Below are 121,896 nucleotides of genomic sequence, written 5' to 3'. Positions count from 1 at the left end.
CAGTCTCCTTGGGGTGGCCGGCGGCCAAGTTTCCCTAGTCCCAGCCTGGCCGGACCTGGGTCTGTTGGAGATCCTCGAAGGCCCGGACAGTGGCCGCGAGTGGGTGGGGCCCTATTAGCCCCGCCCCCGGGCCTGCGGGTCGCTTGGCTCCCGCCAGCCCCAGAGGATCGCGGAGACTAAGCTCTGTTAAATTCCCAGCGAACGCTCGGACCCCGACAGGCTGCGCGCACGCGCACTCGGGGCTCCACGTCCAGGCGCTCGTCCCCCTGCGGCGGCCGCTAGGTGGCGCATGCGCCCTGGAGGGCGCGGGCGGTCTCTGGGAAGAAGGCGGCGGCGGCGGCGAGAGGCGGGGGCGCCGTGGGGGCCGGTCCGTGTTTACACAGCGGCGGGCGGGTGCGGACGCGGAACCCGGCGCGGCGGCGGCACGATGGTCATGGCGCATTTCGTGGAGAATTTCTGGGTGAGCGGAGGGTGTTGGGGACGCCATGGGCTTCGGCTTCTCCCCGCGGCCTGCGTGCGCGGCGGGCGGCGGCTCTTCAGGCGGCCGAGCTAGAGTCCACGGCCTGGGGTTGCCCGGCCGAACTCCTGCGGGCCACGGCTCTGCGGCTACCGCGTCCTCCGGGTCGGCAACTGCGCGGGGCGCCCCGGCTGGCAGCGCGGCCCGGGAGCCGTGGCGGGGGGACTCCGAGGGCCGGCGGCGCCGGGCGGGGACAAAGCGCCGACGGGGCGTGCGCGGCGTCGGGCGCGGGGAGCCGGGCACCCGGCCGGTCTGCTTCCCGCGGCGCAGGCCCCGAGCCCCGCTCAGAGTCCGTGCACGGCCGCACGGGCTCGGCACTTCCTCTCGGCCGCGCGGCTGGGCTGGTGGGGCTTCGCCCAGGACTTTGCCTCCAGGCCTGCTCACAAAGCCTGTGGAAGTTGGATTTCGTGGACCTTCCTCGTTTTCCCCACAGCCCTCTGCTCAACGAGTGCTTTCGTGCAGTTACTGTTAGCCGATAATGGCAAGTACGCTTCAGCCGTGAACAAGGAAAGTTACGTGTTTGCTCAGGTATCTTGGCCGAACTTGGTTTTTGTGGCCCGACAGTTGCAAATACGGCACTTTTATTTGGGTAAGGTGTAGAAGTGTTGAAAGGAGTCAGCTTTCAGTCACGCCAGCCACTGCTGTCTGAGATTCTTAATTCAGTCTCAAGCATGGGCTTGCTCAATAATACAATCAGTTCATGGTTATTTGTTTTCAATGTTAACTCGTTTTCCACAAACATCGTACGCCGTGGTGTTTTTAAAGAGCGAATTTATTGAGGTTCTCTTTCCATGTATGCAGTGCATGCATTTAAAGTATGTATTGTGAAGAGTTCTTCATTGTTTTGGGCAAACATCACCACAGTCAATTTTAGAGCAATTTGATAAGCTCAGAAAGAATCCTTACCGGTTAGCAGTCATTTCCAGTTTGCCCCTTGCCTCAGCCCCTAGGCAACTGATCTCTCTGCTTCTACAGTTCTGTCTTTTCTGGACTCAGCATTTAAATGGAACTCTGATGACTGGCCTGTTTCACTTAACATAATATTTTCAAAGGTAATCCACGAGATAATATATATAAGTATTTCATTCCTTTTTATGATCAAATAATATTCCATTCCATTTTTTTACGTATCTATTCATTGGTGATGGATATTTGGTACCCATCCTAACTACTCTTTTATTATGAGTAATACTGCAGTGAACACTTATACATGTTTGTCAGAGCATGTGTTTTTATTTCTTTGGGGAATGGAATTTACTGGATCATGTGGTTAACTCTATATTTGCACATGGTTAGCCAAAGGGCCAAGAAGCAGATGTATTACTAGTTCAGTCAGCTGCTAGACTGTTTCTCAGAGTGGTACAGCGTTGCAACTTGCTCTGTTGTGTCTCAGAGTATATACTCACTAACACTTGCTGTCTTTTATTATTATGAAGGTGGACATGAAGTAGCATCTTGTGGTTTTGATTTGCATTTTTCTGTGGTTAATGGTATTGAACTTTTTTTTTGCCCATTTTAAGTATTTTTCTTTGTAGATCCATTGTCAGTTTTAAAATTTGATTATTTTTATTGCCTTTTTGTCACTGAATTCTTTTTATAGTTGGATAATCCCCCCCAAATCTTGTGCCTGCCCACTATTTAAAGGCAGTTTCCTGGCCTTCTGATCCTCTTGTTTCTGCCTACAGAATGCTGGGAATACAGGTGTGTGCCGTTTCTGTTAGCCCTGGGTGCACTTTTTTTAAAAAAATTAATTAATTAATTAATTTTTTTGAGATAGGTCTATTTACTTAGCCCTGACTGTCCTGGAACTGACTGTGTAGACCAGGTTTTGAACTCAGATTGCATGCTTCTACCTCCCAGGCATACCATTTCAGACTTTTAGATACACGCATCTCTACCTATCTACCTGCCCTCCCTCTCTCCCTCCCTCCCTTCCTTCCTTCCTTCATGTAACATATAAACTTTATTTAATAAAAGTGACAAATAAAGTAAAACAGGCACTTGTATTAAGAAAAAAAACTACAAGAAAATTTATTTTCAACAACTTATATTTAGCTGAATACTTGCTGATAAGAATACAGGTCATGCACAGGTATGGATGGAAGATTTGTACATTTTTCAAATATTCACTGAATACTACCTTATATATACATATTAAATTTGAAAAAAGATTAGATGATCCCAGCTATACTTAATTGCGTGTGTGTGTGTGTGTGTGTGTGTGTGTGTGTGTTTTGGAAGAGGTGTCTAAAGAGAATATGCATTTTGGGCTCCTGAATCGTGTACTGAACCCATCCTAGACTCTGTTGGACACAAAGGCTCCTCCACTCCTGTTCAGACATCAGATGAGGTTGTGGCAGTTGTTTAGAGAGTGACATGTACTGTGTAACATGACAGTAGATCTGCTTGTAGGCCATCCTGCCTGCAAGGAGGAGAAAACAGGAGCAGGAAACCAGAGAAACTCATGACCACCTGATGGGCATCGTAGCGACTTAACAGTAGCTGCACAGACACATGGTGTGGAGGCGACTTCTCCACCTGGAGGGCTGCCTCTTTATTTTATAATAGTACCTTCTGAGGTCCAGCTCCCACTCTGCTGTCACCTGTGCTTCTATCATCCTAAGAGGCTTGTGCTAGCCTAATGGATGTCTGTCTCCTTAGTTTTACTTTATCTGTCTCCTTCTGTGATCTATTTGAACATAATCCTGTGTGTCAAAGAAAAGGCTCCACGTCCGTCTTTGAAGTGCATGTCTTTCTGCTAGTTTTTTTTTAAAAAGGTCTTCTTTCCTCATTGGGTTTTGGTGATCTTCAAATATCACTTGACCATGAGTGTATGAGTTTATTTTTGGATTTTCAATTTTATTCCGGTCTAATTTTATGTCAACAGCTACTATACTATTTAATACAGGTTTGTATACTGAGTCAGGAGGCAGGAAATACACAAATCCTACATGTTTTTTCTTTCTTTTTTTAAAAAAGATTTTGGTTATTCTGGGGGGGGGTCCCTTTTATTTCCATATGAGTTTTAGGATTGCTCCACACACGTTAGACTTAAGTGGAAACTTAGAACCCTGTTACAAAGATTGCCTAGGGATTGATGTTCTTAGGACAGGCGCAGATAGCAAAGCTGGTTAAGACTTCTGTCTGAAGCCTGACAGGAGGACTTGTGTAGTAGGGCAAGACTCCTGCAGTTGCCCTCTGTTAGCCTTGGCTGATAGACATTCCCCACAATCTCTCTCTCTCTTTTTTTAATTAAGTAATTTATTCTATGTGTATGAGTACACTGTAGCTGTCTTCAGACACACCAGAAGAGGGCATTGGATCCTATTACAGATGGTTGTGAGCCACCATGTGGTTTCTGGGACTTGAACTCAGGACCTCTGAAAGAGCAGTCAGTGCTCTTGAGCACTGAGCCATCTCTCCAGCCCCCCACAATCTCATAATAAACATATGAAATTAGAAAAGAAAAGTTTTTTTTTAAATATTTGTTTATTTATGTATGTGAGCACAGTGTCTCTTGTATTCAGACACACCAGAAGAGGGCATCAGATCCCATTATAGATGGTTGTGAGCCACCATGTGGTTGCTGGGATTTGAACTCAGGACCTCTGGAAGAGCAGTCAGTGCTCTTAACCACTGAGCCATCTCTCCAGCCCGAAAAGCTTTTTTTTAAAACATATTTTGGACATGCTAATATTTTTAAGTTTACTAACAATTTTAAATTGTTTTTTCCTGTTTCAGAGATGTTTTGTCAGTTGAACATTAAGTGTAGCCTTGTTTTTGCCTATTTCAGAATATGAGCTTCTGGATGTTTTTGTGTATATTTTTCATGCCTCTTGTTCAGATTAATAGAGGAACAAGAATAATTTGAATATCTGAAATCTAATTTATGTTTCAATCTTTGCCTTCATTTCCACTACTAGGAACAAATAGGGAAATAGATTAAAAATAAGTTGAATTTTATTTCCAGTCTGGAATTGGGGCTCTAAATTAGAGCATGAGAGGTTCTCAGAGGAGGCAAAACGGATCGAGGAGAGCCTAGGAGCTATAACTAAGCAGCTAGCTTATAAGGGTCTCATAGTTTCTACCTTAAACATCTTACAGTTTTACAAAGTGCATGGTCATTTATGAAATAATTCTGTAGAGAATTAAATATTTATTCCCTCTAGTATTTGCAGTGGTAAGAAAATAAAACTTGTCAAAGTTTAAAACATATTGTACATGCGTACACACATTTTTTAGTTAAAAACAAAAACAAAAACAAAAAACAAACCAGTGGTCAAGGTGAGGTAATGGAAAAGGTTGAAGTTAAGTCTCTAGCCAAACAACCAGTGAGTGGTGTTCTCCCGAATGCTTATGAAGACAGACCTTTTTATTGTGGCATTTTGATAGGGAAAGCTTGAATCATTGAAACACATTTCAAGCTGTTTTGAAAGCAGCACATCCTCCCTTTTTCTTTATAGTTTTTCCTAAGTGAAACTGCTAAATTAAAAATTCCTTAATCCTTTACTTTAAAGAAAAAAACATGTTCAAGACTTCCTACATAACAGATGTTTTGTTGCTGATAAGTCTGTTGCCCTAAAGCTTAGTGTACTATTGATAATCAAGCTGAAATATTTTTTCCTGTTAATCCACACCATTACTCTTAATATGTAAAAACAAACGTTAGCTCCTCAACATATTACATAACTTTAAAAGGCTATTGTCCCGGATTTTGTTGTCTCTTTTGCTGAATCTTGCTTACAGAAAGAGTTAAGTAATAGTTTACAATACTGAGATTATCTGTAAGAACACTGCACTGTAATAATTAAAATGACTTTGTATATATACACCTAGATTGTTCATCAGTAAAAACATAAAAGGAAATAATTTCACAGATAATAATTAAAAGGAAAATAAGTATGATAGACTTGTGTTTAATGCTTTATGAATATTACTTTACATAGTGAACCAAACCCATATAACATACCACGTATTCCTTAGTGCATGTCACATTATGATAAACTGAAGTTTTGAGTTAGGTAACTTTCTCCAGAGGGCGTCTCAGTCAACACATCAAAAGTTAACAAACACATGACTAGGTGTTTTGATCCTGAAGCCTTTCCTTTTAATCTTACTGTTTAGCCTGTAAATAGTCTCATTTCATTCACTGCTTCATTGGCGTCATCATAGTTTAGTCTTAAATTAAGTTGAAGCTCTCAGTTATCCAGTTTGATCTGTAGTTATATGGGTAAATCTGGGAGGATTAAAATGCTTTTAGAAACTCTATTATTCTGTCAGTAGGACTTTGGAATGTAAAACAATTTTTGTCAATTTTAAATCTGGTATTTTAGATGAGAGATTAATAGTACATTTTGGTGGAATTTTTTTAATCAGGTGGAAAATTTAAAATTGTGTCTTTAGAAAAGTATTTGATATGACTGGAAGCACAAAATAGAAGCTTATCTTTTATTAGTTTAAAGTTCTAAATAGGGCTGGAGAGATGGATCAGAGGTCTAATCTTCCAGATGTCCTGAGTTCAATTCCCAGCAACCACATGGTGGCTCACAACCATCTGTAATGGGATCTGATGCCCTCTTCTGGTGTGTCTGAAGACAGCAACAGTGTACTCATATCCATTAAAGAAATAATAATAAAAAAGTTATATTGTAACTTGGTATTCTTGCTTAGAATATGATCCCATCAGATGGTGCACTAAATTTAAATATGTATACATATGTGGACATATATGTAGAAATATTTGCTATGTACTAACAGACTTGTAAATTGTTTTATATCTATTGATAGATACTCCAAAGGTACAAAAAAAAAGACTGAAATATAAAGTCTCCCCTTTTCTTTGTCTAGATTTCCCCGAAGGCAGTTACTGGTACAAAAAAAGACTGAAATATAAAGTCTCCCCTTTTCTTTGTCTAGGTTTCCCTGAAGGCAGTTACTTATTTCTTTTTAGCATCTGAGAAAGCCTGTATATATACAAGCATAAACATTTGCAAAGTGAAATGTATTAGGGTATAGCCGTGAAAGCAGTTACGTACCCAAGCTGTTTTTGTTGCAAAAGACGGTATCCTGCTACAAATTCAATTAAGTCAGCCAATGGTTCTACTAAAATCACATGATAGTAGACATTCTGAAAATATAGGGTTTTTGGTTTTTTGAGACAGGATTTCTTTGCGTAGGCCTGGCTGTCCTGGAACTTGCTCTGTAGACCAGCTTGGCTTCAAACTTAGAGATCCACTTGCCTCTGCCTCTCAAGGGCTGGGAGACTTGGGTTTTTGAGGTTTTGCATTTCAGTACCATCTATTTAGAGCTTTACAACTTCATTATAAGCTGGTGGGTGGTTTTATCAAACATGTGCAGTTTCTGTGTTCTAGTCCAGTGATAGCATCCCTTGGAAGATCCTTTGCTTTTTGTCTATTCTATTTCTATTTATTTATTTTATTATTCATATTTATTTTATTTTAGTTTCTCTGTATAGCCTTTGCTGTCCTAGAACTTGCTTTGTAGTCCAGGCTGGCATTGAACAGAGATCTGTCTGCCTCTGCCTCCCTAGTACTGGCATTAAAGTTGTGTGCCACAACTGCCTACCTCGTTTGTTGATTCTAAATCTACATGATGATATTTCGTTTGATAATGGTTAGCTAAGAGAATATTCTTATTTTGATTGAAAAAAATGGCTTGACAAACAGTATAAGTTAAAAAACTCACAAAAATCTAACGTTAAATAATACATTCTTTTTTTTTTTTTTTTTTTTTTTCCTTTTCTTTTTTTCGGAGCTAGGGACCGAACCCAGGGCCTTGCACTTGCTAGGCAAGCGCTCTACCACTGAGCTAAATCCCCAACCCTTAAATAATACATTCTTAAATATGGAAACCTGTTGAAGCTTAGGGAGATGTTGGACTCAAAATAATTTTATATTTTTTCTTCATGGATAAAAATGGAAGTTCAAAATACAAAATTTTTTTTAAAGATTTATTTATTTATTATATATAAGTACACGGTAGCTGTTTAGACACACCAGAAGAGGGCATCAGATCTCATTACAGATGGTTGTAAGCCATCATGTGGTTGCTGGGATTTGAACTCAGGACCTTTGGAAGAGCAGTCAGTGCTCTTAACCACTGAGCCATCTCTCCAGCCCCCAAATATTTTCTATTACTACAAATATAATATTTTTATTTGTTGTATGTGTGGCAAGTACTTGATGTTTACAAGCTAAGAGTTTATTAGAAATGATGTCAGCTTGGTTTGAAGTTCCTGTTTGCTGCTGTTTTGGTAAGCTGTTGAGAACTTAGATTTCCGGTCCTGTGTACTTGCTTATAGGATTGCTTCATACCCAGCACATATTTCATTCCTCATTTTACTTTCATTCAAGAAAATTAAAAACTTAAGCCATAAATATGGGCATTGTTAAACTTAATTTATTGTTCTTTATTTTACAGATTAAATGGACATTTTTGGTATTTCCTTTGTAATAATTTGATAATATAGAACTTACACGGTTAAATACTACAAAGACTTTAAAATTTGTATGATTCTTTTAATCCCATCAGTTGGAGATAAAACAATATCTTGTTTCTTTTCTTTTCTTTTTTTTTTTCTTCTTTTTTCTTTTTTTTGGAGCTGGGGACCGAACCCAGGGCCTTGCGCTTGCTAGGCAAACGCTCTACCACTGAGCTAAGTCCCCAACCCCTTGTTTCTTTTCTTAAATCTTTATTTTAAGGAAATAAAAATTGTGGGGTTGGAGAGCTGGCTCAGCAGTTAAGAGCACTGGCTTTTCTTTTTGAGAACTGAGGTTCATTCCCAGCACCCGCATGGCAGCTCTTAACGTTGTAACTTTAGTTCCAGGGTGTCTGACACCCTCACCAGACACATACGGACAAAACACCAGTGCACCCAAAATAAAATAGAGCACTTAAAAAACTTTAAGCTCTTTTTTCAAGTTTATTGAAATCTGAATAGAAATTACAAAATATTTTATGATGGTCAAAGCTTATGTTGTTAATAATAGTATGCTGATTTGACTCAGAAGTCAGGATTTAATTTTCTTTCCATCCATCCATCCATCCATCCATCCATCCATCCATCCATCCATCCATCCATCCATGGCAAGGTCTCAGTATAGTCCTGGCTATTCTAGTATGTAGACTAGGCTACCCTTGAGCTCAAGGAGATGCATATCTCCCTTTACCTTCCATTGCTGGGGTTAAAGGTGTACATCATCATGCTGAGCTGGGATTTAGTTATTTTAGAGCAAAAACATAAATAATCCAGAATCTCTTGATATGTTAATGGGGTTTTATAATGTATTTTAGAAAGTCCCTGTTGATTGCCTAAAATATGGTGTGCGTTTCTTAAAAGTTTCAGATTAATCTCATTGATTATACACTTTAGCATGTGTGTGGAATGAGTATGTATAGTCAACTGTAAATGTTATTAAAGGTATGGAAATTGTTTTGAAAGTATGTAGGCAGTTAACAATTTTTAGCTTAAAGAAAAATAGCTTACCAGAACATAAGAATTATATAATAATTAATAATATTGTATTTTCATAATTTTAATGTCTGGTTTTATTTATCTTTTGAATTTCAGGGGGAAAAAAATAATGGCTTTGATGTTCTGTACCATAATATGAAACATGGACAGATATCAACTAAAGAACTAGCAGATTTTGTAAGAGAAAGGTATGTGTTTTTATAAGTGGTTTAGGAATTTACCAATTTAAATTTAAGAATATAAATAATTGCAAAAATTTTAGTTGGACTTAAATAATCAAGATTCACTTTTTAAAAATATAGTATAGTTGTATTTTAAAGCAGTGTTTTACAAACTTTTATCATCTCCACACTGAGCGCTGATAAAATGGTTGAAGCTCGGGTTTGCAAATTACTGCTTTATAATAGCTATACATTTCACATTGAATGTATTAGCAAAATAATGTAATGAAACAAGAATTTCAGAAGTTGAAACATTTGTCATTTCTTTTGTTGTTGTTGTTGTTTTTGTTTGTTTTTCTCCAGACTGGGTTTCTCCATGTAGCTCTGGCTGTCCTGGAACTTGCTCTGTAGACCAGGCTGGTCTCAAACTCAGAGATCCTCCTGCAGGGTGTAGCACTACCACGCAGCACATTGCCATCTTTTTAAAGCAGATATGCTAAAATAATTTGAAAAAACTCTCCCAAACTCAGTTTAGTTGTTCATTATAATTTCTATTGAAAAAGTTTTATAGTTTTAAATGCTATAAATTTTATAAAATGTTATTTTCTTTAGACTTTAGAATATAATAGTCAATTTAGAAATTACTAGAAGTTAATATAACTTGACATTTACAAAGCTGCTTTTGTACTTGGATTCTCTACCCCCCCCCCCCTTTTTTTTTTTGTAACAAGGTTACACTGTGTAGCTCTGGCCAGTCCAGAGCTCACTATGCAGACCAGGCTGGCCTGGAACTCAGTTCTGTCTTCTCAGCCTCCTCAGTGCTAGAATTTAAGGCCTGTGCCACTGTGTCCCCCATCCCAATAACCAAAATCAGCTCAGGCTGGCCTTGAATTCTCTATACAGCTAAAGATGCCATTGATCATTTTGTTTCAGCCATCTCAGGCTGGGACTACAGGCATTTGCCGCCACATCCACTCATTTCTCCTGCTTCATAGAGCTGTTCTGTGATGAGCTCTACCTCATTGTGTAGTTGTTGTTGTTTTGTTGTGTGAATACATTAAAGAAATCTTTATTATAGGGACTTTTGGCCTTTAAATCTATTCCATTTGTTCATATTTTCTTTGAATAACATAGCTGTCTCATGTTTTCTTAGTACCAAGTATTTGCTTGCATTCTAAAGATAATGGTTGCAAATATGTATCATCTTTCATGGAGTTTATGGGAAGGGAGATAGATACATGATACACAGGAATTGGGATATTAATGATTTTACATGGGACAGTTCTTCTGGCTTCCACCTTTCACCTGGAGAAGGAATCTCAGATAGTTGGAGCGCTGGGTAAAGGCTGACCTTCCTGGCTTCTGCATCATCATCAGCAGCAGCAGCATAAGCAGGAATAAAGGAAGGAAGGCACAATATCTCTGATATCTCCTGAACTTTCCTCTTACCCAACACATTCTTCACTGCTGTCACTCTCTGCCTTGAGGTCTCTATTTATGTCAGTCACAGGGAGTCTAGTAATTGTGGGGTGATTTCTTCTTCTTTTCTTCCTGAGGCAGGGTTTCTCTGTGTGGGCCTGGTTGTCCTGGAACTTGCTTTGTAGATCAGGCTGGATTCAGAATCACAGAGATCACCTTCCAAGTGCTGGTGCGTGCCACCATTCTTACTAGAATGGAAGTGCTCAGTGTTTGATTTATTTATTTTATCGAGTGTGCTCTGGCTCCTGTGTTTATTATGTCATTAGGCATCGAGTAAGCCCTCAGTAAAGGATGATTTACAGTCTAATCATCTTGACTCTGTATGTTTGCCTGAATGTCAGCATTTGCTCTTACTGGTTCATCTTCACTGATTTTTGTTCTAGAATCCATTCCTTGTATTGTAGTTAGAGGATTTTTTTGTTTGTTTTTAATTTTTATTTTTGAGCTACAGAACAGCTTGTTGGGTTCTTGTTTAAATTATTTCATAGGTTTTCTGTTTCTGTTAAGATAAGCCTGAATTGTCTTAGCTCCCACCAGGTTCCTTCTTACTTCCGTCCTGAGATAGCAGTCGTGAGCAGGCTTCCTCCACTGTAGGCACTGCCATTGACTTGTTCTTTGTACGTTCATTCGTCATCTTTGTTGGTCAGGCTTTTGCATTCCCCTGCCCTTCCTGGTCTGTCTGACTAGGGTTAAAAACACCTATCTTGATCTCTGGTGATATTGTAACATCTTTTAATTATTCATTTGTATTTGTTTCTGAACCACAGAAACACATTGTTGTACTTAGGAGACACTGCAGTGTTCTGTTGTACCTCAGCAGGCTTCAGTGTGCTGTTGTCTGATATGTGTGCTGTTGTCTGATATGTGTGCTGTTGTCTGATATGTGTGCTGTTGTCTGATATGTGTGCTGTTGTCTGATATGTGTGCTGTTGTCTGATATGTGTGCTGTTTTACTGTCTTTCTTCACTGAATAAATAAAGCTCACATGGCACAGTCTGCTGCTTTGTTGTGTTATCTTTGTTTTGTTTTTTTTCTGGTCTATCTTCTGCACTTATTCTCCAGTAATTTATCAATCTCAATGTCATCTTAGTTTGTTTTTCTGTTTTTTTTTCTTTTTTGTTGTCTGCTTTTGGGCCTTTTTTGTAAGTCTGTTTTCTTCCATTGGTTTAAAAGTAGCACCTGCAGTATGCTTTTCAGTTTGTGATTATCCTAGGTCTTACAGTAAGAGTTCCTTGTCCTATTAATAATGACTGTCGCTTGTTAACTGTTTCCTGAAGATGTGCAGACCTCAGAACATCACTTCCTCTTGGCGTGTTTGGAGGTCAGAGGACAACTTGCAGGACTGGCTGTCCTTCTACATCCTGTGGGTCTGAGAGCTCACACTCAGGTCGTTAGCCTTGGTGGCAGGCCATTACTCACTAAGCCATCTTATCAGCCCCTTTCTTTAAAAAATACCTTTTTTTCTTGAGTCCAGGTCTTGTTATATAAACTCTGTCCTGGTCCTCACTATGTGGCCTGTGCTGGCTTTGAGCTCATGTCATTCTTCTTCCATTGGCCTTCTAAGTGTTGGGATTACAGACATTTTCTACCATTTCTACCATACCTGCCCCCTTTTTCACTTTTCAAAAACTTCATTATGGAAATAATACAATTATCATTTTTGATGTGCTTTTTTCTTACTATTTTAAAAATTATTTAATGTTTATGGGTATTTTGTCTGTGGCACATCTGAATCACTGGTACCTGAGGAGGCTCTAGAAGAAGGCATTACATCCTTGGCATTGTAATTACAGATAGTTGGCTGTAAGTATCTGGGTGTTAGGAATCAAACCTGGGCCCTAGAAGGGTAGCCAGTTATTTATTTGTTTATTTTTTATTTATTTCTCATATATTACATCCAAACCTCAGTTTCCCCTCCCTTTACAATTCCCAGTCCTCCCCCCAAACCCCTCCTCTTCCCCAGACCCCACTGTTCCTTGGTTTCCCTTCAGAAAAGAGGAATCCTAGGATATCAACCAGAAAAGGTAGAACAAGTTACAGTAAGACTAGACACAAACCCTCATATCAAGGCTGGATGAGACAACCCAGTAGGAGGAAAAGGATCCCAAGAGTAGACAGAAGAGTCAGAGTTCCCCCTTCCCACTGTCAGGAATCCCACAAGAACACTAAGCAATATAGCCATACAACATATGCAGAGGACCTAGCTCAGACTCACACAGGCTCTGTGATTGTCATTTCAGTCTCTGTGAGCCCTGCTTAGTTGATTCTGTGGGCTTAACACAGCCCACAGTGTCCTCAACTCCTCTTTTCTGGTTCCTACAATTCTTTCTTCCCTCTTCCACAAGGTTCCCCAAGTTCTGCCTAATATCTGCAACCACTCCTCTTGACCAGTGAAGTGCCTCTCTGGTTCCTTACCTTTCTGGTTGGTTGGTTTGTTTTTTGTTTTGTTTTGTTTTGTTTTTTCCAGAGGAGGTCTCACTATGTAGCTCTGGCTGTTCTGGAACTCAGTACATGGACTAGGTTGTCCTCTGACACACATCTGCCTGCCTCTGCATTCCCGGGTGGAGTTGAAGGTAGTTTGCCCTCGTGCCTGGCTCTTCTATTTAACTTTTCTTTTGTATTTAAATGGATTTTCAAGACAGGGTTTCTCTGAGTAACAGCCCTGGCTGTTCTTGAACTTGATCTGTGACCACATGGCTTCTAAACTATAGAGATCCTCCTGTCTCTATCTCCTGAGTGCTAGGATTAAAGACGTGTGCTGCCACAACCAGCCCTAACTTCTTAAGCCAACATTAGATTAACAGATGTTACATTTCCTCCTTTACCAGTGAGGTCACATGGGCATTCCTTAACTCTAAGTTTTGTTTATGACAAACTATTTTACTTCAGTTTTTTTAGCTGCCTTTTCTAGATGTTCTGAAGGAAAAAGCTGCCTGACATATCTGATGGCTTCTTGGCATCCTTACTGATTGTTAAATTGTCAAATGTCCTGTTCCTAGTTCATAGGTATTTTAGTGTCTTTCTTTTTCTTATAATTATTATTTTTATGTGTATGGGTGTTTTGCCTGCACTTGTGTGTACCATACATGTACAATGGTCATGGAGGCCAAAAGAGGGTGGCAAATCTCCGGAACTAGAGTTAGAATTGGTTGTGAGCTATTATATGTGGGTGCTGGAAGTTATATTGAGATCCTCTGTAAGAGCAGCCAGTGTTCTTTACTGCTGAGCTATCTGTGTTTTTCCAATTAAACTTCACCACTAAGATACTAATATTTCACCAAAAAAAAAAAAAACCCCAAAAAACAAAAAACCCAAAAGAACTAGCTGGGTGGTGGTAGCACATATCTGTGTGTGTGTGTGTGTGTGTGTGTGTGTGTGTGTGTGTGTGTGTGTGTGAGAGAGAGAGAGAGAGAGAGAGAGAGAGCGAGAGAGCGAGCGCACGCACGCTAGTTCACATGGGCACTTGTGTTGTTTTTTGTTTTTCAACACAGTGTTTCTTGTATGTAGCTTTAACTGTTCTGGAACTTGATCTGTAGACCAGGCTGGCCTCAGACTCCCAGAGACCTAACTGTCTCTGTTGGCTGAGTGCTGGGGATTCAAGGTACGAGCAACCACTGCCCAGCTGGGACACACATTTAATCCCAACACTGAAGAGGCAGAGGCAGGGGGATGAAGAGGCAGAGGCAGGGGGATGTGTGGATTCAAGGCCACCCTGGTTTATAGAGTTGAATCCCAGAAAGAACAACTAGGGCTATAAGAAAAACCCGTCTCAAAAACCAAAAGAAAAAAAAAGATGCTAGTATTTATTTCTGTATTTACTTTTTAAAGATGATCAAAGTACTACTTATAGTATTATTTAAAAATATAGATAAAACCAAAAAAACACAACAAAATTTTTGTTGTTATTGTCTGTTTGAGGTATTGTCTTGCTTTGTTTCCTGAGCTGACTTTATGATCTGGCTTGGCCTACTGAATAGATAAGATTATAGGTATTTGCTCTCATCTGTGGCATATAAATGAATAAAAGTGCAGAAGAAAATCACAGGGCTACCAGTGAGGGGCTATTTCTGTCAGTACTTTTTGGGCAGTTGGTGTTTGTTTGTTTGTTTGTTTGTTTGTTTGTTTTTTGTGACTAGGAAGTATTTGAAGATAAGTATAGAAATTTGGAGTTGAGGGGATACAGATGTCTTAACTATAGGTATATAGTTAGGCTGGGAGAGTTGAACATTAGTGCAAGAGTGGTGTGGAACTCATCAAAATAAATGGACGGGGACAGTTGTAGGTTTTTCCACTATTAAAGTCAGTGCACAGTTAAGAAGGGCTAGAGAAATTACGGAACAAGTAACGAGATGTAGCACTTAGAGATTTTATATATATAAAATCCCTCCACACCAATATTTATTTTATATGTAACACTACTAATTGTGTTTCCTTTTAATTTTAAATTTAATTCTTTTTAGTCTAAAATCTTCATGTTAATAGATAAATGTTTTCTAGTATAGTGTTTTAGATCTTATTTGCAAAATAAATTAAACTCTGAAGTTCAGGACCTACCAATTGCTTGGTGACTCATACTTAGTTTTGTGCAAATGATTGTCATAGGGTTCATTAATTCAAAATTTTTTTAATTAAATTTTTATTTATTTTATGTGCATGGGAGTATGCATGGGTCAGGTCAGAGGTTAGAGGACATCTTGTGGGATTTAATTTTCTCTTTCTACCATGTGAGTTCCAGGGATTAAATTCAGCTTGTCAGACTTGGTGGCAGATACATTACCCACCGAGCCATCCCTCCAGCCCCAGGCTTATTACTTTAAATACACTTCCCAGTGTTGGAAATAATCAAACTGTGACGACACTAAGTACTCATCCCATAGCTCAGGCTGGGAGTGTTAAACCTAACTGCATACTGGCCTTAAAGTTGTGATTCTCCTGCCTCAGCTTCCCCAGTGCAGGATTACAGATGTGTCACCATGTGTAGCCTTACTGGTTTTGTCATTGTTGTTGTAGTAATTATTTTATTAGTTATTATGTTAATTTCTTAGTGTGCCTAACTTAAAAATTAAATCATAGGCATATGTATAGGGTGAGAGTATTAATTGTAATGTAGATTTATTGTTCATACTTGCTATTGCTACAAGAAAACAAATTAAGAAAGGATTTATTTGGCTCACAGTTTCAAAGATTTTAGCCCATGATCATTTATTTATGTTACATTGACTCTAAGGCAAGGGTAACTGTCACATCAGTGAAAGAATCTAGAAGCTGCTTACCTTACCTTACGATTGCCAGGAAGCACAGAACGAGATCAAAGGGGGCTGGGATTGAGGTTTATCTTCCCAGGACCCACAACTCCTCCAAGTAGGTTTGATCTCTTTATTCTTACCACCTTCCAGTAGTGTCACCAGATTGTAAATCCGCCAAAGGATTAATCCATTATTTAGGGCAGAGACCTCCTGACCTTATGCATTCTCAATGATTGAGTTAACCAGCTGGAGACCAAACCTTTAACATGGGAACATTTTTGGGGATACTACAAATCCAAACCATAACAATAGCACTTAACATTGTCCAAGATTTTAGATATCCACTGGGGCCCCCTGCTGGTTTTTTAACATGAGTCATGTTCTCATTTTCACATTTTTAATTAAAGTTTTGTAACTTTGTTATGTTTGGATCACTAAACAATAGATATTATAATATAGCAATTTAATTTAACAGAGCTACAATAGAAGAGGCATACTCCAGATCAATGACAAAACTAGCGAAATCTGCAAGCAATTATTCACAACTTGGGTGAGTTAATTTCTGGCTGTTTTTCAAAATGTATTAAGACAAAGTTCTTGAGACTATTGGGTTTTTGCTAAGAATCTGAAAGTTTGTAAGTATGATATTTAGTGATATATCTCTTAGTGCTAATACATTTTCGAAATGTGTTAACATGGAAACTTAAGGGTTCTTTGGAAAGTCCGTTATGTTGGATGGTGCTTTGCTGGGTCAGACACATGAAGGAGTGTTTTCCTGAAGCGGACACAATTGAAAGATTGTTTTGCTAAAGCAGACACATGAAGGAACATTCTGCTGAAGTGGACACAGGTGAAAGGATGTTTCGCTAAGGCAGACTCCTGAGCGGATGTTTTGCTGAAGCAGACTATCAGGTAAAAAGATGTTTGGTAAAGCAAACGTGAAAAAACGCATGAGGAAGGATTCTTCGCCTGTCTTCGCTAATGACATGCAAGGATTGGTCCACCCTGCATTGCACAGTTGAGCTCCATTTGTTGTGATGCCATAGAGAAAATGCACCAAAAGCCTTCTGCTGGTGTTCTGGCAGCTTCTTGCCACTTCCGAGAAAAGACTCAGGCCGATTGGCAGTGTGATGTCAGCTGATACAGACTCACATTCTGAGGCAAGACCTGTGGAAGACGTGGTGTTTGGAGGGAGTGTAAATAGAACTCCCGTGTACTGTGAGAGGGGCTGGCTTGTAGCTAGCTGTGCAGTGCTTCTTGGTCTAGAGCCTAAGGAGCTGATCTTTGCTTTGTTGAGAGAGGTCCTACGGAGAACTCCTGGTGTCCCTGGTGGTCCTGGTCCCTCCTGCTGACTAGTACTGATTCAGCTGAGGCCTGGCTGTCTCTGCTAGGTCATGCCACCACTGCTGATTCTTGTTTGCTATCCCAACTCTACCGAACTGGACTGCTGGTGTATTCATGGAGTGTTTGCCTGTGGACCGAGCTGCCACTGTTGAATCCTGTGAACTGAACTGCTGATTTCCTGACAATGGGATCTGCTCCAAAGAACAATTTCTAAACAGGTCCACTTCCCCCATATCCTAATGACCTTTTTTCTCTCTGCATCTGGTGGGTGGTTGGCTAGATGAGAGGTTAAAGCATTTAAGAACCATATTAAAAGTAGGTTGAGAAAAAAAATCTAAAGCTTCAGTGTGTTGTTAGGCAAATTTGTCATTTGTAAACAGCATAGAGTATATTCACAAAAACTAAAATGGCCGTGAGAACACTCATTGCTAAGGCTTTGGTGCCAATGATGTCTGTTGTTGAAAATGTCACTAAGAGCATGTGGCAGACTGTATTGTATACTTAATTTTTTTTCTTTTTTTTTTTTTTCTCTTCTTTTTCTTTTTTCTTTTTTTCGGAGCTGGGGACCAAACCCAGGGCCTTGTGCTTGCTAGGCAAGTGCTCTACCACTGAGCTAAATCCCTCCAACCCCAATTTTTTTTAAAAGATTTATTTATTTTATGCATACGAGTACACTGTAGCTGACACATCAGACACAACAGAAGAGGGGCATTGGATCCCATTACAGATATAGATGGCTGTGAGCCACCATGTGGTTGCTGGGAATTGAACTCAGGACCTCTGGAAGAGCAGTCAGTGCTCTTAACCTCTGAGCCATCTCCCCAGCCCATGTACTTATTTAAAATGTTTGTTTCCTATAAATATATTCCTGGTAGAAAATGTCATGTAGTTACTGAATCAGTCAGTACAAAGATAATGAAACTTTTTCTTTAACAAATTTTGAAGTTAAAATATAATCACATTTTCTCCTTTTCCTTTCCTCTGTCCAACCCTTCCTACTGTACCCTCCTTGTTTTCTCTCAGATTCTACCTCTGGTTTTTTAAATGTCATTACATAGATTTATATGTTTAAGTGTATATAAACATAGAAATACAACCTCTTCAGTTCTTATAATATTGTATAAGTTATTTCAGGACTGATCATTTGGACTTGCATAACCACTTTAGGAGCTCTTCCATGTAGAAGAGACTATTTCTCCTACACTTAGCATTTCTTAGTTGCCTGTAACTCTTTGTCTAGGATTAAGGCTTCATGAAACTTATATTTTCAATGTAATCGTTTTATATTGTTAAGTTTTGAGATTGCAATTAAATATGTGTAAAGTACTATTCTAGTTTTCTGGAAGTTCATTTAAATTTTGTTGCACTTTAACAGTGATCTTTAAAAACTCATTTAAATGATCTAGCGTGGTAATACATGACCTGTAATCCCAGCACAGGGAGACTGAGATGGCAAGATGTCAAGTGTAAGGCCAGCCTGTGTAGGCTACATAGTGAGACTCTTTCTTAAGATTAAAACACAGCAACAGCAAATCACCTAGAAGATAAACTTCATTTAAGATATTTTTAAATTTCTTCTATTGTTTAATAGACTTATTACATTTTCCTTTGAAAATTTATATTCCTTATAAAATGAAAATTAATAATACTTCATTTGCTGTAGAAAGCATACTTACAGTGTAACATCTGTGGCAAGAATAATAATGTAATAGGAACTATAACAACTCCAGAATGAAGGGTTGATTATTATCTTAAAGTTGAGGAAAGGCTGGTTGTATGTATATTAGTCTAACGAGATTCTGTGGTGGTTTGTAGTAGAAGGCTCATCTGTATCTGGGATTCTGATAAGTCTGAATTTCTTGAAATTTAATACAAAGTTCTGTGAATATATATCACGTACTCCTAATTAGTAGAACCTATATAAATAATCTAGTTTACAAGTGTGTCTGTGTTTTAAAAATGTTAAGAAAAGCTATTTATAAAAAAAAAAAAAAAAGAAAAGCTATTTCTGTAAGTGTCATGTGGTGTGGTTGAGTGAGTTGAAGACTTCTGCTTTAGCCCAGGCTCTGAGGAGAAACCCAGTTCATCTTCACTCAGAGGCACGGTTTGGCAGTGTGCTGTTTGCAGTAATGGACCTGCAGGCATTCGCAGTGGCTCGACAGCTTCAGGCTCTCCCGTCCTTTGTACCTAGCATTGTTGAGACTATTTTTATTTTTACCTCCATTGATTCTCCAGTTCTTTTCTTTCCCTTTCTCTTTTTGTCTTAGGTTTATTATTTTGTTATATCTCTTCTCAGAACTTGTTTTTCTAAAGGCTCCATGTTAATGTCTTCTAAACATAGTTTCTTTTTTTCCTAACCACAGTAGGAGAGTCAGAAATAATGATGAAAGCTGATTCAACTACTTGATTTCATTTTATTTAGAAAAATCTATTGTAATTTTTAGTTTCTTGATGAATAAAGGAAGAAATATGGGTTGACTTGACCTGTGATTTCTGACAACATTCTTGGGTTTAGAATGTGTGCTTCCTTTTTTTTTTTTTTTTGGAGCTGGGGACCGAACCCAGGGCCTTGAGCTTCCTAGGCAAGCGCTCTACCACTGAGCTAAATCCCCAACCCCAGAATGTGTGCTTCTTATGTATAAGTTGTACATTTCTTAAATTTTTTGTAGGTTTATTTAATTTTATATGCGTGCATTTTCTTATATGCATATATGTGTGCCATGTGTGTGCTTGGTGTTCCTGGAGGTAGGAAGAGAGCATTGGATCTCCTGCAACTACAGTTAGGACGGTTGAGAGCCACCATGTGGGTGCTGGGAGTGGAACCCAGGCCCTCTGCAGGAGCAGCCAGTGCTCTAAAATACTGAGCTATCTCTCTCCCTTCCACTATTATATTTTTGTTCATCTCTTAAGAGCATAGAGATTTTAAATATGTTTTTGTTTATTGTTGTATATTTTGCCAAGTTTAATTTTATGTTCCTTTAGGTTTATTTGAATTTCTCAGTTTGCCTATTAATATATATTACTTGCCCAGAAAAGAAATTGTACATATCACAATCAGGAATTTAATAGAGTGCAGGGTTAAAAGTGTGCTCCAGCATGAATGTGTGTATAAGTGTAAATAAGTGTGAACAAATAAATGTGCATATGTGTACACAGTAACATGTAGAAAAGAAAACAGGAACGACTAAGTCAGTGTTAGGGTGCTAAAGGACCAAATGCAGACACTGAGCATGGATTATAAAGAGGATATAAAGCCATTTGTATTTTCTAGTTTAACCATCATGGATTTTTTTAGACTCAGTGTGGATAAGTGCATCAAAACATATCCAGTAGTGAAAGTATAAAATTCAGTGTAAAGCTGGACAGCTTCCATTCCAATTGGCTACTCTAACTATACAGTTCACTGAGTTGTGTCTTTGGGTCTGGGCTTGTATGTGATTTACTTTTCTTTAATTTGAAACTTTCTTATAATTAAGTTTTTGGAACTGGAGAGATGGATCAGTGGTTTAGAGCATTTGCTGCACTTCCAGAGGACCCAGATTCAATTCTTAGCACCCATATCATGGCTCACAGCCATCTGTAACTCCTGTTCTAGGAGATTCCGTACTTTCTGGCCTCCTTGGGCACCAGACACTCACACATGGTATGCAGGCAAAGCACCCATATACATAAAATACAAATTTAAAAATTCTTTCATGGTGGAGGTGGGTAGGAAGGTAGTGCCTTTGTGGATTCAGCTCTCTTCTTTCTACCTTCACATGGGTTCCAGGGACTGAAGTCAGGCTATTAGGTTTATATACCAAACACCTTTGCTCACCAAGCCATCTTGTTGGCCTCAAGAAACCTAGTTTCAGAGAAATCTTGTATTGTCTATCCTTTTCAGTGTAAGACTGTTGATAGTGGTATATTCTTGGATCTGCCTTGTGATTTTTTGACTAGTATATATTACGCTTACAGGAAGTGAAGTTCATGTAGTTTTGGGTATTTTTTTTTCTCTTGAAAATTTCCAACCCCTGTTAGATTTAGCATTGATTAAATTTCAAATAAGATAAAATCTTACTAATCAGAACAGTCCTACTCTGAGGAGTTTACCCTCATCAAGCTTCTTTTTAACTACATGTCATGATTGTTCCCAGCTAAGTTTTCTGCTGGTTAGGAATTATAATAATTATGGGCTGGAGAGATGACTCAGCGGTTAAGAGCACCCGACTACTCTTCCAGAGGTCCTGAGTTCAATTCCCAGCAACCACATGGTGGCTCACAACCATCTATAAAGAGATCCGATGCCCTCTTCTGGTGTGTCTGAAGACAGCTACAGTGTACTTATATATAATAAATGAATAAATCTTTAAAAAAAAAGAAACTAGGAATTATAATAATTATAATAATTATAAGAGTACATGCCAGAATGAGTGACTGCAGAGCTTTGTTTTGTGTTTTTTCTTTTTGTTTGCTTGGTTTTTGTTTTGTTTTTCAAGACATGGTTTCTCTGTGTAGTAGCCTTGCTATCCTGGATTTGCTGTGTAGACCAGACTGGCCTCATACTCACGAAGATCTGACTGCCTCTGCCTTCTGAGTGCTCAAGGCTTCTGCCACCATGCCTGGTTGTGACTGTATTCTTTACTGTTGTGCCTTAGTGGCTGTTGATGCCATTTGTTTTTCTTTTTCTTTTTTAAATGGCTTTCTGAGACAGGTTTTTTTTGTGTAACAGACCTGGCTGTCCTGGAACTTGGTTTGTATATCAGTCTGATCTACCTCTTAAGCACCATGCCCGACTGCCATGTTTTTATTTTGTTTTTTTTTGTTTGTTTGTTTGTTTGTTTTAATCTATTAGAAGTTTTATTGAACATACTTTTAAAGCATGTACTTGAGCACAGCATTAATTATTCTTAGAATATTCTGCACTAACCAGTCTGATTTAAACTAACCATAGAAATTTAGTGCTGTCCAAGGTAATAAGTTCTTGAATCTTTGAAACTATTGATCATTTTAATCTTCTACTAGTGAGAAAAGGTGGCAGAAAAATATGTTGCATATTCCATATACTGGTAGAAAGATGAATCTGCTAGTATATTGTTTAAGTACATAGGTACAATTACAAAGCTCGGATGAAGAGTTCAGATTGCTGCTGTTAAATTGTGTGTAATTGTTGAAGACACAAAGAAATCATGTCTAAAAATTGATTTTTGCTTATTTAAATTCAGAAGAGAAGGTTTTATTTTTGTTACCTGATTATTGTGGTGTTGTGAATCCCACCCAGGATCTCTTACATGTGAGGCAAGCCTCAGTCATTGAATATGTCTCCAACACCAGAGAAAGTTTAGTTTTGATGGAGCTTCTTTACTGGGAAACTAGTATTTGAACGTTAACTTTCAAAGGCTTGTGATGTATCTGAATACACTTAAATGGCTGAGCTGTGAAGACCAGTGACATAAAGTTAACTAGGCTTTCTGTCCCTATAGTTCAAAGATACAACTTTCAAAGGCTTGTGATGTATCTGAATACACTTAAATGGCTGAGCTGTGAAGACCAGTGACATAAAGTTAACTAGGCTTTCTGTCCCTATAGTTCAAAGATACACATAATTTAGCCAGGACAAATACACAAAATCTATAGTGCATTGTTCTAATTTCATCTTTTTTCCAAAGAAAATTTCTGAACCAAGTTCAACCTAGAACCTTAAACTTTACTTTTTCTCTCTTTTTTACTGGCTCCTTTTTCTATTACTAAATTACTTCCATATTGTGCTTTTCCCTTAGAACATTTGCACCAGTGTGGGATGTGTTCAAAACATCTACAGAGAAATTAGCAAATTGTCATTTGGATCTTGTTAGAAAATTGCAGGAATTAATAAAGGAAGTTCAGAAATATGGAGAGGAGCAAGTAAAATCTCATAAAAAGGTAACTTTCTTCTTGTTGAAGGATTGAGTGGTTACATGGTAAGTGCTTCATAGTTCATTTTACTGAACCATTTCTTATCAAACAGACTAAAGAAGAAGTTGCAGGGACTCTGGAAGCAGTCCAAGCCATTCAGAATATAACCCAGGCTCTCCAGAAGTCTAAGGAAAATTATAATGCCAAATGTGTAGAACAGGAACGTCTGAAAAAGGAAGGAGCTACACCGAGAGAAATAGAAAAGGTAATTATAATAAAAATATCTCTAAAGCTTCCAAAGTCCTTTTTTTGTATGTGTATATGTGGTGTATGTAGAGCACGTGCATGTACGTTTGGAAGCCAAAGGTCATTCTCTCCCCCTCTGTTACTCTGCCTTATATTTTGAGGCAGGGATTGCCACCGAACCTGGAACTAACAGAGCTATATTGACTAGGAGGCCATTGAGTCCCTGCAGTCTAAGAGTCTTTCCTTGCTTCAGTACCAGCATTGCAGAAGCACATCACCATGCCTGGCTTTTATACAGATGCTGGGGACCTGTCTTTTTGCTTCCTTTACTTTACTGAGCTATCTCCCCACCCTGGTTACTCACACAGTAAGACAGTTGATTAAATAATTTAGTGTATTTAGAAAAACATAGCTAAGTAACGACAAGTTTTAAATATATATTGTTGCAGATTGACCAAAATTTATGTTGCATTTTAGTGGACCGTAACCTTCTCTCCTATTCTGTTTTAATTGAAAGAAGGTCTTTTTTTTTTCCTCTTTTTTTTGTTTTTGTTTTGTTTTTTGAGATAGAATCTTTGTGTGTCCCTGGCTGCTTGTAACTCACTATTGCTTCAAACTTAGAAATCCTCCTGCCTCTGCCTCTTGATTGCTAGGATTAAAGGGGTGTGCCACTACAGCTTTTACCCTTCCTCTTAAAGCAATTCACCCGTTCATTTTTTTGATGCATATTTTATTTAGAAACAATTTAGAAATCTTTGTAAAATATTTAACATACCTAATTGGAAAACAAATATATACCTTTGGGTAAAAGTTGAATGAGGAAAAATAAAAAGTTGATGGGATTTGGAGTAATCAGTTCCTTTACAGTTTATATAATAAATAAAAATTGGGATGCAAGAAAATATGAGGTACATCTTTAAACCTTGTGTTCCAGACACAGCAATTACAAGGAATGCCAAATTAACAGAATCGAAAGGAAAAGTATTGTCTTTGTGGGTCAGAATCCCAAAATGATATGAGAAGATTGTAATCAAAACTTGTTGGGCTCAAATTTCTAAGATAGGCATGGAATTTTGACGCTTGAAAGACAAAGGGGAACAGAAATCCCATCTTGTGATGAAGCATGAACCAGCAACCGAGGAACACGCACAGGCTGGACCTCGGTCTACCTGCACATAAGTGGAAGCTTGATCTGCGTGTGGCTCCCAAACAGCTGGAGAGGGCACTATCCCAAAAGCTACTGCCTGTCTGTGGGATATGTTCTACTAGCTAGGCTGCCTTGTCAGCCTCACAAAGACTTGATGTGCCAAGGTGGGGGTGTTCCCAGGGGGTGCCTGGAAGTGACTAAATAGAACATAAAGATAATAAATAAAAGGTTGAAAAAGAAAGAAAAGAACCTAGCTCACCGCTGAAAGCCACATAAGTGAAGGAAAGGTCTTAGGACTGTGGTCTAAGTCCAGGGACTGGGGAGATTGGGATCTTAGAGACATAAACTATAGATGCGTAGTCCTGTCCCACAGTCTGTGGAACCAGTTCATGACTCTTGACCATACAGATCTCTAATATTCTAAAAGGAATGTAACTTAAAACCATCTTTAAAGACATTCATTAAATTCAGTCTTGGAGAGCTGGCAGTAGACAATCTGAAACCTAGATGGTTGGGTGCGAATGAGAAAGCACACGTGGGGTGGGCACTGCTTCTGTGTCCTGTGCCTGCTCTTCACTTCTCATGGCCAGGGAAAGAAGAGGGGGAACCCAAAAACCTCCTATTTGGAATGAGCAAACAACTACAATTCTAGAACACTTAAATTTAAAAGACCTAATGTTGAGATAGGTTACTAATGCACTTAGTAATTAGAATAAGAATTCTTGGATGAAATTTAAATTTAAAAAGCATCAACAAAAAGAAATGTTTGTGTTAGGTTGTGGAAAGAAGTAAGTACATATAAAATCATACTCGAGAGGATTAAGAAGTTAATTGGAGACCTGATGAAACAAGATTTACTGGATAAAACCCAGCTAATTTGAAAACATGGAAATGAAAAAAACAATTTTTTTTAAAGATTTATTTATTTACTTAATGTATATAAGCACACTGTGGCTGTCTTCAGACACACCAGAAGAGGGCATCAGATCTCATTACAGATGGTTGTGAGCCACCATGTGGTTGCTGGGAATTGAACTCAGGACCTCAACCGCTGAGCCATCTCTCCAGCCCAACAATTTTTTTTTTTAAAAAGCAATAGCGATAAAGAAGTTATAGTTAAAGAAGAAATTTGGAAGCTAGGCTACTTTGAGTACTCTTTATCTAAAACTCTTGAACCCAGAGTGTTTTTAGATTATTGGATCTTTTCATATTAGGGATATTAATTATTAATGATATTAATACTATTATTGTGAGACAGTTTCACGTGTAACTGTGGCTGACCTAAGAGATCCACTTGCCTATGCCTCCCAATGCTGGTATTAGTGCTGTGTACCAGCATTCCTGACTGGATTTGGAGTATATGAATATGTAGAATAGGGTAGTAGTAGGACCCAGGTATTTATGTAAATTAAATTACTTTGTTTATACTTTATACATTTGTATTAAAGATAATTGCTTAAAATATTGACCAAGCCAGGTCAGTGAGTGAACAGGTTCTCCAGGACTGGAGCGAGGATTAAAGAGAAAAATGACAATTAGACAACACTATAACATGACCCCAGCCAGTTCTGAAGTGAAGTGGGTTTATTTTTTTCCAGTCTGCTTTTATACCAGTATAAGTACATGCAAAATGATAAGATCAGTCTGGGTGAAGGAACAAGCAAGGCCATAATCAAAATCCCACGAACACCTTTCTAGAAGCTAGTCCAGATGACTAAGACTAAAGGAATGTCATGCATGCCTCTGCTGAGTTTTGCATCAACTCAAATGTAAATGTTCTTAATCTGGGCCTATTTCCTGAGTCCTAGCCCAAAGTCAGATTCCTGCCTTGAGCTTGCAAACAGACCCCCAAAGCCTTCCACATCTCCCCCTATTTTATTTCATAAAAAAGACTGCACTTGTTTTAGGTCTTTCTGACAAGAAGAGCCCCTCAAACCTCTCCAGAAAATATTTTAATTATTTTTTTGCATCTAAAGTCCCACTGGATTTTTCTTCTTAGGTGAGAGGTGCTTAGCCTTTGTTAAAAGACCTTGCTCAGAGCATGTTACAGAAAAATAAACTCATCTACATTCATTTAATGTAAATTTCTAATAGAATAAAAAAAACTAGGTAATGATATACAACTACTGCTTAGAGAATCAGTAGTTCACACTGAAGTTACAGTTGAGGAAACTCAGTAGTCTTCAGTTTGAAATTAAGCGTACTAAATAAATGTAGACTTAGGTACCAGAGAGAAAGAAAATGTGAAAAGCTAGGAGGCAGTTTTCCCCTTATGTCTCTGAAATCAGAATGCATACTCTCTTAATGATTTTTGTCTAATTGCTGTTGGAACGTGACATTTATGATGAGGCTTCATTGCTTGTGTAAACTTGGCTTGTATGATTGGATAGCTGTATTACCATGCATACGCAAACTGGCCATGTAGTCAGTCCTTCCTTCCTCCCACCTCTATGTGCTGGGTGCTGGGTGCTGGGTGCTGGGTGCTGGGTGCTGAGTGCTGGGACTTAGGCTTCTCTACTACCACACCAGTTCTGCAATGCTGGGGGTTGACTCCAGCTTCACATGTGCTAGGCAAGAGCTCTACTACCTGAGCCAATCCTCACCAGATTAATGTTATCCCTTCCAAGTAAAGACTTGAGTACAAAACTACTTAGAACCCTGAAAGTTATGGGAAGAAGATGAAACGATGCTCCAGGAGTATACTTTCATCTCTTAAATACCCAGCTGATGTAAGGACTAATGTTGAGACATAATTAGTGTGGTTTGAATATGTTTGGCCCAGGGAGTGGCACTCTTAGGAGGTGTGGCTTTGTTGGAGTAGATGTGGCTTTTGTGCCACTGTGGGGGTGGCTTTGAGACCCTCCTAGCCATGTGGGAGCTCTCCTTTTAGCTTTTGGAACAAGATGTAGAACTCTCAGCCCTCCTGCACCATGCTGGATGCTGCCTTGCTCTTGCATTGATGAGAATGGACTGAACCTCTGGACCTGTAAGCCAGCCCCAACTAAATGTTCTTATAAGACTAGCCTTGGGGCTCTTGCTCTTTGCTCTCTTCTCATCCCTGCTCTTCCCCCTTGTCCCTTCTCTCCCCATTCCCCTCCCCCATTTCCTCATGGCTGGCCTTTCCTCTTCTCTTCTACTCTTCTTCTTTTCCATGTTGGGGAAAAAAAAGTTGCCTTGGTCATGGGGTCTGTTGACAGCAGTAAAACCATAACTAAGATAGTTACCTAGTACAGATCTGTGGGAAATAATGTTTGCCTAGAACAGTTGACTTTATTACTGTTGGTTTATAATAGTGCTATCAGTATTACTAGTATGAGAGGTCATCACTATATTGTCTATGTTACTTGAAAAATTATTTGAATTTCCAGTTTCTTAATGTAATAGAAACAACTTTACAGGTTTGTTTTAGCTTCATGGTTTAGAATAGATTATTTCCTTAATGAGTGATTTCCTTAAGTATATTTTGTGAGTGACTATTGGATTATGGTATAATAATTGCATTAGTAAATAAATGTTTTGGTTCCTAGCCTCTTGCTGTGCTTTAGTAGTTTAACCCTAAGTACATGTTATCCTATTCTGTCTTCAAGAAGCTTCCCTTTTCATAGAGAACTAAAATACATTATTACATAGTATAGAGCCAGAAATCAGAGAGAGGATAGAGTGATGTGTATAGAACACGTGAAAAGGAAAAATTATGGCTAGTTATGTACATCAGTGGTAGAGCATCTGCCTAGCATTTTGTGTGTTTTCTTAATTTGTTTTTATTTTATTCTAAAATATTTTAGAATATTTTAGAATCCCGGGGTTGGGGATTTAGCTCAGTGGTAGAGCGCTTGCTAGGCAAGCGCAAGGTCTTGGGTTCGGTCCCCAGCTCCGAAAAAAAGAAAAAAAATATTTTCATACAATATATTTTGAGTATATTTTCCCCACTCCAGCTCCTCCCAGATCCTATTTACCTTCCCATTCAACTTTGTTCTCTTCCCCTGCCTCTCTCTTTATCTCTTTCTAAGAAAAGAAAGAAAGAAAATTAAAAGAAAAAAGAAAAAAACAGTAAGACAAAAAAATGTCCAAATGAAACACAAACCCATAAAACAGTTTGTATTTTGTTGGGCAACTACTCCTGGGCATGGATACTGCCCTGGAGGGGCTTGGTAATACCCAGTGACACTCTTATCAGAGAAAACAGACTCTTCCCTTTGCCAGCAGGTACCAGTTACAAGTAGTTTCTTGCTTAGGAATAGGACCTGATGTCCACTTCTCCTTCTTAGTTTGGGACCCTGTCTGGGCTGTGCTTGCTGGCACTGTCTGATGTCATATGTGCATCAGTGCTGTTGTATCTTGAAGACATCATTCCCTATAAGTCATCCCTTATTTCTGGCTCTTAATTTTTTTTTTTCCTTTTTTAAAGACAGGGTTTCTCTGTGTAGCCCCCTGGCTGACCTGGAACTGCAGGCAGACTGACTTCAAACTTAAGAGATCTGCCTGCCTCTGCCTTCTGAGGGCTGAGACTGTGGTGGGCATATATCTTACTTGCAGAATTATTTGAATTTTCCAGTTTCTTAATATAATTAAAACAAATTTACAAGTTTGTTTTAGCTTGCTTTATATTTTAGAATAGACTGTACACCACCATGCCCAAACCTGGTGCTTAAAAATTTCCCCTTTATTCTACATGGATCCCTGAAGGGTTTGGTGAAGATATCCCATTTAGGACTTAGCGGTTAAAAGTCTCTCACTCTGATTGTTGTCCAGTTGCAGGTCTATGCACCTTTCACTTCAAGAAGCTGCTTTAACGTGGGTTGAGCAAGGCACTGATCTGTAGGTATAGTAGTATGCCATTAGGCTTGAAAAGAAATGGTCCCCATAGACTCACATGTTTGAATGTTTGGCTAATAGGTAGTGGCACTATTGGGAGGTGTGGCCTTGTTGGAGTAGGTGTCACTCTGGGGGCTTGCTTTGAGGTCTCATGTGCTCAAGCTAGGGCTAGTATAGCAGTTTATCTGCCTTTGGATCAAGGTAGAAAGCTCTCAGCTTGTCCTCCAGTACCTTGTCTGACTGCACACTGCTATGCTTCCTGACATGACAATAATGGGCTTAAATCTCTGAAACTATAAGCCAGCCCCAATTAAATGTTGTCCTTTATAAGAGTTGCTGTGGTCATGGTGTCTCTTCACAACAATAGAAACCCTACCAAGACAAAATCACTTCATTACTATGTTCCTTTAGCAGAATACTAGTATTAGATGTTTCCCTAGGCCCATGACCTATCCATTCTCAGGTTCTTGGCCACTTTAGGAGTGTCAGACAGGGATTCCATCTCATGGTCTCATGGAGTGGGCCTTCGATCCAGGCAGAAAGTGGTTAGTTACTTCCACAGCATTTGTGCCACTAGTCATAGTATATCTGGCAGGCCAGTTTCCAGTGGGTGTCTCAAGGTTTATAGCTGGGTGATATTGATGATATCAAACTCCCCTGGATGTTTGCAGAGTACCTTCTAGTGCTATGAACACTAGCAGTAGGGTAAGTGTTGTCTTCATCAACAGGGCCTTACCATCAGGATATGGAGAGAGCAACCAGTAAGCTTGGCAATAGACTGTGATTTGGGGATCCATGGGGACCCCTTTGCTAAAGTCTCTACAAGGTAGAACCCATTACAAGCACTGAGGGTTTGACTTGGTTTTCATAGGATTTGTATAGCCCCTAGTTTGATTTCTCTAGCATTGAAAAATCAAGGAAAGAAATTGATTTTAAGAGTCTATTAGGGGTTGGAGAGATGGCTTAGTAGTTAAGGGTTAAGAATATTTGCTGTTCTTCCAGAGGACCCAGTTCAGTTTCCAGCATCCATATCAGGTAGGTCACCACTATCTGTAACTCCAGCTTTAGGAGATCTGATGCCTCTCCGCTCTACAGATACCTGCATTCCTGTTCCCAGACCCACCTATAGACACAACACACCTACACCTAATTTTAAATAATAAAGTAAATCTTAATAAAGATTTTATGAAAAAAATTGCATTTAAAAGTATAGACATGGGTTGGGGATTTAGCTCAGTGGTAGAGCGCTTGCCTAGCAAACGCAAGGCCCTGGGTTTGGTCCTCAGCTCCAAAAAAAAAAAAAAAAAAAAGTATAGACATAGCCACTTTTAAAATCTGTATGAATTTCCCTTTAAATTGTAAATTTCTCAACGATGCTCTTATTGGTTTGTGACAAGTATATAGCAAAATGTAATAGACAGCAGAATAGAAGAGATACTAGCAAGAAGAGCAGGGAAGAAGAGTCTACCCCTCAGACTACATAATTTTGCTAAGCTGTTATAAAACCGCTCCATGGACTGCAGATTGTTGATTGCCTTTGTACAAACTCAAAATTTAGTTGGAAGAAAATCCAAAAAGAAACCCAGCCGACCATGTCATTAGATTTTGTTTCTGTTTTTTGAGACAGGATTTCTCTGTGTAACAGCCTGGCTGTCCTGGAACTTTCCGTATAGACTAGATTGGCCTTGAACTCACAGAGATTGACTTGTCTCTCTGTCTTCCAAGTACCAGTACTAAAGATGGCTAGAGTGTTTTCTAAAGTAAACCCTAGCAAGCATGGTTATACAGAGCTCCTGGGATGGAGCTCATTTATTAGTAAACTTTACAAAGACATTTTATCTAGTTGTTATACTTGAACAGGGCTGGGGTTCTAGAGAAAAGAGGGTCAAATGGCTGGACAGAACAAAAAACAAAAGATAAAACTGTAGGAGCAAAGTAAAAATAAATCTTACAGATTTTTTCAAAAAGATTTATTTATATTATGTATACGGATGCATAAGTACACTGTAGCTGTCTTCAGACACCAGACGAGGGCATCAGATCCCATCACAGATGGTTGTGAGCCACCATGTGGTTGCTGGGATTTGAACTCAGGACCTCTGGAGGAGCAGTCAGTGCTCTTAACCACTGAGCCCTCTCTCCAGCCCCAATCTTACAGATTTTAGCCATGTTCTTAGGGAATGGGAAACTCAGTGCAAGTCAGTACTTAGACATGCCTTTATATAACAACAAAATTTAACAACATATATTTTTATGTTGTTCCTTGTTAGAAACATAAAAATAGCTGTTAACAGTTATTTATAAATTTGTCTATGTGCCAGATTCTATCATAAGCATTAAATTTATTTATTTATTTATTTATTTATTTATTTATTTATTTAGTGTGTGTGTGTCAGTCAGAAGATAATATGCGGGTTTGGGGATTTAGCTCAGTGGTAGAGCGATTGCTAGGCCCTGGGTTCGGTCCCCAGCTCCGAAAAAAAAGAAAAAAAGAAAAAAAGAAAAAAAAAAAAAGAAGAAGATAATATGCTGGAATCAGTCCTCTCCTTTATGTGAGTTTCAGAGTTGTCAGTGTGGCAACAAGCATCTTTACTTGTGAACCATGACCTCTAACTAGCTCCCGAGCACTTTGTCTAATTATATTTGGGTACCTATTGCAGCCTTAAAAATATCTTGTATTGGGCTGGAGAGATGGCTCAGCGGTTAAGAGCACTGTCTGCTCTTCCTGAGGTCTTGAGTTCAATTCCCAGCAACCACATGGTGGCTCACAACCATCTGTAATGGGATCCGATGCCCTCTTCTGGTGTGTCTGAAGACAGCTACAGTGTACTTATATATAATAAATGAATAAATCTTTAAAAAAAATCTTGTATTATTTCTGTTTTATGAGTAAAAGAGCAATGTAAAACTCAAGAGATAATGTGATGGGGGAGTAAATGGTAGATCCAGAATTTTAATTAACCTCTTCTGGCTCCAGTCCAGTTTTACTGCATAGGAAATGGCATCCTGCATGTGCTTTATTTACGAAGGCTGGAAAGCAGCTGGAGATGGCTGTGAGTTAGAGTCTTAGCACCCATGTCAGGCAGTTTAGATTTAACTGAACTCCAGGTTCAGGGGATTTGATACCTTCTTCTGGCCTCCCTGGGTATTCACACACATGTGACAGGCACCCACATACCATAAATAAAAATAACACTTTTCTTTTAAAAGGCAGAAAAGCACATACCATGTGTTTGGTATAATTTCTATTGAATTTTAGAGAACACAGCATTGTCTGTTTAGAGAAGACCATGTGTGTCTGTTGCCAGTCTTTACCCACAGCAAAGCTGGTTTTTCTGTCTCTGGTTCTCATCCTGGAAATACAGCTAAAGGTGATTATGTGTCGTCACTGATTGGCCCTACACAAATGTCTTGTTGTAAAGCTTTTACTTGGCTCTTAGCACTACTTTAGACCCCTCGGAAGTACTTTTAGTCACTGAGACTAATTGTTTGATATGTCCCCCACACCATAGTTTGATGAAACTCACTTTGTTCTTACCTCGCCTATCTTACTATTTGTTGCTCATCAGACTGTCAAGAAGAATATGGGGATACTTTTATATTGATCCCTACCGTCGCCCTTCACCTTTGAACTCTTATTTTACAATCCATCTTCTTATCTCCAAATTGATCAACCTTTAGACAGTAGGCATTTCTTTTTTTTTCCCTTGCCACCACCAAGGCTGGCCTGCTACTCCCAGACTGCCTGCCTTGGCGTCATGCTCCTTCCTATTGACCACATACCACTGTCTGCAGCACTGAGGACTCTAGCTGTGTGTCTAGTACAGAGCTGCCTTGGATCTTTTCTCCAGACTGTGTCTCACCTAAGGTTTATATTGATTTCTGTGGTTTTATTTCTGATTTCTATATGTAGGTTATTTTACAAAGTCCTTGAAGAAAAGATGTCTTACATAATTTCATGTTCCTTTCATTATATTTCCTAATTTCATTAAGTAACTGATAAAATTAAAACTATATTATTATCATAGTGGGTTTTTATGAAAGAGTTCCTGAGAAATCGATAAAAATTAAAAACAAACTTACTGGTTTATTAGAACATCCTAGAAACTGAGAATTATCATGGTAAGCCAAATTTTTTTAATTTTTGAGTTTGGTTTATAGACCTGCTCTGGAGCTGAGGACGGAACCCAGGGCCTTGCGCTTGCTAGGCAAGCGCTTTACCACTGAGCTAAATCCCCAACCCCCGGTTTATAGACTTTTTTTAACCCCCAGTTTATAGACTTTTTTTGTTGTTTTGTTTTTTGTTTTTTCGAGATAGGATTTCTCTGTGTAGTTTTAGCTGTCCTGGAACTCAATCTGTATATAGACAAGATTGGCCTTGAACTCAGAAATCCTGCCTTAACCTCCAGAATGCTGGGATTAAAGGCATGTGCTGCCATCACCTGGCTAGTGTATAAACTTGAATTAGACATTAAATAGAATGTGTGTGCATTAGTGGGAGAGGAGTAGAAGTGTGTCTTATTTGTGCGCTTTTTTACATTGCTTTGCTAGTTTCTCACAGCTGTTCATTACGGTGGTAGAATCATGCTCTGGGCTATTAAGTGGGCATGTTTGAAGTTTTTGAACATTCCATTAGAAAGAAGAGTCCATGTTTAATACCTGAGTTATTGTCTGCCCACTTTTTTAAAAGAAGGCAGGGATTAAAGGATTAAAGTTTGTATATCAAACCAAACTCTTAAAATGTATTTTTTTTTTTTTCGGAGCTGGGGACCGAACCCAGGGCCTTGTGCTTGCTAAGCAAGCGCTCTACCACTGAGCCAAATCCCCAACCCCTTAAAATGTATTTTTAATTTGTTACTTCATACCTTACTTTAAGATAGAGAAAATGGTTAACCTCAGTTTAATGTTTTTTGAGGGTGGGTTAGAAAGCACCAGGTCTTGCAAGGGACCCAGGTCTGATTCCCAGCACTCATATTATGGCCCGCAACCATCTGTAACTCTGGCATCAAAAGCTCTGATGCCTTCTTCTGCTCTCTGAGAGCACTAGGTATGCATGTTGTTCACAGGCAGACATATATGAAGGCAAACACTAACATACATAAAATACATATGTCGTTTAAAAATGTGTTCGCTTTGTTACAGGCAGCTGTTAAGTCCAAGAAAGCTACAGACACCTACAAACTTTATGTGGAAAAGTATGCATTAACAAAAGCTGATTTTGAACAGAAGATGACAGAAACAGCCCAGGTTGGTATTTTTAAGGTTTTAAATTGAAGACAGGATGCTTATATTTGTGGACATTGGTTAAATAATAGAATTTTTGTTTAATTTCTTAGTATTAGAAAAGTTTAAACGAGCTGTTTGAGTACTGTGGTGATTTATATTGGCATTTTGTCTGGGAGAGTGCGGCCAACATGGCAGTGCCAGTGCTGCTTATACCACGTCTCTTTCCTGTCACCATGACCAAACAGCTGAGGGAGGGCTGCCCTTACCTTGGCTTATGGGTTAGTGGTCATAGTAGAGAAGCCAGAGAGGAAGCGGCTGCTTTGTTCCTTCTTAGTGATTGGGAAGCAGAAGTTCAGTCTGGAAGTAGAGCCAGCCTAGACTCCCCAAGCCCTGGCCCTGTCCTCTACCTCCACCAGCTAGGCACATCTGTCCAAGTGACTCTAGGATGTCCCAAAACAGCTAGCTGGGGACCCAGTGTTCAAACATAGGAAGGAGTCCATGATGGACATTTCTCAATCAGACTATAACAATGTCATAAGAGTTTACTCAAACAATAAGAGCTGTTTAAGTATAATTGAGGACAGTGAAGTCTTTGCTAGATGGTGAACATAATGCTGGTCTCCAGGATTGAGTCTTGATTTTATGATTTCTGTGTAAGAAGAAAAGTGGAAGATAGTCAGTACTGAAGGTACAGCAGTAAACAAACAATGAAAAAACCCTGTTCTCAAGTTTTCGTGGATGAAGGTAGACAGTGAAGATGTGATCTTTTGACTTGGGATAAACGACATGTAATTTGGTGTTCTTTCAGTCCTAGTTGAAGGCCCACTTTAAGGTAGGTATACTTGATGAGTTCTACCTAATAACACTACTAAGCTCACTCTGTCTCCTTATGTTCTTAGCACCTAGCACCACTTAAGGCGTCAGGAATTCAGTTCCATTTAGTAGATAGCAGAGGACCTGCAGATCACAGTGACTCAGCATATCATGCTGCATGGTTTTCATGGTGTGCTGCAGCTCTGGGCCTGAGGCTAATGTTGGAACTTTTTGGAACATTTCAGCCATCATTTCTGAGGGGCTACACCATGGTGAAGTACACTGCTTCACTCCTGTTCTATTTCGTGTCTTTTCCATGTGTAAATTATATGAGGACAAGGGTCAGGTACTTTATTTTTTCAGCAGTTAAAATAGTTTCTTTTTTTGTTGGGCATTTATTAGATGTGAAAGAAGTCTTGATAATTCTGAAACTTTGCTAGTTCCTTATTCTGTCTCCTCACTGGAGGAAATGAAAGACTTCCATTTCATAATCTAAAAGGGAGGTGTGTGTGTGTGTGTGTGTGTGTGTGTGTGTGTGTGTGTGTGTGTGTGCGCGCGCGCGCGCACACACACTCATCCACGGTTACCTATTATGCCAAAGGCACTATTCAGTTGATAGTACAGAGCCTGGGGGCAGACATGAAATACATGCTTATATTAACAAGTTTTATAAGTGTTATAAAGGGAAGGACTAAGCTTCTAGAAGATAGAATAATAAGAGTAACCTAGAATTTAAACCAGGAGCTTGGGAGACTTGTTTTGGAGACCTGATATTTAGAACTGAGACTTGGGGCAGCCAAGTAAAGGCACTTGCTGCCTAACATCCAGAGTTCAATCTCCAGAGCCTATTTGGTAAAACAAAGGAATTTGTTCCTACAAGTTATCATCTAACCTCTACATGAGCCATGGCATACCCCTCTCCTCAGTACGTCAAAGAAATGTCAAACATAAAAATAAATAAAATGGAGACTTGAAACATGAGTCAAATGTAGGACAGAAGAAGCCTAGGCTTTAGGGCCGTGAGCATGAATTCCAGAAATATAAAATATGAAATCGATAGATGCTGTATTCTACAAAGAAAAATGTAAAACTGGGAAGAATAGAAAGGAAATAGTGAAAAGAAATGAGGTTAAGAAATTGGGTGAAGGGGCTGGGGATTTAGCTCAGTGGTAGAGCGCTTACCTAGGAAGCGCAAGGCCCTGGGTTCAGTCCCCAGCTCCGAAAAAAAGAACCAAAAAAAAAAAAAAAAAAAAAATTGGGTGAAGACTGGGATATACAAAGGATTAGTTGTTCTCTAAGAGCAGCTGGCAACCTGGTAGCCACCTAAATTTTGTTGTAACATGATTGGATCTGTATTTTAAAAGTTAGCTTTGGCAGTTATGTGAAGAATGTATTATTCTAGCCCCAGAGGAGAGGAGTAGTCCAGTTTGGAAGTCAGCATAATAGTTAGGTGATAAGGGTGATGAGGGTCTTGTGGTTCATTTTGGAGGAGAGCTGCAAATGCTGTGGATGGCTAAGGGATTAGGGAGGGATTCTCAGGGAGCTGAGATCACTTTCAAATTTTAACTTGTCAAATTCGTGGATAAAGAGAAATGGGAGAGGCTTCCTGAAACACGTAGTTGGTGTGTAGTGAGCGGGTCATGCTGAGGTAGACATGTTAACTCTGAGGTAGCAGGTGCAGTTCTAGCACTGGATGCAGTGTTCCAGTCTCATAGCCATATCACAGTTTCGTAAGTCCAAATCTGTTTTTATCATGTGTCTTTCAACAGCAAAACTTGATCTGAATCTGCATGAAGCTGTTTACAATTTTAGCTTAGACCGAATGTACATGCTTTCATAACAAATATTAATGTTACTGATAAGCACAAGATTATACTGGCAATAATACAAAATATGCCATATTCTTAGAGTACCGTGTGCATTTATTTTAAAAAGGAAAAAAATGAATTCTAAAATGTTTTGGGTAAGAAATTACAGTTTGAGCCTTTTTAAAATAGTGTAAGTTCACAAAGCCATGCTGACTTCATGTTTGTTTTACATGGGGTCATTAAGAACTTGATAGAGGAAGAGAAGCTGAAACCCAAGTAGAAGCTAGAGAAAAAGAAAACTAGGATGTGTTATATCAGCACAGCCACAGATAATGATTGAAGAAGGGTTCCATTTGTGTTATATGGAAAAAATGATGCTTCCACAAGAAGGCTTTACTTCTATTAAATGAGATTTCTAAAATAGTGAAATTTCTGTTGCAAAGAAGACTGTAATAGACTAGAGCAAAGGCTGTTTTGTCTTCTAAATCATTAAGAACATGTATTTATTATAAAGCAGTTACTATTGACTTGTTAATTTTTCAATTCTACTAATTAAAATACTTTCAGTTAATTATTTAAATTAGCATAGAAATTTAAATCTGCTGTTCAGTATTTTTATTATATTGATGTTGCTTAATATTTTTTAAATTAAGTAAATGTCTTATGAGTTTGACCTGCATAGGCCAGAAGAGGCTATCAAGACCCCTGGAACTGGAGTTACAGGTGGTTTTGAGCCACCGTTTAGGTGCTGAGAACTAAATATGGATCTTCTGGAATAGCAGCCAGTGCTCTTATCCACTGAGGCATCTCTCTACCCTCTCAATTTTTTAAAATTTATGTTTGTGTGTAGGGCATAGAACAACTCGATGGAATGAGATGTCTCCTGCCTCTCTGGGATTTAGGGTCCAACTCAGACCTATAATTTTATAAACAGACACACACATGTTGTTTGTTTTGTTTGTGTTTATTTTTTAGATTCTGTTTAGGCCAAGCTGGCCTCCAACTGGTAATCTTGCCTCAGTCTCTTGAGTGCTGAAATTATAGGCTGGTATTGGGTGATTGCCATGCCTCATTTTATATTTCTTCTTCCCCTGAAAAGCTGGGTTTCACTATGTAGCCCTAGCTCACTAGGAGCTCACTACGTAGACCAGGCTGCCACTGAACTCACAGAGATCCATCTGCCTTTGACACCCTCGTGCTAGGATTAATGGTATGTGCCAACACGTCATAGACCATTTGTGGGATATCATATGCAGTTTTTAAAATGTCAATATTTTAAAAACATTTTTCAGCATTCAACCTTCCATTTCCTTATCTTTTTCTGCTTTCTCATTGCATTTTTTCAAAATAGCATTTTAATTATTTGTGTATATATATATGTTATTTGTATATATTTGTAATATATATTACATTTTTCTGCATCTTTCTCTTTTTCGTAGCTCATATGGTGTGTACTTACGCACATGGAAACACACTGCCTAGTACTGTTTTTATTTTTTCTTAAGATTTATTTTTTAAGTATGTAATAGATGCCCAAAGAGGCCAGAAGAGGGCATTGGATCTCCTAGAGCTGGAGTTACAGGCAGTTGTAAGCCCTCGTCCTTTGCACACACAGTGTACGCTTTTAACTGCTGAACTACCTGTTCAATCCCTGTGTGTTCCAAGCTGGCCTCAAACTCAGGACTTTCTTCTTTAGCCTTCCAGCTGTAAGCTGTTACACACCACTAAAAACGGATTCCCATTGTTTCTTTCCTTTTTTCATTTTTAAAGAAACCTCTATTTATATGTGCATATGAATGTATGGTGAGTGTGTGAGTGTATGGGGGTATGTCTCAAGCCAGAAGAGGATTTTAGATCCTCTGAAGTGTATAGTAGTCACTAATTTTGAGTATTAATATTAGTTAGCAGTGTGCTTTTTCTTTTTCTTTTTTCTTTTCTTTTTTTGGTTCTTTTTTTCGGAGCTGGGGACCGAACCCAGGGCCTTGCGCTTTGCAATGTGCTTTTTCTATCTGGAAAGAAAACCCCACAATCTCAGAATTGTATTTGATGTGCAGCTTGATCTTCATGCATGTTCCCCAACAATTGAAGCAGGGGACTTACCCTGATTCTGTTGCTTGCCTGTGGATCCTGTTCCCCTAATTGGACTGCCTTGCCTAGCCACAGTGGGAGAGAATGTACCTAGTCCTGTAGTGACTTGAGGTGCCAGGGTAGGTTGGTACCCAGGGGGGGACTTCCCTCTTCTAAGGGGTGAAGGGGAGGGATCGTGTGAGGAGTGGACTGAGAAGAGAGGAGGGACTGTGATTGGGATTAAAGTGAATAAATAACCTTAGGATTAAAAGGCTAAAAAAAAAAGAATTGTATCTGAATTACACATTGAGTTAAATGTGGATTCATGCTGCAAGATATATACTCTGATTAGGGGCCAGGAGAGATAGCTCAGTGATTAAGAGCACTGATTGCTTTTCAGAGGACCTGGGTTCAAGTCCTAGCACTTACCAACTTATCAGCTCACTATTATCTATAACTCCTGTTCTAGGGGATCTGACACCCTCTTCTGGTTTCTTCATGTACAGCAGGCACATGGTGCACAGATATACAAGCAAGCAAAACACTCACAAAAAAATAAAAAGATAGTTCTGTATAGTTCAGAACATATCTTATTTGGTAAAGCTGTTTTAAGAAGGAATGAAAACACTTTCCTTGGAAGTAGAGAATCATCCATACTTTACTATATTTGGTTGTATTTGTTTATGATAAAATATTTTGTTAATTTCTGATATTTAAGCTAAGGGGTGTTTCTTTTTAAAACATTTTTTTGCTGTTTTATTTTATGTAAGTATTTTGCCTGCATGTATGTATGTGTACCATATGCATGGTGCCTGCAGAGGTCAGAAGAAGGAACAGATCTCCTAAAGTTAGGGATGACTGTGAACCATCATGTATGTGCTGGGAGCTGAACCTAGTCTACTGCAAGGTGATCCAGTGCTCTTGAAGAGCACTCTCTCCACCAGTCCTGGGCCCCATCTCTCTAGCCCCTGGGCCATTTCTTCTATTGTGGACCTGGAAGAATTATCCTCCTGTTGGATGTTCCTCAAGTCTAACTCCTTCTTTAAAGTTCGTTTTTATGTATGTGTGTTCTGTATGTACATCGGTGTCTGCTGAGGTAAGAGTCTCAGATCCTCTGAACTAGAGGTACAGGCTATCATAAGTCATCTGATTTGGGTGCTGCAAACGGAACTTGGGCCTTCCGCAAAGGCTGTATGTGCTCTTCAGCACCGAGTCAGCTCTAGCCTGGGTGTTCTTCAGCTCCTAGAGATAGTTCAGGAGGACCTAGAATAGATATGTCATTAGCTTGTTCAGGGTGAATCACTTTATTATCTGACATCCTCATCAATAAGGTTGATTGAAGTTTGGGAATTGTTCGTACAATTCTTCTAACATAGTTTTGCCTCTCTGTTGATATATTTTTTTTTCTTTTTTTCTTTTTTTTCCGGAGCTGGGGACCGAACCCAGGGCCTTGCGCTCGCTAGGCAAGCGCTCTACCGCTGAGCTAAATCCCCAACCCCTGTTGATATATTTTTAATTGATTCACACAAACTAGATAATTTGTATTAATGATTTCTGATAAAGTAACTCAGTGCTAGATAAATTTGGGCATTAATATGAGGAGAGAGAACTTTATTTGATAACTAACCAGAAAAAAGTAATTGGAAATTTAGGCCCAGTCTTTAGAACTGATTTAATTTGAAAAAAAAAAAAAAAGGTGATCTGTGCAGTAGAACTGACAGTTGTGTTAGGGAAGGAGAAAACACTCAAAGATTGTGAGGTTGAAGTTTGGAAAATGCTGGGGTAAGCAAAATCAAACAGATTGCATTATTTTAGTATTTCTCAGGGTCTTGATCATGAGTTTCGCAAAGCAAGAGCTAGCAATGGTATTCTCTGGGAAATGCTATCATAACTGGAAAGTTTCTTTCCCAACAGCATTCCTGCCTGTCCCTCTCCAGGCATCCTGGAGACCTATGTTCTGGTGTGTGCCCCCCACTCCCCACCCCCCAACCCAGTGCATTCCCACCTTCCATGGAGACCTGCTGAGATGCAGTTGAACAGACATGTTGAAAGTCTCTGGTCAGATTGTAGATTTCAGCACTAAATAATTGCGCTTTGCTTTGCCAGCACCAGTTTTTAGTTTTGGAGACTTTTCTCTGGTTTTGAAACATTGTTATTTTATGGGTCTTCTTAATTTTTAAAATCCTGATTGTAGAGTTTAACTTCTTGTATCTTTAGACTCTGGAAAGGTTTATTTATATTGGCCTGAGAAAATGGGATAATGAAAAGTTATTAGATTCATTTGTCTAGAAGAATTTCAAACATAGTGCTCATTAGTTTAATTTAGTTACCTATATTGAAATGGTTTCTGAAGCTTCTCTTGATTCCAGAGTATTTGTTTGTATGTGTTTATGTATATTTTATAATCAAAACTTTTATATTTCAAACCCAGAAATTTCAAGATATTGAAGAAACCCATCTCATTCATATAAAGGAAATTATAGGATCCTTGTCAAATGCTATAAAGGAAATTCATTTACAAATAGGCCAGGTAAATTCTTTGCTTTATGTTGAAGTAAAAGTTTATGAAATTTTTATGTTCACTTATATCTCTTTATTAAGTCTTTTATCACTTTGTTTGGAAATCATACATATATTTGTTTCAGATGAAGAATATGTATTTGCATTTTTTATTGATGACAAAACATGATTTTTTTTTTTTGGTTCTTTTTTTCGGAGCTGGGGACCGAACCCAGGGCCTTGCGCTTGCTAGGCAAGCGCTCTATCACTGAGCTAAATCCCCAACCCCGACAAAACATGATTTTTTAATTATCATTACTATATTTGTGTATGCTTGATTGCTTTCCATCTTTTTTAAAAATTTATTATATATAGTGCTCTGCTTGCATGTATGCCTGCGGGCCAGAAGACGACGCCAGACTTCATCATAGATGGTTCTGAGCCACCATGTGGTTGCTGGGATTGAACTCAGGACCTCTGGAAGAGCAGCCAGTGCTCTTAGCCTCTGAGCCATCTTGCCAGTCCCCAGTATTTGTTTTTTTGAGACAGGGTTTCATTGTGTAGCTCTGGCTGTCCTAGAACTCACTCTGTAGAGCAGGCCGACTTCAACTCAGAGATCCTCCTACATTCTGCCTACCAAGATTAAAGATGTATGATGACAATTTATTTATTTATTTTTTAAATATATTATTTATTTATTATATATATATATGAGTACACTGTAGCTATCTTCAGACGCACCAGAAGAGGGCGTCAGATCTCTTTACAGATGGTTGTGAGCCACCATGTGGTTGCTGGGATTTAAACTCAGGACCTCGGGAAGAGCAGTCGGTGCTCTTAACCTCTGAGCCATCTCTCCAGCCCTTATTATTTTTTAAGATATATTTTTATTGATTATTTTTAAATTGTGTTTGGATATGTACACATGACTGAAGATATCTAGAGATTACTCTGGAATTACAGCTACTGGTGTCTTTTAGTGTCTTTAATGGGTGATGGTGACCGAACTTGGGTCCTCTGGAAAAACAACATCAAGCCATTTCTCCAGCCCCAATTTAAATTGTTTTAAAGTAACTAAGTACTATATAATTATATAGCTACTATATGCATATACTTATCAGTATTCCTGTATACCTAACCAGATAGTTACTGTATATTAAACATCTGTTTCTTAAATAGTTGTGTACTTCTATATATTAACCTACAGTCTTCATTTACTGAAATTACCAACTTCTAAATACTTCTCTTTTCAAGTTTTAACACTTTAAAAGATTAGAGAAGGAACTTTAGTAATTAGAAAATTTAAATGTGGGGGAAGGGGGAAAATTTAAATGTGGAAGTGTTCAGAGTTTAATGATAATTTTGGTTGTTTTTCAGTAAGGGGAAAGGAAATGTCTTTTTCTTTGTTATTAAGATGTAAACATTGTCTTCATAAGTTTTATTTATCATGAGAATTCGTCTAAGCAGAGGCTGGTCTCCAGAAATCTACAGTTAGGAAACAACATGGAAGGTTAAAAGGAAATCTGTAACTTTCTAAATTGCTTTGTAGTAGGTTTCTAAAAAAAGTAAGAATGTAATTTAAAAAGAAAAACCTTTGTTTTTTTTTGATAGGTTCATGAAGAATTTATAAATAATATGGCTAATACAACAATTGAAAGTTTGATACAAAAATTTGCTGAGTCAAAAGGCACAGGGAAAGAAAGACCTGGTAAGATAAACTGCAAGGAAACAAATATTTGCCTTATTGTTTTCTTTATTATTTTCTTTACTATTTTCTTTACTTGCATTTCAAATGTTGTCCCCTTCCTGGTCTCCCCTCTGCAGCATCTAACCCCCTCCCCCTCCCCTTTGCCTCTGAGAGGGTACTCATTCCTTACTCACTCTGGCCTCACCCCACTTTCATCCTCCTTCACTGGGGCATCAAGCCTCCACCCAGGCACCTCCCCTCCCACAGATACCAGACAAGGCAGTCCTTACTATTATTTTCTTTTCTTTTTTCTTTTTTTCGGAGCTGGGGACCGAACCCAGGGCCTTGGCGCTCTACCACTGAGCTAAATCCCCAACCCCACTATTATTTTTTAAGACAGAATCTTACTATGTAGCATACACTGGCTCGTGATCCTTGCCTTAGTGTTTTGCACCCTTTAAAGATTTGTATTTGAATGTATGCATATGATGGGTAATTTTAACCTTATATCACATATTTGCCCTAAATAACATTTTTAAACCTAAAATGGAGTCAAGCTTGAAATTGAGTCATGCTAGTTTGGTTTGTTGGTTTTAGATTTATTTTATATTTGAGTGTTTTATGTACATGTCTATATGTATATCATGTGCATGCCTGATACCAAAGGAGACTAAAGAGGATACTCACTTCCCTGAAATTGGAGTTATGGGTGGTCATGGGCTACCATATGGGTGCTGGGAATTCAAGCTGAGTCCTCGGCAAGAGCAAGTATCTAAACCATTGAGCCGTCTCTCCAGCCTCTAATGTAAAGCGTTTGTCACAGCCTTTTAGTTGATAATTTAGCTACTTAAAATGGTTATATAACCTTTATTAAATGAACCTATCTTCGGTTTCAGTAGATTTCTGAAAGGAGAATTAGCCACAGATACAGAAGGCCTGTTTAATAAAGAAAGATTGGGATAAAATATTGATCCTTTAGCACTAAGACCAATATAGAACCTTTCTTAAAACTTACTACCTTTTCTTTTGTCACTGACAGATATTTCTAGGTAATCTTTTATTGAGTGATAACTGCTGGGCATTAGGAATATACCAGTGATTGAGTGAGTGTAGGAGTCCTGCTTTCAGTTTTGTGACTAAATGACCCTAGCTTCTAAATTCTACTCTTCTCTTGTCTTCTCTCCTCCTCCTCCTCTCCTCTCCTCTCCTCTCCCCTCCTCTCCTCTCCTCTCCTCTCCCCCTCCCCTCTTCTCCTCTCCCCCTCCCCTCCCCTCCCCTCCCCTCCCCTCCTCTCCTCTCCCCCTCCCCTCCCCTCCCCTCCCCTCCCCTCCCCTCCCTGATTCCCTAGGGTCTTATTACATGACTCTGGTTGCCTGGTACTCAGTATGTAGATCAGGCTCATGGAGTTTTTTCCTGCTTCTGCATCCTGAGTACAGCGATAAAAGGCATGTGCTACCATGTGTAACTTCTACATTCTACTTTTTATTTATTTATTTTTTTTAAGATTTATATAAGTACACTGTAGCTGTCTTCAGATACACCAGAAGAGGGCATCGGATCTCTTTACAGATGGTTGTGAGCCACCATGTGGTTGCTGGGAATTGAACTCAGGACCTCTGGAAGAGTAGTCGGGTGCTCTTAACCGCTGAGCCATCTCTCCAGCCCTACATTCTATTTTTTAAAAAAGGTATATTGTATGTCTTAATTTTTTGAGACAGGGACTCTCTCTTACGTAGCTCTAGCTGTCCTGGAACTCTATGTAGACCAGGTTGTTCTCGAACTCTGCCCCTGCTTCCCAAGTGTTGGGATTAAAGTCTGGACCTCTGTGCCTGGTCCCGTATCTTACTTGTATTGAGCATATTGTGACATTGGGTGTAGTAAGTAGTCATTACCTCTTATTATTTAATTTACAGTCTTCCAGACTTTGTTTATTATGCATTATAGTATGAAAGAAAAGTATTTTATTTCATAGGTAAAATTAATTCAGTCAAATGAAACTATAATATGGAACTCAAAAAAATAGGTAAATGATAGAAGAAAAGTTTGGGAATCGGTTTTCTTCATTATATCATAGAAGCAAGACTTGAAGTCATCTAAATTTTCTTTTTTTCCCAAATCTCATTAATTATTAAATGTTACTAATTGAATGATAAGATATTTCTTCGTCAGATCTTTCTGAATAATTTGTAGTTTTCTTACACAGCTAAGGAGATATTTTTTTACCAGGTCCCTTTAAAATATTATAACATGAATGTTTGACTATGCAATTAACAGTTAACTGGGGAAGTGGTGGTGCATGCCTTTAATCCCAGCGCTTGGAAGGCAGAGTTAGGAAAGCCAGTCTGGTCTGCAGAGCAAGTTCCAGGATAGCCAAGGCTACACAGAGAGACCTTGTTTCAAAAAAACAAAACAAAACAGCACAACACAAAACAAAAGAAAAACTTTAGAATTATGTTACACATAAATCTTTGAATGGTAAGATTAGACTGAAGTGGATGAATTTACTTTCAGAAAATCTTCATTATGTGTTCAAGATCTTCAGAAAGTTGCTAAAGACCAGTGTGCATCTGCAGTGACTGTAGTACACAGGGCACAGAAGCAGGTGTGCACTGAGCATTAAGTGTGACCCTCCGAAGCGGGCACTGGTATTTGTTTTACAGTTGGTCTGAGAAGCTTAAGATATGCCTGTGTGAATATATGGGTTCCAGTTCCAGGACTCTTGATCCTAAGACCAATTAGGAAAAATTTGGAGCAGACCTAGTTATAGATAGAGTGAAGATGGTGAGATGTCCAAGTGTACAGGTTTTATCTTTGCATTCTTGTTAGGATGTCAAACTGTCCTCTCCCAAATGTTATCACTGTTGGAAATTGGGGAAGGAATTCCAGAGATCAGCCTCTATTGTTTTTTTTTTTCCCTTCCATTTTTATTAAATTGGATATTTCTTATTTACATTTCAAATGTTATTCCCTTTCCTGCTTTCCTGTCCATCAGCCCCCTAACTCCTCCCCCTCTCCTTCTATATGGGTGTCCCCCCCCATCCTCCTCCCATTACCGCCCCCAGCCCCCAACAATCCCCTACATTGAGAGTGAGTGCAGCCTTGGCAGTACCAAGGGCTTCCCCTTCCACTGGTGCCCCACATGTGGCCCATACATATACAGCCACCAAAACTAGATAAGATGGATGAAGCAAAGAAGTGCATGCTGATGGGAACCCAACATGGCTATTCACTGCTATCTATGGAATTGGAACCCAGGATCAGTCCTTGTATAGTCTTTAGGTAGTGGCTTAGTCCCTGGAAGCTCTGGTTGGTTGGCATTGTTGTTCTTATGGGGACCCAAGCCCCTTCAGCTCTTTCAGTCCTTTCTCTAATTCCTCCAATGGGGGTCCCATTCTCAGTTCAGTGGTTTGCTGCTGGCATTCGCCTCTCTATTTGACATGTTCTGGCTGTGTCTCTCAGGAGAGATCTATCTCCGGTTTCCGTCAGCCTGCAAATAGTGATATTTGACTTCTTCCTTTCCAATTTGTATCCCCTTGACCTCCTTTCGCTGTCTGATTGCTCTGGCTAGGACTTCGAGAACTATATTGAATAAGTAGGGAGAGAGTGGGCAGCCTTGTCTAGTCCCTGATTTTGGTGGGATTGCTTCAAGTTTCTCTCCATTTAGTTTAATGTTAGCTATTGCTTTGCTCTATGTGGCTTTTACTGTGTTTAGGTATGGGCCTTGAATTCCTGTTCTTTCCAGGACTTTTATCATGAAGGGGTGTTGAATTTTGTCAAATGCTTTCTCAGCATCTAATGAATTGATCATGTGGTTTTTATCTTTGAGTTTGTTTATATAATGGATTACTTTGATGGTTTTCTGTATATTGAACCATTCCTGCATACCTGGGATGAAGCCTACTTGATCATGATGGATGATCGTTTTGATGTGTTCTTGGATTCGGTTTGCAAAAATTTTATTGAATATTTTTGTGTCAATATTCATAAGGGAAATTAGTCTGAAGTTCTCTTTCTTGTTGGGTCTTTGTGTGGTTTAGGTATAAGAGTAATTGTGGGGCTGGAGTGATGGCTCAGTGGTTAAGAGCACTGACTACTCTTCCAAAGGTCCTGAGTTCAATTCCCGGCAACCACATGGTGGCTCACAACCATCTGTAATGGGATCTGATGCCCTTTTCTGGTGTGTCTGAAGACAACTACAGTGTACACACATACATGAAATAAATAAATATTTTTTTTTTTTAAAAAGAGTAATTGTGGCTTCGTAGAAGGAATTCGGTAGTGCTCCATCTGTTTCAATTTTGTGGAATAGTTTGGATAATATTGGTATGAGGTCTTCTATGTAGGTCTGATAGAATTCTGCACTAAACCCGTCTGGACCTGGGCTCTTTTTGGTTGGGAGACCTTTAATGACTGCTTCTATTTCCTTAGGAGTTATGGGGTTGTTTAACTGGTTTATCTGTTCCTGATTTAACTTCGATACCTGGTATCTGTCTAGGAAATTGTCCATTTCCTGAAGATTTTCAAGTTTTGTTGAATATAGGCTTTTATAGTAAGATCTGATGATTTTTTGAATTTCCTCTGAATCTGTAGTTATGTCTCCCTTTTCATTTCTGATTTTGTTAATTTGGATACACTCTCTGTGCCCTCTCGTTAGTCTGGCTAAGGGTTTATCTATCTTGTTGATTTTCTCAAAGAACCACCTTTTGGTTCTGTGGATTCTTTCTATGGTCCTTTTTGTTTCTACTTGGTTGATTTCAGCTCTGAGTTTGATTATTTCCTGCCTTCTACTCCACCTGGGTGTATTTGCTTCTTTTTGTTCTAGAGCTTTTAGGTGTGCTGTCAAGCTGCTGACATATGCTCTCTCCTGTTTCTTTCTGCAGGCACTCAGAGCTATGAGTTTTCCTCTTAGCACAGCTTTCATTGTGTCCCATAAGTTTGGGTATGTTGTACCTTCATTTTCATTAAATTCTAAGAAGTCTTTAATTTCTTTCTTTATTTCTTCCTTGATAAAGTTATCATTGAGTAGAGTATTGTTTAACTTCCATGTATATGTGAGCGTTCTTCCCTTATTGTTATTGAAGACCAGCCTTAGTCCGTGGTGGTCTGATAGGGTGCATGGGATTATTTCAATCTTCCTGTATCTGTTGAGGCCTGTTTTGTGACCGATTATTTGGTCAATTTTGGAGAAGGTACCATGAGGTGCTGAGAAGAAGGTATATCCTTTTGTTTTTAGATGGAATGTTCTCCAAATATCTGTTAAGTCCATTTGGTTCATAACTTCTGTTAGTCTGTTTATGTCTTTGTTTAATTTCTGTTTCCATGATCTGTCCATTGATGAGAGTTGGGTGTTGAAATCTCCTGTTATTGTGTGAGGTGCAATGTGTGCTTTGAGCTTTATTAAGGTTTCTTTTATGCATGTAGGTGTCCTTGTATTTGGGGCATAGATATTTAGGATTGAGAGTTCGTCTTGGTAGATTTTTCCTTTGATGAATATGAAGTGTCCTTCCTTGTCTTTTTTGATGACTTTTGGTTGAACGTCAATTTTTATTTGATATTAGAATGGCTACTCCAGCTTGCTTCTTCCGACCATTTGCTTGGAAAGTTGTTTTCCAGCCTTTCACTCTGAGGTAGTGTCTGTCTTTGTCTCTGAGGTGTGTTTCCTGTAGGCAGCAGAATGCAGGGTCCTCGTTGCGTATCCAGTTTGTTAATCTATGTCTTTTTATTGGGGAGTTGAGGCCATTGATGTTGAGAGATATTAAGGAATAGTGATTATTGCTTCCTGTTATATTCATATTTGGATATGAGGTTATGTTTGTGTGCTTTTCTTCTCTTTGTTTTGTTGCCAAGACGATTAGTTTCTTGGTTCTTCTAGGGTATAGCTTGCCTCCTTGTGTTGGAGTTTTCCATCTATTATCCTTTGTAGTGCTGGATTTGTAGAAAGATATTGTGTAAATTTGATTTTGTCATAGAATATCTTGGTTTCTCCATCTATGTTAATTGAGAGTTTTGCAGGATACAGTAACCTGGGCTGGCATTTGTGTTCTCTTAGGGTCTGTATGACATCTGTCCAGGATCTTCTGGCTTTCATAGTCTGTGGTGAGAAGTCTGGTGTGATTCTGATAGGTCTGCCTTTATATGTTAGTTGACATTTTTCCCTTACTGCTTTTAATATTCTTTCTTTGTTTTGTGCATTTGGTGTTTTGACTATTATGTGACGGGAGGTGTTTCTTTTCTGGTCCAGTCTATTTGGAGTTCTGTAGGCTTCTTGTATGTCTATGGGTATCTCTTTCTTTAGGTTAGGGAAGTTTTCTTCTATGATTTTGTTGAAAATATTTACTGGTCCTTTGAGCTGGGAGTCTTCACTCTCTTCTATACCTATTATCCTTAGGTTTGATCTTCTCATTGAGTCCTGGATTTCCTCTATGTTTTGAGATAGGAGCTTTTTGCATCTTACATTATCTTTGACAGTTGTGTCGATGATTTCTATGGAATCTTCTGCTCCTGAGATTCTCTCCTCTATGTCTTGTATTCTGTTGGTGATGCTCACATCTATGACTCCTGATCTCTTCCCTAGGTTTTCTAACTTCAGGGTTGTCTCTCTTTGTGTTTTCTTTATTGTTTCTATTTCCATTTTTAACTCCTGGATTTTTTTTTTTTTTCATTTCCTTCTCCTGTTTTGCTATTTTTTCCAGTAGTTCTTTAAGGGATTTTTGTGTTTCCTCTTTAAGGGCTTCTAGTTGTTTGCTTGTGTTGTCCTGTATTTCCTTAAGGAAGTTATTTATGACCTTATTAAAGTCCTCCATCATCATGATAAAACGTGGTTTTAAATCTACATCTTGGCTTTTTGGTGTGTTTGGGTATCCACTGTTTGCTTTGGTGGGAGAATTGGGCTCTGAAGATGCCAAATAGTCTTGGTTTCTGTTGCTTGGGTTCCTGTGCTTGCTTTTCGCCATCAGGTTGTCTCTGGTGTTAGCTTTTCTTGCTGTTTCTGATGGTGGCTTGACTCCTGTGGACCTGTGTGTCAGCGCTCCTGGAGACCTGTTTTCCTGTTTTCTTTCAGCCAGTTATGGGAACAGAGTATTTTGCTCTCAGGCATGTAGTCGTTCCTCGGGGCTGGCACTCAGCTCTCTGTGAGGGCAGCAACCAGAAGGGTTCTACCCCTACTTCTCCTAGTTCCCTGTGCATAGGGGCCACAGATGGCGCTAGGCATTTTCCTCTTGAGTCGGGAATGTGGGCAGAGTAGTCTCCTGGTTTCACAGGGGTGTCTGCCCCTCTGATGGTCTGTTCCTCACCCTGCCCCCCACGGGATTTGGGTACAGGGAGCTGTTTGACTGGTTCAGTTCAGATCCTGGCACAGATCTGGACCGTGGGGATCCTGCAGCTGACTGCTCCTATCTTCCTATGTCCAGAGGCACTATGCAGTTTCCTCTTGGGCCAGGGATGTGGGCAAAGGTGGGCAGAAGTGGCGGTCTGTCCTGCCCTGCAGTCTCAGGATTGCCCACACTTCTGGTGTTCAGCTCCTCTCCCCTGGGGTTTGGGAGCAGGGAGCTGTGGGCTGGGATCAGAGAGGTTCGGGCCACGGCCAAAGACCGGAAGTGCCCAGTCCCAGAGGACTTCTGCCTTTCTGTGACTTGAGTCCACCAGGCAGGTCACTTGGAGCAGAAAAGTTGGTCTTACCTCTGCTCTCAGGCATGTAGTCACTCCTGTTGGCGACTTCCAGCTCTTCGTGAGGGTAGCAACCAGCTCTCTGTTGTTTTTTTATAACTATATAAAAATATAATATGTATTTATATTTTATACATAATATATGCATAATATGTTATACATAATATATAAGTGTACAACATATTTATAGGTATAACTTATATATGTACAGTTATCTAAAATTTTTCTAAAAATTTAGTCAAAGCCAGGTCACTTAAGCAGAAACCTGAACCTAAACTTATAAGCAATGCTTTATCCCATAAGTCACAGATCATCCACAACAGTATGTCGAAAAAGGATCCCCTTTGAAGTGGCTTGTCTTCAAACAGTACCTGAGAATAAGTGGAACGTTAGAATGTTATCTCAGCAGTCCTTTTTTTTTTTTTTTTGGTTCTTTTTTTCGGAGCTGGGGACCGAACCCAGGGCCTTGCGCTTCCTAGGTAAGAGCTCTACCACTGAGCTAAATCCCCAACCCCCCAGCAGTCCTTTTGTCCCAGCCTCTGGAGAGCAGCTTCTAGAGTTATCACCATGGTTTACCCTTTTCAGCTCTGACTGGCATTAGGGTTAGAGGTTGAGACATAGTTTCACTGGGTATCTCTAGTGATATCCTAGAACTCACCCTGTACACCAGGCTGGCCTCCAACACGAGAACTCCTCCTGCCTCTGCCTCCCAAGTGTTGGGACTAACGGTGTGGTCACCATGTCCAGCTCCAGTTTTAATAGCATTTTATTTTTTTCTCTTGATGTAATTTTTTTTGTTATTTTGTGTTTTCGAGATGGAATCTCTCTGAGGTCCTGGATGGCCTCAGACTCATAGAGATAGGCCTGCCTTTGCCTTCATAGGTCAATGACTATGTCAGTTGAGAATCAAAATAGGAAAAAAAATCAAACTTTGATTGGCTAGTATTAGTATACTAATTTTAGGGAAGGTGTTTTTAGGGCATGTCTGGTTTAGTTCTAGATTGTAGTATCTGTTCAAAGCATATCATACTATCAAATAAAAGCTTTTAAAACTGGAATCGATTGTATATATGTTTCAATTATAGGACATAATCATGTTATTAATATTTAATCATTAATTTGAAAGATCAGTGCAGAGGATTTAGTTTGTAATTAGGTAAACTAGAAGGAAAATGTTATATAGCCTGATTTGTCTTGCTCTCACAGAATTTTACTACTTAATGAAGACTTTAAAATAATCTAGTCCAAAGCCATAAATATATTGGAACTTATGCAACATGCCTTTCATTTCATACAGAAATCCTACTTTGCTTTCTGTGGCTGTGATAAAACACTTGACAAAAAAAAAAAAAAAAAAAAAAAAAAAAAAAGCTAGAACCCACGGTTGGGGATTTAGCTCAGAGGTAGAGCACTTGCCTAGGAAGCGCAAGGCCCTGGGTTCGATCCCCAGCTCCGGGAAAAAAGAACCAAAAAAAAAAAAAAAAAAAAAAAAAACTTGACAAAAATTTGAAGAGAAAAGAGTTTATTTCAGGTTACAGTTTATAGTCCATCATATAGGGAACTCCATTTAGATCCCCACTTATATTCTTTCGTTATCTTAGTAGCCCTGATCAGTCATGTATTTCATTTGATGATAGGATTTGTATATGGCTGATGCTAGTCTAGAGCTTGCTATATATAGCCTAAGTTTTCTTTTTTTTAAAAAAGATTTATTTTTATTTTACATGTATGAGTACACTGTGGCTGTCTTCAGACACACCAGAAGAGGTCCTCAGATCCCATTACAGATGGTTGTGCGTCACCCTGTGGGTGCTGGGAATTGAACTCAGGACCTCTGGAATAGCATTCTTGCTCTTAGCCAATGAGCCATCTCTCCAGCCCCCTAGACTAGGTTTTCAAACTCAGTCTTCTTGCTTCACCTCCCATAGTTCTGGATTTCAGGTACAGCACTATACCCAATTTAGGATTCATATTTTTGTTTTCTATTTTATAGTCATCCTGCTAGATTTACTGTCTGCTTTTCATAAAAACTTAGTGCTACCAGTTATAAGAAATAATAGGTAACTTTAAAAAATAAAGTTAAGAGGCTTTGTAAGTATCTTTAAATTGTGTAAGGTTTGAAATAAAGGCTTTGTTGGAACACTTGTCTTTGTTTTCATTACATGACAAAGTAGATTTGTAGCTTCTAGTTCAAAGTTCTTAAAGTCAAAGCTGTAGATCTTTAAAAATAAAAATAAAAACAGCGGAAGCCAGGGGAAGGGTAGATGTTTAAAAAAAAAAGAAAAAAAGAAAAAGGGGAAAATGAACTTCTTGTGATCATAGTTCCTAAGTGAGGTTAATATATTTAGATTCTATAATATTTCAGCTTCTACACTAGGTATATTACTACAAATTAAAAGATAAAACAAGTACTTTTTGAAAAATAGATGACAACCTGTTAGTTATCTTTCTAGGCCCCTTGAAGATTTGGTAAAATGCCAAGCCTAGAGAACTTACTATCCCATGATGCTATCTAGTCTTCTTTTAAATTTTATAAATTTATTTTTTTAAATCTTGCAAATAAATAAAATTTTCTACACCAGAATTAATCAGATCCTAAGTTTGTATGGTTCTGAATTCTATGTAGTCGGAATAGTTCTTTGGAATGGAAGCTGTGGAACTTAAACTTTATCCTTTTAGCAGTGAATATATTTTATGCACTTACCAAAAGATCCATGACAGGATTAGAACTAGAAAAGCAATTGCTTTATATCTTTTATCATCTAGATTTTTAAAAATTGCTTTTAAAATAAGAGAAAATAAAGTAAAAAAATTTGTTTTGAGGTAGGTTATCTCTGTGTGTAGCCTTGGCTGTCCTGCAATTCCTTCTGTAGACTAGATGCATTTATCAGAGAGAAGGGGAGGGGGTGTTTGTTGCTGAGCTCCCATAATCCTCCCATCTTCCTCACATCTCCCTAACCTCAGAGACCCTTTAAGATAGCCGGAGATGGCAAGAGAGAAAAGATGCTTGAAAATGTATGTTGAGCATAAGTTTTCACTCTAAAGTTTGTTGCAAACTTCGATATCTGTTGAATAGTGGGACGTATTTTAAAGTGAGGCGTATGTATTCATTTCATCAGACTTTGTGTCCACAGCGTTTGACAGTCTCACCATGACCTGCTTAGGTTCTGCTTTGCTGGTGTTTGTCAGGGCTTAGTTTTGTGCTGGACTTGAATAAGGGCAGGATTTCTGGTCTGCATTTCCCAAAGAACTAACGGGATACATCTTCTTATGCTGTGACTATTTATGATTTTCTCGTCAAAGCATTTCAGATCTTTTGGCCATTCCAAGAATTGGACTGAATGTGTTATTAATACTGAATAGGTTAAGCTGTATGCCAGATCTATATTTTGTGTAGTATTTTTGTTTGTTTGTTTTTTAGTTTGGATTTTCTTTTTTTAAAATCTATTTGTCTGCCTGGTGCTCTCAGTATTGGATCTCTTGGGATGTGAGTTAACAGACAATTGTGAGCCACTATGTGGGTACTAAGAATTAAATCTAGGTGTTCTAGAAGAGCAGTCAGTGCTCTGAACCACTGAACCATCTCTCTTAGCCCCTGGGTTATTAGTTTGAAAATCAAAGGTTGATTTTGATCAAGTCCAGTTTGCCAGATTTATGTTTTATGCTTTTGATGGTATTTTCAAAATTTTTTTTTGTGTTACTATGGAGGGAATCCAGGGCCTGTCACACACTAGGCAAGCTGCTCTACCCCTGAGCTATATGTATTGCCCAGCCTTGTTTTTACTAGGTCACCTTCTGACCCAGAAAGACATTCAATTCAGTCCTCTTGCCTTAGCCTCCCAGCTAGCTGCAATTTGAAGCCTGCTTCACCAGTGGAGCTTAGTGTCATAGTAAAGAAGTACTTATCTCTGTGCCCATAGAGGATGGTACACACCTTTAATCCTAGCACTCAAGAAGGACAGCCAGGGCTACATAGAGAAAGCCTGTCTTTAAAAAACAAAAAAATAGGGGATGGGGGGGGGTGGGGGGTTGTTACCATTTGTCTAATTCAATATCACAAAGATTTTTTTCCTAATTTTCTAGTTTTATTGTCATTTTATAGCTTTAGAAGGACAAAGGAATAGTCTAAAAAGCTCCCATTGGTCATAGTTAGAATGACTGGAGCAAGTAGTAAGTAATGAGTGGATTACATTGTAACCCAGAAAAGAAAATCACTTGCTGCAGTTTTGGACAGGCATTGAAAACTTTTAGATGAATAATTAAAAGCTTTTTATCAAAATAAAAATGTATAAATCTTTTTTAAAAATTACATTTATTCATTGTGTGTGTGTGTGTGTGTTTGTACATATACAACTTAAGGAGGTTGATTCTCTGCTTCTGTCAGGAGGGTCCTAGGAATCTAATTCAGGTTGTCAGGCTTGGCAGCAAGTTCCTTTACCTGCTGAGCCATCTTTTTACCATTATTTCTAATTTTGATGTTGTTGTTGTTGTTGTTAATTTTTTTGAGACAAGGTCTTATTATATAGCCCTGGCTGTCCTGGGATTTGCCTTGCTGACCAGGCTGGTCTCATACTCAGAGATCTGCCTGTCTCTTCGTCTAGAGCGTTGAGATTAAAGCCTGTACCATGACTTTATTATTTTTATTTTTAATTTAATTAGTTACTGAATTTTTGATATAGGCTTTTACTGTATAAACCTAGGCTGCCCTCAAATTACAGGTAGCTCTTGCCTCAGCTTTCCTAAGTAGTAGGATTACAAGTATGTGCCCCATACGTAAAAATAGTGATATTTTGTTTTGTTCTGTTGGAACTCCCTATGTAGAACATGCTGGCCTCAGCAATCTGCCTGTCTCTGTCTCCTAAATTCTGGGGTTAAAAGCGTATGCCACCAATACCTGGTCCAAAATTCATAATTTTAATAGCCAAAATAACAGCAGCAACAACAACATTTAAATTTTTTAATACTTCAACAAAAATATGTGAGAGTAAAAAGAAAAGAAAAACATGTGAAGAAAACTTCAGTAATTATTAAGGATGTTTAAATTAAGACCATACTAACTTTTCAAGTTACAAATGTATCACCTTAGAAATTTTGTTTATATTATCTAGTTTGAAGATTTTTTTCCTCCATCTTTATTAACTTGAGTATTTCTTATTAACACAACATCCCCCAACCCCTCCCACTCCCCTTTTATATGGGTGTTCCCCTCCCCATCTTCCCCCCATTACTGCCCTCCCCCCCCAACAATCACGTTCACTGGGGGTTCAGTCTTAGCAGGACCCAGGGCTTCCCCTTCCACTGGTGCTCTTACTAGGCTATTCATTGCTACCTATGAGGTCAGAGTCCAGGGTCAGTCCATGTATAGTCTTTGGGTAGTGGCTGAAGATTATTTTTTAACCATTATATTGTAGTTAATGTTCCTCAGCTCATTTAGCCATTATTATTGACAAACTATAGCATTAAGTCAGGTGGATACTTGTTAAGAATACAGAATTTTAACCTGGCAGCCTTTAATCCCATCTTGGGAAGCAGAGGAAGGCGGATCTCTGAATTCAAGGCCAGTCTGGTCTACACAGAGATCCAGGGCATCCAGGGAAACATGGAGAAACCCTGTCTTGAAAAACAAACAAACCAGGATCACAAACCCTATCCATCCCAAACCAGAACATATATTTTAACATGACCTCTGGGTAGTTTGCATACAGGACAGCTGGAGAAGCCTTGTCTGACTTAAAGGAATAACAGCCCCAGTGTCCTATAGAACTGCACTTCTCTAATGTGATTCTTTTTTTTTTTTTTAAGATTTATTTATTTTATGTATATGAGTACACTGTAGCTGTTGGTTCTCATTACAGATGGTTGTGAGCCACCATGTGGTTACTGGGAATTGAACTCAGGACCTCTGGAAGAATAGTCAGTGCTCTTAACCGCTGAGCCATCTCGACAGCCCTCTAATGTGATTCTTGAACCATCAAAATGCTGAGTCCTGAATACCATCCCGGACTTGAATAGGGTTCGCTGGGATTGTAGTCTAGAGCTATGTGGCTTGACATACCCTCCCCTCTGGATGGTCATAACCTTGGGATCATTGGTTGAATAATGTTGCAGTAGGACTTTCTGATGGTCAGATGGGATTTTAAATTAAAGAAATTGTTTCTACAGGTTCTTTACTAAAGTAGATATCGTTGATATTTGTAATTTCCAAATGGTTTAACAGAAGAGGAAGGGAAAAATGTATATGGATATATGTAAAGAGAAAGCGTACATGACAAAGATCACGTAAGCATTCCCCTTTCATATGTGATAAGAATGAGTGACCCTACACTCAAAATAAGTCACTAACTATCTAGGAACCGAGTGGTAGAGCTGTGAACACACAGACTGAAGTCTAGTGCTCTTTTGCTATCAAGCTTGTCTGACTGCCAAACCCAGGAGCAAGCTTGAAATGAGTGTTAGACACCTCTCTGTTATTCTTCCTACCCAGTGCAGGCACATACATGCACACACATGCTCCTCCGTTAGACTTGGGGTGTGTGGTTGCATGTATTGTATGTTTTGCCTTGGCTCTATTTAAATCAACTACTCTTTGGTTGGAAATTTGTAGAATCTTACTTGAATTTGGATAGTCATGACATACTGAGTTTTGAGTCAGTTTTTCTTTTAAATTGTATCTTTTCATGGAAGAGCCTTGATATTTTATTTTATTTTCCTCTATATGCCATCAGATTTATTGGAATTGGGTTGTAAGCCACCATAAGGGTGCTAGGAACTGAACCTGGGTTCTCTGCAAGAGCATTAAGTGCTCCTAACCACTGAGCTCTCTCTCCAGCCCCTTAAAGCAGTTTTTAATGAAAGTTGTAAATTTGCTCTGGTGCTGGTCTGAGATTTAGGATTAATTCCAAGGTAATGTGAACTGTTTAATATGTCTAAATACGTTACATATTTATATTCAACCTCATTCAACAAAATATTTTTGGTTCAAGATTAAAAAGTTTGTTTTTCCTTTTGTAATATTTCTTAAACGTTCTAATTCAAATTAGTTTGGGTGAATTCATTAGGTTGATGACTTTTTGTAGAAACAATTTCTACTTTCTACTAAAGCATCATATTTAAGATATTTTGCTTTGAATTACTGTCCTTTTGGAATTGTTCTCTTATGAGTAGAACATCCAGTGGTGTTTTTTAGAAAACATGTGATGGAAAGCATCAAGAGACAGAAGCAAATGGTTTTACTTACCTTTATGCAAACTAAACTGCCCTGTGACCAAGCATGAAGCTAAGTGCTAAGAGCAATGGTTTATCTTCACAGCAGAATTAATCGAGTCTAAAGCAGTTGGAATTCCATTTGTAGCAAACTAGTAATTAAAACTCTTACTCTGGCTTTGACAGTACTTATCAAAGAAAAAAACTGGTTTTATGATTAAATAGCAAAATGACAGGTGTAAACTGCATTTGAGGGAAATGCTGACTAAACTCTAATGAGACATGCTACCATGAGGTCAGACCGTGCCGTGACATTCAGCTGAGCTAGCAGCTGACACTGAGTGAAGCACGTTCTTTTCACATTAGAAATATTTCCATTCAGTGGGGTGTGAGGCTACACACCTTTGATCCCATCAATTGGGAGGCAAAAGCAGGTGAATCTCTGCTTGAGTTCAAGGTCAGCTTGGTCTTCATAGTGAGTTTCAGCTCAGCCAGAGCTACATAGTGAGACCCTGTCTCAAACAAAACTCTTTTCATTGCCTGCAAACTGCACTGACTCTTATTTGACCTTCTAACACTTAGAGATCTGAATTGTAATTCTAGGGTGACGACCTAATGAGGCTGTAATTACTTATGCAGTGGGGATTTACTGGGGATTTAGTGAGTCTAAGAATTGAGGGTAGAATAAAGAACGGGGCACCTGAGGTGCCGGGCCTCAGATGAGTTGTACTCTGGTACTATTTACTGTTTTCTTCAAGGACTGCTGCCTCTGACTGCTCATTTCCTCCATTAACTGTGCTTCAAGATCCTTGTAAGCAGAAACTTCATTAGCTCTGTGCTATAACATAAGAACAGTTTCTAGTAAATTGCCAGGTATTTGTTGAGTAATCTCAGTTTTTCATTTTTAATTTACATTAATGTGTAGGGGCAGTATACATACCATAGTGTACTTGTGGGAGTCAAAGGGAGATCAATGATTCCCTGTTATTCTACCATGTGAGTAGGCTCCAGGGATCAAACTGAGGCGGTCAGACTTGGGGACAAGCATCTCTACCTGATGACCCATCTTTCCAACCCTTAGGTTTGTCTTCTCAGTTAGAATTATTTAATTTAAAACTACTGCTAAGGACAGAGGCTCAACAGTTAAGAACACTTGTTGCCCTTTCAGATGAGCCCCATGTATTTGGTTTCCAGCAGTCAGTTGTCAACTCACAACTGTCTGTTACTCCAATTCCAGGGGAATCTGACACCCTCTTCTGTATATGGTTCATGCCCATACATGCAGGTACTCACATAAATATTTAAAAACATTGCTAGGCCCAGTGAGGTGGTTCAGCAGGTAGAGACATTGATACCAGCCTGGCACCTTGAGTTGGATCCTTGGGACCTGGGCAGAAGAGCCAAGTTCTGAAGGCTGTGCTCTGACCCCCACATGTGTTCCAATGCGTGTTCCCGCCAGGTCTCTTGCTCTTAACACACCTGTACAATAACGTCACAACGCTTTGTTATTATAAGCACTACAGCATATTTAGCATGGTTTCAAAGGGTGTCTTGTCAGGCTGGTGAGATGGCTCAGCAGCTAGAAGTGCTTGCAGCTCAAGTCTGACAACTGAGTTCTATCCCTCGAGTCCAGGTAAGAAAGCCTATGCAGTGGTGTTGATCAGTTTGCTCTCAAGCCCGCCAGCCTTGAGTTCAAAGTACAGAATACAGCAGATACGTGGAGACCTTTTCTCCACAAAATAGAACGAACTCCTCAGTTACACGTGTGCTAGAGTGTTTATGTGCCTTTACTCATACAAGATATATTTACAATTAAATTTAAAAAGTTAAAACAGTTTATCTGGTGATTGTTTTTTAAAAAACAAGTTTTTCTTTTCTAAACTAGGCCTTATTGAATTTGAGGAGTGTGACCCTGCTAGTGCAGTTGAAGGTAAGTTTGCCTGTAATACCCTGAGGCATGTGAGAACTGCTGTCTTCTGCTTGTTGAACAAGTAAGAAGTGACTGCTATCCACTGATGTCATCAGCGTTAACAGACATATATTTAGTGGTCTTGATACTGACCAAGGACCTAACATTTACACTACTAATGAGCTATACCCATATCCCACGATAATACTTTTAAAAATACATATAATGAATTATGTACTTTTCGAGTTTTAATGTCTTTATATGCTTATTTTATCTGAAGTTACAAAGAGTTGCACATTTTACCAGAGGAGAATTTTATTAAGTGAATATCCTTTTTAGTAACTCATGTTGTATGAATGTAAGAGTTGAAACAGACTGATTTAAGTTGTAGGCTTTATTAGCTGACACTTTTTATTATTGTTTGATCATTTCTTCAGTTGTTTATTAATTCATTAGGATTTTTGGGAGGAAAGGTTGTGCCATGTATGCTCCCTCATATGGTAACAAACTCACAGCCCTCCTCTGCCCCAGTTTCTACAGCGCTAGGACTGCAGTGTGCACTGCCACTATTGGGGAAGTTTATGTCTTTGATTCGAAGTCCGCTTGATGTTTAGAAAAGACTTGTCTGAGTATGTTGTGTCTTATCACGTGCAATTATGCTTCTTTACAATGTGCATTTATGTTAAAGGCATAAAACCAAGGAAAAGAAAGACTTTTGCTTTGCCTGGAATAATTAAAAAGGAAAAGGATGCAGAATCTGTGTAAGTATTTTAACCATTGCCCAAATTCTTTTCATTGTTTGTAAGTGATTTAGAATTGTTTTGATTTTTGAAAGGAAAAAGTCTTTGAAAATATTGAGTGTATGTATCTAAACTGGAAGAAGAAAAAAGCCTCTCTTAGCAACTAGATTTGTTAATTTCTTTGGCTTTAGTTCAGAGCATTAACTTTCCTAATTTATTACTTACAATTCGAAGGCATTATAGACAAAACTGACATGCCTAGGACCCGCATGTAGAAAAATAGAAGCAAGTTCTACAGGTTGTTCATGGGCACCCCACCTCTATACAGTTTTAAAAATGTAAACACTGCCGGAAAGCCCTGTAGAGTAGACAGCGTCGTTGTTGCACTGATGAGTACATTACTACAAGAGAAGTACAGTTATCCGCACTCACAGTGTGTGTGAGCTCTTTATGTTTAACAGTTATTATCGATAGGACATGGTCACGCCCTCCCACAGTCCTTCCTCTCCTCTGAGCAGGGGGCCTACCTGGGTATCCCCCCACGTGGCACTTCAAGTCTCTAGCAGATAGTTTTAATAATTGAATCATAAAATACTTCATTTTTGTTTTGTTTTGTTTTTAAAAACAGGGAATGTCCTGATGCAGATTCACTTGTAAGTAATTTTAATTTTACTAAAGAAAATTTAAATTAGGCATTTTCATTAGAAAAAAAACACATTTGATTTTATTTTAATCAGTCTTTAAAGAAAAATACCAACCATGTTAAAGTTTGGTACTAAAATAATTTTAAAGATGCATCTCAGTTTTACATTACATTATACTTTACTGCTAAATGAACATACTTTTCATTTTCTTTGAGAAATGGGTAATTTTGCTTTTAAAATTAGAGTGGCACCATGTTGGTAAAGTTTAAAAAAAATCTGCACCCCTTAAAATTGGCCGACATTTATTAATTTAGACTTGTTTTGTTTTGGTTTTTTTTTGTTTTTTTAATTTTTCAAGATGGGTTTTCTATGTGTAGTCCTTGTTGTCCTGGAACTCACTGTGTACACCGGGCTGACCTCTAACTCACAGATCAGCCTGCCTCTGTCTACAGAGTGCTAGGATTAAAGTCGTGCCTTACCATCTTCTGGCTTCAAAGATATTATCTATTCGTGTATTTGGTTTTTATTTAAGACATTTTAGAAATAGCAACAAGTGATCATCACTGTTCTGTGTTTTAAGGTTTGTTTCTGTTTCTTGGTTAAGTGCTACCAAGTTGAGGTCCCAGTGTGCATAGTGCAGGAGTAGATTTACCAAATGCTGGAGATAGTGTGCACACAGATCTATTTCTAGTAGACACTAACTGCTGATTAGCGTAAGAGTCTAAATACTGCTTTTGTGCTTTGTTTTTGTTTTAAGGCATTTTAATCTTAAATGATGTATGTAAGTAAGAAGTGAGAGTATTTTGTAAAATGCTATCTTATGTAACTTAGATAAACTAGTATTTCTGTTTTCTATTTCAGTTTTCAAGTAAGAGAGTTGTGGTTTATTAATAAATTTATTTGCAAATAGAGGCTGGAGAGATTTCTCAGTGGTTGGAAGTCAGTACTACTCTTGCAGAAGACCAACATTTGGTTCCCAGCCCCCACATCAGGAAACTCACAGCTGTCTGTAACTCAGATGCCCTCAAACCTCCTCCTGCATCTGTGAGCACATGGCACATATAGCTGATGCAGGCACACACAGATAACACAAGTAGTAACAACACCCAAGTCTTTAAAAACGTATGTGGAAGTTAAGAGTGAGAAGTCGTCAGAGAAGCCTAACCGACTAACAAAGGTAGCAGGTGCAGTTGATGCGTACTATGGCTCTCATCATGTATGAAATTATAGCATTTGATGGTTGCAAATTTATTAAACCCTTTACTTTCTTAAATGTTTTATCTATATGTGTATTCTTTTAACTTTTTAATTCAGCTAAATGCTACAATAGTTGTTATCCAGACAACTTTACATATAATTATCTATGACTTTACTATACTTTACATATAATTATCAGACTTTAGGAGAGGGCCAAAGAGAACATTATGTTCTTGTGCTGTGGAAGAAGAGATTGGTAAATTTGGTTGTAGATGTGAAAATTTTAAGTTAGGAAAATCATATACCATAAATGGTTTTGTATCACCATATTGGCAGTATATATTAAAAGATATCAAAAAAGGAACTTTGATTTTTTTTTTTTTTTAAATACAGGTCAGTTCAGAAGTTAAGCAGTTGACTAGCAAGAAAAGGATGTGAAATTGATCCAAGCAGTTTTGTTCAAAAGAAACAGAAGTAGTGACTAACAATAACACAGACCTTATACATGCATGCCATTGCATGCGCATTAATACAAACTGGGCATCTGTTTTCTGGATAATTTGACAATATCTCCCCAAATAAGTATAGATTAGTTTTAAGCCAGTAGCCTCTGCTCAGTGTTTATTATTATGACTGTATTCATAGAACATTTGTATCTATCTGAGGTGTGTGTGTGTGTGTGTGTGTGTGTGTGTGTATAGATAGATAGATAGATAGATAGATAGATAGATAGATAGATAGATAGATAGATAGAGAGAAACCAAAAGGGGGAAAAGATATTTGTTTTTATTTTTCAAACTTCATATCAAGAAAATATATTAGCAAAATACTGGAGTGCCAAAATATTCATCAAATGAGAACTGGTTAAATAAATTATTAATAGAAGCAGATTTTTACAAAGAATTATGTTGACCTATATTTGTAATTGTCCATATGGAAAGAATTTTTTAAGTAAAAGTGTAATATCTCTAACTGATTGCTATTTCAAAAGTAAACCACGTCAAAAAGTAATTGTGATTGCTATGGGCAGAATGATTAGTTATGAGCAGGACAGGAGACTCATTTTTCTTTTGCTTCATTTTGTTTATGGCTAGTTCATGCCCTTATCGCCCTCTCTCTCTCACTATCCCACTTGCCTGTCCACCTGCCCACCTGTCTGTCTGTTTTAGACAGTCTCTGTAAATAGCTCAGGCTGTCCTTGAACTCCCAGAGATTCCCCAACCTTTGCCTCATTAGTGCTGGGATTAAAGGCGTGTACCACCACATCTGGCTATTAACAAGAACAAAATCAGTAAGTTGTTTTGTAGGTAAAATATTATTGTTTCCTAGTTCTTTTTAAAAAACGTGATTTCAAAACTAATTTGGTGTACATCTTTTGAAGGCTGCTCAAGTGAGAATAGATTGTTCTTTTTGGGGTGAGGTACATTGTCCCTGAGCAGAGATTATAAAATTTTGCATTGACTCTTCAACTTTTTCAACACACACACACATATGAACACACACACACACACACCCACCCAACCACCCACCTTGGTTGAATGAGTTCTCAGCTTCCTTAGTGGTAAGGATTACAGGTCTGTACAATGCTCACAGTGTGATTTTTTTTTTAAATGTTTTTCCCCTTTTCCCTCTCCCCCTCCCTCCCTCCCTCCCTCCCTCCCTCCCTCCCTCCTTCCCCTCCCTCCCTCCCTCCCTCCCTCCCTCCCTCCCTCCCTCCCTCCCTCCCTTCCTTCCTTCCTTCCTTCCTTCCTTCCTTCCTTCGATGGTATTTCTCTGTGTAACTCTTGACTGTCCTGGAACTCACCTAAGGCTGATCTTGGAAGCTGCCTCTGCCTCCTGAGTGCTGGGATCAAAGGTGTGCACCATCATGCTTGGGCACATAATGGTTTGATTTTTGTTGTTTAAAAACCACTACTACCACAACGATATTTTTAAAATGTTGAAATTATTTCTTCTTTTCTTTATATAGCTACTGGCATGATACTTCATTAAATAGTGAGAGCCCTAATATAGAAACATGGGTTAAATGAATGAAGACATGTAGTGTAATCTTCATGCTTTTATTAGTATTAGAGTTCTGTGAATAGTTTCAGTATTTCAAAATCTTGAGTAACTGACTCATTTTGTTGTTTTTTACTTCTTATTTTCTAATTTGTGTTTCTCTGTCTGTGTTTGCCTTGTGTGTGAGGATGTCTGCAGAGGTCAGAAGAGGGCATCTGATCCCCTTCCTTACCCCTACCCCAGTCCTTTCCAGCTAGACTACCGGGTGGTAGTGAGCCACTGGACATGGGTGCTGGAAGCCAAACCTGAGTCCTTTGGAAAAGCAGTAGATGCTTTTAACCACTGACCATTTCTTCAACCCAGGCCTTCAGAAAATAAACAGTGTCAGCAGTGCAGTTATGTAAAGGGAGTACATAGCACCCTCTCAGATTGTTACACTCTCTCACAGTTCTCAGGGCACTCATCAGGGCTGGTGAGGGCATGATAAATTCATTGCTTTCTGTGCTCAGGAATATCAAAGTTTGTTCAAATGCTAACCTTTATATGGTATTTTGGGTTTTCTTGTTTTGTGCTGTCAGAAATAAACTTTCTGTGAATACTTGTGTACATGTTTTTATATAGATAATTATTTTCTATGATTGGTAATTTTATTTCTGAAATCTAATCTTAAAATAACTACTTGGACTTTACTTTTGTTTGTTTTGTTGTCTTGTTTTTCTATCCTTTTTTTCAACCTATTTATAAGTTGATCTTATTATCGACATAGTTCGCTCAATTATCTTTCATTTGTTGTGTCAGACACTTAATTAATTTTAGTATTAAGTGTATTTTTTTCATTTGTCGATTCAAAACAAGAACATTTTATTTATTTTTTTGAAATATATTGTTTTTATTTGATAAGTTATCATGCATACTTATTAGACATCATGTGGTATTTTTAGTGTGCATATCCAGTGTCTAATGGTTAGTTCAGAGCCATTAGTATAACCATCAACCTAAAATATTGTTTCTTTAGCTTCTACATATAAAATATGAAGTATTTTGAGTGTGAGTGTGTGTGTGTGTGTGTGTGTGTGTGTGAGAGAGAGAGAGACAGAGAGAGAGAGAGAGACAGAGAGAGAGAGAGACAGAGAGAGAGAGAGAGAGAGAGAGAGAGAGATCATTTAATATAAAGCCCTTCAGCCTGGTCTGTGTAGCTCTAAACGATAGGATTCATTTTTTGTTGTTTGAATTTGTGGCTGTACGCCATTTCATTTTGAATGCATATTGTATTTTATTTACTCGGCCACCTGATGATGGACACCGTGGCTGATTCTGTCTTGACTACTGGAAATAGTACGCAGTAAACTTAGGAGTACAAATATCTTTTTAAAAAACATTTTTTAAAAAAGAAATTGGATGAATCAGTTTTTTAGAGCTTTTAAGTGGTTATCCCATGTCAGATAGTTTTAAAAACTATGTATTTTCACCATACTTTATGGTTGTTATCTGCAAGTGGATCCAGAAGCAGCCTCTTAGAGAACGGCTTTCCAGCCTCTGTGGTGTACCGCTGTTTGCTAATGCTTGACTACAGTTTGTGTGGATTTGTTGCTATGTCTGCTGTCTGTCCTGATCAGCAGTCCCATCTCTCCCCATCTCTGTTGAGCTCTCCGCTTGTTTGCTGAAGAGACTCTGGTTTGTTTGTAGCTTCGCATAAACTGGATTTTGCTGACTGTGTATTTCTATAGTGAGTTATTTCTCTTCTCTGTGTTATTTAAGTTGGTGCTTAGCTCTGTAAGCGTGATCAGATTTAGATTCAGTGGGTTTTGTTTTCCTCTGGATGCACATGATGTTTTCCTTTTTATCTTTTTAAAAATACTGACGCACTGTCTTAGATAGAGCATTGGCTAGTCACACTTTAATCTCCTTTAAAGAGGCTGTGTCTTAGATCTCCTTGCAGCTGCTTAAGATACTGAAAGAATAGTTATCTTGGCCGTAGTTCTTTTTCTTTTAATTCATTATTTCTGTTTTCTAAAATGGTTTTATTTATTTACCAATTGTTGCCTACCTTCTGGGTCCACCCTCCAAGAGTTCCTCACCCGTGGCCCCTCCCCTTTGCCTCTGAGAGAGTGCTGCCTCCCTAACCGACCCTTCCATCCCCCTTCCATAGGGCGACAGGTCTCTACAGGGCTAGGTGCATCCTTCATTTTGGATTTTAACAGAAATGTGGATCTTGAGTATTCTGAATTGGTTTTCACCTTGGTGTTTTTCTTTATTTTTAAAGATTTATTTTTAGGGACTGGAGAGATGGTTCAGTGGTTAAGAGCATTGACTGCTCTTGCAGAGGTCCTGAGTTCAATTCCCAGTAATCACATGGTGGCTCACAACCATCTGTGATGGGATCTGATGCCCTCTTCTGGTGTGTCTGAAGACAGCTGCAGTGTACTCACATACATAAAATCAATAAATAAATCTTTTAAAAATATTTGTTTTAAAAATTAATTACGTATATATGTATATTTATAGGGGGAATACATATGTGCATGTATATGCAAGCCTCTTCAGATGTAGAGGCTGGCAGTGTCAGATCCTCTTGAGTTGGAGTTACAGGAAGTTGTTAGCCGCCTGATTAGCTGCTGGGTGGTAGGAGCCAAATCAGGGTCCTATAGCAGAGTAGTGTGTGTTCTTGGCTACTAAACCATCTGTTGTACCCCACCTTGGCAATTTCTTGCTCTAAAATTACGAGTTGTGATTTCCTATTGCATGTTGCAGGGTTTTCTTCAGGTTCGGGAGCATAGAATATGATTTAAAACTAATAAACTAAAGAGATTTAATTTTCCACAGTGCTAAAAATTTTGTTAATCTATTGATATTTGATACAGTAGCTTAGTTCTTCAGTAATAAATCTTTTTAAAAATTTTTGGTATTTTTCAAGAAAGGGTCTCACTGTCCTGGAACTCAGAACCAGGCTAGCTTCAAACTCACAGAAATCCACCTGTCTCTATCTTCCATGTGCTGGGGCTAAAGGTGTGCACCCCTACCACTGGCCCTCAGTAATATTTTAGACTATAAGAGTTTGCTCTCTTTAGTGTCTTTAAATATTGGTGCTGTCATAATAGTAATTCTTTACTGTTGTTCCCTAGAATATTCCTGATGTAGATGAAGAAGGTTTTAGTATTAAACCAGAAGCAAATCAGAATGATATCCTTTTGTGATCTGGGTATTCTTAGTGGATGGTGTTGGCATATACATAGCTATAAAAATAATGTCCTACTTAAAGCCACTTCCGTTTTTAGTTAGCTAAAATAGACTGTTCTTCATTTTACATGCTTTGTTAATTTAAGTGAGTAGCTTTATTCCTATCCATATATATTTCTCTTATAAGGCTCTTTTATTTTTGTATTAATGTGGAAATCAGTTTTCAAGATAAGGTAGACACTACATTCTTTAACTCATCCTCACATACCAAAGAGAACCATTTCTACTCATCCAGTGACTCTGACTCTGAAGACGAAGAACCAAAGAGGTACCGGATAGAGATAAAGCCCGTGCATCCCAATAACGTGCATCACACAATGGCTTCTCTGGATGAATTGAAAGTGTCCATAGGGAATATAACACTGTCCCCAGCTGTGTCTGTGAGTATCTGAGCGCGAGCCATGTACTGTCTGCCTACAACTGCTTAAATCTTTTAAAATAATATTTATTTTATTAATGTGTACTTGTATATGACATGTAGAGGGATGTGCACATGTGCCACAGGGTAGCTGTGGTGGTCAGGTCTCCCACTATACTTTTACATGGATTTGGAGATCAAAGTTGTGATGTTTGTATGTGTGGCAGGTCGTTTTTTTTTTATCTGCCGAGATATCATACCATCTATGGTTAATTTTGAGAATAGTAAATAAATAATAAAACTGGAAGATATTATTTTGTGATTCTTAGATTTGTTTGTTTGATTTTATTTGAGTTTTATATACTGTATATTTTTTTACAAAATGAGCCTGAATCCAGGTCCTCTAGCTCAATCCCAATGCCCTCTTCGCTCCCTTTGTTGTCTTCCCCAGAGCTGTTAGGTACGTGATGAGTGTTTGTGTGCATGGACGTGTGTGGATCATGTCTGTGAGGTGCCGAGGAAGGCAGAGGGGGAGTTAGACCCTGGAACGGGACTTAGAGGTAGTGAACAGATAATGGTGACATGCCATGTCGGCGCTGAGAACTGACTCTGCGCTTGCTAGAAGAAAACCCAGTGCTCACACCTATCCAGTCATCTCCAGCTCAGTTTATAATTTTTATATAGATAAATAAGGCTATTGATTTGGCTTAGTTATGCTCTTGAAAAAAAAATTGTTGTGTTTTGTTCGAGACAGGGTTTTCTTGTGTGGCCCTGGCTGTCCTGGAACTCATTCTGTAGACCAAGTTGGCCTGAACTCAGCTGGGGCTAAAGGTGTGCACAGCGCCTGATGGAACAGTTAAGGCACGAAGTGCAGAGCAGTCGGTGTTTGTCACACTGTGCGGCAGTGCTCTGGGTCTCTGGCAGAAGATTGCGAACTGACAAAATTATTATTTTCCTCATCTAATTTAAAGGATTTCTTCTGTTTTCAAATCTAGTGTAAAAGGATGCCATGAAAATCAATTTAAAGGTTAAGTTCAGTCTTTCCCTCCCCTCAGTGCTGGAGCTTGAGTCTCGGCTTGTGCTTGTGCTGCGCACACTCTACCACCAACTGACACTCTGGCTCTTTTTTGGATTTTTATATTCTTGTCTTTCTCTGTCACATTTGAATTTGAAGAAGAAACAGAATACGAATGTAGCCAATAGATGTCTCACTGTTAAGAGCACTTGCTATGCACCAAGTTCGATTCTCAGACCCCACTTTGTAGGAGTAAACTCACTTTCAAAAGGTGTCTCCTGGTTTCCATCCACATGAGTGCCTGCATTCATACACACAAATATCATACACAATAGTGATAAAACTAAGAATGCTATAGTAATAATGCCACTGACGTCATATGAATTGAGAGGTATTACAGAGGAGAAAGGCATGTCTTAGAATGAGAAGTTTCTATGGAAATATGCATATTATCATTACTTAAAAGCTGTTTTCCTTAATAATTTTTGTTATAACACCATTTTATGTATTATACCTAATTTGTATGTGGGTTTTAATTTTTTAAATTTTAATATATTATTTTGAGATAGGCTGACTAGTATATGCTCCGTAGACGATGCTGGCCTTGAGCTCACAGAGATTTGCCTGTCTCTTCTTCCTGCTAGGACTAAAGGCATGTACCACCACACCTGGTCCTAATTATACGTTCAAAGGTGTGTGTGTGTGTGTGTGTGTGTGTGTGTGTGTGTGTGTGTGTGTGTGTGTGTGTGCGTGCGCGCGCGCGCATGTATACATACCTACCCACCTACCTATACATACTTGTTTTGGAAGTGAAAGCGTTTCTTTCTTAGTACTCATGTTCTTGAGTATCAGTCCGTGGTAGAACATCTGCCAAGCAAGCATTGTGCCCTCAGTCTGATACTCAGTAACATGGAAGGGGAGGGAGGAGTAAGTATTTTTTGATGGAGGGAAAATGTTCTATAATTCTCAGCACCATGCCTCCAGGATTCCGAAGTGAGGATCTATTATATCATTACTATTTTAACATTGATATGTTATGAGTATGTAGTTATGAGGAGACTTGGTGTATATTTGAAGTAGTCAGTTATGAACCACTGACAATTTTTATTGTGTAATAGCATAACTAATGAAAAATAAACATAAGCAAACGCTTAAAGGGATGGGTGTAAACATATATATTAAAGTGCTATGACCTGTTCATGAACAGTTGAGGTCACAGGTATTCTTAAAGCTTTCGTGTCTCATCTGTGGTTTCTGTTTGTATTTAAATTAATATATATCAATTTCATGCTCAGAAAATAGTTAAAGGAACAATTTAACAGTGACTATTGTGTTTGAAAAGAAGAGCTCTTTGCATGTGTGTTGTTGCCCACGTGGTTTACCTGTATGATTTTCTCCCTAACTGTGTCTTTTAAGGTGAATGTGTTTTAAGTAGGATTTAGAAGGGAAGAAACAAATTATTAAGTGTGAAAAGAGAATTAAATTCTATACTGAACATTGTTTTCTCTTTCTTTCCATGCACTGCTAGAGACACAGTCCAGTAAGTGCCAGATTTTTATATTTTGCCTATTGACTTTTTAAAAATTAGTGTAATAAAACATTTGATTTTCAAAATTTTGTTAAGTTTAGATTATTGTAGTATTTTAGATATTGAATATTTTAAGAACATTGTATTAGGTACATGTACTTTACTTTTTGAATTAGGTTACTACACTAGAAATTATTACGTCTACATTTAGAGATACATTTATAAGTACTGAATTTTTTAAATATATTTTTGTAAATGCAATTTACAGTTAAGTATATATGATACAGGCCACATAAAGTAGGCTAGTATTGATAACATTTTATTACAGTTTGTTACCAAGTTAAATATTTGTTTAATAATACTTAATTTTTACATTTCTGTTTTAGGTACAGATGAATCGGAATTCATCTAGTAAGTTTGATAACAGGAATTGGTTGATTATGTAAGGATATCAGACACATTGCTGGTCTCAGCCTTGTGTAGTTAAGGGATTAATGCTCTGTTTGCATTGCCAGTCTTACTGGTAGACTAGAGGATACTTATGCAGAGAACAGGACCCACAGCGTTTGTTGTTGCACTAGGAAACATCCCTTAGTCCTCGTGTAGCTTACAGAATTCTTTAGAAACCGACAAAGCTAGAGAGGAGCTGCTGACTGAGATGCTAAAATGGACTGTTCATTGTCATTAATGTGATCCTAGTACATGAACGTCCTTTGGGGTCAAACCCCAGCGTTGTGGAGGAGGAGGCTGTGAGAGTGTTTTATAAAATAGTAATAATCTTTAACTTTACTTATTTTAAGGTCATGTTACAGTTACAGTTTCCGCAGTTGCTGTAAGGTGGAGGACAGTGCAGCAACCCCTGAGACAGAGCAGACATCCAGAATAAACCCAGGGAAAACCAGTGCAGGCAGCTCGGTACTCCTGATGAGCTGTGCTGCCCATTGGGGTCACTGCTGGCACCAGTTTTGCTTGGAGATGTAGAACATTTAAGGTGTGGCCAGAGTTGATGTTCACTGGTGAGACCTCACTCCAGTGTTGTTCTCACTGGTCAGATGAGAGCGCAGCAGAAAGGATGAGGACACCCTCCTTCAGTAGCTCATCTCCACTAATGATTGTATAAGTCCGTAGTACTTAGTATTCTGAGAGTGCGAAACCGACTGTGGGACTTATCAAATAAAACTCTTGTGTAGAATACACACACGTACTTAACCCATTTCTTCTAATTTTTCTTATTACTTATTTTTGAGATAAGGTTCTTTATATAGTCCTAGAACTCACTATGTAGACCAGGCTGGCCTTGTAGTCACAGAGCTTTCCCTTGTCTCTGCCCTCTGGAGGGCTGGAAGTAAAGGCATGAGCCACCATGCCTAGCTCTTACAATGTCTAAAGTTACAGTCCGTGCTTTCCTTCATAAAGCTAATAAAAAGAATCAGGAATCAGCAGAAATTCAGCTCTGCGTTTTTCACAGTTGTTTATATTTATTTTTTCTAGTCCAAAATTTCTAAGTTGTTTTTAGCATTGGAATATGTAAATTTATAGAGGAACTTTTAATTAAAGTATTTTTGCCTCAGATTATTAATTTTTCATAATACTTTAATTTTTTAATTAGATGAAGAGTTAACAAAATCAAAGCCGTCTTCTCTACCCACTGAGTAAGTTTGCTGTTTATTTTTTTTAGTAGATTCATTATAGACTATATTATTTCAAGCAATTTTAGGTCAACCTCAAAGCCGGGTGAAAGGTACAGAGATTGCCTGTATATACTCCCTACCTTAGCATGCCAGGCTTCCTTCTCAAACCCCTTACCAGGGCAGTACTGTTGCTGAACTTGCCTCTTGACATGGATCCCCCAGAGAATTTCAGAGGTTCTTGTACATTCTGTGGGTGTAAGCAACTCTTCCTCTTTTTCCTCTCTGCCACCCCACCCAGTCTCTCTAGGCAGCTCTCACAGGACTGGGACTGTAATGTCATAACCAGTGTCTTTACTGTGTAAAATCTCATGCTCTTCTTTTTAAAGCCACATTTAGATTTAAGTATTTTCTTTTGTCTTTTTTTCCCTAGAAATATGCAGTTATATGTTAGTCATGTTTTCTGAACTGTAAAATTTATGTTGGAGTTTTTATATATTTTAATTTCTTTTCACGTGAAACTTATTTTTATGATGATTTTCTAAAAACAAAACAAAAGTGCCGCTGGCCTTGGTAGCTGTACTGCTTCCTAACAGATGTTGGTGACCATTTCATGTGTATGTGTTTTCATCTTTTTATGGGAATTTCCCACTTCTCTTTCTCACTTTCCTCTTCACTTTTGGTTGTGACTTTGTAAAATGGACCATATATCATGAGCTTCAAGATGGAGTATCTCAATTAATATGAAAAGGCAAAAACCAGATAGCCATCTCACTAGCTCTTAAAACAGATGAAGGAAAAAGCCATGGCAGCAAGAGTATTCCCTTTGAGTTCATGTTTTCACATGCGTGAACATTCAGCTTAGTGAAGTGGGTAGTTGAAGATTATTTGGTGCCTGAGAAGTATGGAATGAGGGCAGTGGGGTATTTGTTGTATTTATAACGTTTAAAGTTGAGCTGTTTAGCATCTAAAGCTTAATCTTTAGACTTTGCTTAGATAGTTACAGTAGTAGGCTTTATTGTACAAGGTAGGACATATTTGCATCAGTGCATGTTGAAATATTAGATAGGTGATTTTAAATCAGTGTAACAATTTTGACAGAATAGACCTCGATTCTATTCAGAATTTCTTACAGATTTCACTTCTTTTGAATTTTATATTGTAGACTGTACTAGAACTCAGTCTGTTTAGGTTCTGTTAGCTATGTCTATTGGGTAGCTCATGTACATTGCTGCTTTTCTTCATTTGTAAATCCACAATTATTGTTCTTCACACTCAGTTTGAGTTTAGCAAGGTATGATCAAAGAACATCAATCCTTATCACTCTCCCTGCCAGCACGATGTTATATTGTAATTCTGCCTAGTGCTGTTTGCTAAGTCTATGGACTACATTTCTCAGTATGTCTAACTATTTAATCACAGTTATTGAACTGTTAGAATTTTGTGGAACTAAAATAAATGGTTTTATGTTAATAATAATCTTTCTAATCATTGTTCTTAAAATGTTATTCTAGGAAAGGGACCAATGATTTACTTGCTTGGGACCCCCTATTTGGATCGTCTCTTGAGTCATCTTCAGCTCCATTAACTTCATCATCATCGGGTAAAAAAGCCCTGATAAAATAAAATATATGTATATAAATGATGTCTTAATTTTGGGAATATAGTAGCAGCATTTTCCCCATGATTGATTGTGTCTATGTATTATGTTTAATCATCTAAAGCTTTTCCTTTTAAGTTTGTCACCCAGTAATAGTGAGTTCCATCGCTACTACCACTGTAAAAAATGGAACACTCCAGAACACTTAGGAATGGGGATAATCATAATCATCTCTTTTCTTCCAGTGGCCTCTAAAAGCACTGACGGTGGAGATTGTGTGCAGATGTAATATTCATTTATAAACACTAGTGCCAATAAATATGTTACTAGTGTTTTTTATAAAGTAATTCTGATTATTGTAAAGAATTGAATTTCATACTTACACACGGCTTGGCTTAAGTCCGTTTGAAATGCCACTTGGACAGGCCTCCTGATACGTACCTCACTTACGCCTGCCTCTGCTGTGCTTACTCACCAACAAGCTTCAAGTGTTGAGTCTCGTTCAGTGCCAGCTGCACAGGGAGGACCGCATCCTTAAAATAGCTACTTAATAGCAAAGGGAAGTGTTGCAGTCATTCGGGTGGTATACATTTCTTCAGATTATACCTTCAAATGCAGGGACAGGGACAACATGAAAAAACTATTATCATTTGAAAGAATGAAGCAGCCTCTGAATCCAGATTTGATATTATACAGGCTTCCTCAATTGTGAATACATACTTTCATGTGATGTGCTTTCTAAGGATAATTCCTTCCTGTGAGTTTATTTTCTATCCTGTGAGTGCCTTTTCTTTTTGCCTTCTTCGTACTCTCCTTGAGTGATTACCGAGATCTTTAGCTTTATATTTTATTTTCTCATGTATTTACTTAGGCTGGTACTTACATGGTTTGAATTTTGCACATTTGTAAATGTAGAGAATTTGCCAAATTTATTTTTTCTACTCATTATATTTTTTAATGTTTGAATTATAGTACATATTTTTAGTGGATCAAAGGTCTTGAAAACCATTCTATTTGGAAATAATTTAAGGGCCAGTGAGATGACTCAGCAGGTGGTACCGTGGTCAAGCCTAATGACCCGAGTTTCATCCCTGGAGCCCAAATGCTAGAAGACACTGATTCCCACAACTTGTCCTCTAACCTCCATGCACACTGTCTCAGTTAGGGTTTCATTGCAGTGAACAGACACCTGACCAAGGCAGCTCTTATAAAGAAAAGCATTTAACTGGGGCTGGCTTAGAGCGTCAGAGCATCAGTCCATTATCATCATGGCAAGGAGTATGTTAGCGTACAGGTAGACGTGGTAGAAGGGCCAAGAGGATAACATCCTAATCCACAGGCAGCAGCAGGAGACTCTCTCTCTATATATACATACCACACTGGGCATAACTTTGGCATAGGAGACCTCAAAGCTCACCCCCTCAGGGGCACCCTTCCTCCAATAAGGCCACACCTCCTAATAGTGCTACTTCCTATGGGTCAGGCATTCAAGCACATGAGTCTACAGGGGCCGTTCCTATTTAAACCACCACACTCACACACTCAGAACTACATTAATAATTTTATAAAGATAGCTTAATATTTGACTCTAATTCATTCCTGCTTTGAGATATATATATATATATATATATATATACATATATATATATATGACTTGTTAGTATACAATTGAAATTTACTTAACATTATGATAAAGGTACTTAAGTTAGGAATATTGCTTTTCAAAATTATAAAGTGTTACAAATGGCATTGACAACATTAAATTCATACAGGATTTAAGAAGAATGAAGGTATTATGAAAATTTAAAAAATGAGTTTTACTAATTTGGGGTAATATTTTTAGAAAATTAATAGTCTTGAATGGTTTAATTATTATGAATATTACAGTGTAGTTTTACATAAGTCAGACCACAAAGGTTAATTAAGGTTAGATGTGTTAATTGGCATTCATGTTATTCTGCAAAGCCTTGATCTCACATTAGACTCTGAGTTAGATATATTGATAGTAAACCAAAGACATTTGAATTTAAATTAGTTTATGATCTGTCAGATTTAATTTTTATATATGTATAAAAAGTTGAAACAGGAATAAAATTTCTATGTGTCAGTTTCGTTGGAAGATTTAATAATTAATTGTTTTGAGGATTATTGTGAATATCAGCGATAGCTTTGATAAAAGTCTATTTGATGGGTAGATTCTCAGTGTTTCAACAAATAACCTTGATTATATTAACACTATTAGAAATGATCGTTGAATTCTTCTGTCTTTATCTAAGGATTGGTGCATATTGTTGATTTTTCTTCAAATTCTCCTTTCTCTCCCATCAGCCAGACCCACGACACCTCTTTCTTTAGGCACCATTGTTCCACCTCCAAGACCTGCTTCCAGACCAAAGCTTACTTCAGGCAAACTGAGTGGAATTAATGAAATAGTATGTATTCATTTTTCTTTTAAATTATATAACTGTTTCCAGTCTCTTTATTTGTCTGAGGCAGGGTCTCAGTGTGTAGCCCTGGCTGTCCTGGAACTCCTCATGTAGGCCAGGCTGCCTCAGCCTCACAGAGATCCATCTGCCTCTGCCTTCTAAGCGTGGAGATTACAGAGATTAAACTGTTCTCTAAAAATGATACAATTATTTCAACTTAAGATACAGTTATTTTTCTATATTCCCCTGAATAGTTAAATCCTTTTTTTCTAAACTCCTTAAAGAATAGGAATTTTTTCCAGTCATACTTCTCTCTCTCAAAAATCATACTGGCAAAGAACAAACTGTGTAAGAGAACAGAGGTTTCCTTTTTAAAAGTTGGTATATTACACAAGCCAGTGTCCATTGACTCAAAATAAACAAGTTCATGTAATTGTCTAAGTGTAATATTTAAGAAAAAATGTATTATGTTTTAGGCCTTAGTGTTAGGAGATCCCAGGGGTCATCTGTCTATTCCAACTTTGTTTTATACATAGAGGTCTGGAGTCCATTGTATGTAGATGATATGAATGTACAAGACAATGAGGAGCACTGAATTCTCTAAAGTCATCAATAGTGGCAGGAACATCTGTGAGTTCCCAAGCCAGCCTCTGTGCCTCCTGTGTGCTCTGTTTTGTTTCATCTTTCACACTAATTGCTGTTTAATTACAATTACGTTTCTGAAACCCTTGCATATTTTTTCCTTATCTATTTCCAGCAATGTAATCATTGTGGTTGAGTCTTGGTTGAATGTAAAAGATACTTTAAAGTGTCTCAGCCATACCAGCCGCCCCTTTCCCCCCTTTTTGTGTCTATTCAGCTACTCTAAACTTTCTGGTGTTCTCCAAATACAATATGCTCTTTATTCCTTCTTTTGTTTTCTTTTATGAATGGGGAGGGGCCGTAAGGAGATAGAAGTGAACTTTGGGCCTCATGCATGATAAGCACACACTCACACTGCCACTGAGTTGGTTCTTTTATTTTCCACATCTACATTTTCTCATTGTACAACTCCATTTGAAGTGACAGTTTTCACTAAGCAAAAAATGGCCTTTTTCTTTAAGACCCAGCTATTATCCATTAGCTGCCTTTGGTCACTCCTCCAGCAAATCCTATCATTCTTTGCTCACTCCCACATACTTGTATTTTTGTTAGAGTGCATCTCACATTGTGCAGACTTAGTGGCTGTTCTTTTGATTGCGTGATGTGTTAGCCAGCTTCATGTCCACAGCAGTTTGCAGAAAGCCTGCAACATGGTACACAGATAGGAAATGTACTTTGAGTGAAGGTCACAGTAGAAGGGACAGCCTCTTTAATTAATGTATTATCCCAGTGAACTGACTTACTGGAAGTGAGGTAAAGACTAAGTACAAGCTGCCAAGGAGATGGTTATTTAAATAATATGAAAATTACTAAGTTTTAGTTATTTATGTATTTTTATGCATGAATCCCCTGTCTGCCTACATGCCAGAAGAAAGTACCAGACCCCATTATAGATGCTTGTGAGCCACCATGTAGATGCTGGGAATTGAACTCAGGACCTCTGGAAGAGCAGCCAGTGCTCTTAACCACTGAGCTCTCTCTCCAGCTCAGATCATTACTTTGTAACATGTCTTTTTTTCTGTTTATAAAACTTGTTTCTTGCTTCTAAATCATGTTAGAAAATAAAAAAACATACAGAAAAATTGAATCTCCTCAATATATTACCAACAATAACTATGTTAACATTTTAGTATATATTCTTTCATTGTTTTCCTAATGCATAAATATTGACCCTAGATAGTAAATTACCAGTTACTATAAGGACAGACATATTAGCTGTTCAGTGTTAGATCAGTTTTACCGGGGCCTTGTCTAACCCCTGTATGTGGGCTCTGTGGATTCTACCTCCCCTTTGTTGGGCATTTCAGCTGGTCTCATCCCCTTTGGGTCTTTCCTATGTATGTGTGTCCAGTATTTTCTGTTTTTTTTTGTTCAGACTCAACTACATTGTATTTTCCTAAAAAGTGATGATACCAACTTTAAAGTCCCCATCAGCCACACACGTGTTCAATATAACATAATGGAGCCATGGAATAAACAGTAAAACTTTAACTACTTTATTTGCTACAAATAAAGGAATTAACTTTCAAAAAAAAAATAGTCCTAGGGAAGATGGACTTACGTGACTTAATGTGTGTAAAATTGTAAGGACATTGTTGAGTGCAGATAATAACTTAAAAAGTTATGAAGCATATATTTTAATTCATATTTTACATATCTGTTATTTTTGCTTGGATATTTTGGAAATGTCTTTTGTGAATTATTTTTGCTTTATAGATTTCAAGTTACTTTAAAAATAGTATCACCTACTTTGGGTAACTTACAGCCACCCATAACTCTAGCCCAGGGGATCCAATGCCCTTGTCTGACCGCTGTGGGCACTCACATATCCATTCCATTCAAACACAGGCACACAAACACACACATAAGCAGTAAAACAAGAAAGTTTGAAAATATGCCTTTTAAAAATTAACTAGAACATTTAAAAATTATTTTTTCTTATTTCGTGACTTATTACTGATAGGATACAGAGAACTAATCTCCTGTTTATAGAAATAGTGTGCATGACCTTTCTGGGAAGCAATTTGGTAGTATTTGGAGAACTTTTATTTTACTTATGAGCACTGTATTAAGTATACTTAAAATAGGAGAATATTTTATGTACAAACCTTCTTGATAGCATATAGCCTTTTCAGGTTTCAGTATATTCTTGGAAGCAAAGTGCTTCCAACACCTAGTTAAAAGAAACTCATGGTAAAGTTGAATGGTTTGTTAAGACTTAACTTTTTTCTCTGACAAGGAAGGAGGACTTTCTATATCATTTGATAAATAACTTTTTGTTTTTAAGCCCAGGCCATTCAGCCCACCTATAACTTCTAACACCAGCCCACCTCCTACTGCTCCCTTAGCCCGGGCAGAGAGCAGTTCCTCTATCTCTTCCTCTGCGTCATTGAGTGCTGCCAATACTCCAACAGTAGGTAAGTGGTTATTGTTGGTTATGAAAGTTAGTTAGTTAGTGTGCAAAGCTTTACATTTGCATGGGTGAGAAATGTGCATACACACATATTTGTTGTTTTAGAGAAGCAAGGTCTTTCCGCATAGCCCTGGCTGACCTAGAACTCACAAAGATCTGCCTGCCTCTGCCCCACCCCTGACCTGCCTCTATCTGCTGCGAAAGATGAGAGTCATGTGCCACCACGCCCAATACATACATGGTTTAGAAGGCCTTAAATTTTTTAGTTTTATATACAAAGACTAGTCTCAGCTCTTTGAGTAGAGGCCTTGAATAATCTGTTTAAGGAAAACTGCTTAGTTCAACTTAATGCAGCCTCTGTCCTTCGCATACTGACGGAAACATTGCAGCCCAGGAACAGCCTGTATTTTTGGTTCCCATGCTAGTAGTTTGAGTAGATGTAGAAGAGTGAGAACCTGGGCCAAATTTTTGTGGGTAAGTCCAGTATAGCATCTGGTGAACCATCTTACCCTAGAACTTTCATTAAAGGAAAAGCAGACACTCACATATACCCTTTTTTTTCTCTTCCCTGGTGAGAAGTAAAGAATTTAACATCAGAAATTTTGTTTTTCTGGACATACATTTATACTTGTGAAACTGACCACATTTTTTCTGTTTTAGTTATTACTGTCTATACTTGGAATGTTGTAACTATTGCTGAAACTCCTTAAGAATTTGCCAATATATAAATTGCTGGTCAGTGTAAATTACCAAAGGAATACTGTACAATGCAGTCAGTTCTACTGTGAATTCACAGTTGCATTCTTAAGAAAGTTTGTGTTTGGGGGCTGAAAAGATAGTTCAGTGGTTAACAGAGCTCTTGTAGAGGACCCAGGCTTGATCTCCAGCACAGACATGGCAGTTCACACCACCAGTAACTTCACTCTGGAGGAGCATGACAGAGTCAGGTTAATTCACAATGTTGTACACATACATACACCATACACTCAAACATACACAAAAAAGGAAAACAAAGTTCATGTTTGAAAATCATTTTCTTGGAATGTTTTATTCAATGAAAGAATGTTGTGTGTTTGTGGTGAATTATTTATCTTATAGAAATTTAATCACAAATATTAAAAATAAGTTATTAGGCTGAAATTATTTAAATAATCTAAACCATACCAAACAAAACCATTGTTTTACTGCATCTAGATTTTACTCAAGAATTTTTTAGCATTGTCTCCTTTATTCAGGCTTCTTACAAGTTCTCGTTATTTTTCTAACCCGTTGTCACTGTGAAAACAAGCAGGAAGCTCCTGACGTGTACCAGCTGGGTTTCAGGTGCAGCCGTCTCCTGGGCCCTAATGGAAATGTAGACGTTAAAGTCAGACACTCAGGACTGGAGGCTGGGCTTTTCCATGCTTTTCAGGGGGATTGTGATATGACCTATAATTAAGCTAATTTAATTAAATTCAGTTTATCACAGCTGACTTAGAAGGAATGCACCTTGTTGGTGTGATGATTGCATGGTGATCGACTTGACGGACATGGGAATGATTCGACCTCTCAATGGTCAAGCCTGACACTACCATTTTATTTTATATGCCTTGCACATTTTCCATTTTAAATTTATGTAACTGAGTATAATCGATAAGTTTGTTCTTTGAATGAACAGCTTTATTTTTGTTTGTATATGTGGTTTTCTTAATTTTGTTTCCACAAAATTTATACTTTAGTCATAGGAAAAGATTAGCTCTACTAGAAGTTGAGCAGGCAGTTTGAGTAATGAAAACAGACTTCAGCATTTTCATTGCATACTGGTACGCCCAGCTTTTTGCCGTCTGCATGGCATTGTGATCTGTACACATGCTGGGTTGTAGTCACACCTGTCCTGGGGTGCACAGAGCCCGCTGGATGTGCCTATTTCAGACAACCGGTTTGTGAGTGGAAATGTGAAGTTGATTTTGATTGAGCTGGTATGTATTTGTTTATTGTCTTAGTCCCTAATGTTGACAGTAGGAAATCTGGTACAAGAGATGAGACAGGCAAGGCAGATGGATTCCAGGTTTTTGCACTAGAGGGTCTTCAGTCTATCTAAAAAGTTCCTTTGTTATGACTATTCAGCTCTGTTGAGATTTGAAGTTGTTGACTTTTCTTGTTTCTTGAAAATGTTTTCTTTCCCTGCAATATTTTATCTTATTTAAATGTGATAGAAGATGATAATTTGATTGGGACACTCTCTGAAATTGAAAAGCACTGTGAGACAACACCAGGTATTGTTACATGTGACTAATACTCCCAAAGCTGTCTAAACTATTTCACCTAATTTTTTCCTTTTCCAGCACTGTATAGTGTGTCAGCAGTCAGGAATAACTCTAAGATTAACTGTCTCAATTTTGTGCTAATTATGTCCAGTCACTATACGAGACCAGGCCTTAATTATAAAAATGCATACTGATCTTGTATTTTCTTCCATCCTGCCTAAGGATTAAAAACCAACAGATTGGAACTCTCAAGCTATCAGAACAGAGTGGTTAGAAAAGAAACAAAGTGGGTCTGGAGAGATGGCTCGGTGGTTAAGGGCACTGTCTGCTCTTCCAGAGGTTTTGAGTTCAAATCCCAGCAACCACATGGTGGCTCACAACCATCTGTAATGAGATCTGGTGCCCTCTTCCAGCATGCAGGCATAATAAATAAATCTTTATAAAAAAAAAAAAAGGAAACAAAGTATGTCAGCCTTAACAATGTTATAAAAGGGGCTGGAGACTTGGCTCAGCAGGTAAGAGCACTGGCTGCTCGTGCAGAAGACCAGGTCAATTCTCAGAAACTCATGCTGACTAATAACTATCTATAACTCTAGTTCTGCGTGTTGCATGCACTCAGTGTATTCAAGCAAAGCAACTAGTGCATACACATAAAATAAAAATAAATAATGCTCGCAGTGTGAGCGCAAAGGCCATGTGGACACTGTGCTCAAAGGAAGTGCATATAACTACTCAGTGTTGAAGGAAAGTGCTCTGTATCCTGCTTATCCTACTAGACGTTTTGTATTTTCAGAATTTAACGCTTTCTAAATATGTAGCAGTTAAACCAAAACTGGAAATGAATGTGTCCTTAGTAAGAGTACAGATTGTTAGACTGACAGGAGGGCTGGGTGGCAAGCAAGATGACCCAGGCTCAGGGCACCAAGAGGAAAGTTACTTACTGTGATGACGGGACATTGAAAACTACTATTATGAACAAGGGCACCCGGTGAAGCCTCACTGAATCTGCATGACTCATAGTAGCTGCTCAATTATGGTCTCTACCAAAAAAATGGAAATCTATCGTTCTCACAAAGCCAGTGCTGAGGAGATGACCAAGTACCACAGTGATGACTACATTAAATTCTTGCATTCTATTCGCCCAGATAGTATGTCTCAATACAGCAATTCAACGTGGGTGAGAACTGTCTGGTATTTGATGGCTTGTTTGAGTTCTGTCAGTTGTCCATGAGTGGCTGTATTACAAGTGTAATGAAACTCAATAAGAGGCAGACTGACATCGCTGTGAAGTAGACTTGGGGCCTGCACCATGCAAAGAAGTCTGTAGCATCTGGCTTCTGTTACGTCCATGATATCATCTTGGCCATCCTGGAACTGCTAAAGTATCACCAGAGGGTACTGTATATTGACATTGATATTCACCATGGTGATGGTGTGGAAGAGGCCTGCTATACTACAGACCAGGTCATGACTGTGTCCTCTCAGAAGTACGGAGAGTACTTCCCAGAAACTGGAGACCTATGGGATATTGGGGCTGGCAAAGGCAAGTACTACGCCGTTAACTACCCACGGCGAGACGGCATTGATGATGAGGCCTATGAAGCCATCTTCAAGCCAGTCATGTCTGAAGTAATGGGGATGTTCCAGCCTAGTGCAGTGGTCCTACAGTGCGGCTCAGACTTTGTCTGGGGATCGGCTAGGTTGTTTCAGTCTGACCATCAAAGGTCATGCCAAGTGTGTGGAGTCCCTGAAGAGTTTCGACTTGCCTATGCTAGTGCTGGGAGGAGGTGGCTACACCATCCTTAGTGTTGCTCAGTCCTGGACTTACAGCTGTGGCCCTGGGCACAGAGATCCCTAATGACCACTTTGGACCAGATTTCAAGCTTCACATCAGCCCTTCCAGTACGACTAACCAGAACACTAATGAATACCTGGAAAAGACCAAGCAGTGCCTCTTTGAGAACTTGAGAATGCTGCCCCATGCTCAGGCCATACCTGAGGACGCCATCCCAGAAGAGAGAGGTGAGGAAGACCCTGACAAGCGAATCCCCACCTGCTCCTCTGACAGACGCACTGCTGTGAGGAGGGGTTCTCCGACTCCAACGAGGAGGGGAAGGAGGTCTCAAGAACGCTTCTAACTTCAACAGCCATGAGTCAGGACAGAGGATGAGAAAGAGAAAGATCCCAAAGAGAAAACCAAGGAGGAGGGTGAGAAACCAAAGGGGTCAAAGGCGAGGTCCAGTTGGCCTGAGCAAGGTCTGTAGCTCCATCTTCTCCCCAAGTCCCTCACTTGCCCTCAATTTCTCAGACTTTATATTTTCTATTCCTGTGTATTTATATAAAATATATTAAATATAACGTCTTCAGGGACTAGATAGGACCAGCGCACAGGACAGTGGTACTGGGAGAACTCTTTCCAAAACTTCCTTGTCTGTCCTGCCCCAGATCTGAGTTTTGAACCAGGTCTGAGCAGAAAGAAAACAACTGGAAGACAAAATCCTGAACTGCAAGTGCCTGCTTAGGAGCTCAGCTAAGATGCCCTGATTAAGCTTTTTAGAAGGGGTGATTGGGTCTTCTGGGACCTCTTTGCAGGCTAGGGTACTATCCGCCATTTTTAGATTGGGTCTGTTTATACCTTCCCACCCATCCTGGGCAAGCTGCTCTCTTCCCCCAGTTCCGTAGATGCAGGTTGTGAACCTTGCCTCCTCCTTTTTACTTCGTGAGTCTCTTTGTAATAAAACAGCACATTTCTATAAGAGAAAAAAAGTACAGACCGTTTTCACATCCAAAAACGCTTAACTATAAATGTAGAATAAGCTTTTTATTTTAGACAGGTAAATATTTCCTTTCTATTTTAGACAGGTAAATAGTTCCTTTGCAAGTCCATTATTTTGAAGTCTACATGTTGTGGATTACAGTTTTGAAAACAAAAATGTAATTAAAACAAAAACAAAAAACCAGAAATGCAAATAAACCAAATGGTAAAGTGTTTTTGAGCTCCCCTCAACCTTCTAACTCTTTGCTTGCCCATATTTCATAAGAAGCATTGCAGTGTATGGGGAAATTAGTTCAAGAATTATCGTTAAATGACCAGATTATAAAACTTAAATGAATAACTGACTTGGTAAAATAGTTTTCTTTTTTTACTTTATTATTATGTATGAAACCTGCTTGTCAGTTGCTCTAGCAATGAGAGAGAGAGAGAGAGAGAGTGTGTGTGTGTGTGTGCACGTGCACACGTGCACATGGAGGCCAGAGGTCAACAGCAGATATGATCGTTGACTGTGGTCTACCTTAATTTTTTGAGGCAGTGTCTTCCTCACTAATTTTGCTAAATTGGCTGGCCAGCGAGTTCTGGGAGTCCACCTGCCTGCCCATCTCTAGTTTATAAGTGGGTTATAAACACCTACTGCCATGCCCAACTTTGGATGGGTGCTGCCTGTCAAATGTAGGTCCTCGTGCTTCTGTAGCAGGCGCTTTACCAACTGAGCTAGCTATGTAGCCTGGTTTCTTTTGATTTTTATAGTCAAAGGAATAGCAGGTGCTAGTTTATCTTTGACTGTGTGCTGATAGTTATTTGTGGGCTATTCAAGGAAAATATGAATTTCATGGTTAAGAAAAGGCCTTGGTATCATAAAGGACTAGTAATTTTTACAACCTTGCAGTTAAAAAGAAAAGCCGTGGATGCTCAAGTCCACTGCCATTGTTTTAATGTGGCCTGCACACATCCTCTGGTGGACGTTAAATCATTTTCACGTTACCTAGAATATGTAAGACAAGATAAGTGCTTTGTAGGTAGTTGTTATACTGCCTTGTTTAGGGAATGAAGACACCAAAACATAGTGTTTTCTCATATATCTTGTGTGCTGAACCTACAAATGCTGAACATTCAGGTTCAGTGAACCAGCTGTGTAATTCTTCTTAATAAGAAAGTCATTGGACTGGGATATAGGTCACAAACCTTGCTTCTTACGTGTGAGTCCTTGAGTCTGATCCTTATTACTGCCAGACAAAACAAATCACAAAAAAGCATAACAACATGTGTTGGCAAAGGTTTGATGAAAACTGAGAACCTCTTTGCGTGGAGAACAGTGTGTCAGCTTGTCAGAAAATTAACAAAATTAATTGTATGATCTAGCAGTTTAACATCTAGGCACACATCCAAAAGGATGAAAAGCAGGAACTCAAAGAGGTAGTTTCTTTACACTCATTTGTAGCAGTACCATTTACCATAGCATTTACAGTAGCAAGAAAATGCGAGCCTAGACACATGTAATATGTATATGTCATAGAATATTATTTAGCCTTAGAAAGGAAGAGAATTCTGACATACCACAATATGAATATTCAGTATATTGTGATCAAATATTATTTGATCTAATTTTAGAGTCAGGCTCATGGACAGAAAGTACAGCGATGGTTGCCAGATGTGGGTAAATGGGGTGTGAGTATGGAGGGTAATTGTTTAACAGGTATGGCGTTTCAGTTTTGTGTGAATGAGAGTTATAGAAGTACATGATGATGGCTGTGCAGTGTTACTTGTTTCATGTCTTTGTACTTAACCATGTACCTAAAACTTGCTAAGACCGGAAGACCCTGCCTCAAAAAGTCAAAATAATGGACCTAAGCGTTAAGACCACAACTTTTGTTTATATTTTACCACAGTTAAAAAAAGATAGTTAAGGTGAAAAGAGCTCTTATCTTTGCCTAAGAATGCGCTGTCCTTACATTCTGGTGACTTTCTACTTTAGAATGTTAGAAAAAAGTTGATGAATTCAAATTTAGTTTTTTTTTTTAATTTTTATTTATTTATTTATTTATTTTGATGGCCTTGGTCCATATGCAACTCAAGGAAGATTAAGTAGGAGCCACCTCAGTGTAGGTTATAGACACTTTTCTGCCTATAAACATGTATTTATACTTGAAATCAATAAGCTCATACTTAGTAGCATTCCCCCCCCCACCCCCCGGAGCTGGGGACTGAACCCAGGGCAGGCAAGCGCTCTACCACTGAGCTAAATCCCCAACCCCGGTAGCATTTTTCTTAACATTTTCTCACTTGCATGCTCACATTCATTCCTCTTGATTAATCCCTTGTCTATCTGCCTGCCTGCCTCTCCATCTGCCCATCTATCCCATTCCATCCATCCATCCATTCATCCATCCACCCTACCTACCCACGCATCCATCCTTTCCATCGTTCAAGTTTTTGAGACAATGCTTCACTGTGTAGCCCTGGCTGTCCTGGGAGTTTCACGCTGGTCTCTAACTCACAGAGATCTGCTTGCCTTTGCCTCCCAAGTGTTGGGATTCAAGGCATGCCTTAGGCCTGGCTTAATTCATTATATTTTACCTAATCATTTTTAAATACAGATTTAAACTTGTATGTGTTTATTTTCAGTTCAGTATCATTTGGTATTCTGAGTGACCACAATATTGCTTTTTTTGAATTTTGACAGTGGTGGCATTTTTTTAAATTAATTTTTAAGTTAATGTGCAAATTTCCTCATGCCATTTTTGTCCCCCTGCCGCTCTTTCTGCCTCTCATATATCCCTTTATCTTTTCTCCCATAGTTCCCTTTCTGTTGTTACCCTTTTTCCCCTAATGTCTCTTAAGGTCTTGTTCCCCTTTCACTGTCCTCTTTGTAGTTTTATGACCTACAAACAAACCTGCATACCTTCGTGCACACACTCAAATAGTCCATGTATACACATTTAAATATCGGTGACATATGTGAAAGAGAACAAAGATGTATTTTACTTTTGAGTATTGCTTATGTTTTTAAAAACATGAGTTTCCTTTCTGTCCATTTTCTGCAAATGTTGTAATTTGATTTTTCTTTATGGCTGAATAAAATTCTGTGTATACTACCAGATTTTCTTTATCCACTCTTCCCTTGATGAATATCCAAGCTGTTTCTATTTTCTAGTAGTTATAAATAGTGGAGTGAATGTGTAAAGGTTTATATCCTCTGATCAGGATCATAAAAGCTACTCTGTCCTCTTCATAGCTGTCTGGTAACCACGTGCCCTTCCTCCCGCCATGCCACACTTCCCAAAATAACAACTCTAAGACTTAATTATGTATGAATTAATGCCTAGGCTTTAAGCTTGGTCTTGTTTCCCAACTAGCTCCTAACTTAATTAACTCGTTCATTCTATTCTGTGAAGGCCACAGGGCTGGTTACCTCTCCTCAGAGTTCCTCTCTCCCTGTCAGAACTCCCCTTCCTATATCCTGCTTCAGCTCATTAGCCAGTCAGCTTTGTATTGACCAGTGGCGCTTCCATACATGCACGACATTCCCTCTACACTGTTTACCTATTCCTAATCCACATATGTATTTCTGTTCTGCAAAAGTGTGACTTGTTTGTTGCGGTAAAAATTTAAAAAGAACGTTTTCTCTCAGTTCCCACGAGCTGGATCAGCTCACTCCGGCTGCTGCTCTGCCACACGGTCTGCAATCTGCGCGGGCAACAGAAACACATCCGCACGCTCCAACTGCCTCTCAGCCATTTCTTTCACACACTGTCCTCTTTAGTCTGGTAAAATCAAAGTTCCAGAAACTTGTAATTTAGCAATTAGATTTACATGTTAAGTTCTCAGTCCACAATTCATCTACACAATAAATTCACTGCCAGTTGATAAAGATATGAACCTCCCACCTAGACAAGATGAAAATCGATCTAGTTCACTGAACCGTCCTCCTCCACAGACTCCATTTTGATCCCCTTCCTTCCTCCTCGCTCCTGCCTTACGAAAACTTTGTCCCCGCCCCACTCTCTACTGTCCAATCATGTATTGCCTTGATATTAACCTATATTTGTTACTCAAAAATCTCTTATTTTTTTATGCTACCTTAGCAAAATGCTTTGTACCTGCCAATTGTCTTTGATTCAGAATGCTCTGAAATTTGAAGATTCTTGACAGAGTTTCAAATTCCGGAGCCTTTTGGATAACAAAAATGTTGAGATTAGAGTTGTTCAACTAGCAGAGCTTATGAAAATATTCCCAAATTGGAAAAAAAAAAAAGCCTAAATGCGAGGGACTAGTCTGGTCCCAGGCAATTTAGACCCAGTTTATTTAACCTGCAGTGGTCGCTGTTATGTGAGTCCACTCTGATCTCTTATTTTCACATGGAGTTATTTATTGCTCATGTTGGAGAGGACACCTTCCCAGGGTCCAAAGCGCCAGTTTTGATCTCCGAGTAGTTTTCATCACTAAAGCTATTTTTATAACAATAAAGAACCTTTTAATCAAAATTCGTTCAAAGTCTAGAACAGTAGGTCTTCTTGACCTCTTGAGCGTATAAAACATTTGCTGTCACTCTTTGTAAGATTGTTTGGTTGCAAGGCATTAGACACTGTGGTCCAGTGAATGCTCACCTTTGGGAAATCGTTACAGTAATTGTGGAGCTTACGTTTGAAGAGCACATCTGTGCGGACTGAGCGGGGAGGGAGGGAGTTAGAGAGCAGTGTGAAACAAACCCTGCTATTCTTGTGTTGAATACTTGGCTCCCAAACTGGTGACAGTGTTTTGAAGATTTTGCATTTTAGTACAAAGCATCTAGGACCCATGCAGACAGAAGAAAGTCCTAGCCTCTAAAGGTTAGGCCTGTCCGGTCCCTTTCTCTTTCCTTGCTTCCTGTCATCCCCCACCATATGCTTCTGCCCACATGATCATCTACTGAAGCGTATGAGACCAACCTCAATGGACTAAGCCCCGGGAAACCATGAGCCAATACAAATAATTGTTCTTGAGTTGTGCTAGGTATTTGTCCACAATGACCATAAAAATAGCTGAACTTTACACTTGATCTTAGCCAAAAGGCCGAGAAGCGATGAAATAGCTGAACTTTAAATTAGTTCACAGATTTGTTTAGTATTTTATTAAGCTTTTAAAATCACGGTCTTTATGTTGTACAGTTCAAAAGGTATTTTGACTGAATGAAAATTAAATTGGTTTTAAAGTAATGTTTGGTGTCAGGCACTTATTCAGGCTAAGTAACATGGGACTGCAATACAAGATAAGTTCCTGCAATTTAAAAATTGAAAATCTGAAATACTAAAGCTTCTATGGTGGTAATTCTCAAAACAGTTTGATTTGGGGGACATTTTAGATTTGAAGCTTTTAGGTTAGGGATGATGGAGGTTGGTGAAGATCAGGCAAATACTCTAAGATATGAAACACTCCAAATCTGATAGATGTCTGACACCAAGCCATCCAGATACACTATACTTAGGATATATAGGCATCCAAGAGGGGTCTAAAAAAGTAGTATATGAACTATTATTATTCGGAGAAAAACAAGCACAAATCTTATATAATGGCCTGAAGTGTCTGACTGATAAAACTTTAAAAAATTGATATTTGAAGGGTTTGGAGGATGCAGTAGTTACATTAGCTTTTCAAATCGATGACCTTTGCCTTCTGATATTCTTAACCATCCTGTGTCTTTCCATTTAAAAGTCAGTTTTATAGCCTTCTAGACTTGTGTGTGTTTTACATTATGTTCTAATTTGTTTCACGATGTCTTTCTTAACCTCTAGGTTTATACTTGCAGAATTATTGAAACCAGTAATAATTTCTTTTGTGACAGCCTAACATGAATCTGTCCTAGTATTTATGGTATGAGTCTTAGTATTTAGCGTGTCTCTTCTAGAATGATTTAACAAATGAATTATGTCTATTCTAGGTGTATCACGGGGTCCCAGCCCAGTCAGCCTTGGAAACCAGGACACTTTGCCTGTGGCAATCGCCCTTACAGAATCTGTCAATGCCTACTTTAAAGGAGCAGATCCTACCAAGTTAGTTTTAAATATACATAAGCACTTGTGTTATGTATTGGGCAGGAATTGGGGTTTAGTGGTAAATTTTAAATTATACTTTGATTTTAGATAGATAGATAGATAGATAGATAGATAGATAGATAGATAGATAGATATTCATTCATTCATTCATTCAGGGATTCCTATACACACACACATTTTAACATCTTGCTTTTGAGAAAAGTTACATCTCCTTTAAGGTTTTGTTTTAGTTTCTCATATATATATATATACATATATATATATATATATATATATGTATGTTCCCTGCATGTATATATGTATGATGTATGCCATATGCATGTCTGTTACCCACAAAGGATAGAAGAGGACATTAGAGCCCCTGGAACTGGAATGAACTGCTTGATGTGACTGCTGGGAGCTGGACTTGGGTCCATTATAAGAGCAGCAAGCATTCTTATTTACCAGGCTATTTTCAACCTCCATTGCTATTGTCTCTAGCATTCAGTATACATTCATTCCCAAAGTACTTGAGCACTCACTATGCGTAAGACTTTGTTTTTCTTTTTTCTTTCATTTTTTTCCTTTTTTGGTTATTCATGAGACAGGGTCTCTCTGTGTACCCCTGGCTGGCCTGGAACTCAGAGATCCACCTGCCTTTGCCTCTCCAGTGTTTGGGATTTCAAGTGTGCACTATCAAACCAGTAAGACTCTTGATAAGTACTAAAGCTACTTCAGAAAACAGGGGTCTCCTGAGCTTGCATTAGATAGAGTAAAGAAAATATCGGAGAAGCAGAGAGAGTGGGCATTAATACATGTTACTAAGAGGGTGGGAAATAGGGGTTGGGGATTTAGCTCAGTGGTAGAGTGCTTGCTTAGCAAGTGCAAGGTCTTGGGTTCGTTCTTCAACTCTGGGCGTTTGTTGGGGAAGAAGGTGGGAAATAACAGTAGGGCAAAGACCTTTTAGTGATTTTAAGCAGATATTTGAAAACTATGGTAAAACAAACCATCCACACCTGGGAGAAGAGCCCCATGGGAGAGAATCGGGGTAAATGCATGCTTGGAGTATTCAGGAGACAGTGAAGGGGAAGCAGGGCACTGAATAGGGAAAGGTAGGAGTGTGGTCGAGGATTCATCCAGAAAAGTCCCAGGCCAGATGGGCTGTTGTAGCCCATGATAAAAGAATTAGGAATTCATTTCTAGTAAGGCAAGAAGGCATGTGGACACTGAGTTGAGAGGTCATGAAGTTATTTGTGGTTTTGTAGTATTCTGGCTGCTCTTTGGAGGATAAACTCAAGAGTTAGAAGATTTGCTGCAGAAACCCAGATAAGAGGTGATGGTGACTTGAATATTAGCAGGAAAGCTTGTAAGCTGTGATGACATTCTAACTGTAACTTGAAAACAGTTATCAAGATTTATTGGGTTTGAGTGTCAAATTTGAGAGTACTTGTTGAGTGCTATTACTGTGGACAAGTTGGTAGCTTCATACATGATTCTGGAGCTCACTGAGTAAGTGTAGACTTGAGAGAAATAGAAGCCCTGTAGTGGCAGAAGAATGAGTGACTAGACAAGAGTGGATTACCAGGTTATGCTAAGGGAGCAGATCGGAGAGGTGTGGTCATGTAGAATTTTCTCATTCACATTCAGTGTGTGCAAGTGGGGAGGAAGCAAGATTTAGCCAAGACCATTGAGTTAGCTAAGCAGTTATGTAAGGAGGGCTTATGCAGAGTGTCCGATGAGGAACCTGGAAATTCAGAGTTGGTTTATAAGGTATGATGTTTGAGAGACTAATGAAAGTGGGGTAGGATGGTGAGGAGGTAGGATGGTAGGATGGTTGATATTAGATGGGATGAGTTAGACAAATAGGATTCTGAGTAGATGAGCGAGGATTGTGAAACTGGAGGAACTGTGGCCTGACTGAGTGAGCAAATAAAGGACAGAGCCACTGGAAGGAAGACATTGAAGAGCTAAGTGATGACAGATATTGAGAGGGCCATCTGGATGGATAGTGAGCTTTACAAAATATTATGCTGACATAGTGGGGCAGAGAGAGAGATGAGCAGTGAGCCAGGCTTGGCGTTTAGAAAATGCAGAGGGACTGCTGAAGATCTCGTCTGAGGGGGATAGGTCTGAACAGGACCGTGTGAACCATGAATTTCAAAGGAAGAAACAGAACAGAAAGAGCAGACATCACCACACCCAGGTTATCAGAGGGCTCAAGAGAAGAAGATAACTGCAAGGAGTTAGTGATGGTATTACCAGAGCTGCACTTCCTACAGATCTTCCAGGGATGGCAGCCACACACAAAGAAGTATGCTTATGTTAATAAGGAGTTTTCTAAGACTAATTTATCTCAGTTATAATAAGGGATTTAAGTATATGTATGTATGAACAGAGAGATGAACAGCTGTATGTATAGGGTTACAGCTGTAAGGTATACATACATATACCTTTAAAGCCAAGCAGACTTTTTGAGAAGAGATTAGAATATCTTATTTAAGTACTTGCCAATGTCCTTCCTCGTCAGGTGTATTGTGAAGATTACTGGAGACGTGACAATATCATTTCCAAGTGGAATTATTAAAGTCTTCACGAGCAACCCCTCTCCAGCTGTGCTGTGCTTTAGGGTGAAAAACATCAGTAGACTCGAGCAGATTCTTCCAAATTCACAGCTTGTGTTCAGGTTTGTTTGCTCTGCTCTTAAGATTAACATTGAACTTTCTTTTTAAGAAATGTTTTCTCTGTGCCATCCTCTTATTTTCTGTTAATGCTGCTGCTGTGTTTCAGGGAAACTGCTGTGCTCTGTCCTTCACCTTAGTTTTCCCTCATCCCACCTTTTGGTTCATTTCTATAATTTTTCCCAGGTCACCAATTGACTAAATATAAGAAAGAAAAAGATAAGTCAAATGAAATAACAACAATGTTTCTTACACATACAGTGATCCATCACAGTGTGATTCCAACACAAAAGATTTTTGGATGAACATGCAAGCTGTTACTGTCTACCTCAAGAAGCTGTCAGAGCAAAATCCAGCTGCTTCTTATTATAATGTAGATGTACTAAAATACCAGGTGAGTGTCTGTAACCGCGACAACCTTAAGTTTGCATAGAAACAAGTGGAATCTGGCAGAACACTGAAGGAATAGTGTCAGAGCCAAATGAGGTCCATTCCAAGAGTACAAGATTGTTTCAAAAATTGAGACAATATTAGTTAAGGACTTTCAGCCAAATGATACAGTGTATTTGTGACTAAACTACTGAGTAAATATTAATACATGAATTTATATTTAACCTGGAAACTCCAGTATCATTGTTCTTCATAAAGAAATGCCAAAGCAGTCAGTTAAAGTTCAATATGGCAGGCACTTGCAGTTTCTGTTAGCATTACAGTGTTTAAGTGTGCCTCTGGGTTTGTTGTTACTGTTAGAGAAGAGTTTATCCCTGGCAGCACACAAGCATGCAAATTCTCTATTCTACATTTATGTTTGAAATTTTAATAGTGTAGTGATACTAAAATAACTTGTGTTTCTAAAAAAAGACATTTGTAATTAGTGCTTGTTAAATGCTGGGACAAGGATATTGTTATGTTAGAAAATACATGGTATGGACAAAAGGGAATGGCCTCAGGGAGCCCTTGAGAAAGGAGCTGAAGAGTCAGGGGGAATTATGCCATTTACTATCCTTAAAGTTACTAAGTATTTGCTAACCTTTGGGATCTCACTGATGTATATCTAAGTTCTTTATAATTTCATATTAATTAATGATGAATCTTAGAATCCCCCTTTGAAAGGCTTTAGACTTTCTAAAAATAAATAATAAAAAATTACATAATAGAGCTGATTTCTGGGTGCTGTCCCAAAATGTATTGTAAGGTCAGATTTTCTGCAGTTGGATCCTGGGGAACTGCATCATGGCAGTTTGCCCCGTAGGTTGTTCCCTGTCCTCTGAGCTGAGTGCTTTACCCAACAACAACCACTCACAACCTGCTCAGTTGTGCTTCTGCAGATTCGTAGGCTTAAGTGTTCGTCATGAATGTGCTTTGTTTACTCTTCAGGCAGACAGGTATTTGCTTGATTCTTTTTAAAGGTATCATCAAATGGCATTCAGTCCACTCCTCTAAATCTTGCAACATACTGGAAATGCAGTGCCAGCACCACAGATCTGAGAGTGGATTATAAGTACAACCCAGAGGCTATGGTCGCACCTAGTGTGCTTTCCAACATACAGGTGGTGGTACCAGTGGATGGAGGAGTCACAAATATGCAGTCCCTTCCTCCTGCAATATGGTAAACTATTTTTGCATCCATTTGCATTTCTGTTTGTCTCCAGCTGCAACAGTTCTAACCTCTTAAACTAACAGTAGTTGGGCTGCTAGGGTGGATTGTGAGTGGGTTAAGTGCTTGCCATGAAAACCTGATGATCTTAGTAAACCTGAGAACCATGGAAAGGAGGCCCTCTGACCCTTGTATGGGCCAGTGGCAAGCACATCGCTATGCATGCATAGAATTTAAAGCAGTGTCCTAGTTTAGGGTTCCCATTGCTGTGAAGAGACACCATGCCAAGGCAACTCTTACAAGGACAACATTAAATTAGGGCTGGCTTGCAGGTTCAGAGTTTCAGTCCATTGTCATTAAGGTGAGAAGCATGGCAGCGTCCAGGCAGGCACGGTGCTGGAGAAGGTGAGGGTTCGACATCTTGTTCTAAAGGGACATCGTAGTTTTTACAGTAAAAATATTTGAGGTACATTTATTGAGTGTCCATTCACGTACTAGGTACTGTTAGAGACTGAATTTGACGATACTTGTTTTTATTACAGGAATGCAGAACAAATGAAAGCCTTTTGGAAATTATCTGGGATTTCGGAGAAGTCAGACAGTGGAGGTAAGGGTGTGCTCCCTCTTATACTCTGTGCTGGGGATCAGATCCAGGTTCTGGTGTGTTCATGCTAGGCAAGTAATGTGTTACTCTGCTGCCCCAGCCCCGGCCCCTAGCCTTGGTTGTTTTCTGTAACTGTCACTACCTTTGTTTGTTTATGTGTATGAGTGCATACAGGTCTGGTCACAGGAAAGCTTGCAGCAGTCAGTTCTCTTTCTTCTGCTCTGGGTCCTGAGAGTGAAACATGGGTTTTAAGACTTGGTGAGGCATTGCTGAGCCATTTTATCTCGCCTTCAGGTTTTGTTTTTGCTATTTTTCTTTTGCTTGCTTGTTTGTTTGTTTGTTTTTTAAAAGCTTATTTATTCACTGGAAAGTTTCCCCCTGGAATTTTATGTCTTCAGTTCAAGAACTGACCACTAGGTGGAAGTTAGTACCCTACATAAGAATGGACAAGCTGAGATTTAGAACAGTTTTTCCTGTAAGAAAAATAACAATTTTATAACTGCAAGATAAATGCTTCTTGTGTTACATAAGAGGAATGTCTAGTAATAGATTTTTTTTTTAAAGCAGAACTATCCCCAGGTAGATAACTCAGATAATTGCAGATGATTGATCTTACTCTGTTAATGGGGTACCTTTGCTTTCCCCTCTCCAGTTACATAGAAAATAGTTTTGAAAATACATAGAAAAGCAGCCTTGAGAGAATGCTTGTCTGCTCCGTCTTGCCGAGGGGACCCTTCTGTTCATTCTTTTTGGAGTTAACGTTAGTCTTCAGTTCTGTATAGCAGTTTTAAGGAGAAGCAAGTTTATTGTCTCCTACTGACTGCATCTGTCTGTTCACTATGTGTCTTTTTTTTTCTTTTTGGTTCTTTTTTTCGGAGCTGGGGACCGAACCCAGGGCCTTGCGCTTCCTAGGCAAGCGCTCTACCACTGAGCTAAATCCCCAACCCCACTATGTGTCTTAAAGACACATGACAATCAACTCCTTAAAATGAGTTAGTCACAGTCTCTAGTAGTTAAAAGAGAACTAACTTACCTTCCTAATTAGCCTCCACTAAGTTTTCTTACTGAGTTAGCACTTTAGTTCTTCCCGTTGGTTCAGGTGTTCATTTTGAACATTTTGAGAATGTCATTGTTTTTTCTTCTTAGGATTTCTATACAAAAGACCATCAGCAAGTCTGGGCTGTCTCTTATTTATAACTATTATGCAGGGTCAGATTTGCGCTAGACAGATAACCAAGGTGGCCTGAAGTTCCTTTTTGTTGTTTAGTGCTTACAGGGAGCATTTTTCAGTCAGTAGATTCACTGACTTTTCTCCTACCATAGAGAGTTTTGTGAACCACACTGAACTTCCTAACTTAGATGGAAAGCAAATCAGAAATCCTATGTATTAGGCTAACAAACAACCAGCAAGGAAAAGAGAGTATCTTGTTCCTCTATTTAATAAAGCACATGTTAATTTTATTTATTTATTTATTTATTTATTTATTTATTTATTTATTTATTTATTTATTTATTTTTCTGGAGCTGGGGACCGAACCCAGGGCCTTCCACTTGCTAGGCAAATGCTCTACCACTGAGCTAAATCCCCAACCCCTACATGTTAATTTTAAATATACCTGAAAAGGAATTCCCTCAAAAATAAGATTCATATTTTCTATCCACATATTTAGTACTTTCCTTCTGTTATTCAGATAGGAGAGTGTTCTAGATGAGGAAATGGGAGAATTTTATGAATGTGATTTTGATGTTGTCAGTAAAACCTTTACAAAGAACAACCCAGATCTGAACACTGTAAAATAGTAATCTGTTTTCTCTTTTATCTCAGTTCCCAGAATAGGAACAGGAAGCAGTTGGAAAGCTTAAGGGTAGCTGGGTGAGCTGCTCCTTGCCGGTTCTGGCAGTGGAACTTTCACAGAGCTGAGCTGTTGAACAAGGGTGTACAACCTTCAGACTGTGTGGGCAGCAACTAAGAGTTCTGCACTGCAGTGTGCGTCACCAGGCATGATAGTGGAGGACAGGCTAGTCACAACAGCTGTTGAACTTTTTTTTTTTTTTTTTTTTTTTTTGGTTCTTTTTTGGTTCTTTTTTTCGGAGCTGGGGACCAAACCCAGGGCCTTGCGCTTCCTAGGCAAGCGCTCTACCACTGAGCTAAATCCCCAACCCCTGTGCTGTTGAACTTTATACAGGGATTAAAATGTCTTACTGCTGCTACTGAGCAAGTCTGTCCACTTCCCCAAACACAGTAGTTGTCAACCCTCCTAATGCTACAACTTTTTAATACTCTTTTTTCATCATGTGGTGACCCCCAACAATAATTATTTTCATTGCTATTTCATAACTGTAATTTTTCTACTGTTATGAATCAAAATGTAAATATCTGGTATGCAGGACGTCTTATAGGACTGAGGGATCATAGCACTCTAGTTAAGAAACATTTTCCTAACCAGAAACCCAGGTTAAATTAGGTTAGAAATTCTTCTAGACCCCTCCTTTCTTTCCTTTTAAATACTGTGTCTTCTGCCTCGGCCCTACTACAGATCCCCTCTCCTGTCACCCAGAGCTCTGATAAACTGTTGCATTGTCTTACAGTTGGTCTCTCTACTTTGCATCTAGTCCCTCCTCTCTTCTAGGACACTAATCTGAGATATCCTTGCCTTTCTTTTCTTGGGTGTTAACTTTGTGGTTATGTCATAAGCTCTTTGTTGTAGTCTGGTCTTTGCTACTATTCTAGTCTCATCTCAAGTGCCCTTTACTTGTGTCCTGTTCATCAGATACGGTGGTCTAGATGTTGTTCTCTTAAGCCTGTTCTCACAGGTCTGTCTTCATCCCAGTACCTTGTTCTGCCTATGGTACACCCAGCATGCCCATTAGTGTGTACGTTCAGTAGAAACGTGTTTTCACACACCCTTTGTCAGATTCATTAGTGCCACTGATTGTCTACTTGTACTGCAGTCATACTGGCATACTGTGTAGTTCCTGCTACCCTGCCTTAAGCTCCAGGCGGACCACACTACCTGCCCTGCCAGGTTCCCTTGGATGCTCACATGAAAGAGACAAGCACACACACTAGCTTATTTGCATATGCTTTAGCTCGGTGGCCGGGCTCTTCTAGGCCTCTCGTGGCTATTGCACCGTCCCTTTCCCTCCCAGCTCAGCACCCTGACTCTGCCTGCAGCTGAGTTGCCTTTCTAACCTCCTCCCTGCTACCCCAGGCCCAATCAGAGAAGCAGCCGATGGCCACTCCACCCTAGATCTCACATGGCTGGTGGCTCTCTCTCTCTCCGAAGCATGGTGAATCTCTAGTCCTCTCTCCTGCACCTGTGGGAAAACTGGAAGTCACAAGTATCTGCCCAGCCATTAGCCTCTTTATTGATCAATCAAAAACCAGTTAGGGAACACTGAAGGTTCCTGATCAAAACATTAGAACTACCCCCTACAGGATACACTGAACAAATGACTGAAAGGAAGTCTTACAATGTACCTAAGGGGCAATGTTGTATGAGTAAAATTTAAAAAATGATGGTGGTGCAATTAGCCAGTTTGCTCAGTTGGGTACAGGATGGTGCTAATAAGCAAAGATGAGTGGAAAAGAGTGAGGCTGATGCCGTCATCTCATCCGCCTTTTCTTATCCCTTTGGGGACTGTATGTTCTGGTACTCAGCACTCACTTGTCTTTACTTTGTCTTGTTCTGGGTTTGTCCCCATTGCGGCTCCCCCAATCCCAGTATTTGCTGTGTGCTGTCTGTCCTCTGTGGTTTCCTTCATCCTTGTTGACTCACTGTAATATGTATGCGTCGCAGGCATCTGTCTAAGTAGTATTCATCTCTGAACGCTACTATTAGTAAAAGGATGGTTGAGATGACCTAGTGGGGCCAATGAGATGGCTCAGCAGTTAATTGAGCTCAGTTCCCAGCATTCACATGGTGGCTCACGACCATAAAGAAATCTGATGTCCTCTTCTGGCATTTAGGTGTACACGCAGGCAGAGTGCTTCTACATTTAAACGGAAAAAAAGAAAAAAGATTATGTAGTAGAAATTCTGGCTCACTGAAAAAGGTTTGATTTTAAGCAGGCAGTGGTTTGTTTAGTACATGCATCTCGTGAATTTATTATTGACCTGTGGGTGTCGACCTGTCTGGGGGTTATATATTCAGATACTTATATTAGGATTCATAACAGTAACAAAATTACAGTTAAGAAGTAGAAACAAAGGTAGCTTTATGGTTGGGGGTCCCCACAACACGAGGAGCTGCAGTAGGGAGTTAAGCATTAGGAAGATTGAAAAGCACCAGCTTAGATGCTCATTTAGTTTTATTTGCTGTGCAGTGTATTGTATCCATTATGAGGTCTTTATTCTTATCTTTACAGGTTCTGGATCCCTCAGAGCAAAATTTGATCTTTCAGAAGGTCCCAGCAAGCCTGCCACACTCGCGGTGCAATTCCTTAGTGAGGGAAATACCCTCTCAGGAGTAGACATCGAGCTTGTTGGTACTGGCTATAGACTTTCTTTAGTAAAGAAGCGTTTTGCCACTGGTAAGTTGGCATGTTTTGAACTCTTTTAGTGTACATGGGAAACACTTGTGCTCTAGTAGTTTATAATTTAAATGGACTACCACCTCACCCCACCCCCACCCCCACCCCCACCCAGACCTACAGACACAGTAGTTGTCAGGTAGAGGCAGTCTTGGTAGAGAGTTTTCTGTTTTCAGCATAGATGTGATTCTAATGACTTGTAAATGACAGAGGGGAATTAGAGTTCTGTGTCTGTAACCACAAAGAACACTGAATATATCATTTGAATATATCTGAAACTGTAACTGTGAAGGTCTGCTTGGTGTTTTTCAGGACGATACTTGGCAGATTGTTGATGGAACCAGAATGCGGTTTTCTCAGGGGACTAGTGGGCACCCGCCACTCTGCGTCACCTGTTCCTCCCAAACACTATTTCTACTTGTATGATGTCTTTCAAATTCGCTCTTTGAAAGCTGACTACAAACATTAAATTGCACTTTCAAAGTATTGTTGAAAGAAATAGCACTGAAATGACCTTGTATACAGTAAATGATCAAATGTGATATTCTGGAAGCATGTGCATTCAAATTGTCACTAAAATTGACGCTTGTTATCTTCAGTGTCTGTGTTCTTAAAAAGGTTAGAATGTAGTAACAAGCCTAAAATTTCAGGAGAGCAAGCACAATGTTATTTAGCTTTCCATAAGTGTTTAGACTCAGAGTTAACCTTTGAAGTTTCCTAAGTTTGAATAAATATAACGAGAACATGAATTTTTAGGCTTTGAATGTTAAATCAGAACTCAATCTAATTGAGTTACGTGCCATAAGGTAATCAGACCAGAGTCCAAGTTGTATGCAAACAAAAACATCCCTATAATCTGATTCTCCGAAGCACATTGATAAAGTGTAAATGGTGTTTTATATAACTTTTTGAAATTCTCAAGTGCAATGTGTTTTAAAATAAGCTTGCAAAGGACAGCAGAAAAACTTACTTCTGCAGTTAATTAACTTTATAGAAGTTGTGATTGTTTTGATGAATTAATGCTGTAGATTTAATTTATTTTTATATGGATTACATAATGTGTGCCTTTTTAAAACAATAACAAAAACCAGAAATGTGCCTCTCTAGTTTGTGTTAATTAATGTGCCTCACTCCGGATCTTCTCTTCAGATTCATACCGTGCTCAAGCATATTTAAAAGATATTTGCAACTTAAAAAATACTTCTGGCTTGTAATTGAGAAGAAAATTCAAAATAACTAAAAGATAATTTATACTTAAAAATCCTGTCTCATTTCTTTAGTGATACACCGTAGCCACTAGAAAAACAAATCAGCCTAGTGGAGTATGTTTACTGGGAATAAAATTACCTTCAGATATTCAACATTGACCTCATTATAAGTGTGTGACACAGACAAGCTCTGAAACTATGGTGGTAAATCCGTAACTGGTATTTTAACTATAATTTAGCATTTCCCTTACCCTATTTATCAAAAAAAAAATTTACACATTATTGTGTTGTGAACACAAGTTTTCTAGCCTTTTAAGAATTTTTTTTTTTTGAGGATTCATTTAGCAATGAAAGAAGTACTATCAGTTGTTTTATTTTAACAACTAGGAGATGGTCAGATTCCCACATGGTGAGGTGGGCGATGTATGACGTGAAGGACGGGGAAGAGCCTCTTAAATGAGCTGCTCATGCCGCGCAGCAGCTTGACGTCAACCCCACTAACAAGAGTGTGTTCTAGACAGGGCCTCATAATTCACAGACAGGAGTTTATGATAAATACCAGTGTCCTTTTTTTTTTCCATAGAAGTGATAGCTTGTGTTATATCTGGTAATTTATGTAAACCACTAATTTTGTTAAGCATTAGAGAAAATAAAATCCCTATTTCTAGACATTAATATAACACCTTGCTATATTAAACAGCAGAAATCTGTTCTTTTTCACAGTATGTAATACAAATGAGCATTTTTTATTCAGTATTATTCCTTTTCTAAATTTAGGTTTGACTTAGGTAAAGATAAGAAAATTCAGCCTTTACTAACTATCAAAATGAGAGTTTCTAACTCTTACAATCTTTAAAATGCCAGTTTCAATTACACTTACTAAAATATTGACTAAATCTGCTTTTATTGGGCAGTTAATGCTTTACTATTTGAAATCTGACACTGTCTGTTGTTAATCAAGTATTACCTTAAAATGTTGAAGTGAGTGGAATGGTTGGTTAACCTTGTGCACTTTCCTAATCCCCACAGCCTTCATACTGAGTGTCGACATGCAAGTTTATATTGGGTACAGGTTACAGTTTTAAAGCCATATGAGTTTATAGTGATTCTTTTTTCCATTTAAAAATTCACTAATGTTTAAAAAGACCCAGTAGAGTCAGTGGGAGACTATCTTATCTAGCAAGCTGGTTCTTGCTTGTGTACAGTGATAACTTTGTAGCTGCTTCTTTAACAAGAATTTGTAAACACAGAACTCTTAGCACAGTGAGCGTTCAAGGGTCGTCATTTACTACTTTGGGTTGTAATTAGAGCACATCTGTCTTCCAAAATTTTGTAAATACTTTTGATTTTTTTCATAAAATGTAAATTTTACATGAAAGTTGTATTCCTAATAAACGTGTAATATATAATTTAGCAATGACTTTATGTGTCTTTGTATCCTATTAATATATGTGTTATAGGTGTTAGGAGTGTGTGCTTAACTTGAACTTTACTGTAATTGTTCTCCTTTTGTGGTAGTAGAGCTCAAGCCCAGGGTTTGGTGTGTGCTAAGCAAGGCACTGTGCCCCTGAGCCAGAGCCTCAGCAGGGCCCCAGCAGGCTTTAAGCTTCAGGTCACCTCTGTGCTAGCGTACAATTGAACTGCTGAAGTTTTCCTAGTCATAGAGAACTTGGAGTGTTTCTCTAAATATCAAAAATGCTTAACAATGAATTATTTTTAACATATTTATAAATATATTTAAGTTGATTGTGAACTTCAGTAAAGACTTTCTTCTTAACCAGTTCCTTAGGAACAATTATATATAATTTAAAATCATGATGAGGCTCAAGAGGTGCTCAGCTGGGAAAGGTGCTTGTCACCAAGCCTGATGACCTGAGTTCAGTCCCCCAGGCCCACACAAAGCAAGGAGGGAACTGACTCGCATCAAGTGGTCCTCTGACCTACATACACACACAGTAAGATAGCAAGTAAATAAGTGTAACTTAAAAAAAAAATCATGTCAGAAGTTAGGAACATCAAATCTGAAAAACAGAGTAAAACCAAAAGACCACCAAAGAAAGGAGCAAAAGGTCACTGTTCTGTTGCTGTGAAGAGACACTTTAGTCGTGACCATTCCCATAAGAGAAAGCATTTGATTGGAGCTTTCTTACAGTTTCAGACGTTTATTATCATGGCAGGGACCATGGCAGCACACTGGCAGACATGGTGCTGGAGAGTAGCTGAGAGTTCATCAGATCTGCAGACAGCAGGAGGAAGAGAAAGTCACTAGGCCTGGCTTGGGCTTTTGAAACCTCAGAGACCACCCCGAGTGACACATTCTCCAACAAAGCCACACCTCCAAATCCTTGTGAAGCAGTGCCACTCCCAGATGACTAAACATTCAAATACATGAGCCTAGGGGTCCATTCTTAATTCAAAACACCACCACAGTTACTGATACTGAAACACTACCACAATACTGTTAACTCCATACTAAATTTCACTATCTTTGAGACTGCTGTCCTGGAGCTCATTAAGTGCCCAGGCTACCTTTGGGCCCATAATCTACCTCTGCTCCCCAAATGTTGGAATTACAAGTATCCACCACCATACGTAACCCTCTATTTTTGTAAGTGTGTACACTGAAAGCAGATACCTTCCTGGAACCCTCACCAAGCCGTTACAACTTCTGTTTTCATTTTATACAAATATTTGCTGTTGTCCATGCTTTCTTTTCTTTTTCACATTTATAGTATCTTTAGAAAAACACTTAGAAATAGAGTGCAGGTTGAAATTCCTGTTGATGTGAACTGCACAAAATTTTTTCTGCTAAAGCTGCTTCCCATAATTACCTGATTTGCAGATGATCCTACCAGGATAGCAAGATTTTTGGTGGTGGTATATTAAAATACAGCTTGCGTCAACATTGTTCTTCCTCTAAAATCAAGGCCACAATTCAAATGAGCAACAGAGATGAGGGCGGGAGCCTGCAGCAAAGGTGGTTTGATTTCAGCTTAGATTAGGGTAGTGCTCCCTTACAAAACTTGAGTTTCAGTTTTCACAAAGTAAGAAAAGCAAATGCGGCACATGCCTTCCATTGTAGCCCTCAGGAGGCAGAGGCAGAGGCAGACAGATCTCTGTGAGTTTGAGGCCAGCCTGGCCTACAGAGTGAGTTCTAGGACAAACAATAAAACAAAAAACCCTCGATAACCAAATAAAAAAGAAAAACAAACTTTTCCTCAGTTCATCTCCATGTCAGTTTACATGTAAGCCGTCACAGGCCTAGTTGTTCCATGTCGATGTGACCAGAACACCCAGGTGGCAGTCACTGCTTGAGGTGAGGTAGCCTTTCAGCTTCTTGCTAGTTTAGTCTTCAGAATTTTTTTCTCCACATAAGTGCTGCTTTTGGCTTTGCTTTCTTAGGGTTCTTGTTGGAGGCACACACAGTACTTAGTGAAAAGCTCCAGTCAGTCAGCTAGCTGGGGGAAGGAAGCATCTTGGTGTGCCAGCCTAAGAACAGAAGTGGGCAAGCAGTAGAGGCTTGCACACTCAACAGAGTGACTTCTTTCTGGTCTTTTTTTGATGTTTGTGTGTAGAAACACATACACACACACACACCACACACCCCACACATTGACATCTTGTGACTCTACAGTTTAGGCTGGTCTCAGTCCAGGCTAGTGTTGAATCAGGATTCAGCTGCCTTAGTCTCCTAGTGCTGGGTATAAAAATGTGCCACTAGACCGGGGTTGTTTTTTTTTTTTTTTTTTTTTTTTTGGTTCTTTTTTTTCGGAGCTGGGGACCGAACCCAGGGCCTTGCGCTTCCTAGGTAAGCGCTTTACCACTGAGCTAAATCCCCAGCCCCTAGACCGGGGTGTTTTATAGCCCAAGTTTTCAAATGAGAAGCTGGAAGATGTACTGGAAGCCTAGCTTCTGCAGGAGGACATTTCAGTTGATTCACATGGGTGAACAGATTTTTTTTTTCTCCTGAAAGAAAAGACATTGTATGAAATATGTAAAACATGATTGCAAAAACCTCTGAAAACAGATGTTTTGTTGATAGTCAAACTATGAGGAAGGGAAAAAGACAACCCTATGAGCTTCTTTGGGTAAGAAACATGAGAATTTCTTAAATACAAATATTTTCAAGTTCAGTTATTAACCAGAAGTAATGTAGCCTGTAGAACATCGCAAGGTATGCAGATTTTATATGGCTTCAATAAATTTTCCAGATACTATCTGCTTTGCTATAAAAATCCTAGAAATAACCTCTTGTTTGGCTTTTCGTGTGAATAACTGCATACCATGTCACATGGCATTTCTTAGAGCAGTCAAGGAAAAATACCTAGATATCATCAAGGACTCTGAAGTTAGTTTCTCAGAAGAAACTAGAAGGGGACTGGTCCCATACAGAAGCTGCTCCTTTGTATGCACCAATTGATGCCCACCAAAGACTTTATTTGGAGGCATGTGACGCTGGTGAATATTGAACCTAGGTGTCTAGTCACTTTACCACTGACTTTCCCTGGAGAATTTTTGATTGTTTTATATTTTTTGATACAGGTTTTCTCTGTGTAACCTTGGCTATCCTACAACTCTGTAGACCAGGTGAAACTCAAAGATCAAACTCAAAGACTCTTCTCTCTGAGTGCTGGGATTAGAGGCGTGTGCTACCACTGCCCAGCTCTCCCTGGAGATTTTTTACTGGAAATGTGTGGCTGTGCTCTGCCTTGCAGTCTTAAACCCACCACTCATTCCTATTAACTGCAAAAAATTCTACTTCTTGTCCTACAGCCAAGGTGACTTGAAACCGCCAAAGTTTGGCTCTGTTGTTTGAAGTTCTAGAAATGTAACCTTGTTGATCTGCATAAGCGTAGTCCTTTAGTTCTGCATCATGTGGCTTAGGTGCCACATGTTGTTGTTTCTGGGTATGGTAAAGGGATCTTTGAACTAGGAGAAAACTTCTTGGCTGTGGCCCTTCGGTGTATGTGGCAGTCCTTACCCCTGTGATAGGTGGTAAAATTAAGGGAGTGATACGCCCTAATGACAGCAACTTGTGCTGTTTCCAACTTGATTAAGAACACTTTAGTTTGCCTTCTATGTCCATTGCTACATACAGTCTTTGTTCTAAGGTGCCAAACTGTACAGACATACCTTGTATGAATATTCTAGGGAAGATACCAGGAAACAGCCTTGCAGCTTAACAGAAGCATGGCTGCCTAGGGACGGCCTAAAATCCAACTACCGAATCTCTAGACCTTTACCTGGTGAGGAAACCCATCTCATGCACACACACGGGCTTTCTCTTTCTCATAGATGGGCATGTGATACATTTAGGATTTGTGTTTTAAACTGGTACTTTGTCCTGGTATCAGTTCCTGACTACTGAGTGAGAACTATGTCTGATAATGCAATCTATAGGACCTAGGGATAAATTCTTAGATGACGAGTGATGGAAATGAAACTCATGTTAAGACTCCATGGTTTGCAATGGGAAGTCGAGGTTGCTGACGACCTGTGAAGGTGTGTAATTATTTCCATGAAGCTTGCTCCCATTCTTCAGTCCTCTAATCTCAGAAATGCAAGCTGGTTATGTTCTGTCTTCACACCAGTGATCTAGCAGTATCTGATGAACACCCACCTGCCCTGCCCTGTCAGCAGAGCACGTTCTAGTTGAAGCCATTATATGTTGCAACTGGTCAAGTGGCCTAGCTAAGCCCAGGGAAGCCAGTCACGGATACTAGATATGCCAGAGGCACAGATGAACTTGTGGGCACCCCGCCAGTATCCAGAAAACGGGACCCGATCCTCTGCAAGAGCAGCAAGTACTCTCAACCAGCAGGCCATCTCCCCAGACCCTTGTATGTATTTTTAAATAACAATTTAGCATTCATGATACAGGTTATGTCAATTAGACTCTGAGTGGAGTGTGTGTGTGTCAGAAGGGTAGCGACGGTGTTGTTGGTCGCTCACCACTTTGATTGGGATGTTGTTAGCAACACCCTCCTACTATTTTTAGCCTGTCCTAGAAACTATCAGTTTGATGGTTCTTTCCACGAAAATGTCTAAAGTCTCTCTTGCCTTACAACATTGAGAAAACCCCATATTTGGCATTGTAAGTTGTTTCTTCTTTGTCATCTTCTTCATTGTCTTCATCTTCGTGTCCTTTGTCCTCTTCATCTTCTTTGTCGTCGTCGTCGTCGTCCTCCTCCTCCTCTTCCTCTTCCTCCTCCTCCTCCTCCTCCCCTTTTAGACAAGGCATCCCTGTTTATAGCCTGGCTGTCCTGGGATTCTGTAGACCAGGCTGGGCTGTAACTCAGATATCCCACTGCCTCTGCTCCAGAGCTCTGGGATTAAAGGCAAGCACCACCATGCCTGGCTCAAGGTGATGTTTTTACCTAGAATGTAGTCCCTTCTGATTCTGTGGGGAATGAGGCAATCTCTCCTCCTTACTCTATAATCATGTTTGATATTGGATTCCTTGTTTCTTTGTTTGTTAGATTTTAGGCATGTAGCTCTGGATGTCCTGGAACTCATTACACAGACCAATCTGGCCTGAAACTCAGAGATCCATCTGCCAATACCTCCCGAATGCTGGGATTAAAGGAGTTTGCCACCACTGCCCTGCTTGGTCTTCGGTTCTTTAGTTGAACAGACTCACTATTAATCCCACGGCCCTTTTTAAAGCCCCGGGTTCTGCCAGTCATGATCTTCTACCCCACTTAGAATGTCTGCCTCTGTTTCTTCATCACTGGCATTCAAAATCCTACCTGTGTAGTGTATGCAAACTTGCAAACCTGTGTCCCATATGTGGGAGCCAAAGGTCAATATTGGGTGCCTTTCCCAATTGCTCATTGTTGGGGTAACCTTCCTCGATGGTATAAAGGTATGTCTCTATATTTTCAATTGTTAATTTTGTACTGACAAAGAGCTAAATGCTGGCAGGACTCTGGTATTGTCATTTCTATGCCCCCTAACTGGGTTTTCTATTTTGTAAATATTTCTCCTTCCTCATCTGCCTAAAACCAATCTAGGACTTGTATCAGATGTTGTCTCACTGTTGATTGGTTGTAATAAAGAGCTAATGGCCAATGGCTGGGACAGGAAGTACAAGGGTGGGACTTCCTGGAAGAGACGGCAACAGAGAAGATTCAGAAATTGATGTGGAAGAGAATAGTCATGACCAGAGCAGAGCAGGGAGGTATAGAGTTAGCCACATGGGGGGAGGGGGGGAGTCATAAGCTAGCATGGTCTGGTTAAGTTTAAAGAGTAGCTGAGAGATTCTCCTAACTGAAGGCGTAAAACTTTAAGCTGTATAAAAGTCTCTGTGTCATTACCGAACCGCTGGTGGGTCTGAGAAAGTCTTGTAATAGCTCTTAACCTTAATTTTGAGATGGTCTCTCACTGAACCCAGGGCTTACCAACTGAACTAGATGGGCTGGCCATCAAGCCCCAGGTATCCTGCAGTCTGTATTTCCTCAGTGCTGGGATCTGAAATCAGGTCCTAATGCTTGTGTGGCAGGCCCTGTACCAATTGAGCCATTTTGATTCCTCAAAAGATTTCTTTTCTATCTCTCTCTTTATTTTTAATAGAAAAAAAAAATCCTGTCATCTTCAGAATTGTTGCCAATAGTGACTCTGTTGGGTGGTTTTACTTGTTAAGTTGAACCTAACTAGAGTCACCTGGGTACAGGGAACTTCAGTTGGGTAATTCCCTTGTCAGGATGACCTGTGGATGCTTTGTAGAGCAGTTTTCTTGATTGCTAGTTGATGTAGGAAGCATGTCCCACTTAGGAAGCACATTCCTAGGCCAGGGTTCTGGACTGTTTTAAAGAGCTAGCAGAGAGCAAGCAGGAACCAGTAATTCTCTGTGGTTTCTTCTTCAAGCTCTCCTGGCTTAGGTTCCGGCCTCCCCCATGATAGACTGTGACTCCCCCTCTTTTTTAATTGGATATTTTATGTATTTACATTTCAAATGTTATCCCCTTTCCCAGTTCCTCTCCTCTCCCCCTCCCCCTGCTTCTATGAGGATATTCCCTTTCCCACACACCCACTCCCACCTTACTGCCCTGGCATTCCCCTACACTGGGGAATCGAAACTTCACAGGACCAAGGGCCTCTCCTATTGATGCCATCATCCTCTGTTGTTGTAAAAATATAAAAAATTTAAAAAAAGTATGGTTGTCTTTTGTCCCCACTAGGTTTGTCATTGTGGTGCCCCAAGATATCTGCTGGATATCTTGCCAGAAGCACACATTCCAATTCCTTGGCAGCCCAGCCCAGCTGCCCCACACTCCATTATACTTAAATCTACACATGAAAGAACACACAACACAATAATCCTTGACCCAACTGGTAAAATATAATTGCCCACCTAAACATACAAAGCCCAGTGCCATCCATTCCTTAAGAACATTAATAACACCCTGTAAGTACACAGAGCAGAATCTTAACATTACCTGCCATGGCTTCGAACCCTCCCCTCCTGTCTCTCTCTCCTTTCCGTTTCAGTCTTCTCCTCTTCCTTCAAACTCTTCTCCCGCCCATCCTTCCTTCTCGTCCAATGACAGGCCTCCTTCTATCATGTATCTGCCCCTCACCTGTATTTTACAATTTAAATGGGGAGAAGGTTCTGGAAAAGTCACCTGAGTCCTGAGTATGTGACTAGGCAGCTTCCTTGGGGCAGTGGAATTAGCATCAAAATACAGATAACTCCAGGGCAAACCATAACAATCCTCTGCTACATATTCAGCTGGAGCCATGGGTCCCTCCATGTGTACTCATTGGTTGGTGGTTTAGTCCCTGGGAGCTCTGGTGGGGTCTGGTTGGTTGATATTGTTGTTCTTCCTATGGGGTTGCAAACCCCTTCAGCTACTTCAGTCCTTTCTCTAACTCCTCCATTGGGGGTCCCCATGCTCAGTCCAATGGTTGACTGTGAGATTCCACCTCTGTATTTGTCAGGCTCTGGCAGAGCCTCTCAGGAGACATCCATATCAGGCTCCTGTCAGCAAGCACTTCTTAGCATCAGCAATAATGACCAGATTTGGTGTCTGCATATGGGATGGATCCCAGGTCTCTGGATGGCCTTTCCTTCAGTCTCTGCTTCACTCTTTGTCCCTGTATTTCCTGTAGACAGGATCAATTCTGAGTTAAAATTTTGAGAAGGGTGGGTGGCCCCATGCCCCCAACCGGGAGACCTTGTCTAACCTCTGGATATGGTTTCTACAGGTTCTCCTTCTCCTTTGTTTGGCGTTTCAGCTAATATCCCTGTTAGGTCCTGGGAACCTTTCGGTCTCCTGGCATCTGGGACTTGCTGGTGGCTACCCCCAGTTCCCCATCCCCCATTGCTACACACCTCTGTTCAAATTCCTGACCCTCTGTATATTATCCCTTCTCCTCTAATACCTGATCCTGCCCCCTTTTCCCCTCCCCTTCCTCTTTTCCTCCTAAGTCCCTCCCACCCTCTACCTCCCATGAATATTTTGTTCTGCCTTCTAAGAAGGACTGACCACATTTTGGTCTTCCTTCTTCTTCAGCTTCATGTGGTCTGTGAATTGTATCTTGGATATCCCAAGCTTTGGGGCTAATATCCACTTTCAATGAGTGCATACCATGTGAGTTTCTTTGTGACTGGGTTATCTCACTCAGGATTATATTTTCTAGTTCCATCCATTTGCCTAAGAATTTCATGAAGTCATCATTTTTAAAGCTGAGTAGTACTCCATTGTGTAGATGTACCACATTTTCTGTATCCATTCCTCTGTGGAAGGGCATCTGGGTTCTTTCCAGCTTCTGGCTATTATAAATAAAACTGCTATGAACATAATGGAGCACATGTCTTTGTTATATGTTAGAGCATCTTTTGGGTATATGCCCAAGAGAGGTATAGCTGGGTCCTCAGGTAGTGAAGGAACCACCAGACTGATTTCCAGAATGCTTGTACCAGTTTGCAATCCCAGCAACAATGGTGGAGTGTTCCTCTTTCTCCTCATCCTCACCAGCATCTGCTGTCATCTGAGTTTTTGATCTTAGTTATTCTGACTGGTGTGAGGTGGAATCTCAGGGTTGTTTTGATTTGCATTTCCTCAATGACTAAGGATATTGAACTTTTCTTTAGGTGTTTCTTGGCCATTTGATGTGCCTCAGTTGAGAATTCTTTGTTTAGGTCTGTACCCCATTTTTAATAGGGTTATGGAGTCTAACTTCTTGAGTTCTTTGTATATATTGGATAATAGCCCTCTATCAGATGTAGGATTGATAAAGATCTTTCCCCAATCTGTTGGTTGCCATTTTGTCCTATTGGCAGTGTCTTTTGCCTTACAGAAGCTTTGCAGTTTTATGAGGCTCCATTTGTTGATTGTTGATCTTAGAGCATAAGCCATTGTTGTTCTGTTGAGGAAAATTTCCCCTGTGCCCATGTGTTTGAGGCTCTTTCCCACTTTCTCTTCTGTTGGTTTCAGTGTATCTGGTTTATGTGGAGGTCCTTGATTCACTTGGACTTGAGCTTTGTACATGGAGATAAGAATGGTACCAAAGTTAAATCAGGATCAGATAAACCATCTAAACAGTCCTATAACTCCTAAAGAAATAGAAGCAGTCATTAAAAGTCTCCAACCAAGAAAAGCCCAGGGCCAGTGGGCTTTAGTGCAGAATTCTCTCAGACCTTCAAAGAAGATATAATACCAATACCCTTCAAACTATTCCACAAAATAGAAACAAAAGGAACACTATCCAATTTGTTCTTTGAAGCCAGAATTACTCTTATACCTAAACCACACAAAGACCCAACAAAGAAAGAGAACTTCAGACCAATTTTCCTTATGAACATCAATGCAAAAATACTCAATAAAATTCTTGCAAACTGAATCCAAGAACACATAAAAAAGATCATCACTATCAAGTAGAATTCATCCCAGGGATGCAGGGATGGTTCAATATATGGAAATCCATCAACATAATCCACCATATAAACAAACTCAAAGAAAAAAAGCCACATGATTGATCCTCTCATTAGATGCTGAGAAAGCATTTGGCAAAATTCAACGCCCCTTCTTGATAAAAGTCTTGGAAAGATCAGGAATTCAAAGCCCATACTTAAACATAGTAAAAGCAATATACAGCAAACCAGTAACCAATATTAAACTAAATGGAGAGAAACTTCAAGCAATCCCACTAAAATCAGGGACTAGTGTCCTTCCACTCTCTCCCTACCTATTCAATATAGTTCTTGAAGTCCTAGCCAGAGCAATCAGACAACAAAAGGAGGTCAAAGGGATATGAATTGGAAATAAAGAAGTTAAAATATCACTATTTGCTGGTGATATGATAGTATACTTAAGTGATTCCAAAAATTCCACCAGAAAATGTAACTTTAAATAGAAATCAAGTCTTTCCTCCCCACATTGCTTTTGATCATGGCATTTATCACAGCAAAAGAAAGCAAACTAGAAGAGTGACAATAGTGACAGACAAGTGCCAACTCTTCCCCCTCCCAAAATTGGAGGATATCGAAATCACCAAGGACAGTGAAGGAGTGCCAGGTCAAAAAGAGCCAAGCAGAATAGGAGATCATTCAGGTGATGGAGCTGAGGGAACTTACACAGGACCATTTGCCTAACAGATTAGAGCAGCTTGGTCAAACAAGAAGGATGCCTTTGGATCCTATGTACACGTTAGAAAGGAAACAAAGTAAACAAGCATGAAAAGAACCCCTGTAAGAACAGGGGTGGACATAAAGAAGTTGTGGTGCCGGAACAGCAGGAGCAGGACATAACTGACGATCTGAGGAGCTGCAGAGAACGGGATGGCTCCTTTGCTGGCAGGGTGGAATCCCTGAATGAGGTAAGTAGACTAAAAGGACCATCCCTGGCTGGAGCCAGTCAGGTCAGTTCATTTCTAGATTGTGCCTTTGGAATTTTCATGCCCTGTGCCTTATTTGGATCCTGGCATACCTGGCCTGTTTTCTGAATGTTTATCAGGGCCACTAGGTCTGGTTGGTTGACTGAGGGTAACAATGTTTCCTTTGACTTCTGCCTTGAAGGTCAAGGACCTTGCCAGAGGTCCCGAGTTCTATTCCCAGCAACCACATGCAGCTCATATTTATCTGTAATGAGATCCGATGGCCTCTCTGATAGGTCTGAAGACAGTGACAGTGTACTCATATACATGCATAAATAAATAAATCTTAAAACAACAACAAACAAATCAGGGTTTTAAAAAAGAATCCACTATTTAGTTCTCAGGTCTTGGCTTTAGTGGGTTGACCAGGTCACCAAGGAGCAGGTCTGGAAGAGTCTCCTCTCAGCTAGAGAAGTTGTAAGACTCATCATGGGAGCTTGGCTTCTTAGAAGGACAGCTGCTTTGAATCCTCTGGGATGGAGAGCCCTCACACTGCAAGAAGAGGACCCCTCCCCCCAACCCCATACCCATACAGTCCTGCTGAACAGGTATCCAGCTTCTTAGGTGACCTCTAAAGCAAATTTAAAAACATATATGCCTCTTTGCTCATGTCAAAGTTGAGGGGTTTTTGTCATAAATTCAAATGAAAGCATGTACAGTATGGCGTGCTGCATATGCTGTGTTGTAATGAGCTATTGTAAGTACTGGTATCTCATTATCCAGTGTTCCTGCTTTTAAAGATGCTCAGAGGATAAGCATTCCTCAGTGATTTTTGGACAGTGTTAAAAATGCTCATAATTTACTTAAAAATCCTGTAGTCTGTGATATTGTATATGTGTCACCCAGGTGACACAGGACGTCAGTGAGGAAGTGGGCTACACAGCCGGGAGGCAGCGTCTGCAGATGTGCTAGCCAGCCTGAGGCTCAGATGATTAACTGAACATCTGAGATTCTGCTAACTGCATCGTTATGGGTGAAGACTGGACTATTAATAGTAAGTGGTACAGTGAATGCTGGCTGTGGGGGCTCCAGGGAAATCATTTTCCCACACACCGACTGAAAAGAGAGAGCTAGTGGACAGTGGAGCTCCTCTGGGTGTGAGATAGAAGGGTGACCCGGGGTTTGACGCCAGGCTGTGAATCACAGCCAGACACTGTCAAACAAAACAAACCAAAACTAAATATCCCCAACTGGTGTGTGTGTGTGTGTGTGTGTGTGTGTGTGTGTGTGTGTGTGTGTGTGTGTATGTGTGTGTGTATGTGTGTGTGTATGTCTGTGTGTATGTCTGTGTGTGTGTATGTCTGTGTGCTTATGTCTATGTGTGTGTGTATGTCTGTGTGTCTGTGTATATATCTGTGTGTGTGTCTATGTGTGTGTATGTCTGTGTCTGTATGTCTCTGTGTGTGTCTGTATGTCTGTGTGTGTCTGCGTGTCTGTGTGTATGTCTGCGTGTCTGTGTGTATGTCTGTGTCTGTGTGTATGTCTGTGTATATGTCTGCATGTCTGTGTGTATGTCTGCGTGTCTGTGTGTATGTCTGCGTGTCTGTCTGTGTGCATGTGTGTATGTCTGTGTGTGTCTACGTCTGTGTGTGTCTATGTTGGTGTGTGTGTGTGACTGGTGGCCCAAAGCACAGGGTGTGTGAGAGAACTGAGTTCTGGAATGTTCAGGTAGCTGCCTCCAGATAATTGTTGGCAAGCTCATGGAACACAGCTGCTGTATGAACTGCTCTGTAATTGCTGGTTAATGTTTAATGACGCTCTGTGGGTTTAACAGAACTTGATCTGTCTGAGGTGTTTGCTTGTGCCCATCAGTGGGCAGAGATGCAGTCACTGTAAGATATTTTTGATTGCTACCGAAAGTCACCTGAGTTGCATGTGGACATTGTAAGTTGTATTATTTCATGACAACCATAATCTACTTTTGGTCAGTCAGATTATTTAAAACAGATTATTTACTATGTTTTCAGCATAGTAAACTTTTATTTCTATGTATTTCATTGTATTAATTTTTTTCCTGAGGCATTATCCTGATAAGATTGTTAGTCATTATTTTATCATAATTATTATATTAGTACACATCATATTTACATTTTGTTTTATTTATTAATTTATCCACAAGTAAATTATTAATTAAATTTATTATTATATTTCAAAATATATAAAACATGCTTCATTTTGAAAAAAGTTATAGTTGTATATGTCTCTTTTTATAGCCATTTTTTAAAACTTCCCTATAAATGTTAGGTCCAAAGTATTAAGAAATAAAATACTCCTGCACCACACTGTGAGCACCAACTCTAAGTAGCATAATTGATCAGGTACAGATTACACAGGTTGGTAGTCAGTAAACACAGAAGCCAGGGGTTGGGGATTTAGCTCAGTGGTAGAGCGCTTGCCTAGGAAGCGCAAGGCCCTGGGTTCGGTCCCCAGCTCCGAAAAAAAGAACAAAAAAAAAAAAAACAAAAAACAAAAAAAAAAAAAAACAAAAAAAAAAAAAACACAGAAGCCAGCTTTTGTTGAAAAGTCCTGCTCTGACACGGTGGGTGAAGACTCGCAGTGACGAGCCAGTACTCGCTGCTGGGGTGACACAGCTCCATGCATTGCTGTGGGGTAAGCAGTGACATTTTCTGTCCACATACACAAGCACAATAGAACATTTTTTTTTTTGGTTCTTTTTTTCGGAGCTGGGGATCGAACCCAGGGCCCTGCGCTTCCTAGGTAAGCGCTCTACCACTGAGCTAAATCCCCAGCCCCAGAACATTTTATTATAGTGAGACTTTTTTCTTCTTTGGATTTTTTCCACCACTTTACTTTTTTTATTTTTGCCAAAAAGTTACATCATGACTTTTACCTAAAAATTATTTATAATGACTTAGCAGCTGACCACCCCATCTATTTATGATGTAGAACAATGTTTGAAAAGCCATTGGCTCTTAGGATTAGGTAATACTTAACATACACACACACACACACACACACACACACACATATATATATATATATATATATATACACATACACACACACACACACACACACGCATGCATGCACATACACACTTAGAACTTCTAGTGATGTGAACCAAGTGGAGTCAGGAGGGTGAAGACTTTGAGTCCTGCCAGGCCAGAAGGTAATAATAATAATAATAATAATAATAATAATAATAATAATAATAATAATACAGGATTTCTTTGAGTAGCCTTGGGTGTCCAGGAACTAGCTCTGTAGACCAAGCTGTCACATGCCTTTAATCCCAGCATTTGTGCCTGGCTTATTTTTCTGTACAATCACATCCTCAAAGTTCATCCAGGTTATGGCCTTGTCCACATTCCTTTCCTTTTAAACACTGAATACCATTCCCTCCTAGGTGTGAAAACTATCTCCCGAAATGGAAGTGCTTATGTCAAACTCTAATAAAATGGAGCTGTGAAGAAAAAGCCTTCCTGTGTATGCTCCTTAACAAGAACTGCCATAAACAATTTCCTAAGCGCTGTCCAAACAAGGCTTTTCTGTTTGATGTCTTCTACCTGCACTAGCCGACATCCTCACTAACAGTGCCTAAGAGTCCAGTTTCTGCACATCCTTACCAACACTGCATCCTCGCCAACACTGCATCCTCAACAGCACTGCATCCTCACCAACATTGTATCCTCACCAACACTGCATCCTCAACAGCACTGCATCCTCACCAACACTGTATCCTCACCAACACTGCATCCTCAACAGCACTGCATCCTCACCAACACTGTATCCTCACCAACACTGCATCCTCAACAGCACTGCATCCTCGACAACACTGCATCCTCGACAGCACTGCATCTTCGACAACACTGCAGCCTCACCAACACTGCATCCTCACCAACACTGTATCCTCACCAACACTGCATCCTCAACAGCACTGCATCCTCGACAACACTGCATCCTCACCAACACTGCATCCTCACCAACACTGCATCCTCACCAACACTGCATCCTCACCAACACTGCATCCTCAACAGCACTGCATCCTCACCAACACTGCATCCTCAACAGCACTGCATCCTCACCAACACTGCATCCTCACCAACACTGCATCCTCAACAGCACTGCATCCTTGACAACACTGCATCCTCAACAGCACTGCATCCTCAACAGCACTGCATCCTCACCAACACTGCATCCTCACCAACACTGCATCCTCAACAGCACTGCATCCTCGACAACACTGCATCCTCAACAGCACTGCATCCTCGACAGCACTGCATCCTCAACAGCACTGCATCCTCAACAGCACTGCATCTTTGACAACACTGCAGCCTCACCAACACTGCATCCTCACCAACACTGCATCCTCACCAACACTGCATCCTCACCAACACTGCATCCTCAACAGTACTCCATCCTCGACAGCACTGCATCCTCACCAACACTGCATCCTCGACAACACTGCATCCTCGACAGCACTGCATCCTCGACAGCACTGCATCCTCACCAACACTGCATCCTCGACAGTACTCCATCCTCGACAGCACTGGCCATTGGACTTTTTGTTTGTTTGTTTGGTTTGGTCTTTGAGACAGGCTTTCTCTGTGTGGCCCTGACTGTCCCAGAACTTGTTTGTAGACCAGGCTGAACTCAAGAGATCTGCCTGCCTCTGCCTCCCTAGCACTGGGTCTAACGGTGTGTGCCTAGCATGTCATTGTACTTTTGAGTCTTTTCTAATAATTGAAATGGTTATTGCTCATCTGTAAAATCCTTCATCCATCTTTGGACAGAGTTGCTTTTAGCATTACATAGGACCAGCTTTTGTAGTGAGCATGGATTTGGCTCTACTGAGATCTCTTTTCACTCTCTCTCTCTCTCTCTCTCTCTCTCTGTGTGTGTGTGTGTGTGTGTGTGTGTGTGTGTGTTCCTATTTCTATGCATGGAGGTGTGGGTGTGTGTTTCACCTCGCTGCTGGAGTGTATGAAAGCTGCTTGGAGAATCCAGATGCAGGAGCCCTGGGCTACATTCCTTCTTTGTCCATCCTGGTGTCAGGATTGCAGGACCAGGAGGAATGCAGCCTAAGATGGGGCCCCCCCTGCCCATGAGAAATGGTGCCTGCTGGGGTTGAGGTTGTGGTTCTCTAACTCCTGTTCACCCAGTGCCAGGGCCACTGGGAACTTCAAGGAGTTGAGAATGGTGTCCTGCTTGTGGGCTGGTGATGAGTCCAGGGCTGGGGGATATCTAGCTTAGCTCAGGGTGAATGTCAGGAGCATGGAATGGCCTACTGCAGGAGACTTAGGCAGTGTGGCTTCCCCCATGGAGGTCCTTGAGGAAGGAGACAGTTCTTGTTTGTCCAAATTGTTTCTTCATGGTGGAAAAATGGATGCATATGACTTACTCAGGGTGGACCAGAGATTAAATATCTTCTGCAGGAAGGAATGTCCAGGAAGGAAGCTTATTGGCTAAATCCTTGTGGCCCGTCTAAATTCCTTATTAGCCTGGAGAACCCTGGGCTCTATGCTATGTGACCATGGCCCTCTTACTGAGGTGTCATGGTCACGAGTTCCAGGATAGGAATCTATTGGGAGTAGATTCAAACGCAGTCGTTCACAATTATGAGAATTGCCAGGGTTCATTAATCTGCTCGGCCTTACCAGTTTTTCTGTCTTGTGACACGGTTCTGCTTGCCCCACATGGGGGTGCATGTATATATATGCAGAGGCCTAATGAACAGATATCTTCCTTTTAAAAAGATTTTATTATTATCTTTGTATATATGTGAGTGTTTTGCCCACTTTTATATGTGCACCTTGTGGATATCCACAGGTCCTTTGCAGGAACTGCAAACCCTCTTAACCCTTGCATCAACTTTCCAGCCCACAGGAATCTTTCTTCACTACTCTCCACATTGTTTATGGAGGCAAGGTCTCTTGCTACATTCAGAATTGCCAATACAGCTTCTAGTTATTCAGTTAGCTTGTGCTAGGAGTCTTGTCTCTTCCTTCTTAATACTAAGGAGTGTGTGTGTGTGTGTGTGTGTGTGTGTGTGAGTGTGTGTGTATGTGTTGTGTGTATGTGTGTATGGTGTGGTGTGTGTGTGTGTATGTATATATGGTATATGTGGTGTGTGTGTATGTGTGTGTGGTGTGTGTGTATGTGTGTATGGTGTGTGTGGTGTATGTGTGTGTATGTGTGCATGTGTATGTGTATGCATGTATTGTGTGTATATGGTGTGTGTGTATGTGTATATGTGTGTGTGTATGGTGTGCGTGTGTATGTGTGTATGGTGTGTGGTGTGTGTGTGCATGTGTGTATGGTGTGTATGGTGTATGGTGTGTGTGTGAGTGTGTGTATGTGTGTGTGGTGTGTGGTTTGTGTATATGGTGTGTGGTGTGTGTGTATGTGTGTATAGTGTGTGTATGTGTGTGTGGCATATGTGTGTGTATGTGTGTGTATGTGTGTATGTGTGTGTGGCATATGTGTGTGTGTATGTGTGTGTGTGTGTGTGTGTGTGTGTGTGTGCGTGTCCATCCACCCACCATTCTTACCTGGGTCCTGGTGATTTAAACTCTGGTTTTTATTCTTGTGCAGTAAGTGATTTATTTACCCACTGAGCATCTCCCCACCAGAGACCTCTACTTTCCTTATGACTTTTTTTAAGGCAAGGCCTCACTATGAACCTAGAACTCGGAGGTACACTTGTCTCCACCTGTGCTGATCTCCATGTGACTAGTTTCTGTCTGGCATCCTTCTGGTTAACTTGCCAGGTCCCATTGAGCATTTCTTGTAGAGCAAGCCAAGCGACAAGCACCAGCTTTTGCTTGTCTGACAGTGTTTCCATCTGTCCTGACACTGAATGACAGTTTAGCTAGATGTCTCACTCTGTAGTCCTGGTGGATGGGAAGTCACTATGTAGATCGGGCTGGCCTCAAACTCACAGAGATCCTCTGCCTCTGCTTTGCACATGTTGGGATTATAGACAGGCATGGGATAGCCGTCGTGCTGGTTGGATGTAGGATTCTTGATTGACTTTTAAAAATTTTAACTGCCTTTCAGCCTCCTGAACTTCTCATTCAGTTTCTAGTGAGAAATCTACTGGTGGCCACCTTACTTATCTCTTGCTGCTTTCAAGATGTTTGTCTTTTTAAAGTTTGGTTGTGGGTCTGCCTTGTACAGGAACGATGTCCGCAATTGGCCTGACCCCCAGATTTCTGAGCTGCAGGACTGTGGCTCCCAGTTGGCACTGGTCTGTGTTGTCTACCCTTCCCTAGCCAGTAACAGAACATTAGGCCTCCTGAGTCTGCTGTGTCAGCCACCACCAGAGCTGGTTGTAGTGGAGAACTGACCTCCCGGAGAGGAAAGTCTTTCTGCAGTCCTAAGTTTATTCCTCTGAGGGGAAGAACAAAATCTCTGAAAATCCACATAGGAAACAATGATAAAAAGATTTGCACATTCCAGAGTCCTGCACTGTAAAAACTGTATTACCTCAGCCCACCCAGTTTCTAGGGATTGGCATCAGATCTTCAGGGAAGGAGCGTAGAGTGTTTGTATCCCTAGGAGTATTGCTGAGGGATGACAATGTGTTATGGTTTGCTTTGGATGGCACTGTTCTCAACCTGCTAGATTCAACCTGTCAAATTCCAGAAACATCTGGATGATAGCTTGCAATGTATGCCCCTCCGGAATGCAGAACTGTTGGTATGAACCTGGAGTCACTGGCAGGAGGAGATCGGGACAAGGCGGTTCCTGTTAGCCCAAGCCTGTTCCAAATGCCGACAATCCAAATTCTAACAGTAAACAAGTCAGATTTGTTCTTGCTTGAACCCAAGAACAAATAAAAGCAGTTCACAGGTAAAGTCGGCCACAGCTTGAATAGCATAGCTACAAGGAGGGAGCATAGGGCAAACACTGAATCAGGTCACGGTCCTGAGAATGCATTTGGTTACTTGGAAAAGATGCATTGATTTCTCACGATTTGTTCTGAAACCAATTTAACTTTGTTTATACGACACTGCTTATTAAGAATATGATCAAGGTGCTGGAGAAACAACAGCTAAGAGCGTGCAGGACTCTTGGAGAGGATCCAAGTTGAATTTGATTTGGCTTCACAAGAAATGTTCGATAGAACCTACAAGCTAAATGAATGGATGCGAGACAGGAACTCAGTCTTATGTGGATGAGCAGGCAGAGACAGGCGTGTCTGTGAATTCCAGGCTGGCCATTGGTTCATAGTGAGACCCTGTCTTTAAAAAAAAAATAGCAATACTATGTGCATTTAGTAACAACTAGAAGAAAAAAAAGAGGCCATGATTTGAAGAAACAGGTAGGATTATATGGAAGGAAGGGTTTAGAGAGAGGAAAGGAAAGGGAGAAATGTTGTAATTAAATTAAAATCTCAAAAAGGGAGTGGCCTATTCCAGCACTCCTGTCAGGCAACTCTGAACCACCTGAAACTCCAGGTGTAGGGGATCTTCTTTTAGCCTCCTCAGAAACCTGTACACATGTGACACACTCATATACACATGTGCACACATGCACATAAAACGTCTTTAAAGGAGAGACTATGATAAAAGTTAACCATATACGTAAGTAAAAATAAAATTGTCGAAAAAAATATAATGCAAAATGTCACTAAAGCTTCTTTATTTTATTTGTACTTTTTCACTACTAAAATAAATTAAAATCATACTTAAAAATAGAACCCATGGATCATGATGTTAAATCTAAGTGCTCAGACATGTTTTTAGTTGAAAACTTTTTCATAAGATATATT

General features: G+C 39.4%; 1 protein-coding gene and 1 pseudogene across 3 annotated transcripts; both read left to right on the top strand.

Annotated features, from left to right (window-relative positions):
* The first annotated feature begins 277 nt into the window (after positions 1 to 277).
* Positions 278 to 102,695, top strand: Fcho2 (FCH and mu domain containing endocytic adaptor 2). 3 transcript variants are annotated; one of them, XM_087621464.1, is made up of 27 exons: positions 308 to 460; positions 9,108 to 9,199; positions 16,373 to 16,447; positions 23,001 to 23,142; positions 23,228 to 23,380; positions 34,466 to 34,570; positions 41,669 to 41,767; positions 43,348 to 43,444; positions 60,177 to 60,221; positions 60,889 to 60,961; positions 61,569 to 61,593; positions 67,905 to 67,962; positions 68,224 to 68,399; positions 70,921 to 70,932; positions 71,307 to 71,331; positions 72,530 to 72,572; positions 74,063 to 74,151; positions 76,477 to 76,580; positions 79,504 to 79,633; positions 81,825 to 81,884; positions 90,569 to 90,680; positions 93,190 to 93,345; positions 93,602 to 93,734; positions 94,750 to 94,949; positions 95,480 to 95,544; positions 99,910 to 100,074; positions 100,387 to 102,695. In XM_087621464.1, the coding sequence occupies exons 1-27, from the start codon at positions 428 to 430 to the stop codon at positions 100,407 to 100,409; spliced, it is 2,490 nt and encodes an 829-aa protein (XP_087477590.1). In that variant the 5' UTR covers positions 308 to 427; the 3' UTR covers positions 100,410 to 102,695.
* On the top strand, positions 82,687 to 84,210 carry LOC147996021 (histone deacetylase 1 pseudogene; annotated as a pseudogene).
* Positions 102,696 to 121,896: the final 19,201 nt, after the last annotated feature.

The sequence above is a fragment of the Rattus norvegicus genome, chromosome 2 (genome assembly GCF_021556685.1).
Source record: "Rattus norvegicus strain SHRSP/BbbUtx chromosome 2, alternate assembly SHRSP_T2T, whole genome shotgun sequence".
Lineage (NCBI taxonomy): Eukaryota > Metazoa > Chordata > Mammalia > Rodentia > Muridae > Rattus > Rattus norvegicus.
This window is presented reverse-complemented; position numbering and strand designations above follow the sequence as displayed.

Excerpts from the sequence above, each read along its gene's own strand:
- Fcho2 (XM_087621464.1), top strand. The coding sequence starts at position 428 with ATGGTCATGGCGCATTTCGTGGAGAATTTCTGG. Across the intron at positions 76,581-79,503 it reads TGAGTGGAATTAATGAAATA|CCCAGGCCATTCAGCCCACC; the intron begins GTATGTATTCAT and ends TTTGTTTTTAAG. Across the intron at positions 93,735-94,749 it reads TAGATGTACTAAAATACCAG|GTATCATCAAATGGCATTCA; the intron begins GTGAGTGTCTGT and ends TTCTTTTTAAAG.